This window comes from Sander vitreus, chromosome 19 (genome assembly GCF_031162955.1).
Source record: "Sander vitreus isolate 19-12246 chromosome 19, sanVit1, whole genome shotgun sequence".
NCBI classification, from domain to species: domain Eukaryota; kingdom Metazoa; phylum Chordata; class Actinopteri; order Perciformes; family Percidae; genus Sander; species Sander vitreus.
In genome coordinates, this window is record NC_135873.1 from 2,674,883 (window position 1) to 2,819,061 (window position 144,179).

Consider the following 144,179-nt stretch of genomic DNA (forward strand, 5'->3'; position numbering starts at 1 on the left):
TATGTATGAATATATGATAATATGTATGAATATTACAATTATTGCAGTATCCGGTTTTCTTTGACGGAATTGTCTCCTTTAGTTTGGGTCCTTTCCTACCATGCTGGTAATGGTAGCACACTTGAAAACAAGCACACACACACACACACACACACACACACACACACACACACACACACACACACACACATACACACACAAACACACACAAACACACACTACAATCCCTCTCTCTTATTTCTGCATGTAAACCAGTTAACTCCCTCCACAATGAAGTTATAGCCCCCTTTTCGTCTCTCTATTTCAAGCCCAACACACACACACACACACACACACACACATCTCAGTCGGTCATCTGGAAGTGATCGCCTCCACCATTACAGCATGCCTTGGCCGACGTTAAGCGTGTTGGTGTTGACAGCCAGCCTTTTGTCCATTACAGCCCTGAGAGAAAAGCTCTGCACAGAAACACATTGATAAAACCTGCTCGTACTGCGAACACACGCACACATGATGCAGTCTGTTAACTCACTAATGCCCACAACGAGCTGTCACAAACACACACACACAAACAAACTCACACACACGCACACAAACACACACACACTGAAAGATTTTAGGTGTACAATAGATGTGGGTCACCTAAAGCATTGTTCACACAACCACAAATTATGGCTTGTAAAGAGAAAATAAATGGTTGTTTGACCAATGCTGACTGGTGATGACTGGTGTTTTGGGGGGATACGGTGACGTTGATCAAACTTAGTCTAATGCCGGGTTCAGACTGCACAATATTTTTGTTTGTTACAATAGTCACTGTGTCAGATGAGGCGATTATAGAGTCTTAAATTATTGCTGTAACTCGGCAGAGACATGACAGAATACACGTTGGTCCCCGACCAATCAAAGCTTGCCGTCTTCCCCGACTTGCGTGATGTCATCGACGACATGGAGCTAGGGATTGACTTCCCTTCCAGGAACAAAAATGTGTAAACAAACAATGGTGTCCAAAGCAGTGTGTACGATACTGGCTGTCTGGTGTTCAGAAAATCCTTAAAAAAAAAAGGAAAGAAAAAACGACCCGTTCATGGGTCGCACAAAGAGGAGAATACCAATGTCTTAAGCTTGTAGTGAAACCTAAATGTAGCTAGCTAGCAACTCAAGGTAATATTTCACAAAGCAGACTGTAAAAGCCGATGCTAACGTTAGCTATTTCATTGTGATATTGATTCTACGCTCTGTTCTCCTATTGGTCAGCGTCACGTCTTTCTGTTGGGACATCGACACATACACAAACACATGAATACTATCACTATATCTTCCTCTGTGTGTGTGTGTGTGTGTGTGTGTGTGTGTGTGTGTGTGTGTGTGTGTGTGTGTGTGTGTGTGTGTAGTCTGACTTGTTGTGTTTACATATTGCTGCCATCATGGACTCATGAGCATCTGCTCTTTGAACAATGTGCCTCCATTGAGACACATTCTTGCTACACACACACCAAAATGTTAACACTGTCTGGATCCTCAGACCCCCTTTTCTCTCCCTCTTCTTCTGTGATAAGAATTTGCTCTGTAGGAGATATTTAAACTGTCCTCATGTTAGCACTACAGCGAGAGATGAACAATGTGTGTGTGTACAGCAGAGAACGAGACGGTGAAAAACACAGAGAAGTAGAAGTCTTGTGAGCATGATAGACGACAAATCTACACATAAAAATACTTGCAGAGGAGAGAGAGCTGTTCTTGCACATGACCTGTATTTACACACACACACACACACACACACACACACACACACACACAGGGCCTCTTCCTGTATTATATCACTGCTCTTACTCAATCTGCTGGACTTCTGTGGTATTCGTTATTTTTCACGGTGTGGAGAAATCGTAAGATTTTGGGATCTGTCTATCAATCTTTCTCTCCTTTCTGCTGCTGCAGAAAAAAGATTCAGATTAAGTGAAATTTTGAATGCAGGACTTTTACTTGTAATGGAGTATGTATAAATTGTAGTCAAATTACTTTCCCACAAGTTAAAGTAATATTACTTTTTTGATATTATTAATTGATATTTTTTGGCCACTTCGGGGCAGCAGGACAAGCTTTAAACATTATTAACATTAACACAACTAGCAGACATGGAACAACATTAGCATTCATTTGTCGTTTTATTTGTGTCCAACTGGAGAATGTAAGTCCAATATTTACTCTCCTTTTACTGTAGCTCTGTTTTTGGTCTCCACCAACTCCTAAAGGGAAATATCTGGCATTTTGCTATGTTTTTGTGTCTAAGTGACTGATGGGAACAACACTTTTTGATATTGGTCCAGTATTAAGCAAGATTGCTGCAGTCGACAGCAGCGAAACAAGCAACAATGTAAGTTAATAGGGCAATTGTCCAGCTTGTATTTACCTTCACAAAAGTTCTTGTTTTTCCATTGACAGGCTCAGATTAATATTCTAAGTGTCTGACAACATTATGGAAAGGATTCCTTCAGAGGTAGACCGTTAAAACCTTTTTGAGACCTTTCTGTTTAACCAAAAACAGCTCTGAAGTCGCTAGCACAAAACCCACCAGACCCCATTTAAAAAAGTAATACTTTTAGTGTGTATAGAGCCAACATATTTTCACATGTAAAATATGGTAAACTATGTGTTTATTTCAACCATAACTAGAGTTGTGATGGTTGGAAAAGTAGAAAGATGACCCAAAACGGCATTTCATAGTTTTATTTAGTTTCTGTCGACTTTGAATGAAGTGTATTTTACGATGCTAAAATTACTGTTTATTTACATGGAGTCTGGGGGGTTTAGCGAACGCAATTTCGCGGATGTTTTTATGTTTTAAAAAAGGATCTTACTCTTCAACAAAAAGGTCGACCTCCTCAGAAATCCTTTCCATAATGTTGTCAAACACTTAGAATATGTATCTGAGCCTGTCAATGACAAAACAAGCACTTTTGTCCAGGTTGAAAAAAACGGTAGTTACCCTTTAATGCTTCACTATGTTTACTAGCTAGTCTCTAACTGTGTTTGTCTGCTGTTTGCTTCTGAGCCGGTCGTTTACAGTGGGTTTATAGAGATTTTTTTCTGCCGCTGTGGCTAAAAACGACGCTATGAGAGCAGTGAGAGTGAACCAAAACAGTCAAGTTGCTGGTCAGACAGCTTTACAATGAGCTGAAAGTCACTTTAAAGCTCCGTAGAGCTGATAATTCTCTGTAGTTTCATCATTACGAGTGACACTGTTCACAGTTAAAAATACATGCACGCTGATTTCCAATTAAATCAAAATCACAAACATTTCTTAGTTTACTTCAGGTTCTCACAAACTTTTGCTAACCACTGTCAAGTTCTGAGACTTTTCTTTGCACAAGAAGTGACAGACTGAAAATTCAAACTGTTCAAATTACATAACTGCATGTTATTCAGCTGTCAATCTCTCCTCCTTTTGATCTTCCCATCCTTTCTCCAATCTCCTCCTCTTTTCTGTCAATCCTCCTCCTTCCTCTTTGCTCCTTCTCTAACTCATGTGCTCTTTTTCATCTCTTCTTTTACAATTTATCATTCCTCCTCCAAATGTTTTACTACTTTCCTTCCCTCTCTTTGCTCTATAATAATTCCCAGTCTGAGAGAGAGAGCTTTTCACATTCCTGTTCATACTGTACATTTACAAGCTCAGCAAAGTGTGTGTGTGTGTGTGTGTGTGTGTGTGTGTGTGTGTGTGTGTGTGTGTGTGTGTGTGTGTGTGTCTCAACTCGTTTCACGCCAGACAAATTGGTGCTGAGAAAAACATGAAGTTCACAGCAGGACAGCAAGAGACACTGGGAGACAACACACACACACACACACACACACACACACACACACACACACAAAGGACACGTTGGTAATTGGTTGTATTTCACGGAGACCTACAACAGAACACTCACTGTGGGTGCCATGGTAACCTGTCTAACCAAAAACATTGCAGTGGGAGGGGAACTATAGAATAATAAAAATGGTATCCCTTTGGCTGTAGGAATGCTAGAAAGTGTCTGCGCATGCGTGTGTGTGTGTGTGTGTGTGGGTGTGTGTGTGTGTGTGTGTGTGTGTGTGTGTAATGAACTGGGGCTCTTTGCCAAGACAGGAAGTTGTTAGTCAGTCATACTCTGTTACCTGAATCTACAACTCACTTTAGTTTTCTGAAGAACAACAGGACTTTCTCTCTTTTTTGTTCTGGTCATTTTCCTCAATTACACACACACACACACACACACACACTTTCACGTTTTCCCAAAAAGCAGTGAAAACACTTGGAGCTCCAACAGAAACAAACGTAGAACATCTACTATGATTTCTCACTGACCTTGAAAACACACACACACACACACACACACGCACACACACACACACACACACACACACAGATGGTGATCTATTTTACTGACCTTCTGAGAATTACCACTGAATCATACAACTACGACTGTTTGCTTCTCTGCAGTTCATTCTGACAGTTTAAGCACTATGCCATTTTCAAATGTTTTCATATTTTGACTGACAAACATCAATTTACACTACACCTATACTCCTAAACAATATTACACTTATGCTATACATATTTCTAAATAAGTTAATCTCATAGTCCTACAACCAAGCAGTCAAGAACAGAGCACCCAAAGGATTCACAAAAAGTTAAAACATATTTAGTTCAATGGGCTTCCGCTGCTTTTACGACCAGTACAGGAAGTTGCATCGTTATCCAAACTTGGTAGTGATTTATCGGGCAACTGGGCAATATGGAGGAGCAGAATGTAAGTGAACATAGAGGGAAAATATCTATTCCTGGTTCAAATCTCTTCAGCATGAACGGAGAAATACTGAACATCCAAAAGAAGGGAACATCTTTTACAGCCTCCTTGTTTTAATTGTTTAAATGAATAACACTTGTTTTCTTTTTACTTTTCAGATGAGATTTACTTCTGGGGATTTGGCAGCTCTGAGTATTGAATTGAACTAAAAACCTAAATCATATTATTAAAAAAAATTAAAGTCTTTTTTTCAGCAGCATGCTGGAGCGATGGCGTGATGCTGCTGCTGACGTGTGAGTCACTGCCTGTAGGAAGAGAGATGTTGGGGGAGGAGGAGGAGAAGAAGAAGTGAATATTTTGACACTGAAAAGTTGTTGAATGCATGTCCTGAGTGTGCAATAAAAACCAGTGTGATTATAAAACATCTCCTTAAATGACAGCTAAGATGTCCAAAGTCATCCATTGCCACTGAATGCATCGTTTTGTCGGGTCAGAACCTGAATGTGTCTCTAAAAACAAGTTTCTGAAGCTGTTTTTAGAAGGTTTTTCTGCCTCCTGCATGTCACTGCTCATCAGATGCATGCTGAGAAGTGTTGGAGGATAAAGGGCAGGAGAGGAAAAGAAGTAAGAAATGAAGAGAAGGGGAATTTATAGAGGGGCCAACAGGGAGGGATACTGAGTCATGAGGTTGATGTCCACCCGTGGGAACGAGGGAGGACAGAGAAAAAGAGAGCAGGGGAGGATGGGAATTAGGAAGAAAAAAAAGAAGGGAGTCAAAGCCTTTTTCTCAATCAACCACTTGATTTTCATAACAGGATTTGGAAGGAAAGTTTGGAGTGAAGCATTCACTGCATGTTACTCTAGGAAGAGGAAACAGATCAGTATATTTCAGCAGCCTGTTGCACCAGCTAAAAGTATGAACTTTATGCAACGATGTAACGCGCTAATTTCACACTAAAATCACCTTACACTAAAACTAAAACTAGGTCGCCTACATTAGAGAGAGTTTCATCCTGTGTAACAGCCACCACAACTTTGGGATGAAACTTAAAAGAGCACTTCAGAGATGTATTATTGCACTCCTATACACTATACATTTTTTAAAGGATCAAAATCAATGCAGCAGAAACAGAAACATCTTCTTTTTCATTGTACACATTCCTGTCAAAACCTGGTGCCTACATTACCCACAATGCAACTCAATTCAATGCAACTATATTGTGATTTGGGTGATTGAAGTATTGAGTAATACTGATGTTGTCACGTGTTTGTGCAGGCAATATTAAAGCAGAAAAGGATCGCACTGCTCTCTGAAACTTAAGCATGTTGCACTTCAGGCCACACCCCAGTTGGTGATGTCATAGCAGGTGCGTTGTCTTTCACAGCCGAGGAAAAAACACCTGCTGTGATATCATTGATTTGGAATTGTTCAGCAGTGAAATATGCTTATCATTTGAAACCACAGGGAGCAGCTTTTTTTTAGCGCGGCCTCAACTGCGACCGCCAGACCAGAGCAGGGAACAACGAACTTCAGCTAAATCAGCCTTTAAAATCAGTTTTAGGTCAAAGAAAGACTGTGGTTTCCCATAGAATTAAGTTGGAAAAAAGGCACCAAAAGAAAACACAAAACTTTGGTTCCCACTTACATACTTGGGATACTCCTGCCCTACTCCAGGGTCAACGGCAGCCAACAGAAAACAGCAGGAAATAAGGCCAGCATGAGAACCAGAAAGCTACAGAGGAGGTGTTGCAGAGGACAAACTCCTCAAGTTCAGCCCCTTCTGAGTGACAGCTTCCAGTGGAAACTGGACACACACATATGCACACTGGTGCTATCAAGCCCCAAGAGTGACTTCCTCCGTATCAGTGCGACTCTTCCCCTTGAAGGAAACCAGCTCCGATCCCTCCGGCGTTTCACCGTGCCGAGGCCCTGGAAGCAGCTCAGGAGATCTGACTCTTGAACAAACTCTAAACTCGGGGTGGAAAAAATCCCCTCATCCAGGCCTGGAACATGTGTTTCTTATGCAACTCTGACCGAGTTTCACAATTTTTTTATTTTTTTTTGGCAGGTGGAGGGGGGGAATGTCAGCGGCTCTTATAGGAGGGAAAGCACACATCCACGAATGAGGGAAAAGAATGTGATTTTTTTCACCTCTTGCAAAGGGAACTGTCCACATTGTTTGATTCACAGCTATCACTTGGCACCAGAGAAGAAGAAGGATTTCAGAAGGGGTTTAATCCTCTACTGCATGAATTTTAGGATTTTTCTTTTGGAGATTGGGATCTTCTGATCACACTTTAATCCAAAAATTATAAAAGAAATTATAAAAAAAAACAACAACAAAAAAAAAACTGTCGATTTATTAGGTGAAAACAGGCATTTTAACATCATCATATCATTGAGCATAGTATTGCTTATACAAGTAACCTAAAATGTCATGTCCAACCAACAAAACGAAAAACCAACAGTTTTGGGATATAGATTAAAAAAAAAACTACTATTTTGAGTTAAAGTTGTTAGATAGTCAGATGTATCTGACCCTTTTCTGACACTGTGCCCCCCGAAATGCAACTTCACTCCAACTCCTCATTTGATTCATCTCAAACATGTCATCAAGCGGCGTCATCAAGGCGATCACAGTGTGGAAACTGGATTTTAGAGGATGGAGTGGATGAAAATACTAAACAAAGCTTTTTAAATCAGCAACGGAAGAAAGACCCAAAGAGAGAGAGAGAAAGAGAGAGAGAGAGAGGGAGGGAGAGGGAGAGAGAGAGAGAGAGAAAAAGCCCTGGACGACTTTATTGATTGTTTAGCCTTGTGCTTCTGCCCACATGTTAGTGATAGTTGGATCCCACACAGAATTTAGAAAGGAGAGAGAAGAAGAGTAAGGATGTTTGCATCTCATACAGATGAACACATCCACAGAAATACTCACACACACATACATACACTCACTCACTCACTCACTCACTCACTCACTCACTCACTCACTCACTCACTCAGGCCAACACATGGGTGAGTTCCTCCCGGTAAAGTAAACTAAAAGACGAGCTACATTTTGTTTTATCTTTCTTCTCCTCTTTCCAGCTCTACATCTGGTCTGTGTTTAGAGGGACTTTCTCTCTTATCATACTGTACGTGCGCACACACACACACACACACACACACACACACACACACACACACACACACACACACACACACACACACACACCGCTGACAGCCTCATAAACTCTTGTTCACAGTCGGCTCAACCTTGTTCATTCGCTCACTCTTAAACTGCAATGCAAACAAAGGAGACATCTGCCTGCGATACGTTTTTTTGCAAAGTTTGCAGAGTTAAAACAGGTTGGCAGCCATGGTGCAAATCTCCCATCATGCATCTGGGCTGCGTCTCCTGAACTGTTGTCAGGTGGAGGAGGATGTGTCCTGGTCCTGAGCTCAGCTACAGTATATATGTGCTCATACCTTTCGATAAAAGCATCCAGGTAAGTGTTGAATTAAAGGCCAAATCCACTCTAAAACAAGACAGAGCGCTGTAAAGAAGCATCACTGAGTATTGTTGTGCTGTGGAATTGATATGCTATTGAATAGTATTGACTTGTATGGGGGTTAGCTGATATACAGCTGATATAATGTATCACAGGATAATTTTAGACTATTGATTGTTATGGTGAGACCTTTCGAGGCTCCTTGAAACAATGACTCTACTGTTGACTGCGCGGTGACCTGCGCACAGAAAGCCACACGTCTGAAACCAAACCCACCAGTCCGCCAAGCGTCCCTTCAAACTGTCTGTCAGTGAGACCACAAGCTTCTGATTGAGTGGAGGTTTCTCTGGATAAGAGCCTTAAAAACTCTGAGATGGACAACTAAAAAAAAAACGCAGCACAAACGCCTCATCTGAAGAGAAGGTATACAATAAGACCTCAAATTCTACTACTCTAGGCCTGTGACATCTGAATTAAATGCTAAATACTTCATTTGTCCCACAAAAGGCAGTTAGGTTTGAAAACAAAAAAAATATGAAAACAATTCATTCATATGCGTCAAAGCGGTCACAAAATACAAAATATGATCAATTGACGAAAGCAAATCATGAAAATCTCAACGTGATATCATGACTTCGCGTAAACATACACGCCACCTTCCTAAAGCCAAGTGGCGTGTTATCTGTACGCATTTTAAGCTATCCGCGTGTATGTCTACGCTGTATCAGAGAGACCGGCAGTCTGGCGGCCACGTGGCGTGTTATCGTGAGGCTACGGTTGGGTTTAGGAAAAGAACAACCAGTTGGGATTAGGAAAAAAACAAACGCGGAAAGGAAACATCACGCGGAACACAACAATGTCACACGCGGGACATTGGGGAGAGGATCCCCGCTCTCCTGGGTGAAAGTCCTGTGTGACCAACCTCCCTACGCGTATTTTCATCCTTTCATACTACTCGCTACAGCGTCAATTCACACGCAATCGCAAGGTAGCGTAAGTCAATGGAGGCCAAACGGCGTTGATAAACACGCTAAAAAACGAGTATGCGTCTTGATAACACGCCAATAATGGCACACGCATTGGCGTGTCATACATACGCCACTTCATGAGATCAGTCATATCAGTCATTAAAATGACAATACATGACTATACAGTCTCTAAAATCAAAAGTTATTTCTTACCCCAAATCAGCATGGATGGATTACTGAACGGGCCGACCGGGCACAAGCCCAGGGACCCATAGGAACAGGGGCCCTGACTCATAAAATGTCACAAAACGTTCACAGAGAGACACTAAATGACCACAAACATATACAAATAAGATCTAAAAGATAGAAAATGCACATATAACGACTACAAACGACCCGACATGACAACAAAGCGACACAAAAAGACCACAGACACACAGAAGAACTGCAAAGAGATGCAAAACGGCCACAAAAAGATGCAAAATGACTAAAAACAGATGCAAGACTTTCACAGATGCAAAATGACTGCAAGTACACGCAAAACACGGGCATTGTCTCATAAACCATCCATCCATGCAAATCAGGACAATTTTTAATGAAATTACACATTTTGCTTGTTCATTTCAAAAGTTTTACAGCTGGATACAAACTATTTCTAAATCATGATTGGCTTTCAAACTAGTTGTGATGTCACAAAATCCTGCTCACATACACATCTTGAACTGAGATTTGAAGTGAGCACAGAGAAACTTTTCCTCTTCAGCAGATTGATGTGAAAACAGACTTCTAGTGACAAACTCTGCACAAACATCATTCAAAACTCAAAAATCCAAATGAAGTAACAAAAAGCTAAAGAAATGTTTCAGCAGATGGGGGGGTTTAATGTGAGCATCATCTTGAATCTGAACTCAGATGCTTTGAACCTGCAACAGTTTTCTCTAACTCTAAAAACTGTGTGATAATGTCGACAGGAGTTAGAGCAGAGAAGGAGGTGACAGTGAGGGACAAAGTGACAGGTAGACGGACAAAACACGCATGACATCTCTGCTTCCAGAATTCCACTCTCTACACCCACAACGTGCTGCCTTCAGGAGCATCTTGTTAACCTGCACATCCATGAAGCAAAGCCACAGAAAGCCACTGCCACAAGATGTTAACTGATCAGAAAAAAAGGTGTAAGACTTTGCCAATCCTCCCTGTTCCCGAAAAAAAAAAAAGTCTAAAACTCCATAACAGAAACGTCATGAATAACTTCTTCTTAGCGCACATCAGTTATTGACATGCGCACATGCTCAGCAAACCCTTGAACCTTGTCACATATTGCCAATTAATTCACGTTTTATATAAAATTCCCACTTTTTTTTTTAAGAATTAAGAATTGAATCAGTGGTCCGGGTCCGGGTTTTAAGCGTTCATGTGTAAAATCCTAATATTGCCTGCAGTAACTGAACGCAGGACACATCTCCGCCAGCTGACAATAACAAACCCCTCCAATAACAAACCTCTCACTTACACCCACCCTGAATAAATCTCAACATGGACCGTGCACAGTGACCGCTCGCTGCGTGCAGTCATGGTGACTCATGGACAAAACTCTCAAATAACAAAACCACTAATCTCTCCAGAGAAACATGAATGTCAGGCTGATAGTAGAAAGTTTGACAACACTGACTTTGACTCCACCAGACTAAAGAAGCTGCTTTAACTCTCCTCCTGCAGCTGCACCATGTGTAAAGTGACTCCAGGTGTGTGTGTGTGTGTGTGTGTGTGTGTGTGTGTGTGTGTGTGTGTGTGTTTTTTTAATTTCCTCTCTTACTTCTCGGCGGAGGCTTGCTGAGCAGCTCAGCGACGTGCCTCTGCAGCCGGACCACTCTGCCCTCCAGCGCGCCGGACCGCTGGCACACGGACACCAGCTCTCCCTCCAGGTCCTCCAGGATGCTCACCGAGTGCCGGGACAGATCCGAGAGCTGCCGGAGCACCGAGCACAAGGTGAAGCCGCACACGTCCGCCAAGTCCCCGAAAACCTCCGCTTGGTGCCGCGGACGCGCCTCCTGCAGCCTCCGGCCGTCGGGCTTGCACACATCTTTCGGAAGTATCGTCCGTTTGCAAAAAGGCATGATTAATCCCCCGAAGAAAAAAAATACACAAACTCCGCAGATAGTCAAGTTATATTCCTGTGGTCCTTCTCCCTCCGGTTGGCGCACAGACGCATGCTACGGATCCTCCGGGAGGAAAAACTCCGCCGCTGTTGGAGAGGCTTGGAGCGAGTTGCGCGTCGTGCGCCCTCATAGTTTTTGACTGCGATGAGCTTTCTCTTCTTTTTTTTTACTGTGTAGAGCAGAGACTCAGCTGCTGGGGAGATTGGTATCAAATCAGCCAGAGTGTAATACACAACACATCCGGATTAAACTTTCAAAATCAAAGCCCAAATCGCCTAAATGGATTTGAGGATTAGTTTTGTTAATCAAATTACCGTCATTATAAACAGTATCTCCATATATAGAGTTTAAAAGGCTGCAGCGAAAGTTCCTGACATTTTAATTACATTAGCCTACCCTACAACAACAAATAATAGTCTAATGGGGGAAAAAAAAGATTGGATTTGGGCTACTTTTCTTTAATAGATACCTTGTTTCTAAATGTAATTATCTATTTTAAATGTATTTATGCAGGTGTCCTGATTTTGCACTTAGTAGTCTAAAAATCTGCCTTTTACAGCATTTGCTTGCATCATTCATTTATCAGCAAATTGCATCATTTTTAAACAGTATTGAATGTTTTTAGTAGAAATGTTGGAGTTATTTTGTTGCTAAGGGCACCTTGTAGGAACAGGGGCCCTGACTCATAAAATGTCACAAAACGTTCACAGAGAGACACTAAATGACCACAAACATATACAAATAAGATCTAAAAGATAGAAAATGCACATATAATGACTACAAACGACCCGACATGACAACAAAGCGACACAAAAAGACCACAGACACACAGAAGAACTGCAAAGAGATGCAAAACGGCCACAAAAAGATGCAAAATGACTAAAAAACAGATGCAAGACTTTCACAGATGCAAAATGACTGCAAGTACACGCAAAACACGGGCATTGTCTCATAAACCATCCATCCATGCAAATCAGGACAATTTTTAATGAAATTACACATTTTGCTTGTTCATTTCAAAAGTTTTACAGCTGGATACAAACTATTTCTAAATCATGATTGGCTTTCAAACTAGTTGTGATGTCACAAAATCCTGCTCACATACACATCTTGAACTGAGATTTGAAGTGAGCACAGAGAAACTTTTCCTCTTCAGCAGATTGATGTGAAAACAGACTTCTAGTGACAAACTCTGCACAAACATCATTCAAAACTCAAAAATCCAAATGAAGTAACAAAAAAGCTAAAGAAATGTTTCAGCAGATGGGGGGGGTTTAATGTGAGCATCATCTTGAATCTGAACTCAGATGCTTTGAACCTGCAACAGTTTTCTCTAACTCTAAAAACTGTGTGATAATGTCGACAGGAGTTAGAGCAGAGAAGGAGGTGACAGTGAGGGACAAAGTGACAGGTAGACGGACAAAACACGCATGACATCTCTGCTTCCAGAATTCCACTCTCTACACCCACAACGTGCTGCCTTCAGGAGCATCTTGTTAACCTGCACATCCATGAAGCAAAGCCACAGAAAGCCACTGCCACAAGATGTTAACTGATCAGAAAAAAAAGGTGTAAGACTTTGCCAATCCTCCCTGTTCCCGAAAAAAAAAGTCTAAAACTCCATAACAGAAACGTCATGAATAACTTCTTCTTAGCGCACATCAGTTATTGACATGCGCACATGCTCAGCAAACCCTTGAACCTTGTCACATATTGCCAATTAATTCACGTTTTATATAAAATTCCCACTTTTTTTTTAAGAATTAAGAATTGAATCAGTGGTCCGGGTCCTGTTTTTAAGCGTTCATGTGTAAAATCCTAATATTGCCTGCAGTAACTGAACGCAGGACACATCTCCGCCAGCTGACAATAACAAACCCCTCCAATAACAAACCTCTCACTTACACCCACCCTGAATAAATCTCAACATGGACCGTGCACAGTGACCGCTCGCTGCGTGCAGTCATGGTGACTCATGGACAAAACTCTCAAATAACAAAACCACTAATCTCTCCAGAGAAACATGAATGTCAGGCTGATAGTAGAAAGTTTGACAACACTGACTTTGACTCCACCAGACTAAAGAAGCTGCTTTAACTCTCCTCCTGCAGCTGCACCATGTATAAAGTGACTCCAGGTGTGTGTGTGTGTGTGTGTGTGTGTGTGTGTGTGTGTGTGTGTGTGTGTATGTGTGTGTTTTTTTAATTTCCTCTCTTACTTCTCGGCGGAGGCTTGCTGAGCAGCTCAGCGACGTGCCTCTGCAGCCGGACCACTCTGCCCTCCAGCGCGCCGGACCGCTGGCACACGGACACCAGCTCTCCCTCCAGGTCCTCCAGGATGCTCACCGAGTGCCGGGACAGATCCGAGAGCTGCCGGAGCACCGAGCACAAGGTGAAGCCGCACACGTCCGCCAAGTCCCCGAAAACCTCCGCTTGGTGCCGCGGACGCGCCTCCTGCAGCCTCCGGCCGTCGGGCTTGCACACATCTTTCGGAAGTATCGTCCGTTTGCAAAAAGGCATGATTAATCCCCCGAAGAAAAAAAATACACAAACTCCGCAGATAGTCAAGTTATATTCCTGTGGTCCTTCTCCCTCCGGTTGGCGCACAGACGCATGCTACGGATCCTCCGGGAGGAAAAACTCCGCCGCTGTTGGAGAGGCTTGGAGCGAGTTGCGCGTCGTGCGCCCTCATAGTTTTTGACTGCGATGAGCTTTCTCTTCTTTTTTTTTTACTGTGTAGAGCAGAGACTCAGCTGCTGGGGAGATTGGTATCAAATCAGCCAGAGTGTAATACACAACACATCCGGATTAAACTTTCAAAATCAAAGCCCAAATCGCCTAAATGGATTTGAGGATTAGTTTTGTTAATCAAATTACCGTCATTATAAACAGTATCTCCATATATAGAGTTTAAAAGGCTGCAGCGAAAGTTCCTGACATTTTAATTACATTAGCCTACCCTACAACAACAAATAATAGTCTAATGGGGGAAAAAAAGATTGGATTTGGGCTACTTTTCTTTAATAGATACCTTGTTTCTAAATGTAATTATCTATTTTAAATGTATTTATGCAGGTGTCCTGATTTTGCACTTAGTAGTCTAAAAATCTGCCTTTTACAGCATTTGCTTGCATCATTCATTTATCAGCAAATTGCATCATTTATAAACAGTATTGAATGTTTTTAGTAGAAATGTTGGAGTTATTTTGTTGCTAAGGGCACCTTGCTATTTTTCTCCTCTATTCGTGCTTTTATTTCGAAGCTAAATAACTCTGCATCAGATCTTATTCTGTCCGGCTTGACGTGGCGACACGGGGCGCAACAGTCCGGTGTTTCCCGAGAAGAAAACCTGTCTGAAGAGAAGAAGAAGAGAGATGGAGGAATAGAAGAGTATAAAGATGAAGATGTGAAGAGGAGGAGAAAAAAGAAGAAGATGGAGTGAGGCGGGGGATGGATCAAGGAATCCTTCACGCACCACTGCGCGTAACTGTGCGCGCACACGTGTCTGAGTGAGTGTGTGTGTGTGTGTGTGTGTGTGTGTGTGTGTGTGTGTGTGTGTGTGTGTGTGTGTGTGTGTGTGTCGCGTTACCAATGTCTATGTCTAATAGCCTACTTAGTGTAGTTTTGTGCGGTGGCTGTAGAAGCAGCAGATTCAAGTCCAACCAGTCATATGGGTGTAATGCTCGGGTGTCCACATACTTTTGGCCATATTTAGTCTATCATTTTTTTAAACTTATTCCTGTTGTTGATTAATCAACAGTTGTTCATGTATGACATACATATAGTCGATATCGTTGTCATGTTTTTCATGATGTGTCATATCGGCATTTGCAATGGAAGAACCACATCAAGCATATTGAACTTAGAAAGAAAGAAAGAAAGAAAGAAAGAAAGAAAGAAAGAAAGAAAGAAAGAAAGAAAGAAAAAGAATCACAGAGCTTAAAAACTGTACCAAACATGTCAGCAGGAGTGGAAGAATTATTAAGATCTTTTACTTAAGTAAAAGTACCAATACAACAATGTAAAAGTACTCCACTACAAGTAAAAGTACCATTGTTTCATGCAGTGGTTCCCAACCTAAGGGTTGGGCTCCTTCCTAAGGGTCACAAGATAAATCTGAGGGGTCTTGAGATTGAATATTGGGTAGAGAAGAAAAAAAAACAATGTTGTGCTTCACAAATTTGTATTCTTGTTTTCACTATTTGTGTCTACTTCTTTTTCTATTTTATTGACCCTTCATTTGACTTGCCAGCATAGATATTACTTATTACTTATTACTTACTTATTAGGGAGGGTCAACTCTAACATCTTACCCGTATTTGTGTTTTGTACGATTTTTATATGTTATATAGTATAGTTTTATATGTTGTAATAGGAATTCTCTACTTATACATCTACTCATTTATAGTCCTTTACTGCTCAGGTAAACCCTGTTCATGTTTAGCTCTTTAATAATGAAGTTGAAATGTATCCCGCTGCTATCTGTTATGTATTTTCTATTATTGTGTGGGTCTGTCTGTGCCTAAACAATGCTGGAGTCTTCAGTTATTTTGACAGAGCTTTGAAGGGAGAACATGCTGTGGTTAGTAAAATAAATTACTAAAAGATATTTTATCAATCAAAAGTCTAGTAGTTCAAACGTACGATTAAAACCAGAACAAAACGAGTTACCAGGCTGAGATCAGAGCCCACTCGTCTTGAGACCTATATTTCTGGATAAACAGATACAGGGGCGGACTGGGACAAATTTTTCAGCCCGGCAATTCCGTCCCTTACCGGCCCAATTTCAGACGGGGACGCTATTTGCTTTATAATCAGGCAAAAATCAGGCTCACGTGAGATTATGGCACCAGCAGCATGAGGCACACTTACAGGCTTTCATAATGAAATAATACACACACTGGAACAATTCATAAAACCTTCAAATAAACCATCTTAGAAGAAAATGGAAATGCTTGCATATTTAAAACACATTATTACATACTTAAAGGTGCTCTAAGTGATGTTGGGTGACATCACTTCTTGTTGACGTTCGAAGTATTGTCAAACAAAACGGAGGCTAGCTCGCCCCTCCCTCCTCCTCATCCCGTCCCCCTCCCTTCTGCGCACTAACCCCCCAACCCCCACCCCCAAATCCTTCTTGTCGGTTATTGGCTGGAACACTGTTTGTTATGTTTGGTGGTGCAGATTGGCGCAGTTTGTTTTTGTTGCCGTTTGTGGAGCCTGGGCTGTCTACAGAGACCGCGTTTTTTTACAGTGTGTTCAGGGGACAGGCAGCTAGCGGATAGGGAGGAGATGTTTGCTGTATGTGACAAAAAATGTATCCTAAAACACGCGAGACATCGCTTAGAGCACCTTTAAACACCTAAAACACCAAAGTGCGAAGACATAGTGGAGCAGAAGCAAGCTTTTATTTTGAAAAGTAGAAGCCTGACGGCACCAGACCCTCCCGTCTGGTGCCGTCAGGCTGCAGCCGTACAGTCTTACATATTTTTGTGTACTAGTAACTAACTAACTAGTGTGAAACACCAGTGTTGCCACATTTTTTCTTTTCTTTTTTCCAGCAGCCCAAATCAGCCCGTAAGTGCACCGGCCCTTCTGGCATTCGCCAGAACTGCCAGATTGCCAGTCCACCTATATGCAGATAACAAACCAATTGCTTAACTCATTTTCCTGCTAAATTTCATTCCTCATCTGAAGCTTTTTACATATGTCATCATTTTCATGTGCCACGAGTTTCAGAAAGACCACACATTCCTTGCATAACACAGTCACAAGGTTGTGATTAGATTTCACTGCGTAGCTCGTACATTTTTTAAAGGGAGGTTCCTGTTTTCCTGCTTTCCTCGTAGTCCCTGAACACATCCTCGTTTCGAGCCAAAGCTTTCTGGTTAACCAACATTTCTAACTTCTCAGAGTGGATTCTTCTTCCTCCCCACAAAGTGACAGCAAGTGTGCAGGGAAGAAGAGCTAACACCAACAGAAGTGGTCAGAGTGTCTCTTTAAGACATCACGTCTCTGCAGGAGCTTCTCGGTCCCAAAACTGTGTCCCCCCTGGACAGGAGAAGGGTGGAGACCCTCTCTGGAGCTGTTTTATTCCTCCTTGCTTCACAACTGTTTCCCCCAGCCAGCTGCTCACATCCTCTACTGTAGATCTTACAATCTGTCCTCTGTTCACTTCCTCTCGTGAGAGATGACACATGAATTAAGAGTTTAATTCCAAAAATGAGATTTGAGGAATTTAAAACTTACTCTGATTAATGTAATAATTGTTTTAATATGTCTTCCAGTGGTGTTGTAAAGACATTTCACCCTAATGTTTCTGTGTCCATGCATGGCATTCATTATTAAGCAGGAATCACCCATCATTTTGCCATTCTGGGCACGTGGTTACGACGAAGCTTTGACTTCCGTCTGTTTGTTTATGCGATAAGTTTGTTCAGTTGTCAGTCTAATGTGAGATCTGTCCATTAATGTTGAGAAAACATGCTCAACGTATACACAATAATGCACCTTTTCTGTTTTCATACATATGGACCGATCAATGCCATCGATTTGTTTGTTGCCGTTTATTGTCACCTTTTGTTCAACACATCTCAGAAACTAGAGATAAGATTTTCGTGAAATCTCTAAGAAAATGACACGTCACTTCTTTGTTTCATCATTTTCAAAGTTCCGTCATTTGCTAAATGCCTCCTAAAAACGACTAACCAATCACAGCGAGGCATGGAAGCTTTGGATTTCTCCACATGTTGAAGCGCTGTGCAGGTGTAGGCCTATATATATTCGGAGGGTGTTTTTTTTAGCCTTTTCGAAATAAGGAAGGTGTCTTTTTGCTCTAAAGCAAGGTACAAAGGCTTTCCATGTGCAGCTAACTAGCTTATTATCTACATGTATGAATTAATCTTTTCTTCTTTTACGTCATTATGCAAGATGTATCAACCTATTGGAGGTTCATGTCTAATTAACTTATACATTCTTACCATCATTTATTTAAATTTCGTCCTTTTAATCATTTTGTGACAACCATCGCCCCTTCCCTTGTCAGCTAAAGGACATACATTCTATTCCAGCTGCACAGATCTCCTCTTGCAGCTCGAGGTGAATTTTACTGCACGGTGAAGTTTCAGCGCACTTCTTTGCAACACTTTCCGAGACTCTCCACTTTCTCCGGAGCCTTGTGAAAACTCCCCCGTTCCTCTTCACGAGGCTCGCGAACGTACCCCTCTCCTCCCCCATCCCCAAAGAAAAGCACATCTGGTCCTCAGAGCGCCCCCTGGGCCCCCTTTAGCAACCCCTCCCAGACGTGAACTTGGCCTACCTAACTGTTTTTGTTCATGCAGCCTGTGTCTGTCTTATGGAGAGGGGGATGGAGAGAGAGAGAGAGAGAGAGAGAGAGAGAGAGAGAGAGAGAAGGAATTTTAACATAAACTGCCTTTGACACAATTGAAAACATCAACATGAGAAACCTATGAGAGACAGAAGAGAGGGATCGTGTGTGTGTGTGTGTGTGTGTGTGTGTGTGTGTGTGTGTGTGTGTGTGTGTGAGCAGCAGAAATGTTGATACAAACTGTTATGTGCAAGAGACTGGAGAAAAGAGAAAAGAAGCGGAAGGGAGCGGCCACATTACGTCATCATCCTGTACAGTTAGTTACCAAGGTGTTGGTCTATATCCACGAGGATTCATTTATAGGGGATTGTTTTGGTAGGAAGATCCGCTGGACATCCCTCATTTTCGCCATGTCCGTCACCTTCCTCTTTCTTTGTGTTGGCATTCTAAACACTGGTCAGTTTCTGAGGACTATGGTTAACTGCTCCTCAGATCTCTGCAGGGTAAATCCAGACAGCTAGCTAGACTATCTGTCCAATCTGAGTTTTCTGTTGCACGACTAAAACAACTTTTCAGTTCCTTCCTGAGGCTATTTTGCAGTGGCACCGTTACTGCGTCCGGCACTTAGCGCCGCCTAAAAGACGATTGTGATTGGTTTAAAGAAATGCCAATAAACCAGAGCAAGTTTTTCTCCCATCCAGGAATGCTGTGTGGACTAGCCAGACCCTCCTCAGCAGCGCTGTGAAGGAAGGTCTGGCAATGTGAGACTAACAAGGCGTTCCACTAATCGTATCAGTTGTTGTCAGATAGCCAATCAGTTGCCATGACAGCCAACATGTCAACTCAAGTCGATTTGTCGTTGAATCAACAAGATGGCCTAAACTAGTTGTCAAAAGCACGCCTTTGGCCTGTGAACCCGGCTGTCAACGAGCCAATCAGCCGACAGTCAGTCAATCACATGGAAGCAATTGATGAAAAACAGCTGTCCTCCCTCCATCCTCCTCCTCCTCAGATGACTGAGTTCATTGTTTCAGCAGCTCAGCCCACTTTTCTCCGGCGCAGGGTGCACGCTCCAAATGTACCTCCATTACTTTGACTCCCTTCTTCTCTCTCACTATGTCTGACTATTATTAATATTTAGTCTTTTTCACTTTACTGCAGTCCTTCATCCCTTTAAGCAGTAGGTTCCATTTGTGTCACATCCTGATGCTCTAACCCAAAGTGACTCATGTATGTGATGAGATTATTTCAGCGGTTACCAACCAACCGGAGCTGCCCAAATAAATCTGAGGTGTCACAATCTGATTAAAGTAATACCAAAAATACAAAACATGTTTGTGACTCTTCAGGCCTCCGAAAAAAAAGTATTTTTGGTTGAACTGTGTCCACACGCCATGTCCATTACCATTAAAGGACCGCAAGTAGACATGACTTCATTTGAAGGGGTTGAGAATCGCTGTTTCATTCAACCAGGTCAAATGTATTTTTACAGGATTGGGTTGCACCATAAATCCATTACTACGTTTGTGCGTAAAGTCCTTCTTAAGTTCTTACAAGCTATAGTTTCAAACTGCTGATTCACTAATCTGTGTTGTGTCATTACAATGTGACAAGAGAGATGTGTTAGCTAGTAAAGACAGGCAGGGATGCACCGAATCCAGGATTCGGCCGAATATTGGGCTTTTTGACGAGGTTCGGTTTCTACCGAACCGTAGAATTTTTTTCCACCAAACCGAACCCTACGCTTGCACTACGCGCGCTACGCTGGTCGACGTAATGACGCCGCCATTGATTACGGGAAGATGTTTACATAGGTGGAGCATTCAATGCAGTAGGCTGTGAGAAAGTGAAAATGGAACTCGTGAGCAAAAAAAATGTTGTTTGGCAGTACTTTCAGTCAAAAGATCAAGTTGAGCTACATGTTCAATTTGCAATGGCGATTTGTCTCGTGGTGGCAAGGACCCGAAACAATACACAACATCGCCGCTGTTAAAACATTTGCGAACGAGTTGTGAATGAAGGAATCTACAGACAGCGGCCAAAATACAGCAACTTCAGGTACGGCAAAGGAAGGACAGTCGCAGCTAAAAACTTGTGTTAACCAGACGACCATTACCATTAAAATAAAATAAAATGGAAAAATACACTGCTGTGGACGTTGTTTACTTCATTAATGTGTTTCCTGTGTTAATGGACTGAGGATGGAAGTAGGATTCGGTTTCGGCAGAATCTTAACCAGTGGATTCAGTATTCGGCCAAACCCCAAAAATCTGGATTAGGTGTATCCCTAAAGACAGGAAACATCTGTAATCTGTAGACAGGAAGTGACTGCAGCATCATGAGATGTAACATAACTTCCTGAAATAACAGTTTTAGAGCTAACCAGTCATATTTATGTTATGTTTGGCTCCGATGGAAGACTAACCAGGGTGAAAGGATGTCAGACCTCTGAAATCTCTACTGAGATACTGGCAGCACACATGAAACGGACAAGTTTTGAGGCCTGTAGATTCCATCTTAACCACACCCCGGATCGACACCCCCATTACAAATCATACATTTAAAAACATGTTTAATATTTAGGATGTATTACGGTGTAATATGCATCAACCTGAAGACCAAGATGAAGTTATGAGAGACTCCAGACTTTAATTCTGGACACAGTGAAATACAACCTGATAATAAACTTCTTGTGTGGTGTTAATAACAGGTGGATATCTTTTACAGTGTGCAGGATGAATGCATTAAGTAGATACATTTATAGTTGTTTTCTCTGTTTTAATGTCAGTGTGTCTAGCCATTCTGCTCCGTGTCTAATCCTCTGTAAGAAAATTCAACATATTGCTTTTCTGTTCGAGTGGATGTTTTTCTCTGCAGCTCACATTTCTTTTGCTCTTCTCACATCCAGCCAAATGCACTTCAAAGCCTGTGTGCGTTTGTGTGTGTGTGTGTGTGTTTGAATCAAATGTGATTGTTGCTCTGCTCACAAGGGGATGCAGAGCAGGACCAGAGCAAAGCATGCGTCTGGCGTGTCTCATATTTCAAACGTTCAAAGACTGTTTGTGCATGTGCGTGTGTGTGTGTGTGTGTGTGCGCGTGTACACATATTTGTTTACAAGAACTGGTCCCAGGCCTAAAAAAACGGGGACAACGCTGCCACTTTTGATTCTTTAATAAACCACAAACTCAAAAAGTATTTCATCTGCCGCTTCATTTCGTTGCACTGCCTCACACAGATGTGTTTACGCCGCAGCCTCGAGTCATGTCGAGGTCAAAGTTCATCATAACCATCATTAATTGTACTTCAGGTAACGCTTACGCAGTTATAAATCATGAAAGGAAAAATCAGGTTCATTACAAGTGATGGAGGTGTTACTTTACATGTACTTTTTACTCCATTTGTCCGGCAGCCTTAGTTACTTTACAGATGGCAGTGTTTCATCCCCTTCCTGTCCAGTGAAAACCATGTATCTCCAGAATGTGTTGATATTGAATGTTTGGGATAAACTGAAGGATGAAGTGTTCCTTTATGTGTTGAGAAAATCCTCCTCCTTCTTAAGCTAAATAAAGTCTTTAAAAAGCCTCTTGGATCAGCTGGGAAATGCATCGTCACAAAGATGAAAACAGGGCTGTTTTTCTGACACCGTGAAAGGATACGTGGTTCTCACAGGACAGCGACGCTACAAACATATTGTTACAACCGGCTAGGATAAACAACACAGAACACAGCTGCTTCCAATACAGCCGGTAACAATAATCCCCCCAGTCACCTTTTCCCTACATGTTGCGTTTAAACGTGAGGATGGGACTAACTAGCCTGGATGAGCATGTCTTCTAAAGGGGTTTGTGCTGTGTTACTGACTCACCCAGGATCTGCGTGGTTTTTGCGTCTGAAGATGGCTGCTTGCTCTGGTGCCCGCGACGAAGCTTCGGTCCACTCCGTCCCGCGTGGTCCATCACCGTCCTCGCCAGGCCAGCCCCGCTCTTCCTAGTTGTTGTTCAGGTTTTTTTAAAGGTGTATTTATAAAAGTTTGTGATTTAGGAAAACAAGAAAGTCTTTTCCGTCAGAACCAGTCTTTGAATGCGGGACTTAGTAGTGGAGTATTTTCACATTGTGGTATTAGCACTTTTACTTAATCAAAGGAACTGAATACTTCTTCCACCATGGATTAAACAGACTCACTGTCCTTACTGTCATTACACCTCCCTGCCAAAAATGATGGATTACAGTACTCTACAGGCTGTCAGAGAGCAGTCATGGGAGTGAGCCATGCTCCTCTACACAAGTTCCTGCTGTGTGTGTGTGTGTGTGTGTGTGTGTGTGTGTGTGTGTGTGTGTGTGTGTGTGTTGTTATGGTTTGAATCATGTGTTTGGAAAGGCAGGGTTGGAAACTGAAGTCACGGGGGGGAAGAGGAGTGTTGATCTTTTGCTCTTTTCACTCACAAACACACACACACACACACACACACTCACAGGTGAATCTGAGAGTCAGAACAGGATGTCTCCCCCCCTCTCTCTCTCTCTCTCACACACACACACACACGGAGGTGGTGTGTGCCAGGCCAGGTTTCTGCTGCGCAGAGCAGGCTGTATCCCAGCAGTCACCATATGGACTGGTACTGAAGTCAGAACACAGAGAGATGGAGGGATGAAGAAAGAGGGAGAGGTGGCGAGAAGGATGGAGGAATGAATTTAGGGAAAGAAGGGTGATGATGCAGGTCCAAACGGAATCTGCAGATTTTTTTTGGACCGTTTTCAGCGATAATCCCAAATGAAAATCTGGGGAATTTAGCAGACTCCTTTTTTATGCTTTTGGTGATGTGTTCAATTTTGAAGAAAAAAAAAATGTTTCAAAATCTGCAGAAAATTTTGCAGAATTCTGCGTCCGCAGATTCCGTGTGGCCCTGATGAGGAAGTAAGGTTTGCATGGGAAGGCAGACAGAAGCATATGGAGAGAAACAATAGGAACTACAGACAAAGATTAGGCAGGGATTAAAGCAACAAAAAAAAAAGACTACTTCAGGAAGGATAGTAGGACTTAATGTAAGATGAGGGCAGTTAAAAGGAGGCGGCATCTAGGAAGGAAGCGAAATAATGATGGATAGATTCAAAGGATGGAGAGAGGATGAATGATTGAAAATCTAAATGGAAGGTAGGACAAAAGTAAAGTCAATGTAGGTAAGCAAGGACGTGAGGGTGATTGAAAGGAAGGATCAACGAAAAGATGAAGGGAGGGATGCAAAGAAGGATGCAGGGAGAAAGAGAGTGAAAGATAAGGTAGGAAAAAAGGCAGAGGACAGACAGCATGAGAGAGAAAGATTAAGAAAAGGATGTTAGGAATCAACTTGAGGAAGGAAGGAGGTGAGGGAGGATGAGGTAAGGAGGGATCTAGAAAACTGTAGGACAGGAAAGACAGGAATGAATGGAACTGAGGGAAAGATGGAAGGTCCAAAAAAAAAAATGGTAGAGGTAGGAAGGACAGAGATAGAAAGAAAATGAATAAAAGCATTTAAGGAAGGATGGTAGGATAAGGAATCAATAAAAGGAAGGAAGTAGGGGAGGAAAAGAGGAAGGGGGTTAAATTATGGAGGCATAGTTTCAAAGAAAGATGAAAACTGGTAAAATAATACAGTAATTTAAGTAACAAGTAATGTAAAAATAATTGAGTGGAAAGAAAAGAAGTAAACTATTGAGGGAAGTGAGGAGGGATCAAAGAAACGAGGAAAGAAGCAAAAGTAGGAAAGGACAGACGCAAAGGGAGAAAGAAGGAAGGAAATAATAGAAAAGGAACAGAGATGGAAGGGAGGGAAAAGGGGGAGGAGAGTACCAAGAAGATGAGACAAAGGGAGGGAGAGGAGAGATTAAAGAGTATAAACAGATGGATGCGTGCACGATGGGACAGAAAGAGGATGGAGGGATTAGATGAAAGAGGATGGGCTGCCTCCAGGTGAAAGACGGAGGTTTGAGTTGTTACTAGCCCCGACCTAGGAAGGGGACCGTTTTTACAGTCAACCAGAAAGAATCAGAGACAGCTGGTCTCAGCTATCAATTATGTTAATAATTCCTGCAATAATTGCTGGCACAGAGACTTAATGCAATGCATTTGGTTGGTCACTTAGAACAAAATATGTAGAAGCATTTCTTCTTTAAAAATAAAACAAGAGCATACACGTCTTCCCAAACCCAAAAAGATATCCCTTATTCAGGTGAGCAGGTCTCCAGTAGCGCGTCAATAGGTTGAAAAACTAAAGACACAAAATGACTCGTTATATTTTCAGTGATGCAGCTATGTGGGCTAAAAGAAGCGTAAAATAGTCATGAACCTTGACGTGAAGATTTTTCATAACTTTGGGTACTGCAATTTTATTTTGTACAAACAGTAGCTTCATCTAGCTCATGTGTTATGTAAATAACTGTAAGCAATGTGATGCAAGTAGCCACTTTCATTTTTTAAACTAAGCCAAGGTACAGCAGGCAAAGCACAGGTGTTAACATGACTGCTCTATTCCATTAAGTGTCCTAGTAAGCCATGTCAATGATGTGGAACTGGCTCAACTAAATATAAAACTGGCTCACCTTAATAAAAATCTACTAGATTTTAAGTTATTAAAGCAATAAAAAATAAAATAAAAAAAAGGGTCTATATCTTTAGGACTTCTGCAGGAACCCTGGGTACTGGGTCAATTTCCCATGTGTAGGAAGCCTGGTTACCAACTACTAGTTAAAAAAAACACTAAAACCAGGCAATTGGGGCGACCTCTAGCTCACCCAGTAAGAGTGTGCGCCTCATGTAGGCAGCGGCCCAGGTTTGAGTCCGACCTGCGGCCCTTTGCTGCGTGTCACCCCCTCTCTCCCACCTTTCCCGTCTATCCACTGTCACTATCAAATCAAAAAATAATCAAAAAAACAAGGCAAATGTTTTGTAAATAACAGTTTATTTGAAAACCACGGGTCAGGCTGTCCTGTGTGTTTAGCTGCTGCCCTGCTTGGCGGCCAGCCTCTTGTCTCTCTCCTCAGCGATGGTCAGACGGATTCCCTTTCCTCTGGGCAGGGACACCCACGGCTTGTTGCCCTGAAGAGAGGGGATGGAGAAAATAGTAATTTGTTAGTGTTGATCAAAGGGAACAGTTCATGCAGGTGGACAAGGTGCTCCAAAGCCTTTTTGTGACCATGTTCTTAATTATAACTTAATCCACAGCATTAAAAACATGCTGTAAGAATGTCAATAGAGGGGAGAGGGATAATCTTGTGACCAACAGAAAAGTGACATTTCAACGTGCAAGTTACCCATTTAAAAAGAAAAAGCAGAAAAAGGCAAGACACTTCGTTGTGCTAACATTTATCCGACGGCCAACATTTCAGCACAGAGGTATCATCAAGGTGAAGAAAAGCGAAAGAATAAATGTCAGCAGCAAAAAGACAACTGTGCTGCTGACAGCTCTGGTCCCATCAGTGGCCAAATAAATGTCAGGCAGCAGAGAGAAGTGAGCAACGTTTTACTACTGACACTCCACAGGCCAGGTCCTCAATCATTTAATGTCTTTGATTTGATGGACAGAGCACATTCATAAAGTGTCTAAACAGTAGCTCACTGAATATCTACCTCGTCTTTCTGTGAATTAGGAGCCTTTAAAAAAAAAAAAAATTTATTCTGCTGACCTTGCTAATGAAAGGGACTTAAATACAGTGACAATGTACCATATTCAGGATACACTACACTGAAGTATCAACAATGTGCTCCATTTTTGGGAAAGGCATCACATTGAGCTGCAAATTGCATATTTTGTGTTTGTTAACACCAGACAAAATGGTTTCAGTTTCTGTATGTTGTTGACTGTGTGCAGTCAACGCACATTGGTCGCGTTTGTAATCATGCTGCCATTATAATTAAAAAACGTGTTTTAAACTTGCTGTACCTGATAAAGCTGTATTTTGCCTATTCATTCTCTTGTGGACACTGGCTGCCTTCCAGGAGCACCCGTTTTGTGGTGCATCTGTCAGACCCAATAAGCATTTCCACCATTGTTTTCCTGGCATAGTTTACTATGTTGACATTTTGTAGTCTGATTTTGCAATTTCTATTGTAAACACTTTTTTCACAGCATGGTTAGTACGTATTTATTATATATTAGGCTAGCAAAGTTAGCTCAAACCAGTTAGTCTCAGATGTTGAGTTTGTTGTAGGAAATGTCAAAGTCCGTTTCAAAAAAGTGTTTAAAAGATGAACTTCTGATGGATATGTTCTAGTCAAGGAGCTCAGAACTTCTTAGAGGAATTGGTAAGTGTATTTTCATTGCTGCTCAAAACCAAAAGTCATCATTGCTCCAAAGCCTGCGAATTTCTGTCTCAACTGAGAAAATAAAACTAGCCGATAGTGTTTGTGGGTATGATGGAACTTGAATGCCAAACCTGACGCCTCTTCTGTAAGCACACCTGAACGCATGTGTACTGTTTCTCTTAAATTCACCGACTGCTCTTTAGGGACTGGTTTATGATGACAGACCATAAAATTGGACAGCGACTGGTCAGAAAACTGTCTCACCTTGCCAACGATGAAGATGTTGGAGAGCCTGGTGGCGAAGTTGTTGCCTGTGCTATCCTTGACGTGCACCACGTCGAAAGAGCCAGGGTGACGCTCCCTGTTGGTGATCACACCAATACGCCCCAAGTTAGCACCGCCAGTCACCATGCACAGGTTTCCTGGAGGAAGCAGAAGGCGAGAAATCATGTCAGCGAATCTTTCGCCATCAAAAGTACACAAGTGCTGGCTCTATTTTTGAAAATAACCTACCGGTATCAAACTTGATGAAATCTGTGATCTTGCCGGAGTCCAGGTCGATGCGGATGGTGTCGTTGACCTTGATCAGGGGGTCGGGGTAGCGGATGGTGCGGGCGTCATGGGTAACCAGGTGGGGAATTCCCTTGGTGCCAATCATGATCTTCTTCACCTTGCACAGCTTGTACTGCAGGAGGAAGAGGAGGTGGGTTAGGAAAAGTACAAAGGAACAGTTAAGAGACTGCATGACTGAGAACGCAAATAATTCTACTCTACATACGGTCCTAGTCTGTGGAAAACATCCACTATAAAAGACATCTTTCAGCAGTCACCGACTCTGCCTTGTCAATCTACATTGTAATTCTTCTCACAGTAAAGGATTTACACCAGATATGACCAAGGTTTTGCAGATTAAACTAGTTTAAAACACCAGATCTTTAAAGCCTATTTCACATGCTGATTACACCCGTTACATCAGCATAGAACCGGCCCAATCTTAAAACTCAGCAAGTACAACCTCTTTCCCTTCATTTCCTGTCTTGTGATTTCTTGTCTAAAATGGTGCTACTTGACTGTTACAACTCTAAATAGCATCAAGGAGGAGCCAATTCTCAAAAACACCCTTTTCCATTCCTTACCTTGGCCTCCTCAGCGGTGATGCGGTGGACGGTAAAACGTCCCTTCACATCGTAGATCAGACGGAAGTGCTCGCCGGTCTTCTCGATGCTAATCACATCTAGATAAACAGAAGAAGAAAAAAACCAAACAGTCTTAGCATCCAAATCATGTTTTATTGAATGTATAAGAGTTACTTATACTGAAGTTAAACACCTTCTGGGTTGTACAGAAATCAAATGTCAAAGCCAATGAATGCACTGGAAATAGTTTCACTTTTACAGCTGACAGACCACATCTTTACTCTAATGGTCTGTATCATGTCTTTTCCACCTGGCAGGTTTGTTCCTAATTTAAGAGCTCATGTTTGCAAGGTAATTGCCATCCCTTCATTACGACCCAACACTGGTAAACTCCCATCATGTCTATCCAATTTAAACCTTAACAATAACACCTATCCACACTCATACCGTCTATTCATTCCAACCTACACCGTCGGAACAATATGCAAATTCTATCACACTACTTCACTACTATTTGATAACTTTCAGTCCACTCCAATAATTGATCTTCAGGCTACCAATTTACCATCTTGCAATAAAACAGATCACAGAAGATGAACAAGGACAATTTACCATCTCAGAGACCACAGACCAGAGGAAACCAAAAGCACCACCTCAGATTTGAAGATTCACACTGACTTTAACAGAACACGTAGAGGGGTTCAGACCTTTAAAGACACTTAGATTAGATGTGCAGGCATATGTGGACAAATTCAGCATCACCAGTGTCCTTTTTGGTTCAAGTTTCATCCCATAAGTGCCATAAACCACGGAAAGCCCAAGTATGACAATGTGGATACACTATTCCAAAATGCCAGTTTGGTTAATTTAAGAAATTGAAAAATAGTAAATTTAATTAATCAAAACAATAATAAGTAGGCATAATTCATATTAACACCAAGACACATTTAACAAGAGTAGCCATCAATTTTATTGCAGCAGAAACTTGTACAAATTATTCCTCCTCTGCTTTCGGCCCACAGTGACTAAATGTCAAGGGTGTCTATATAAATAAGCAGCCATCACGCTGTGAAGGCTACCCTTGGATTTGGAAATTAAAACACCACACCTCCATATGGAGGCTGCTGGCCAGTGTCAAGGTGGGTGACAGGTCTGAAAGAGGCGTGACAGCGAGCATGGACAAAAACCATTAACTCTTCTGTTGAAGGCCCCACAGCCCGCTCTGCAATACTTATTGTTGCAATCATTGGAAAAACGGATTGAAAAAAGAAATAGACTATTTTTATACTATAATTGAGATTAAGCCAATGCCGATGTTAAGAGATTCTTCATTCAAGATGCAATGTCAATTAAATTTGAAAAGAGCTGGACAGACCAGTCCGCGAGTATTCAAAACATTTTTACACCAAAAGGTAAATGGATGGTAAAGCAGAGAATCCATGTGTTACTTAGTGGCAAATAGTAGGTGGACAAACTTTAAAATATGCAGTCCAATTAATAAAGCCACCCCTCAAATCTGTAAGTTACAGCACTGACAACTGAGATGGATTGACAGTGAAGGAGGCGTTTGTTTTCGGTCCCAACCTCTCCCAACTTTGAATATAGCCAAAAGGGACGTGCTCACATTGCCTCATCTGTTCAGTGGTTTCGGCAAAGTGTGTCCAATAATCACTATTCCACTACATACCATCAATAAATATGAAATGAATCCAACAGACTTAGTCCCCCCCCAATAACTCACCTTGACACATCTACCCAAATGACTGCAATTCATCCCAGCCTTGTCCAATGTTGACTGTTTTTACATTGACAAAATCCATCACAAATCCAAAGTGACCAATTTGTGAAAGCTTGACCTTTCAGACAAACAACTGTCTGATAGCTCCCATGTTCAAAAATGGACAAATTAAACTGAGGGGACACTTTCGTCGGAAGAAAATCTGATGACCGAAAGTGAGCGAGGGCAAATAAAGCTTAAATGTTGTCTACCAAATTAGAAGCAATCTCATCTCAAAGACACTTTGAGCAATAAAGCAACACATTAACTTGCCTCCAACAAGATCTGACAACAGTGTTGTAATTGGAGCTCAGAACTTCTTAGAGGAATTGGTTGTGTAGTTTCAGCTCATTGCTGATCAAAACCAAATAGTCATCATTGCTCCTTGTGCCTGAAGAAGTTTATAAGGTACACACCCGACAACAATTTACAGACCTACCATCTATGAAACATTATCTGTAAATTCGTATATTCGCAGCAAAACACTAACCAAAGGCAGATTCTGCAGAGTTTATGAATAATCCCTTACAAATCCTAGAATAGATTGGAGCTGGACTGAAAGCTCTGAAGAAGTCTGTAAGTCAGCTCACCCATGAATCCAGCAGGGTAGGTGATGTCGGTGCGGACCTTGCCGTCGATCTTGATGAACCTCTGCATGCAGATCTTCTTCACCTCGTCCCCAGTCAGGGCGTACTTGAGGCGGTTCCTCAGGAAGATGATGAGGGGCAGGCACTCCCTCAGCTTGTGGGGACCGGTGGAAGGACGAGGAGCCTGGCAGAATAATAAGTCATATTATCTTGGTTGTCATGGTCCATTACATTTCTGATTAGAACTTCAAATTACAGACCTAAATGCTCAGCACTTGTAAGCTTATATCCAATATTTTGTCGAAACTATTGATATCCTTGATTAGAAGTAACAATGTAACGTTACTCCTGAAAGCAAGTGCAAACGCCCAATATTCATAACTGTTAAGTCTCAAATGTGTTAACATGGATGATTAAATACACATTTGTGGCAATAGCCTTATGCAAAGAAATACAGAAAGATTACATGGGTACATATTTTTTAAATCTGTATATAACAAACCATAAGTGAGCAACCCCCGACTACCCTGCGTTTCCATCCTTTAAAGAGCATTTTACATACAAAGCTAATTTAGAGCTTTGACAATAACAGTTATCAGTGTTAAAATAACAAACGACATATTTAAAATGAATGTGTAAGGAAAATGTAGGAAGAAATGTTACTTACGAAAACTCCAGTGAGCTTGTCCAGCATCCAGTGCTTTGGCGCTGCGACGCGCTTCAGATGCTTCTTCGGTCCTCTTGCCTGGAAAAGAGGAGAGAACACCGGTTAAGTAACGGAGCAACAACCGGTAGTGACCGTCCAAAAAAACAATAACCACATGTTTATCAGCGGAGTGGACAATGCTTGGAAACTCCGACTAAGAGAGCTTACACTCGGGTCAGTCCGGTTAGCATAGCTACTGACATGCCGCAGGAATTTAGCACAACCGGCTGCGGCCTAGCCGTGCTAACATTTGCAGAAATATTTCACGTTTTTTTAATTTGACTTTAACATTGTAGTTACACAAAATGTACAAAAATCGCCTTAAGTCGCGTACTAAAAGCCGCACTACCATTGCCGAAGAGCAGTTTTCTATCCATTTAGCAAGCTAACAGCGATAGCCACATTCAAGCTAAAGAGCCGTCGGTGATAAAAACCCAAACGGGGTAACATGATTTTTAAATCCTCAATAAAGAACAAGAATCGATACTTGTGGTTACAATTTAGACATCGGTCATTCTATAAGATGTGGAATTTCAACCTAGGACATGTACGTTTGTGGTAATACAATAGCAAAAAGTGATGTTTAGTGATTATTTCAAAGAGGAATCGTGATGAAGCACAGCTCACCATGTTGGAGTCTGCGGGGAAAAGGACCTCCTGCCTTCCGGTATTGAATGTTAAGCCCGATTACGGCAGACTGGGAGGGACAGTCTGTACTGAACGTCGCAATATAAATCGATCGTTGTTGTGTTCCATATACTATAGATATGTAAGATATATCTTAATATAGCTACTATACCAACATAATGTATTTTCACATATTAAAATTAGATGTTTATTATTGTTATATTTTTACAAAATGCTTGATTTTAGTTACTATGTACAAAATACAACTTTATATAAAAATAAATATTTTAAACTATTGTTTATATAAAGCATGCATACATTTTAACTTTATATTATGAATATTTGCACATTCATTTCAATTCAAAATACTCTCTTTATGCTACAAAATATATATTCTATATATTTTTTACTGAAAATTTCTATTTTTGCGGTACTTGTATTTATAGTTATACACCACAAAACCACGACAAATTCCGTCTATGTAAAAACCTATCTATAATCTGCAATCTATATTATGAAAACTATAAATAGAGGTAATATATACACCATATGCGGAGATAATAGTCCAGTTGATTATTTGATCTGAATATGTGGCCTGCATGTGCATTGGAATAAACAATAGGGCCATATTTTTGCACATGAATGATAAAGCTAAAGTGTTTTAATATCACAAATACGCTCCATTTAGCCGTGCTGCTGCCAGTGCATCTGCTGTCTCTTTGCTTCAGACTGTCCTGGCAGGAAATGCCATTTTACAGGCAGAGCCTAGTCCTGTTTACACTCATAGAGATAAAGCTCCTCCTGGGTCTTTGCCTTGCTCTGCCAAATAATACCAACTGATGCACACGTGCCATCTCTCTCTCTTTCTCTGAAGGCATCTCTGCGTCCCCCAGGCTGCAGGAACAAATCCAAACCCCAGGACAAATCTATTTATACCGAATACAAATGCTCCTGTGTGTACGTATTCACACATTTATCTCTGGCGACCCACTTTGATTTATTTTCTTGAAACATAAATCTTCAGAGTCTGTTTTTCAGGGCAGTGTTGCGGCCATTCATTTTGCAGAGATATGGAGGAGCTCAGCAACGTGGCCTGTAGCAATCAGCAAGTTGGGGACCCATCTACGTTTTCTCAACTTTAATTTCCTTACCCACTTCCTTACAAATACTGTTGTACTGACCACTCAATCCAGGAAGTTTTATAGGATTGAAGACACATTTCTGGAGTCATATTACAAAAGTTGAAGGAATAAGGGTCACTTTTGTTTAAAATGGCTGTCTAAAGGCTGCAATATTATAGATGTAGAGCATGCTAATAAAGTCCAGCTGATGGCAGTAATGAAAGCTGGGACTCTTTTTGTTTTCTGGAACACACACACAAACACACACACACACACACACACACACACACACTTTAGCCAGATTCCTCCTTTTAAAAGTGCTTTTCCTACTTTGTACGCCCAAACAGATCATTATTTATTAGTCATTTTTAATTATTAGCATCCCTTTTTTGTTTTGTTTTTTTGTGTGCAACTGTTGCCGTAGCCATATTCATATTCTCTTTATTCTTTATTCTGTTTTGTTCCCTCAATGTAGCCTCACTTTCCACCTTGCAGTGTTGGAATGTTTATGTACTCAAGTAGCCTAGTGTACTTAAGGGCAAATTCAAGGTATACTTGTACTTTACTTTTCAAGCCAAATATTGTACTTTTTACTCCACTACATTTGTCTGACGGCTTTTGTTACTTTTCAGATAATAGTTTTTCATCCCTTTCCTGTCCAGTGAAAACCATGTATCTCCAGATGTGTTGATGTTGAATTTTTGGGATAAAGTGAAGGATGAAGTGTGTCGAGAAACTTCTCCTACTTCTTTAGCTAAATATAGTCTTTATAATGCATCATCACAAAGCTGAAAAAAGGGCTGTTTTTCTGACACCCTGAACAGTTTTAAAACTTTGTAGAGATACAGTGGTGTGAAAAAGTGTTTGCCCCCTTCCTCATTTCCTGTTCCTTTGCATGTTTGTCACACTTAAGTGTTTTGAACATCAAACCAATTTAAACAATAGTCAAGGACAACACAAGTAAACACAAAATGCAATTTGTAAATGAAGGTGTTAATTATTAAAGGTGAAAAAAAATCCAAACCATCATGGCCCTGTGTGAAAAAGTGATTGCCCCCTAAACCTAATAACTGGTTGGGCCACCCTTAGCAGCAACAACTGCAACCAAGCGTTTGCGATAACGTGCAATGAGGCTTTTACAGCGTCCTGGAGGAATTTTGGCCCACTCATCTTTGCAGAATTGTCCTAATTCAGTTACATTAGAGGGTTTTCGAGCATGAGCGGCCTTTTTAAGGTCATACCACAACATCTCAATAGGATTCAGGTCAGGACTTTTGGCTAGGCCACTCCAAAGTCTTCATTTAGTTTTTCTTCAGCCATTCGGTGGTGGACTTGCTGGTGTGTTTAGGATCATTGTCCTGCTGCAGAACCCAAGTTCGTTTCAGCTTGAGTACACGAACAGATGGTCGGACATTCTCCTTCAGGATCTCTTGGTAGACAGCAGAATTCATAGTTCCTTTTATCACGGCAAGTCTTCCAGGTCCTGAAGCAGCAAAACAGCCCCAGACCATCACACTACCACCACCATATTTTACAGTTGGTATAAATGTTCTTTTTTATGAAATGCAGTGTTCCTTCTACGCCAGATATACTTGGACACACACCTTCCAAAGAGTTCCACTTTTGTCTCATCGGTCCACAGAATGTTGTCCCAAAAGTCTTGGGGATCATCAAGATGTGTTCTGGAGAAATTGAGACAAGCTTTGATGTTCTTTTTGCTCAGCAGTGGTTTTCTCCTTGGAACTCTGCCATGCAGGCCATTTTTGCCCAGTCTTTTCCTGATGGTGGAGGCATGAGCGCTGACCTTAACTGAGGCAAGTGAGGCCTGCAGTTCTTTGGACGTTGTTGTGGGGTCTTTTGTGACCTCTTGGATGAGTCGTCGCTGCGCTCTTGGGGGTAATTTTGGGCGGCCGGCCACTCCTGGGAAGGTTCACCACTGTTCCATGTCTTCGCCATTTGTGGATAATGGCTCTCACTGTGGTTCGCTGGATTCCCAAAGCTTTGGAAATGGCTTTATAACCCTTTCCAGACTGATAGATCTCAATTACTTTCTTTCTCAATTGTTCCTGAATTTCTTTGGGTCTCGGCATGATGTGTAGCTTTTAAGGATCTTCTGGTGGACCTTACTGTGTCAAGCAGCTCCTATTTAAGTGATGCCTTGATTGTGAACAGGTGTGGCAATAATCAGGCCTGGGTGTGGCTAGAGAAATTGAACTCAGGTGTGGACAACCACAGTTATAGTATGTTTTAACAAGGGGGCAATCACTTTTTCACACAGGGCCATGATGGTTTGGATTTTTTTTTCTCCTTTAATAATAAACACCTTCATTTACAAATTGCATTTTGTGTTTACTTGTGTTGTCCTTGACTTTTGTTTAAATTGGTTTGATGTTCGAAACACTTAAGTGTGACAAACATGCAAAGGAACAGGAAATGAGGAAGGGGGCAAACACTTTTTCACACCACTGTATGTGGTTCTCACAGGACAGAGACGCTACAAACATAGGATGAGCTTATAGAATATGATGCATCGCTGTAGATTAAACTAGCCAACAGTATATAAAAGAGTTAAAATGAGCACAACCTTAAACATCTACAGCAGTAAAATGCAACATACACATTAATGCAGCAGGAATATTAATCCAGAAACATCAGATATGACAGGAAATACACTGACAGGGAACATTTTACTGCACAATGAATACTGTTTTTGCACTTTTTCTGAGCTCCACAGTCCATGTCAATTTATGTATCAAGCAGTTGTTTTTTTTGCATGAAAGGCACAGAGGAACAACATCAGGCCACTGGATGAGTTGGTGTACTGTATATGTTAAGTATAGCTCTTGCTACCATCACCACTGGATGGCAGCACTGCATTAAGTTCCATATGTGTAAGTCTGACACCAGAGAAGAAGTTGATTTGACAACTTTATTGGAAAGAAAGCCTGAAAAAAGTATGTTTAATTAAGTGAATTCACATTCATAGTGAGTTTTTTTTCTGTATGAAATAATCCTCAGCTTTAATGTTAAAGTCACTGAACTGATCCCTGCCTTAAATCTTGAAAAAAAAAAAAATAACAACAAAATGTATATCTGTAAAGGTAATTTGGGAATTATTTTACATGTCAGTTATTGGATTGAATTGCTAATAATTTCATAGGACGTTTCTTAGAAATAACTATGTCATTTGGCACTAATTCTAGGGGGAAACACATCATTGGTCAGTCAGTACAAGTCAATACCTAGAGAGTATTTAGTTAGTGCAAAGGGGGTCAGCTGAACATGCCAAATTAAATTGTCTACAGCAGTGTTTTCCAATCTTTGTACAGTCCCGTACCCCTTCAGACTTTTAACCTCCAGCTACATTCTCTACACTCTTATATAAAAAGAACAACACAGTAATGTAAAAAAAAAAATTCCCCGGTCTAGAATATGTTATTTCATTTTTTTTCTCCCCAACCATCTGCCGACCCCCAGAAATGTTCTCACAACCCCCTTGGGTGTCCCAACCCCCAGGTTGAGAACCACTGGTCTAAAGCAGGCGTGTCAAACTCATTTTGGTTCATGGACCACATACCCCTAGTTTGATCTCAAGTGTACCAGACCAGTAAACCACTCCAGAAAGATCAGAAATTTTATTTGCCACAGAGTTTCTCGTCAGCTTGATGTGAAAAAATAATAATGTTACGGACCCAGGAGGGAGGGGTAATATTCCAAGAAAAAACTCAGAATTTCTAAGATTAAAGTTGTAGATTTACGGAAAAAAGAACTCAGATATTCTCTGAGATTAAAGTGGTAAATTTGGAATCTACATTGATTACTTGTGTGAAAATTGCAGAGAAGTAATCAATGTAGATTCCAAATTTACCACTTTAATCTCTTGCAAAGTCATCCTATGGGCCTGATCCTTTGGTGGGCCGGTTCTGGCCCACGGGCCGTATGTTTGACACCCCCACTCTAAAGGTAATCATCCACTTTGACATGCAGTATATATAGAATATAGTTTCCAATAATAAATTAATAACTAGGTTTTGAATAGAACAAATGTCACCGGGAATCAACTGCTTATTGCAAATTGCATGGTTCTTTCCAGGAAACCTAAAAAAAATTGTAATAACAGAACCATAAGATAGTATAGAAAAGAAAAGTTATATACTTAGTATATGTTTAATATCCTTCCACGTTGTCAACTTGTGTACTTACCTTCACATGCCAGCAGATGGAAGCCTTGTCCAATAATGTTGAAACTCCAACAGTTTATAAAATATTTTGACCATTCATTATCTTTGTTTAAACATACATGCGGCTATTATTCTGTATGCTAGACCTTAACTGGTAACTACATATTGTTAAATATTCTATTTATGGCACATTTATCTGTTGATATGGTTTAACTTATCAAACATTAAACATTCATCAGTGTGCTAAATCACTACATGCCATACTGTATGTAGTGTCTGTCTTCTGTTTTAAATGACAAACATTCACTCCAGCTCAGTTTTCACTTTCTTTATTTTCCCCTCAAAACTCAGAGCCGTAACAAAAATACAAGCATTTCTTTTTTTTTTATATGATCTCAGTCATTTACATATTCATATAGATGTACAAGTGAGAGCCGGTGAGCAAAAGTGCTTTAAAAATCATCATCTTTGAATAATATTCATTTCATCATTAGAAAACAAAAACAAGGAAAAGAGACTGCACGTAAAACCAACAACAAAATAAGACTTTAATCTACAGGTTTTAAAGTAAATATGATGAAGGAAAAAAAAAAAAGAGGAATGAATCAGTGCAGAGTCTACTTCATTTTCACAAGCAGACCTGGCAGCAGAGCAGTGGCTGAACGTTTTCATTACTGTGAAGAGGAAACCTTGTAACAGCGACCTTTTAACAGATATATCACCGCTTATGTCAAAGGTTTTCACAGGCCTTGATGTGCTGGAATATTTTTCATGACCCAGAGGCCCAGAGGCAACGGCTGAGTGTGCAACAAATCACTGCTGTCACATAGAAACTGTAAATCCACTTCATTCGTTGTTGGGACTGTGAAGGTGTACACTCAGGGCCGTTTCTAGCTTTTGGCGGGCCCTATGCACAATGCTGTTTGGGGACCCCTATTTTGTCAAACTACGAGGGGGGTTCAAACCTTTAAGATGATCCGTGGAGATGCATCAGTCTGTTACACAGTGGGGGCTAAATTCGTAAAAAAAAATAATTAAGCATCTCAAGTTGACCCAAGCAATTTAAACCTACAGAAAATGATAATAAAAAAAGTTAACAATGAGGCTCCTCTACATCAATAAATGCAACAGATGCAGGATTTTCCCCAATCAGGTTTATTTTAAAATGTTTAGAACAAAGAAGGCTACCTGCTAGTGGCTACAAATAATGACAGGTCATTTTTATTTCTCCCTAAATAAATTGAGGCTGAACTTGCAGCTTGGGGGCCCCCTAGTTGCTGCAGGGGCCCTATACATCCACATAATCCGCCTATAGGAAGAAACGGCTCTGTGTCCACTGACCCAGTGTAAACTGTTTTTCTTTGTGATAAGCTAAGCTAAGCTAACCGGCTGTAGCTTATTTACCGTGCAAACATGAAAGTGGTATCAATCTTTTCATCTAGCAAATATCATATGAAACAGGAAATCCTCACATTTTAGAGCCTGGATGATGGAATAATGAAGCCATTATCAAACTTGTTGGTGACTCATTTTTTGTCAATCAAATAATTGAACAGTCCCAGCTCACAGCTGCATTAGTACTTGGTACTTGGAAAATATGACTTATTGATTATGCATGACGGCGTACTGAAACAAATTGAAGCCCATGGATGCAGTGAAGAAAGGAAGTCAGTCTATCAAAGTGTGGCATTCTTTGGAAAATGATCTGTATTAAGTTTAGGATTTGTAGTTTGAGTTAAGACACGCAAAAGACAGACTTTAAGATTGTATTGAGTTAGAAATACCCAATTTCAAATAGTTTACTGCGAGGATTTTGCGGTTTTAGGTGTGGTATTCTAAGCTAAATTTAAACCAAAATATATAAGAATATTTGGCATGGAGTTAAGTTTTTATTGGACACCAAATAGCTGAGGTATATTTTGGTTCAAAAGGTTAATCTGCAATATCAGGCGTCAAAGAGAAGAGGAAATGAAAGCCCTCAGACGATTCAAACATCTTGACCAGGCAACTTCTCAGGGGGGGAGGAGAAGAGGGAGGAGGCGGTGTCCCTCTGCTTCACACAGCAAAAAATAACATTCACTTAGCTGGGATCAAGGCCGGACCACAAAACAACACACACACACACCCACACCCACACACACACACACAGGGACTTTAAAACAATGTCGAGTAGATGGAAACAAACACAAGACTGTCTTCGATTTGAAGAATGTTATTTTGACCCACTTAGACGAGACGAGACGGAGGAAGAGAGGAATCAGTGCGTCTGTCTTTTGGATTTGGAATTGATGAGAGGCATCTCCATTTCTTTCAATAAAGCGCTTGTTGCGAGGGAAATATCCTGCAAATCTCTCTGTCAAATTACTCCTTCATCGGGTTTTCATTAATCGCTGCTTCTCACGTTTCATTAAAGAAAGAAAAGGAAGTTCATTGACTGTAACCAAGACCCTAATCGACATCAAAAAGTGGCATTAGGCAGCTGTGTTTGTGTGCAGGGAAAAATAGCCGGCTTGTTGAGGAACTGAGTGTGTGTAAGCTGACCCGTCTATAGCTTTATAAATTAACGAGGCCCGGCAAGTTTTTTCCTCTACCAGTGGTTTACATGTGGACGGATTACCTGCTGCTCATAGTTTCCCCTCACACACACACACACACACACACTTGCATTTTCAGACTTGCATACAGTCTAACATCACTATCTCTCTTCGCACACACACACACACACACACACACACACACACACACACACACACACACACACACACACACACACACCAATACCCTGTGAAGTCTGTGTAACTGAACAAGTGCTTGTTTCATGGTTGCTACTCCCATTTCCCTGCTGTAATACCATCCCCATGCTCTTGTGTGTGTGTTTATTTCGGTGCCTTTGTATGCGCGCACATAGTTGGGTTTCAGTGTGTGTGTGTGTGTGTGTGTGTGTGTGTGTGTGTGTGTGTGTGTGTGTGTGTGTGTGTGTGTGTGTGTGTGAGAGAGAGTTTCCATGGAGGTGAGTTGTGTGCTTGTGCGTATATGTACAGGTGTGTTATTTCATGTGTGTGTGGTCCAGGAGGAGACCCACAATGCGCAGGAAGACAGGCACACCAGGTTGAGGTGAAAGGCCTTTGTTCCCGCCGCACAGTTCAAGTCCCCGTCTCTTCTTACCACAACAGATACATAGGTCAGAGCCCGCATGCTAACATCCATCCGTCTATAGTAGGAAACAGCACAGTACAGCTCCTATAGGTGAGCAGGGGGTTGAGGAGTGGGTGTCAATTTAACCCCTGGGGATTCTTTCAACCACTGAAGTCTGCAGCAATAAGAAACAACACCTTTTACATGACAGAGCTGATTCTATATAAACAAATAACTGTTCAAATGAAGCCAGAGAACATGAGGACTTCCAATATGGCTGCCAAAGGTGACAAGGATGCTATTATGGATCCCATTGCAGTTCTAGGCAAGACCTGCCCTACGAAGCAGCCCGATTGGTTGAGGTTAGGCATTGACCTTGAGTAGTTCAGGTTAGGATAGCCGATTGGTCAGGGGATAGGACCTAAACAAATATGGTTCCGTTACCTCGCGCAAGCATGGACGCCTGGCCAATCGTAGCGCGTGAATGCTATCGAAGGGCGGGTCTTGCCTATAACTGCAGTGGGTTCCGTAATAACGGGGCACAGCTAGCTTGTCACAATGTTTGTCTCTGCCTATAAGACACAGTAAAGCTCATGTCACGCTCAAAAAAGCATGCTAGCATGCTAGCTGCAAGTAGTGGTAGGGTGTGAAAGGTTTAGTTCACTTTGGTCTGACTCCAATCATCCTAAAGCCTGCAGTGCTTAAAACCAAACAACAGTGTGTATTCAGGTCAAAGGCTGCCCTGCAATGTGTGCAAACCGCAGCCTCCAGGCCTAATGATGACACAACAGACGATGCTTCCTTATCAGGGACACGGAAGTGTGGCGATAACAAGTCTGTTGTGGCTGAACAAACTGTTTTGACACAAACAACAAAGTGGTGAAACAGGAAAAACCAAAAGGGCGCATGAATCTGTTAACAGAATTATCTGTTATTGCATTAAGTTTTACTAGACCTTGTATCCTTAATGTAAGAGGGAAGTGCTATCCAGATCACTGACACCACCCGGGTCAACGGTTCTTGCACTGTGAGCCATAAAACAAAACATGAATATGTCGTGGCGACTCACAAGGCCTCGATTTAATGAGTTTTAATGAGGCTGTGTTCCAGAGCAAGAAACAATTTACTCCATTCAGGTCCCATGCTCCGAAAGATTCCCCATCCCTTGATCTAATTCATTATGTTCAGAAAAGTAGAACCGATTATAGACGCGCTACAGAAGCGCTCCTTGTCCAGAAGTCCAGAGGGATATCAGCCACTGTCTTAAATAACAAGTTCTGAGAATGCGACTGGCTGAACTTAATTCAAACAAAAAAAAGGTAAGGAAAGAAAAGTACATTGAGATAACCAGTTCTCAGACAATCAGTGTCTTTGTGAAGGCGAGAGACAGGAGTCTCTTTCCCGTGAGACCAGAGTCTAATATTGTCCATTAAGAAAACAGGAAACGTGGTGTTTGACATCCTTCACAAATCTCCCATAATGTCATGCTTCCTTAAAGCAACACCAAAGCACTTTTCCTCTTCGGTCCCCCTACAGGTTGGAAGCGGAATTGTGTCCATTATGTCTCATTCGAACTACAGATCCACTGCCCGATCTGGCAAACTTGCATAGCGCGGTTATAGCCAAAAGAGGGCCGCAAAGCGAATGCAGAAAGTGCTGTTCACCTTGTTACGAGTTGATGAACCACTGAAACGATTTTGGAAACATTATTTTAAGATACAAAAGAATATTTGGTGTTGCTTTAAGCTGATGGAGAGAGAACAGAACTAAGAAAGTCTGATAGGTGTGTCCATGTCATCTTTACTGCTTTTTTTATCCAAAAGGTTAGAAACGTCTCCAACCACATCGTTTTTATTAAGCCAGCGTGACAGAGCAGTGGCAGAAAGAGTCCTTGTTTCTGCTTTGTTTTTGTTTTCTTTAAATGAAAAGGAAAAAATCAAGAGTGTGATGAGCCAAAACCAAAGACTTCTTAATCCCATCAGGTTGGTTTCAACCACCAGTTCCATCCAAGAAAAGAAAAATGCACTGATTGAATGAAGCGAAAAACTGTTTGCTCTCTTTCTGCATTAACAAAACGACAAGTTTGACAGCAAGCTGTCTTTTTTTCTTTCATCAGTCTGTCTGCACATAGAGTATGAAAGCAAAATAGAAACAATAGAATGCCTCTAATGTCTTTCTCTTTATCGCTCAGCGTCTCTTCCGTTTCCTCATTTTATCAACCAAGAAAGAATGAAAGAACATGAGAGAACAACAAAACAGAGGAGAGAAAGTCTTCGCTCTCTTTGCCAATCAATTCCGCTGCTACCTACGAATCTCGATAGTTTCTTTTCTCGTAGGTCAGCACCCGGCCGGTACGTCTGACATGAAGTCAAACTCGTTCTGACCCAGCCAGAGCTCGGGCAGCTCGTTGGCTCGGTCCAAACCCAGCTCTACCACCAGTGACATGAGAACCTCCTCGTCCACGGGGTCAAAGTCGATAATTCCACCTGCGCCGGAGCTTTGGTTCCCCATGCTGATGCCGACGCCCAGCCCACCACCACCGAGGCCTCCAGACGGCCCCAGAAGCTGGTTCCCCGTGCCCAGAGGCGAGGCAGTGAAGCCCCTTTGAGCACCACCGGGTGCTGGGTGTCCGGCAGAAGCACCGGCGAGGTTCTGGTAGTGCGAGTTGAGCTTCTGCAGCTGCATGCTGGCGAGGAGGTGCGGCCCCGTCTGGAGGCAGAAGGGCTGTGGTTTGGAGAGTGGCGCTGATGACAGTGTTGACCCAGGCGAGGCGGCGGCACCGGCAGATGAGGAGAACGGCACGACAGAGGTTTTGGAGGACGGGTAGTGGAGCAGGGAGCTGAGAGGAGTGGAGGAAGAGGAGAGGTCCTTCATCGCAGCGTGGGCGTTGCCAGGAAACAGCAGTGAGGTCATCACCAGGAAAACACCAGAGCCTACAGGAAGAAATGAGAGCTATTATGCAATGTCATCAAACTGGGACATGGGGAGGACGAGATAAGCTTGTTAGCTAAACAGAGGCCCGCTCCATCAAGTAGGCTAGATGTCATTAAAGACAAGACTTCACTGTCAGAGATAACTCGATAGAATCTGATGATCTCATATAAACCCACGCTAGATCCAGTTTTTTATTGTAGCATGGTCTGCTCTACGGTCTCATATCTATTTGATTCTATCTTACTTACAAAGAACCTCTTCATTTAATTGACATTAAAACCCCACAGTTTGAACCAGATGCACGCAGAAAACAGGGAACTGATATAATGGCATGCATCAGTGTGTAAAACCTAAATCAGCGTTTGGATGGTGAACTAATTCCTCTAAAGGAATAGTTTGACATTTTTGGAAATATATTCTCTTTCTTGCCGAGAGTTAGATGAGATGATCATTACCACTCTGCTAAATATGAAGCTACAGTCAGCATTAGCTTAGCTTAGCATAAAGACGGAAGCAAGGGGGAAACAGCTAGCCTGGCTCTGTCCAAAAAAAATGTGCCTACTAGCAGCTCTAAAGCTCACTAATAAACATGTTTTATCTCATTTGTTTAATCAGTACAAAAACTGAAGGGAGCCAGACTAGTTGTCTCCCTCTGCTTACAGTCTTTGTGCTAAGCTAAGCTAATCGACTGCACCTCCCTCTGCTTACAAAGACTGTAAGCAGAGGGAGATATATATATATCTATCTATCTTAAAGCTGCACATTCATATGGCTCTTTGTAGTTTTGCTTATTTAAAGCTAATGTATTTGCACTTGCTACTTGCTGTCTGGAGTTTGTACCTTCAAGGTTGAAAGCACTTAATTGGAAGTCGCTTTGGATAAAAGCGTCAGCTAAATGACATGTAATGTAATAGCATTACAGTAGCTTTATATTCAACAGACAGATACTGTATGAGAGTGTTATTGATCTTCTCATCTATCTCTCAGTAAGAAAGGTCAAACTATTCCTACTCAAAATTGTGTTCACATGCTAGGACACACATGAAGCAGAAAGACTATTTTGTAAAATAGATTTTAAAACGTGCATTAGCGTGGCCCAAATCAAAGGTTATCAAATTTGGGAGGCTTTTGGTGCGACTTCTTTATCTCATATCTGTAATATGTGTACACCTTTGAACATTTTCTTCTAGGCAGCTCATTCTGCTGTACAGAATGAACCTGCTCACTACGTGTATGCATTTATGTACATTTAAAAACTGGAGATGCCAGTTTTAAGTGAGGCCGGTTTTATGAGCTGCTCCAGCTAGAAACATCACACACAGGTGTGAATCAATTTGTTTATTGTGCTTGCACCTATGTGCACATGTGCGAGTTTCCACTCTGTCGTTATGGCAACAACAGTGATGCAGGCGATACATAAGGAGTATGATGGCTTCACATTATGGTAGCAGAGTGACTGGGCTGTAATGTTTGCTTAATATCTCTATTGTTTGGTGGCAGGGACGTTCCTGCTGATCTGCATTTGGTTGCTGGGTTACATCGAATTGTCCAGATTTAATGAATTGAATAATTTTGCAAACATTTAAGATAGACATGGTACCAAGTTAAATGTCAGCTGGGATAAAAGCACTGTGTTTCCATTCAATATTACTGTGTGGTAAAAAATGACAGTGATAGTTTCATATTTTGTCAAGTTCTTTTACTTAAGTAAAGGATCTGAATACTCCCTCCACCTCTGAAAACATTTGCTCACTAAACAAAAGATGACAAATAACTTAAGTGGTCATTAAATAGTGTTTCCTGACAAACTTGTGGCTGCTTCAGACCGCAACAACAATGGCGTCTTCAAATCACTTAAGTCATGACTGTCTGGGAAGCATGCAACAAGCCGACCCTGGTGACTGGACGGCCACATGACTCCATGTGTTTGAGACTGTGTGTATTCGCTTGACGTCTGCTTTTCCTTTTGACCTATTGGGCAGCAAACTAACCATGAAAAGGCTGCGGGTGAGTGAGTGTTTATAGGTCTGTGTGTGTGTGTGTGTGAATGGAAAACAAGAGTGTGTTTGTGTAAACCCTGACACACTGACCAATGTCATTGAGAAAAAGTCTGTTTTTAAGTGTGTGTGACTCAAACCCTCTTGCAGATGCTCATGTTAAAGTCCCAGAGCTGGTTTATATTACATACAGTTCAAACAGCATGTGTGCCTTAACACACACATCATGCGGCTATCCTTTGAGTAAGTTAATCACTTATAATATGTATGTCTCTGTTTCTCTCTCTCTTCCTCTCTCTCTCTCTCTCTCTCTCTCACACACTCAGCCCCTCCTTCCAGCACTGGCTCTTATTTAGCGAGAACATAATTGCTACAGGCAGGCATGCAGCTGCACTCCACTGATAGAGTTAATACACACACGCACACAAAGATACCAAACAGCTGTCAATGGCAGGTCTTTTTGTGTGTGTGTGTGTGTGTGTGTGTGTGTGTGTGTGTGTGTGTGTGCGTTTTCATTATTCATTGACTGATTACTGTCAGGGCCAGCCTGCACATGGTGCCTCTGCTCAACAGCTTTCCAACACGTTGAGTCCAGGACACATAAAACACATAAAAACTACACACAAAAACTACACACATTCTTTTCTCGGGGCGCAGAACAGAACACAACTGCAGCTTTCTTTTTATTTTTATTTTGATTCCTAGAAACTATATAGAAACATATATCTTCATCCATTTCAATGGAGAAGATCATTCCAAGATGCAGCCAAATGTTTTTAAATGTTTTAAGTGTTTTAAGTTAAGTTGAGAAACTAATACTGTTTGGTGAGTATTTCATACTCCAAAAGACAATTTCAGTGGCCTGTTCCTTTACAAGTGAAATCCAAACTGTTTCCTAAACCGTCTGTTTACTTGCATTTGTTTCAGATCATCACAGACCTCAGAGTACAGATGTCACAAATCAGGAATTATGAGTTGAAGCGCAGTAGCTTTAAAATGAATCACATTTTATGGTGGGGGGAATTTTATGTCATAAGAGCACGTGTCATACTTTTACTATGTTGCACATGCCATTTTGGAGATTTTAGGTTGACACAACCGCATATGCTAAACTTAAAAGCCTTGCTAAAGCACCTGAAGTTCGTCTTTTTAAGAAAATCTAAATGATTGAATCAGGTTAGCACCTTTTGTTTTTATTCCTCAGCAAAATAAAGTTGTAAATTTCAGCCTTTGAACTGAGTCAATTTGACATTTATAAACATTCAGGAGACATGTAAATGCTTGGAAGAAGTCAAGAAGTAAGACATTTTTTCCTCACATGCACATAACAGCTTTTTTGGCTGAAGAGTTGCTTTAGCCCACTGTTATAGTGTGAAATGAGGATGGATTAGAGTCAGAAACATCCTCGCAGGCTGCAGAGCAGAGAGGACGGTTCAGTGGAGTGGAGGAAGGATATTGTGTGAAACTGCAGGAGGAGTGCTAATGTTTTTTCCTGTTCACAGCTGACCTGACTCATTGTTTTCTACCACCACTTTTTTTTATGAGTTGGTGGAATCAGCCCTGGCTGTAGTGTCCCTGTAAATAATTTCATTAGCCGCCTCGACTGCTGTCTTGGCCATAAAGCGCTCTGCATTTATTTTAATTATCAGCCGTGAAAGTCTCCCTGCCAGATTAGTAGCTCTAACCGAGATCAACAAGGGATACATATATTTATCTTGATTATCTATTGATCAGATGATCTAAAAGGGAAAATTGTACCATGCATGATGTAAAACAGAAAAAATCTGCAAATATTCACATCTGAGAGGGTATTTTTGGGCCTTTTTGCTTGAAAAATGACTTGAGGGATTGATTATCCATAAAGTTGCCCATTATTTTTGTGTGCATTTCAGTAATCAAGCAATCAATCCACTAAAGGAACATTACAGTTAATGAGAAGGTTGATAAGGTTTAAAAAGTGCCATGAAGTGCATTAAGATCAACACACAAATGTACTCCCTACAGGAATAACTTTAGGTGAAGCAAGATGAAGCCATAATTCAATTAATGAATTAGTCAGATAATTAATGAATTGTTTAAGTCATTTATGAAGCAAAAATCGTATGGTTTCAGCTTCTTAAATGTGACAATTGGCAATGTGACGATTGAAAATGTGTAGACATTATCTTCAATATCTTCTGACACTTAATAAAAAATTAATTTACTGATAATAAAAGTATAGTTCCAGCCCATTGGATATGTACTATGGGGGGGGGGGGGGGGGGGGGGATACAGCATTCATAAAAGTACAATAAGGTCATTAAACTCTTTGTTAAGTCCTCACTAGGGCTCCCAACATGAACACAGTCAGAAGTCAGTAACTATAATGTCAATATGGGTTATACAAACTGACATGAGTTCCTGTAGGGAATATAGGATCAAGTTCATTCCTGACCAAGATCCATTTAGTAGCTGTTCTGGAGCTTTCTATCAAATTACATACATACAATTACAACATGATGTTTAAGTCCTTTAAGTGTGTAAAAAGAGTACATTTGGACATCTACCAGCTACTAAATGGACTAATTATAAAGTATTGATCACACACGCGGGCGCGCGCACGCACGCACGCACGCACACACACACACACACACACACACACACAGGTTTCAATTACACATTAAAGCATGACGAGCCAATTGAAACGTCTGTCCCTTTCAAACACACTCGAACACACACACACACACACACACACCATATGCTGCCCCAGCGTATAATTGCCTCCAACTCCACACTGAACACGGTTAATGAGAAGACAATTAAAGAAGAAAAAAAACAGACTGCTTTGACTTTTGTTCAGCAAACTTTGTATCCGTTGTATCTTGTAAAACTTGGGGAAAGACTCCAATAACTTTTTAAAACTCCAGTTAATAAGCTTGTGACACAAGAATCACAAAAAAAAATCACAAAGAATGCACATCATCAAACGCTAATTCCTATCAGCTTTATGGCTTATGCAATACTGTCATTCATTTCTACTATGAAGATAACATCATGCGGGGTTAAAAGAAAAAAGCGTGCAAATCGAGTACATTTGACTTGACATGTATGAGTTCAAACCAAAAGCTTCTGCAGCCAAACCCTTCAGCTCGATTCAGAAAAACGCTCGACTTCATGTAAACTGTTATGTAAACACTTGAGAAGGAAAACAAACTGTCACCAAAACTGAATGTGATAAGTCCTGTCACATGCAGCGTAAAGAAACCGAACCAGAGGAAATCAACCAACCTGTGAGAAAAGCCCGGTGCAGCCCAGAAATCAACTCAAATAAAAGTAGATTTAAAGAGTCCGGAGAGTGTTTGTTGTGGGGGTAAAAGCCAGTTAACGGAAGTTGAACCTATATTTTCAGAGAATCGGAGGCTGAAGTGTGCGCACACTGACTAACTGCAGAGACTCTGGAGGGTTCAGCTCCTCAATGAGCTCCTTACTGAATAAAAAGCATTTAGTGCCTCGCTCTCTCCTCACTGACCAGCCCGGCGTCTGTGTGTGTGTGTGTGTGTGTGTGTGTGTGTGTGTGTGTGTGTGTGCGCGCGCGCGTGTGTCATCCCAAAACAAGGAACTGGACTTCCAATGGATCCGGATGGATAAATGTTATTGGCACCAGTGGGCGGGGCTAAAATAGATGTTGAGAAATTGAATAAAGCAAACTATTATTAGTCATACATTAGAATTTATTTGTATTTTATGTACAGTATAATCACTGACAATCATGGTTAAGCTGCTCTAAGTTGTTTAAAGTAAAATGAAAGTAAAATTTCTTGGTCTTATAACTTCACATTTTGTGGTTTGTAGACGTTGTGTCCGTATAATATATAATACATGATTGTTTTAAATCATCTTACCCATCTCTTTAGGTCTTTTCTCCTTTATGCAAAAAAATAAATGAAGTGTACTTTTTTACTAGATCATGTCTGTGATTTTTCAATGGAATTTAAGTGATTATTGATTCTTTTTCTTCCTGTAGAACGAGTGCTATACTGCAGACACTGCAATGTCCATTTAAGGGAATATGTTATTTTTAAAACATCATTGAGAATTCATAAATGCCTCAAACATAATCCAATCCAATTTTTTTTGCAAATCGTCCAGGATCAACCGTCAGTGTGGCATGAATAACACAACTTGTCTTGATAAGTTTTTGTCCAGATGAACTTATCAAAGGCTTGTCATAGCAGGAAAACCACAGGGGTTACTAATATAACATTAACGATGTATCTGCTCTATTCCCTGCTCTAAAGGTGTTCCAGTGAGCCAGCATGCTCAATACCAGGACCCGAAAACTGAAGCCGCCTAATGGAATGCAGCCATAAGTTAATTTAATATTGACACCTGTGCTTTTTCCTACAGTGACATGTCAACATGTCTTCTGTAGAGAGAAAAAAGGCTCCTTCCAGCTCCGTGTATGCGAGGGAATCCAGCCTCCAGAGTTTGGTCGCTGCCGCTATGCAGGGCAGATGCTGTTCACTCTGAAGCAAACACCACCACGAATCAAATGGACCGTTTCAGACCACTCTGTCTTTGTCTGTCACTCAGAGAGAGAGAGAGAGAGAGAGAGAGAGAGAGAGAGAGAGAGAGAGAGAGAGAGAGAGAGAGAGAGAGAGAGAGAGACAGAGAGACAGAGAGAGAGAGAGAGAGAGAGAGAGAGAGAGAGAGAGAGACAGAGAGAGAGAGAGAGAGAGAGAGAGAGAGAGAGAGAGAGAAAGAAAAAGAGATATAGTCAGAGAGAGAGACATCATTTTTATTATTCCGTTTTCTTTTTCTTTTTTCTTCTTTTTTTTATCTTTTTTTTCAATATTATTGTTTCAACGTACCCTTTGAGTAACATGCACAGAATTTGTTTATTATCTGCAATTCTATCATAATTATCCTGTTCACTTGTATTATTATATCTGATGTATTTACTCCTGTTGTTGTTGTTTATATGTATGTTTGTCCTTATGCTTTGGCAACACAGATGTATTTTTTTTGTCATGCCAATAAAGCAAACTGAAATTGAAAAAAGAATTGAGAGAGAGTCAGAGAGACAGAGAGACAGAGAGAGAGAGAGAGACAGAGTCAGAGAGACAGAGAGACAGAGAGAGAGAGAGAGACAGAGTCAGAGAGACAGAGAGACAGAGAGAGAGAGAGAGAGAGAGAGACAGAGTCAGAGAGACAGAGAGAGAGACAGAGTCAGAGAGACAGAGAGAGAGAAAGAGACAGTCAGAGACAGAAAGAGAGAGAGAGAGAGAGAGAGAGAGAGAGAGACTGGTGGTCTGTGATTGATTTGCATAACTACATGTTCAGAGACACTGATGAACATGTAATGAATGATTTATTATGTCAGGTTGGATGGTGGTTGGAACGTGTCAGCAATGTCTCTGTACTTTGTGTCTCATAAACAATTCATTTACCACCTTTTAAATACAAAGTGACACTTAAACCCCTTTATTGGTATCATTAAAATGCTTTATTTTTTATTTTATTGTATTTTTCATGGTCTTATTGGTCACACAATTTGGTTTGGCTAGGTTTGACTCTGACAGAAAACTATGTATGCATAACATTCATGCAAAATATGCACAAAACAAACAGAATAGCATAATAATATATGGGAAGACAAAGAAGAAGACAGTCGATATGGCAATCAATCAAATTAATCTCTATATGTATTCATATTTAACATCACACCACTCCATTCCAGTATCATTAGAGGCAAAAGCAACATTTTAACTCTATTTTTCTGGTAAATATCAGGTACCAGAGGTGATCACCGGTTGTCTGTGGTCACAGGATAGGCCTGTGGGACTGATTAAATGTTTAGAAGTAGCTCAAACTCAACACCAGATCTGCTGAAAAACAGACTATCTTCTCCTGTGGGTGGATTTAGCCTATTTTATTCATAAAGGGACAAACAAAAGGCTGCTTGGGGTAAAAAGAAAAATCCCCCAAAGTGTCATTGAGGAACCTACACCAATTCACCCCCCCCAAAAAAAAAGAGAGAACTCCTCTATCCCTCCCCCACGTCCTGCTAAGATAACAAGTCCATTCACCATTCATGTCAATAGTCTGTGGAAGGAGGACGTCATTACGCGCCAACAACATGCGTCGGCGTGGTCAAGTGCCACGTGCTCGGCCTCTCTTCCGTTAAGCAGATAAAAGGTGGCATCTGTCTTTATTGTGCGAGGAAATCCCCTCCGCCATTGACCGCAGACACTTCACATGTTGATGAGGAGGAGGACATATTAATGTGGGATGTATAGACGGAGGCCCCCGTCCGCTTTGTTCCCCTGGGGAGAGACGTTATGCAAATCAAACAAACCGTTTGTGATTTCCATCTTGGCAGGACAAATCATTTTAGCATGTTGGTCAGACTGACGGGCTATGAGCTGGACTTCTGTTCCGGGGGTTGGTTGATTGGATGGAAAAAGTGATGAAACCTTTAAAAACTGCATTGACTTCCCCCAATATGTTCCCCAAAGTAGATATGATCTGCTTTGTTTTGGAACAAAAGTTTAAAACTTAAACAAACTTTTGCAAATGTTTAGAGCATACTGGCAAAGTCTTTACACCACAGAAACCAAAGAAGAACAGTGGAAGAGGCAGGATGAGGCTTTGCTTTATCTAAACTATTAAATAGCGAGGGTCAGATGACTCTATTCAAAGCACTGGCTGAGTGGTGAAGGGGCCCGGTGCTGCTCATTTGCATAAAAATCATTGGAAAAAGTTTTTGTCATGGAACAGTAAAGGTGTATTCAACACAAACCAGAACAGGAAGAAATCTAGTAAATGAAAACCTGTAGTGTTTCTCTCTCTGGAACATTGGTTTTGTTTAATGAACTAAGTGGAGTTCAAAGGGAAAGAATAAAGAACTTTTGCTAACACTTTACTTGAAGGTATCTACACAAGAGGGACATGACACTGTCATGACATATGAACTCTAACCATAACCATTATAGGATGTATTTTAAATGATTTATGGTTACTTATTGTGTGGCACTTTATTACTTTTTAAAGCACTTTTAAACACAGTAATTAGTACTAATTTTTAATGGTATGTGTAGATATTTTTTAACCTCAAGGGAAAATAATTCAGACAGTATTTTAGACCCTTTAAATGTTTTAATTTTAATTTTTGAGGTTAAAAAATATGTCTTTAATATTGGGTTAAGAATTTATTTTGTATTGTGACGCTGGGCTATTTATTTACATAACTCTCTCTCTCTCTCTCTATAAATATATATATAGATATATAAAATTTATTTTAATTATTTATTTTGTAATGTCTCTAGGAGAGAGACCGGGTTAGGTGTGGAGTTGAACTTTTATTTAAAGTTTTAATCTCCCGCTGTCCGTCCTGTCCAGTGGTTCCTTTAACCTGTTTTTAAATATCTGGCCGTCTTTTAAACAGTTTTTTGTATATACCCGAACCCGGCTTTTTAAGGAGATATTTAAGTGTTTTATTCACACCAGTGGTCCTCTTGTGCCCGTGCCCCTCGCAGCGCCCATCCTGGCCGTTGCATTTTAACCCAAACCTAACCCTAACCTAACCCTAACTCCAACCCTAACCCTAACTCCAACCCTAACCCTAACTCAAACCCTAACCCTAACTTCAACCCTAACCCTAACTATAACCCTAATTCCAACCCTAACCCTAACTTGTCATGACAAAAACCGAATGACACTTACTAAAAGAAGCGTTATGTCATAAACGTTTGACTTGTTTATAATGTTTATGACACATTCATGACAGTGTCATATCACTCTTTTGTAGATACCTTCAAGTACGAGCTTTTTTTTTTTTCCAAGTACGATAACATAGAGGTTTAAAGGACAAGCAGACGAATCACGAACGCTGTGTCTGAGCTATGTTACTGGTTAGTGGTTGCACAGCGTGTGGTTCGACTGCTCATGACTGTCTTCCAAGATGGCGGCGGATGTAAACATGAACAATACAGTCTTTATAATCTATCTTTTTAATAAACTGTCTGTACACTTACAAAGTTCTCAATGCTTCAGTTTGCATGTAGGGACCCTCGTTATGCTATCGTTGAAGTTTGGTGCTATTTTGAGCCTTGTAAGTGGTATAAAATAGTGATTTACCAAGCGCCCCGAAAGCTAGCTGCGTTAGCAGCTAACCACCAGTTTTGCGATAGCTTGTTTAAAGCTAGAGACGCATTCGATTAGCATGAAAACATGTCCCAGAGAACGGTCGCCTCGGTACACATATATGTTATTAACCCCTAGGTTCATTTTGCGCCGGAATTGTCCTTTCATGAAACTGATGGAGCATCCAGCACAACAAAATTAGCTAAAGAGCCCAGGATACAACCGTACAAGACTTAACAACCCGCCACCTTCTGATTGAGCAAAACTAAACCCAAAACCTTACTCCATAGATTCCAGCACTCTATTCCATTTTCATATTGGAAAAATATATATCTGCATGTCTAGGGGGAAGACAATTTGAGCCAGATACAAATCACAGCTCAATGCTGGCAGGGAAGCTCCGTCTTCACAGTAATGTGGAAGACCATTTTTTCTTTTACAGAATACGTTGCATCTCAAGGCTGGTTTATGTGGGATTTTGAAAATGACAGAAAATCCCCATAATCTTCTCTCTAGGTCATTTAAATTCCATGAAAACGGAGCTGGAGGTGGACAAAAGTTAAGTAGCCTACTATATTCTGACCCCAAAAAAAGTCATGGTCCTGGTGATGAACTTTTGTTTGATGCACCCACATTTGTGTCATTTCTGACCAATTAGACGGGCCCAGAAAGGTTATTTAGGCTACATTAACCTAACACATCTACAGTCAAACATAAGAAGGTATTTTTACAAGCAGTAGATTAGTAAAGTATTAGTTTCTTCCTCCCAAATATCTGCTACAAACTTGCAAAAACAATTATCAGGAAAGTTTTTGCCCACTTGGTTCAGTAAAAACCTGCTAAAGCCCTCAGTATGCTTCCAGCAAAGTGCTTGTCAAACAGCTTTTAAAACCCCTTCCCATCTCAGGATCGGAGAGGGCAGCATCTGACAATTTTGGTAGTTTTCCGAAACCGACAATCCGACAATCCCAACTTGCCACATGTGCAGAGGTGTGGAAAGTTGGAGCGTTTTTAACTTTGAATAAGCTCTGTTTTTTTCATTCCTCACTCAACTACGTCTGTCACGTTTTGGATGTACAACGCCATCAAAGCCTTCGAGGAGAGTCTTGTATAGGATTCATGGCTTCAAGACCATAAATACGTGTTACAAACACAGAACGCGTGGCGTTTGGGGAGGCAGTGCGAGGCTACGACAGCAGTCTCTTTGTCTCGCCTTTGAGTGGCCTTTCGGAAAAGCTATAAACACGTTTGCCTTTAGATGTGGTCAGACGACACTTTGTACGACCTGGTTTGTTTGAAGCATACTGAGGCACCTGGAACATATTCTAAAAGTCCAGTCTATTATTACAGATTGAGGGGGTTCTGGGTTCTTGGTTATACTCAGCAAAGTTAATAAGATAGCTCAGTAAACAATGATAATAATAATAATAATAATAATAATCCCTACACTGTTCTCTTTTGCACTACCACCATTGCACACAGTCTACCTTAGCACCTTTAACTCTTTAAATTTCTGTGAGTGATTTTCATGTATGTGAGATATATGTGTGTATGTGTTTGTTGTGTTATGGTTGTCTAAGCTACTGGGTGTCTAAAATTTCCCTCGTGATGAATAAAGTATATATATATATATATATATATATATATATATATATATATATATATATATATACATATACACACACACACATACATACATATATATATATACATGCCTCTTTGGGGGTTTATTGATCAAAACATACAATCCTGTTACTAGACAAAAAATGTTGATTTTAGAAAATTCTGCGAAATCCTGAATAATGTTCTTTATCTCCAATGCCATGACACGATTGTGGTTATAGCAAATGGACTGTGGTTAGGGTTAAGCAACTAAACCCTTTGTTACGGTTGGTAAAAAGGCGAACGTTTGCAGGTTTGTGGCAGGACGTGAACTCTGGTCTCCTGTGAACTCCACATTCTTGCATTTCCAACTCACTGTATAGAAACTACACTACCGAATACATAGGAGGTGCAGCATTGTCAAATTCGAGGGACACTGTTCTAACATGGCTCAAAAAAATGTTTTAAGTATTTAGCGAGAATTGGGCGCCTGGGTTGCTCACCTGGTAGAGCAGGTGCCCATACATAGAGGTTTAGTCCTCGACGCAGCGGCCGCCGGTTCGGCCCTTTGCTGCGTGTCATTCCCCCTCTCTCTCTACCCTTTTGTGTCTTTAGCTGTCATCTATAAATAAGGGCTTAAAAAATGCCCCAAAAAGAATCTTAAAAAAAAAAAAAAAAAAATATTTAGCGAGGATGATGACATGGGAAAGTTTTGGTATTCGAATATGAAAACAAAACGGAGCCAGAGAGCTTTTGGTATTCTTTGGTATTTCAGTTTTGTTTGGCTACATACTGTATGCAACCGTAAACAACCAGGAGACCCAGTTTGCTAAAATAAGATTGTATGGGTCATGATGAAACACAATCTTTTTTTGCTTTTGCAAAAATGCAACAGAGGAATTCCAGCGGTGTCCTGAATCCTCTCGAGGCCCCCCGAGTTTTTCTAATTTGACTCTGCGGAGCATTAGAAAACTACATAAACACACACACGGTCTCTCACGTCTCTCATGTTTACAGCCCCTAGCCCATTCCCGTGTAACCTCCCCCGCCCCCCCTCACGTCCTCCGAGTTTATGAGATAGAATTTCAATCGCCTCTCCTTTTCTGAACTCGTAAACGGTGTAATGAGTTTCATTTGCTTCGGCTACGTTGGACTCAAACCGCCGAGTTGACCACAGCAGTGTTCATAAAGATCCCAGGGAATACACACACACACACACACACACACACACACACACACACACACACACACACACACACACACACACACACACACACACACACACACACACACACACACACACACACACACACACACACACACACACACACACACACACACACACACCCTCTTCTGTTGAGCATATGCCAGCTCTCACTGGTGACTCCTACATTTGGTGTGAATTTCCAGGCCATTAATTTGGGGAACATCACTTCTAAAGGAAACTGCCCGACATTTGTGGTTCCTTTTTCAAAACGCTCTCCATTAAAGCCTCTATTAACCACCCACACTGCATAAATCACGGCTTATAAACGCAGCAGAGACACATGACAACAACATGCTCTCCTGTCTTTTATTTCAACAAACGCCCGTGGTATGTACATCAAAACATGCCGACATAAAAAAAAAGAAGAAGTAATTCTGTAAAAACAAATACACATAAAAAGGAAAAAACTCTTTACTTTCTTTTCAATCCAAAGTGTGGTCACATACGTATAGTATATTGAGAAGTAAACATGGTGGTGGAAGTTACCGTTAAAAGTGTTAAATCTACTTAAGTTACTAAGGTTAAAAATGTGTTTTCCTTTAAATCAGCAGCCTGTTACAGTGAACGACAAGGCAGGTTTTTCCCTTTTCTTTTTCCATTATTGTGAAAACTGGAAGAAGAAAAAAAAGAAAATAAAATATCTTTACTTAAGGTCCACTCTCTATTGTTTTCTGGAGTGGGTAAAGTTTGAAGAACTATGAAAGATGGAGTAAAAAAGCTAGTGGACCTTGAGTTGAACTACTATTTCCACGGTCAAAAGTGAACTTTTTAAAAAGCAATTTGGCCCTCGACACTGGAACTGATCAATGCAATCGGATTATTAGGACAATCCAAAACTCAAAAAAACCATTCCTGTGATGCTGCTACACATTAAGCCTTCACTTGTTCTCCCACTTGTGTCAAACTCCCACATGAACCTCAGCGTCACAAAGACCACTTGCCGATTTTGGTCACTGTTCGGTCTGATGTGCAGCTGCACTGCAGTGTGATGTGACTTAATGCCACATCACAAACACTGCAGCTGGGGGTGAGGGGGGTTGATTAAACAAGATGGTTCTGCTTTCCAAACATGTACAGACATGGAAACAATCAGATGCACTTTGCAGCTATTTTTAGACTTCTTTAGGCATTGTAACGACCTACAGAAAGAAAAAAATAAACTACAAACTAACAAACTACACATTTACATACTTTGCAGAGTACTTGGTGACAATGAGCTACATTTAAAGGCAATAAGAGTGAAGATTCTTTTTTTAGCTGTTTATATTGCAGAGTGGTTTCTGACAATTCTTTCATTTTCAGAGTGCCACTTTCCCCGCAAATTCCAGAGATTTTGGTCAACGTTTTTTAGTGATTAACTGTTAGTGAGGACATGTGATGCTACAGCTGAGAATAACACCGAACACTAATACTTTCTTGGCCTGCTATAGACATATAACAAAGCGTTTGGGGAACCTCACTGTTTTGCTTTTTGTCTGTTTTAGTGCTTATCTGTCCTCAGGGGGCTGAAATCACAGCAGCACTGGGGTGAACGTGAAACCCGACACCTGAGAAAATCTGTTTTTCCGTTCAGTTTGAAATATCGGCCTGATGGGATGCACACACGCATCCACAGATACTTAAAAAAAAAAAAAAAAAACTGGGTGCACGGACTGTAAAAAAAAACACCCTGTTGTAATTCAGTTTTACATACCAACAGTGAACTCACCACAAACTCTTTCATTCACACAAACACACATACCTTTTCCAAAAATAAAAAATGGATTAACAGTGAACACTGTACAGCAACCACATCACCCCCCCTCCCCTTATTTAACTGTTCCCCCCCTGGAAACACTCAGCTAATGTTTTCCAAAACCCTCTCTCGCTCTTTTTCCTGCCTTCATCCCTCCCTCGATGGCTCCGTGCCTCGGGGCCGAAGGGGTCCGCTCCATATTGTCTTCATTAAAGCCGCCGAGCATCGACCTGGTTTGGAAACATGGTGTGTGTGTGTGTGTGTGTGTGTGTGTGTGTGTGTGTGTGTGTGTGTGTGTGTGTGTGTGTGTGTGTGTGTGTAGGAGGCTGAGGCTGCCGACTCCTAAACCACATTCTTCAAATTCCCTGTAAACAAGAGAAAGAAAGAGAAATGAGAGGGGTGAGGAGGGGGTACATGGGTGAACACACACATATAAGAACACAAATACATCCGGACACACACACTTAAATTGGGAGGAGGAAGAGGAGGAAGGAAGAAAAAAGGGGTCAAAATCATCACATAAAGTGGGATACAAAACAAGGCTAAATACACATATTAGACACCAAAGAGAGAACCAAAGATGGAAGCAGAAATACACACACACATGCACCAATGAAAATGCAAAATAACATCTGGCCGAGGTAAGCCTTGTCGCTCCAGAGGAAATACAAGCATGCAAAAAGGGAATCGATATGGAAATGACAACGCTAAGCAACACTGCAAGTTCATTTGCATGAGGACACAGATTGGTTTCCATGTCTGACGCGCGCACGCACGCACACGTGCACACACACACACGCGCTCAGTTGATGAGTAATTGCCCTGACGTAGTGAGGGAGGATGTCCTGTTTGTTAGCCATTGTGGAGCTGTCAGTGGAATCCTGTCATGTTCTGCCTGCAGTGACAACAACAGCAGCAGCTTTATTGAAGGGAAACTAAACTGTTTTTAATGCTTCCATGTGTTTTTCCTCTGCATGCTGATCGCTCGGTATCTTAGAGAAAGCACAGATTAAGATTTCAACATCCAGAAACTCTTTGAAATGCACAAAGTGTGCTCATGTTTACTGACCGAGCCTGTTTGTGAGGCTTTAGGTTGTGTTCAAACAGATTCATTTTAACGAGGCCACATGACGCAGATAACTCCCACAGAAAACCACAGGGTCATCTGGCCAAAAACTTGAACTTTTTCTTCTACCGTTTTCTCCACAACTGTCAGGACGAAAAGGGAACATGACTGTGGCTGTGATGATCCACAGCAGTAAAACCCTTCCTCGTAATATAATGAAGCTTTGTGTGGTGGCATTTTATAAACCTTCACGCTCCCGGATTACTCATCCCTCTTGAGGTTCCCGACCCCACAGCCCTGTTAAGACGGGCTCTAACACTCTTTCATCGTACACAGTGGCTGTGGTGGATCTGTGGCATGTGTGAATCCATAATAGTGAATCCATAGTCATCCTGTAACTGTTGATGTTTTGTCGGTTTTCTTCAGTCTGTACCATTTGCATTCAGACTACTACCACTGTGTCAGAAACTAGCCGTTCATCACTTCCGTATCAATTTATTAGCCTTTTGTAGTATTTTGCGAACTTTTTTTCTCACTCACTCTCAACGTCAACACTTAATGTAAAGGTGTCACGAGTGGCTCAGGTTGGTGGAAAACCGAGGCGTGCCTTGTGCGGTCAGAAGTAGTACGATTTTGTGGCACTAACTGATAATAAATATACTGCAATAAAACAACATCAAACTAATTAGCGATGTTCATTTTTCCTCTTAAATACAATATGGGGATGCACTTTAAAATAAAATTAATTCTCACTTTTATTTCTTCACAATAGCCGAACAACTCGGCAATATTTTCTGGTACACCGTGGTAACTGGGGGTAACCATTTTATCTTCCTCTTATGCAGTGACCCTTGTGTTTAAAACTGGAGTGCCATTTTCAGTCTAGACGTGGCCTAATACTGTGCTTTCCACCACAATACAAAGCAGTGAATCCTATAATTTATTTTTGTTGAGACTGTCAAAGGTGTTAACTCAGCACAACGGTTTCTTTTTTGGGGGGTTGAGATATTCCCTGGCCACATTACATAATTTGTAATAGTTTGTGCGCCACAAATTCAGGCAGTACAAAGGCAGTTATAGCTACAAGTGAGTCACATTGGCTTCTATCTTTATACATGCTCACACACACAGCTTTAAAGATCACACGAGGACAACTAAGGACAAATAAGCTGCTGACGGAGTCCCTGGGGCAGCGGTTTGTCTTCTGTGACAAGAGGAAAACTCCAAAATATCACGACGTGTGATTAAAAACAGGAAAACTGTAGTAGAAAAGAGGAACAGCGGTCACAAGTTGACCCTCAGCAACGCTGAGTGAAAGGCGGCTAACAGGATATTTTCTCAACTTTTAATGGTTTTATTTGTTTCATAGTGCAATATTCTTCCTGAATATGTTTAGGTGTTTGGTCAGTTAGTCGGACGTCACCATCGGCTTTGAAAACTTGTGATGGGGACTTTTTTTTTATTATACATTTTTGTATATTTTGTAGACTGAAAGAATAATTTAAAAAAAAAATGGGAAAAGGTTGCAGCTTCTTTCTTCCTTTTACCTTCTATCAGTTCTCTGCCTCTCTCCATCTTTCTGCTTCTTCACTTTCCAGATGTAGATGGTAAATTCTGGTAAAGTGACAGGGGGCTCTGATATTTACTACCTGCAAACCTACTGCATATGGGGGGTATTATACTGTGTGTGTGTGTGTGTGTGTGTGTGTGTGTGTGTGTGTGCGTGTGCGTTTCCCGGGTGGTATTTTTTAACCATGTCTCCTCAAGTGGGAATGTGTACATACATATTCTCTGAACATGTTTCATGTATTGGGTGTATATCTGTGTTAATGTGTAACGAGTGTGTGTGTGTGTGTGTGTGTGTGTGTGTGTGTGTGTGTGTTTGTGTAAGCACAGGTGTGTCTGTTTGTGTGTGTGTGTGTGTGAGAGACAAGCATCTTGTCAGCACAGGGGAGAATTAACGAGCACAAGTAGCAGGATGCAAAGACACACACACACACGATATACAGTCCCAAAAAAAGGCTAGCAGTTCACACACACACACACACACACACACACGAAGCAGCACCCTGGGGAAATCACGCTACCAGAGTCTCGTAAACAGAGTAGTGAATGCACAGTGAGACAGCTGCTGCCGCCTCTGAAAATCACCTAATCAAAATCACATTTTAATTGACACACCCACTTAACAAGCCTCAGTTTGAGAGTACGAGAGAGAAACAATAGGAAAGACTGAGTAATCCCCCCCAAAATAGAAAACACTAGAAAACCCAAAAGCACAGCCTTATATTAAAATGCTTGTCACAATGTTTATCATTTGTTTGTTCTGTTAATATTCAGTTTATATTGGGATAATAATAAACGTTGTTTCGGATGTCTGCGAGACAAACACGTTGGTTTTTATTATTCCTGCAACATTAACTGACTTGGTAACTAAAGGCCTTGGTTTGATGACTTTTTAGACATGCTAGCACTGTGGCCCTAATGTCTCTCCAACACTTCCAATACAACGTCCAAAGTTAAATATCTTGACAAATGTTGGATAGATTGCTATTGTATTTGTTGCAGACAGCTTATTTTTTTACTACATAATGTGCTGCTGCATAGCTTGTGAATTTCACAAAGGGATCAGTCAAGTCTCATCTTTATCCGTAATAACACATCATCATTTATTTGTTGATTATATTTTGTATTTGTAATCGGAGGCTGCAAAGTAGCTGACATAAATAAGTAGTAGTGGAGTAGAAGTATAAAGTAGCAGATAATGGAAATACTCAAGTGAAGTACAAGTAGAGTAAATGTACTTATTTATTTTCCATCACTGTCTAAAGCTAATTAGCGATTTCCTGTCAGCCTCAGGTAACTTGCTCACATTAACATGCTAAAATTGCTATTACGATGGTATACTAACAAACTACAAGGAGTAACATACAACAACCAAAGTAGCACCCAAACCATTAGCATTGTAACATGCTGACTTTAGTATTTAAACATACAACTGTCACATGCCAAATGACAGCCAAAGGTTGTTAACATACTTGTTAATATGTAAACTCATAGCAAACAAGCGCTACATTGAACTTTTCAAAACAGAGGGAACAAAGTGCTTTACAGAAAGAAAAGAATGTGAAAGTGAGGAAGGACATGAAACAGATCGCTAACGTTAGCCTTCAGCTTAAAGTACAGCTGAGCCTAAGTACAATGGAGGCTGACAATGTAGAGCTAAGTTTAAGTGCGTTAGAATGCTAATGTACCTAGATTACCATTCAAAGCAAAGCTACGGAACACCTAATTAAGTACAGCAAAAACTGATAAAAGTTAAGCCAAGTCTAAAAATAAAGAAAGCTGATGAAGCTAAACACGACATGCAGTGGAGCGTTACTTGACAAGCTAATTGCCAATGTTAACACGCAGCAGATTCTACATTTTCTGCTGGTGTTAAATATCTTTTGTGAAGAACCTTGTTATATATTGAAAAATAGTAATGCCTGCCTTGCATCACTTCCTCTTGGTACAAAAAGGAATTTTCTCATACACCGCCAAAATAATGTTGCAGAGAGTTCATATTGTGCATGATGCTTGTTTACAGCGTTAGTTAAACATATGGGTTTGGGACATAACACATGCTACACAAAAATAAAAAAGGAAAGGATTTTGGAGATTACCACTTCTAAGATTGAAATCTTTATGGTCCATTCGTGCCAGCAGACAGAGCAGATGTGGGCACACACACGCAAACACACACAAACATACATACATACACAAGTCACACTGTCCAGTTTCTCAGGGAAACCAATGTTTATAAGCAGCACAGCACTTCCAAACCAGAGAAACACGTATCCACCCCAATGATGTCATGTGGAGTGCCTAGAGGTGCGTGTGTGTGTGTGTGCGTGCGTGCGCGTGTGTGCGTGTGTGTGTGTGTGTGTGTGTGTCGCCTATTCTTATTCTGTGTTCGTGTGTGCATTAGTTAAGTCAGCAGACATGTGGGTCTTTCTTTAATCAGAGACAGAGTCAAAAAAGAAACGCACATTTGCTCCGATATTTAAAATTATAATACGCTCGTTGGTGGTTTAGTGTCTCCTTGTTGTGTGGTGAAGTGCTTTGAGACATTTGGTGAAAAAAGTTTCTGACTTGACGGAGAGCACAAAATGGTAGAAGAGACAAGAGAGGCATAAAAGAAAAGAAAGAAAGAGAGAGGACACAAAACAGATGTGACAGGTTGAAAGCAGGACCGAAACTTCAATGGAAGAAAGAGAAGAAAAAAAGAAAAGTGGATGCAGGGAATTTAGTTTTAGATATTGTGAGGGGAAAAAAAACGCTGTAAAATCAATACATATTTTCAATAACTATAAATTCTGTAAATTTACACACTTAAAACTTAAAGACCGAATCAGCTCTGACTGAGCAAAGGCAGGACAGAGAACCAGAGATCTGATAGAAGAGGCAGATGGGACGCAGCAGCCAAACACACATTTCCCCACTCTCCATCTTTGTCTGCATTTCATTTCTTCGTCCCTTTTATTCTCTCCATCCATCCATTCATCCACCCGTCCCCTCCGTCGCCCCTAATAAAAGCCGTATGACTGTAAACCAGCGATACTTTCAACCCCTCTGGTTGTGATGATTTAATGCGAGCCAACAGACCAACTGAATTTCGGCAAATAGACTCCTGTTCCCCTGATTTGACGTGACCTGGACTTTTTCAAAATCAGAGAACCATAATGCTGTTTGGATAAACTGCTACAACATCCAACAGGGTATTTATCATTTAGCTACAGTAAGATGACCCGTTTAAATGTATGAACTTTTAGCTGCTAATTGATACCATGTCCGCTCTAACGCGGATTCAATTTGAGAACACATATTTTCCCTTCTTTTTTTGGCTTTCCGTTCACACAGTGCCAAAGTTTCCCACTGGAAAAAAAAAAAAGCTTTTTAAACACCAGTCCCACATTGTAGTTTGGACAGTTAAAACTGAGCTATATTAAAAAAAAATGCCATCATATGTTTATCAGCCTTTCATAGACATGGATAGGGTTGGGGATCATTTGGATTTTAACAATTCCGATTCCAATTCCGAATTTTCCTTTCGATTCCGGTTCTTATTGTTTATTGATTCCGATTCTTTTTGAGGTGGAGTTGAAATGGGTCACAAGGGGAACATTTCATTTTGATTCAACAGTTTTACCGGGCTTTTTCAATGTAAAATAAAGCCACACTTTAGAGCGTCGCTTACTGTGCTCCATGGCTGCAACACAACAGGCGCCTGGAAATACGGTGGCCGCTACGGAAACCAAAACCTGCGCCTGTTAAATTTGGAACCGATGATCGGATTCAAAACCCATACGATTCCAATAAATAAATAAATAAAACAATGATTCCATTGAAATCTTAGACGGAAACGATCTGAAAAGAAAATGCAAAAGTGGCGTTGCGTTCTCACTTTTTATTCAGCGTTTAGACGAGAGTTTTGGGTGGGGGGGGGGGATCTGCGTGCATACGGTGACGCAAAAGTGTGTGAAATTATTAAGTATGCACGCCAGGCGGCTAGGTGGCACTGCCACACAACACCACCAAGGCCGCGCGACTACGTAGAACCTTCCTTCTGCTTCTCTCCTTAGTAGCGCCAAACCAAAACATGTCGAGGCGAACAACAAAAGCTGACAATTTTGTCTGGAAAGATGAGGTGGTGGAGTTGCATGTTTGTCTGATGATGACCGGCACAGTCGACCGTGATAAGCCACAGCATAGCACCCACGGGAGCACTACCAATATCCTGAGCTTCGCAGCCCTTCAGCCGTTGCTTGAGAGCGAGAGGCAGCGGGCAGAGGAGGGTGAATCTCTCGCTCTCTCTCTCTCTCTCTCTCTCTCTCTCTCTCTCTCTCTCTCTCACACACTGGCTCAAATTAATAGCCTACATATATATGGTCATTGAACTGTAACATATCCACATTGTCAAAATCATTTAAATATTACATACATAAACACAGGAGCCTATAATTTCTGTAGCCTACTCCGTAACAACAGACTACCTGGACGCCTTTTTCTCATCTCGCTCCACACCGCTGTCTTCAGACTTTTGCGTTTTCACCCTTTAGACGGTAACGCGACGGTGGAGCGTTTATAAGATTTCCACTCTGGAGGGTGGTTTCACTTTTTTTGCGCCCAAAACGCCGTCGTCGTAGAAACGAAAGGCACATCCCATAAAATATGTTGCCGTTTTCACCCGCGAGCGTCATGTCGTGTCATGTTACAAGTCGTGTAAACAGGGACTTATTTTTTTTAAAAACGCTTCCAAATTGGAAGCGGTTCTCGATGCCCAATCCTAGACATGGATGAGTATTTCCAGGCCACCATCACCAAAAGCTTACTTACTGTCACCTCCGACTCTTTCTGTGACCACTCATTATTTATTTCAGTGCAGCTGACATGTTTTGACAATTTCATAACAGCTTCAAGCGTGATATACTGTATACTCCCATTGTCTATCACAACATAAATGCCATGTTTTTTAGAACAGCTGGTCAGCATAGTGGAGGGAAAGTTATAAATTATTAAGACCAAGTAGGCACTGGAACATGAGATCAATTAAAAAAGCCAACACTAAATTAATGATTGTGTTTATAGGTGGCATACACTTAGCTACATTTTCTTTTGTGTGCTACATACAAGCATGAAGGCGGGTTCAGACTTAATGCAACGCTTATGTCTGCCTTGCAGTATTCACATGAATTTGACAGAGTCGGTTTAAGGGAAGCACTTCATTTCCAGGTGATAAAGAAGCAGGGTGCTGCCGGAAGAAAAAAAGTACAGAGTCAAAACTTCCTGGAGACCTAAAACAATCCCTTAAATTTAGGATAAATGGAGCTGAACTTTTATGCATTGTTTGATGCTTTTCATGACGAAGCCAGTTTCTGCTTTTGTAGTTTGGAGGAAACAAAATCGAACTCAAGCTTTCAGTTCTTCCAAGATGATTCAGAATAAAACGAAATATAGAGCTTACATTTTTCAACATAAACCTCTCAACATAAAACATTGTGTTGTGACCAGATTTTGGCCACATTTAATTCAGTCACACTCTCTCAGACACACAGAATGAATAACTGCTGTGTCAAATGTAACATTTGACTGACAAAGGGAAAGGAAGGAGGATTTCCTGTTGCTCTGCGGTTAACACTTCCACACACCGGATCTTCAACATTTTTGCGACACCGAAATGATCAAATTCAGAACTCAGAAACACGGCCCTATACAGCGTAACGTTGGGGCAATGAACTCGACTTGTAGACATACTCCTTGTTTGTTCCTGACCTCACCCTCCTTACAATAATTCTCCCGCCGCTCAACTTTTCGCCTAAGTTTCACCCTGCCGGAGGATCTCTCCTGGGTTCTGTGGGCTGTCAACGCTGAGCTCAAAGGCCCGGCTTTAGGCTTAACCACACAGCTACACATACACCCTCAGATTAATATACAAACACACATATAAAAGGAAGATATAGAAAGATGCAAAAAGGAAGAAATACCACAAGACGCAGACTGACTGAGGTTGTGGGTAAAAGAGCAGGGTCAGTGGTGTATTAACACACACACAAAAGGATGTTAAGAGCCACAGGGAGTAAAAAAAAGAAAAGAAGAACAAGTCATACTTTCATCCCACACAGAGACGTATAGAAACAAGAACAGAAACATGAAACCACACACAAAAAGAGCCATGCAGAGACAAAAGGGCTTTAGGTGAACGAGGGTTCAGGAAGACACACACAAACACACTTATTTACCCCTTCACACCCACACAGACAGACACACCTGTGCTTCCACACGCACACGCACCTACCTTTGATGGTGCTGATGACCTGGTCCAGGTGTTTGGCGTCGTTGCGGTCTGGTCGACAGCTTGGGCTTATCTCCAGCGAGTAGTCCGGTCCATACTCTGTAAAAAACTAGACATCACATCACAACAATCATTATGACAGCTTCTGGGTTTATGGATTTCAAAAATCTATTGGACTCTTTTTCGTATTCGCAGTTGTACTTTCATCCCTGACATCTGCACACAGAGCCTGCAGCAGAGCGCCAAAGTACACTTTCTCCTCTTTGTCTCGGTTTTAAAGAATGCAGCTGCTTTCCTGGAACATTTTGGGCTCTGTTTGGACTTTAAAGAGTTGGATTGTGAAACTGACTGGTGATTAATAATTACACAGGCATTCAGGGATAATTCCTTTAAAGGTCCCATATTGTAAAAAGTGAGATTTCCATGTCTTTTTTTATTATAAAGCAGGTCGAGAACGTTATATAAATACCGTGAAAGAATCAATACACAGAGAAATATTCTGTATTCTGAAATGGTGACTTTAAACGAGCCGTCAGGACTTCTGTACGGTTGTGATGTCACAACTAGAAAGTGCCGCTACAGTGCCATTACAGACAGTCCCCGGCTGCAATGACAATGCAGACATGCAGAGAGAGCGCATGTGGAAAACCCAGAAACGCTGACCAATCAGAGCAGACTGGGCTTTTTATTAATGGGAACGTCATTAGTTTGGCAGGTATTTGGTCATAAACCAAAGTAATAGACGAGTTACAATTTTCACCTGATGACGGCGCTAGATGAAAAGCCGGAGAATTACATTTTTAAAACAATTCAACCCGATGGAAACATGAATGTCTATGCCAGATGTCATGCCAATCCATCCAATAGTTGTAGAGAAATCTCACTCAAAACCACAAATGTGAACCTCATGGTGGCGCAAGAAGAAAAGTCACGGCTTCACCAAAGTCATTGGGATTCATCCTTCAAATTTCATGGCAATCTGTCCGATATTTGTCGTGATATTTCTGTCTGGATGAAAGCCGTGGACCAACAATACCTTCGCTAGAGCCAGGCCACTCTAAAAAAAAAAAACACATCAGAGCTTTCAGATGGACACATGTTCTTTATATATTTTCTGCAGTCAGTGTGCTGTCTAGGAGTTGCATTTACACAGTCTAGTCTGGTTCATGGACAGAAAGAAAATGTACCATAATGCAGAACACAGAAGAGGATCCACAAATCAGTCAAACTTCCACTGGACAGCCTTGGCCTCACCAACATGAACAAAAAAACCCCGCCTGAGATGATTTCAGCACATACCAAAGACTCTTGGCATTTCATGCAGAGTCGGACCAATTCCATGAAACAAAACCAGCCAATATAAGAAAAAAAAAAGAAAAGAAAAACAGGTGGAAATCCAGAGAGTGGGTTCAACTAGAAGTTAAAACCAGAGCACGTCAGTTGAAAAAACATATTTTCAGGGAATTTGTTGGGCCGTGACTCAGTGCCATGAGAGCAAAACATACTTGGAGGCCAGGTCTGACCACAAGTGCGTCAGTCCATTCGCAGTGACTGTGAACGCCTTGGACTCTGAAGAATCAGTAGAACACACCGAACAAGTCATTGTGAATGAGGTCTGAAACCAAAGACCCATATTTCTCCAAACATAATACATGCATAAAAAAATTTGTTCTGAAATTATAGTCAAACGTTGATCAAAAAAGTTCATTCTAAAAGGCTGGGGCTAGCAGACGTAGATCAATTTCCGGTCTTTCGACTAATTAATTCATTGTTTCACAACTAAATGTTATATTGATATTCTCTGACTCGAAGTAAAGACAGCACGCACTTCCCAAAATGTGAGACTGCTCCTTTAAGTTGGCGAAGTGATTCTGCAAACATCCCATAATGATTTGTGTCCTAATGCCACAGCCATTTTAAAGACAGGAATATCTTGTATTGGATTGAAACTCTTTAGTGGATTAGATGGATGTCATTAGAGAAGACTTCAGAAAGGCTGTTAGCAACACACACACACACACACACACACACACACACACACACACACACACACACACACACACACACACACAGGAGTATATTTTGGTGTACTTGAAAGACAAAGACTACTCTGTCTTTGTTTAATAGCCGTGTGTGTGTGTGTGTGTGTGTGTGTGTGTGTGTGTGTGTGTGTGTGTGTGTGTGAAGTCCAAGGATATTTTCTTGTGTGAGTACATGCTAGCAAATATCCAAGATGTCTTTAAGTGAGAGAGTGTGTGTGTGTGTGTGTGTGTCTGTTTCCAATTAGCTCCGATGAGTTTCTGTGTCTTACCTCCGGTCTCAACAGAGCTCAACATGAGAGTTACTTAGCACACATGCACACCCGCTATGTATTCCCATGAACCCAGTGCTCTGTCCCCTGCTGTCCAGCAAAAACACACACACACACACACACACACACACACACACACACACACACACACACACACACACACACACACACACACACACACACACACACACACACACACACACACACACACACACACACACACACACACTCCTGCTGCTTGCTTGTTTGGCTTGGACGACCATGGAAAGAAAGAGAGAGAGGAAACGAGAAAGAGAGAGGTGCAGACACTCCTAAGAGTACTACTTTCCTATAACATTTCTATAATATTGGTATAATATTCCTCGTACTTTTCAGACTACAGGGATCGGTAGAATGAGAGAAAGAGAAAAATCGATGCTGAATAAAATAAATGATAAAAGAGAGACTTTAGTGCACGATCCAGTGACGCAGCGTATCTACGTCACCTGGACAGGGTCAAGAGACAGAAAATAGCCGCTGACTGGCTCCAGTGTCTCTGGCAGAAACACACAGAGAGATAAATAGTGGAAGGTTTCCAATTATTTACCATGGCCCTTAACATGGACCCTCTGCCCATCACTCACTGTTCGTTTGAGCTTGTTTGTATGAGAAACAGTGGCCTTGATGCAGAGAATGCTGTGTGTGTTTTGCAGCTTCTTCTTTTTTTAAAGCAGATGAAAATAAAGTTTTATAAATATGTTTTGCATGTACATTTTATGAAATATTATTATGGATTTTTTTGCCAAACAATGCAAAAAAAATAAAAAATGCCTACCACAGCTCTAATGCGGAAATGTTGCATATACCTTTAAGAAACTGTACTGGTATTAATGGTACTATAGTAACAGAAGTTGTGATCACAGTTTTGGATATGTGTTAGTAAGTATTATATTAAATAGTACATTAATAGTGTAACTATTGAGGTAGTTGTAGTCTAGTGGCAGTAATAGTCATCAACTTTTGAGGGAGTAGCCCAAAGTAATTGTAGTAGTATTAGCTACAGTAGTAGTGATGGCATTTGGAGTAATATGTGTTTATCCATACTTGATGTTAAATACAAGTGTGTGTATTATTGTGTATGTGTCCAAGCTCATGTGTGAGTGGAAAGACATAACATGCACGTGTATGTGAAAAAGTTTGAGTGTGTGTTCATATGCATGAGCCCATCTGTTGACAGCAGAGTGTGTGTGTGTGTGTGTGTGTGTGTGTGTGTGTGTGTGTGTGTGTGTGTGTGTGTGTGTTTGTTTTTGCAGCGATCAGCAGGATCTCCAGCTCTGAAGGATGCCGAGCTGCACAGCGGAGGGGAAAAAGTCAGAAAACAAATGGACTCTGTCTGTTATCAAGCTGCTATCTAATAAATGTTTTCAACAAGGGAAGAAAACGGCCCGATGCCCGAGTCACATAGCGCACGTACACCTCGCTCTCTCTCTGCATCTGGACTCTCTCCCATCCTCCCTACCCTGCGTCTTCAACAACAATCCATTTTTTTTTTTTTTATAGATTTGTCTGTGAGTTTTCCTTTTAAGGTAACACATACTATTTGTATGTTTAAAAAAATAAAAATAAAAAATAAAATAAAAATCAGGAAAGCCAAAAGGAGTAAAGCCCGAATGAGCCGGTGAACAAGATTGGCACCATTATGTGTAAAACTTGAATTTTCTATTAGTCTCTAATCTATTATTACTGTGGGAACTTTGAATTGTGTCCCTTTTTTTCCTAAGAGCAGATGAGTGTAAGATCCTGCTCATGCAAAGAACATGCAATTAGTAAAGACCTCATTTGCATTTTTCTAAAACACAAACATTTGATGTAATCATGCAAAGGCATTCAATTAGTGAATGTATAGTAAAACAAACATTGTATGTACAACTGTGATCCAGTCAGTAAAGTTAATATGGTATTATTGCGAAAGTATGATAAAATGGTTTCACTGTCTCCTATGGCTGACCTCAGTTATAACTGTTAATAAAAAGGAATTCAATTGGGAAAAAGTATTATAAATACAGAGCCATCTTCATAAAAATGAAGGTAACAATGTGAATAATGATCCCGTCTTCTAGGATCAAGCCCGTCCATGAACTTGAAACACAAACAGACATTAAAGACAACTGCAACACAGATACGACTCTTTCAGCTCATTGTTGGTACATCCCAACATTCAGCAAACACTTTCCCTGCCATGATTCAGACAAATAATCTACAGCAGCAAGACATTTGATTAACGAAAATCAATAACACATATTTCAATGTTATTTTCTAAACAGGCAAATTGCTCTCGGTCTTCACACACACACACACAGACAGACACACACACACACGGGCTGTGCAATTAATCAAAATGTAATCGTGATTATGATTTCGGCTACCAATGATCACAAAAACAGAACAATCAAGAAAAACAATTATTTAGCTCATTACGTTTTGCAAATAAACTCTTATTTTCTCTTGTGTTCTGAATGAAAAAATAAAGTTTAAAGGAACATGAATTAGGAACAGTTTTAAGGCAAATTTCACAGTGTTTTTTTTTTTTTACTGTTGATTTATTTAACTTTTTTCCATTTTATTTTTTTTAAGTTCAATAACTGGAACATCTTTCCAGAAGTCAACGAGTAATCGTGTTAAATAATCGTGATTTCAATATTGACCGAAATAATCGTGATTATATTTTTTTCCATTATCGAGCAGCCCTAGCGTGCACACGCACCCACACACCCACACACCCCCTCCGGTGATGTTTCCGGTGATTGAGCCTGTGACTCTGGGAGCCGACACATCCCTGACGGCAGCGAGGGGCAGGACAGGAAGTGGATGCAGACAGGGAAAGATGAAGTAGGAAGTAAAGAGGCGGGACGCTTCCCCGCTGCCAATCTGGGACCAGAGACGTCCTCCCTTCCTGTGTGGCTCTGAGACAGACACACATTTGTAATTACTTCTGTTGCTGGACAAACGCGGATACATTTTTGGTGCAGTGGACCAGTTAGCGTATCCTACCAATTCCCAGCAGTTCTTTAATGTCTATAATCATTACTATTACATTTAAACATCCAAAAGTCAAGTTTTGCCCAAATAATGTAGACAAACTCTGGATGTGAGAATCTGCATATCAAGCAAATCCAGGTGCCAGTTTCCGTTTGAGACTATTTTATTTGCATACACAATATGTCCTTTGTGGGCATGCAGTGGAGACAGGAAAGAGAAGAGCGACAGAAAGAGGGGGAAGTACTGTATGTGACAAAAGGATTTGAGCTGGATTTACACCAGCAACATTGTGAGTTCATGGTATGCGTGTTAGCCCGCTGAGGCAGCCGCAGGAAGTTTGGATCTGTGGTTTGTTTTTATCAGAGCAGCGCGGCTGGGAGGAAATCAGCTGCTGGGAAATTACCGAAAACTTTTTAGAGAAGAGGAGGGGTCTGGGGTGATAAAGTAAGTCACACGGACAGCTCTAACTGTTTACCAAACACTTCTCTATAGGGATAGAGATCTATAGGGATGCACCGATTGTGAAATTCTGGGCTGATACCGATTTAAAATAACAATTTGTCTAATAGACAATGTCAATTTTTTTGTTGTTGTTGCCCAAGCATGACATTTTATCTCGCAGAACATGGGAGTTGCTGTTTTACCATTGCCTCGGCCAGTTAGTTTGGCATTTGAAGGGGGTTAGGAACCAAAAAAACTAACAAACAAAGTCACACAATTAAACTCACCGATCGAGCATCCGTGTCGGTACTCCTGCCTGCTTCTCCAAACTGGGGGCGTGCAGACCGCCAACTACTGGAGCTAATACACTGTGGATAAGTTCCTCATACAACCCCACTTCAGAAAATCCAAACTATCCCTTTAACATTCCCAGATTCCCTGTGTTGTCAACTGCTATTGAATTTAAAAGTTCAAAAGCGCAGCATGTGGACATCAAACGTTACAAATAAATGTTCAAACGGAAAAGTAATCACAAGCAAGATGAAAAAACGACAACAATAAAAGGTTATAAAGACAATCCCCATGCCTGTCCAATCAGAGACTTCAATCCACCTCTGACCTCTGTGGCTATTCTTAGCAAGTCCCGTATTGCTGCCCCCTGATACAGACACAGATTGGCTCCACCACTATCACACAGTGTGTGTGTGGGGGGTCAATCAGGATCAGCTAACTGCTAACAGACAATACAAGTCAACAGGGAGGGTTAATGACTTTCGACCCGAAAGCTCGAGTCCTGATTCGAACTACAAAAGGCACTTTTACTTGTGTTTTTATAAGACATTGGAGTATAATAAGTGTGATAGAAGCAGGGTCATTATGTGGGTTATCTGCAGTGTAATATTTTGTCTGGTAATCAGTGAATATTACAGCACTATTGTTAATGTGACTGGCCAACTGTGAGTAATGTTTGTGTTTTTTAGACTACTATTTTTAACCATTTAGTCCAGGGCTTGTAGATGCCAAAGACTCGCCCTCTCGGGCACGAAGAATAAAAGGATGAAGTTGATTCCATTAAAAACAAAATATTTAAATCAAAATCAGACAAACATAAATTAGTTTGGCTTGATTTCAGTGAGATTTGAGTAGATAAAACAAACTAAAACGGCTGTTTTGGGATGTTCGAAACGAGATGAAGCATCATTTATTATTTGTCAGTTAAGGACACATTTAAAGTGCAGCAGCACAGTGAAAACAAATAAGCATTTATTTTACTTCTACTTGGCGCAACTGCCTAACTGATAGTTTCCCATTCGAGTAACAGTTGTTTCGTCCACATTGGTGGCAATGTCTTATACAATGAAACACAAAAATGATATAAAACAGGACAGCACATTATATGGCTGTAATGAATGCGTGGTTTTGTCTACAGTAGAGCAGAAGGGTGCGCGCGCACACACACACACGAAAATGGTACAAAGGTAGTTTTTGTTCCCTGTGTCGCTGGAACTTCAGCTTTGCTTGGTCATCATGGATAAATGCCCCTCTTATCGAGCACAACGGGCACAGACAGAGCCACACACACACACCTGTGTAAAGTTGTGTAGCGCTACAAATTCAGTAGAAAATGACCTTCAAAATAACATCTATATTACCCACTAAATTGGAAAAAGAAGCCAATAAGCACCTTAATATTAAAGTTAGGAAAACCCATTAGGCTGTTTTTGTGTGTGTGTGTGTGTGTGTGTGTGTGTGTGTGTGTGTGTGTGTGTGTGTGTGTCCTCGCATCATCTGTGGCAGCTGCCTGCACTGATAGTTGCTTTGTTTTCAGTGAGTGCTTCTTAATGAGGTCAAAGGCTATTTAGGGCCATTGGATGCTGACAAGGAGAAACAAGAGGGACCTTCATTACGGTTAGAACACACACACACACACACACACACACACACACACACACACACACACACACTCGCATAAAAACACACACATACAAACGGCCACGCACTCATAGCTATTCATTACATTTGAGAAAGACAAGGTCCAAAAAGCTGTTGCTGGAGAAAGAGACTCTTTGTGTGTGCAAGAAAAATAGATGGGTCTACTGATTTCTATTTGGAGAGAGGGTGGGTCAATTAGATTTAGCCGTTAGCATAATGAGAAAATTTGTGGCCACACATGTGCTTTCCTTTACAAACTTATAAATTACTGGGATGTTTTTTCTTCCTTCCAAGACGTGTCTCAGTAGGTTCACTTGTTTACATCCACACTAGGACCTAATTACGGTGAATAACCAGATTAAGTTCCACTTAAAGTGTTTATGGTTCACAGTGACGTGGAAAAACCAGGGGTCTACATGTTGTGTTTCATAATCCTGTTAATGGTGGCCTGCAGGAAACTTCTTAATAACACAGAGAGTTTGAAAATGCGACCATTGCTCAATATGAAAAGTGAATGTGATAGCAGTCCAGGGCTGAAACGATTCCTCGAATAACTCATATAATTCGATTACAAAAAATCCTCGACGCAAAATGATTTGCCTCGAAGCTTCATTAAATCAATGTTACCAACGCTGTATTGCTTCCACACGGATCATTATTATTGTCGCACACCAGACGCTGCTCAGTCTGCTGGCGACACATGCCAGAGCGTAAATAGTGAGGGGCTAAGAGAAGAGACAGGCTGGAGGAAACGACAGAAAGTGTCCAAAGTTTGGAATCAGTTCAAACGTAGTTAAAACGAGAACTCTGTACAACTTACCACAATAATAGCACGACGTCAATGCTTCAGCATCTCAACAGAAGACATTTCTCATCCATTCCACGAAGCGGACACGACAAAAGTAAATAACGGAGTTGTATGGACGATGAAACTACACCAAACACAACAACTAGCAAAAACAAAGACAAGAAAATACGTAGTGGTGACCACAATTTGCTCTAAAGAGCCGACTTGTTGACTATCCCTTCAAGAAACAGCTGATTGTTGCGCACCACTCTCTCTCACTCTCTCTCTTCACGGAGAAACAGCTGGTCAACGATCTACTAGCATAAGTATAACAGAGCTGTGTAGCATTGTAATTAAATATATAAATACAAATAGGTTTAGTATAATTAATATTTACATATATTTACATATAGGCCCATATACAGATCAGTCTCAGGATGAAACTTGTAGTTCTGAAAGTTAAGTTGCACAACTTAAGGTCATGTTTATGTATGTTTAATGTATGCCTTAGTGTGAGGTTGATGTCATTTCAGAAAATGTTTTCTTTAAAAATTTTACAATGTAATATGGCACTTAAATGCACTTCATATGTTTAGTTTTTGGAGAGATGATATTGTAAGCAATGTAGGCAACACAAATGTTGCTTTTTCCAAAAATTTAACCAAACTATTGTTTATTATTGCTCTTCAATGAAACAAAAGTATTTCTTATCCGATTAATCGATGGAATAATCAAACTGGCAGCATTATCAAATTATATATCGATATTGATCAATATGGAAAACATTATCCTGATCATATTTTTTGCCATATCGCCCAGCCCTAGTTCATAATGTTTCGTTTTTTTAATCCTCCGTGTCCTCCTTGCCTATGTAGCAACTGTGTGGAGGAGGGGTGGGGGTGAAGCGCTATCACGGGAGACTTGTATCATGTGGAAGCACCGACAGAATTGTTGTCATTACTGAGAATTCCTGACGGGGGACACAGAAACTATGCACTATAGCTTTAATGTACAGACAACATCACTTACTCATTCAAATTTAGATTTCTCCTTCAATAATACTACTGTAGAGTCTTTTAACCAGACCGACATTAGGCCAATGCGGTGAGACAAAGGGAGAACTTGCTTTGACGCGCGGTTTGCCAATAAATCAATGACCATACTTTAAATATCTTTCAGTGCCGTGAGCACACCTGTGTACCTCTGGCTGTTGATTACCTATATGCATTCTGGTGACAATGCTTCACCCAGTGATCAAACATAAAACTGCATATGCATTAATGTCACCCATGTGGTATATAAGCAAAACAAAACACAACGTTGCATAATGGCTCCAACAACCACTATAAAATGTCATCGTAATGCCAAGAAAGGAGAGGAGCCTGTGTTAGAAGAGGCAGACAGCAAGGAACTGTCAACACTCGTACCCCTTCTCTCTCTCTCTCACTCACTCTCTCACTCTCACACACACACACACACACACACACACACACACACACACACTCTCTCTCTCTCTCTCTCTCTCTCTCTGAGTCACCTGCAGACAAACCCCTTTATTGAGAAGAAGGCGGCCATCTTTGATTAGATGGAGTGACTCAGCAGACAGTGAACACAAGGGGGTGCGTTTGTGTTTTTTATGTGTGTGTGTTGGCCTGTGATTTTGTGTGACAGTACAATGAATGAGCACGTTTGTGTTCATGTGGGAATATGTGAATGTGGGCGACTGTGGCTACAACAGAGGGAGAGAGTGTGTGTGTGTGTTGTCATACCTCGTGGTCTGGTATCTCAGAGGAGAGAGTCTTTCCCAGCACCGCTGCCGTCAGGTAGGTCCAACAACGAGCCGTATTAGCCAGGTTATAACCTCCTGGTGAGGAAGAGGGAGACACAGACACATATAAGGGGGACATTTTGTGATCACATGCAACGTATTTGTCAGATGCTGATGGTTCCTGAAATCCAAACCTTTGTCTGACCATGGCTAAATACCGCCAACGTTAGGGGTGCACGATTCAGAAAATGTCACGATTCCATTTTCAGGCTCAAGATTCGATTCAAAATCGTTTTTTCGATTCAAAAACGATTCACGATTAAAATAAAAACGATTCACAGTATGTAAATGTAGTTCCTTACCCATGTGATTGCAGTAGACAAACAATTTTTTTTTTTATTAAAAAATATGAATCGATTTTTGGAATTCTATGAATCGATTTTTTTGCAGACGCCTGGCCAACGTTGTCAAGCGAAAACATTTTTCGAAATGTAACGGTGTGGAACGGATTCATTTCAGTGAATCTAGTCGCTTAGAAGGCTTTATAAACAGAACGTCGAGATAAAAGACATGAACTGAAAAAGAGAATGGGGGGGGAATGAAGTGTTGACAAATGTAGCCGGCACAGACAAAATCACTGACTCGCTACAACAAACTAAGAAGCTAACGAGACCAAATGTTAGGTCAAAAACACACACACAGAAGACAATTAGAAAGAGAGAAGGATGAAGAGGATAGACTTGAGTGAAATCAAGAGAATGACAAGATCCAAGAAAAAGAGGAGGATATAACTGAGACAAAGTATGTAGGACAGAGAGGGAGGGAAAGAAAGGAAGAGAGGTGGGATTGTAGTTGAGTAAAATGGCTTCATTGTGTCGTATAAGTAGTAGCTATCATCTGGCCAAGGGCTGAGGGGTCTGGAACAGAGCACAGTGTGTGTGTGTGTGTGTGTGTGTGTGTGTGTGTGTGTGTGTGTGTGTAAATCCATGTGTGTGTAATTGTGCACAAATGTGTGGATCACTGAAATTCAAAGCAAATACAAACACACATAAAGGACATGGTTAATCATCTACCTTCCATTGGGAGTATTTTAATACACTAAGTGCACACTTATATACGGGGACACACATAATTAACACATGCATACACTCCAACACATGGACATCCATCTATACAATTACATAAAAAAACAAAACCTCAGCCAGAATAATAAACAAACTCATACATCGTACCTCCTCCCAGCAGCAGTGTAGGTAGCTGCCACTCCAAGACATGCTGCAGACACTTGCCCACCCCCACCGGGGTCATGTTAAAGGAGCACATGGGGTCGCCCGCCATGGTGTCGGCACCTAGCTGCATGACCAACGCCTCCGGGTTAAACTGTGCACGCACTTCCTGCATTACTCTGCAAAATAAGACAGCAGTAAACATGTTGTTACACACTGATGATGCAGGCCGGGCCAATCAAGAGTCAAGAGTACGTTTTAACGCAAAATAATAGCATTTAAGTAGTGTCGGAAAATGATGGGGAAAAAAAGGAAAAATCACCATCATGCTTGTATGTTTTATCAAAATCTGACCAGCTGTAGCTTCTGTTCTACACAGCATTCTACTGTGGACCAGCTGTCTACAGTCAGTTCCACCAATCAGAAGTGATGGAACGCCTGTCTACAGTCAATTCCACCAATCAGAAGTGACGGAACACCAGTCTACAGTCAGTTCCACCAATCAGAAGTGACAGAACACCAGTCTACAGTCAGTTCCACCAATCAGAAGTGACGGAACACCAGTCTACAGTCAGTTCCACCAATCAGAAGTCACCACCTAGAAATTATTTATGCTGTTAAATCATTCTCATCTCAGTGAGCAGGAAAGTATGGGCTACTGCTTGATTTCGGATCATTACATTCCTTAATTGCAAGACAAATAGAACAAATAAAACCTGGCATATGTGATCAAACCTTCAGTATATGTTATAAGCAGTGGCCATTATAGCTTAATGTTGAAGCTAATGCATACAGTGTGTCATAAACTGTAGTTCTAGTAATAGCCAATAGCTGGTGGCTCTAAAAAAAAAAATCCCTGAGTCTGGGAAAATCCATGACTTTCCTCTGAAACAACATTAAAAAAATACTTTTTTTTTCATGTGAAACAAATCACATTTTTCAAAATATCCCTTCAAAATCCCATGATAGCATAGATTAGACCTACTGACTGTCACTGATTATAACTTAACACCGGACGACCTGGTTAAACTACAGTGTATATTTCAGGGGTTTCTGGCACTATACAGACACTGACGCCAAAATGAGCTTCAACAAAAGGAACTTCAACGAGAACATCCCAAATTTAAGCCCCTGACATTGGAAGGAATAACCAGCTGAAGGGTCCTTGATAAACCGCTGAAACTGCATTAGCACCAAGGCACTGACACTGACCTTTAATCTCTGGGTGGGTCAGGAGAGGGAAGGGAAAATAGAAATCCTTCAGGAAAACATGCTTTTAAGGTTGCCTCTGAGCTGCATAGGGAATTCCTAATACTTTACTCTGTGTGTGTGTGTATATACCTGGTAAAAATCTGGTAGTATCTGTCATCCTTGATGCCGTCCTCCAGCGGGACGTTCACGGCGTACCAACGGCCTTTACCCAGCCCTGTGTCACACAGGTCACCCGTACCTACATATACACACATTTATCTTACACTGTCTCACAAGATCGGATATTCAATTTGACGCTTTTATCCAAAGCGACTTACAATTGCTATATATGTCAGAGGTCGCACGCCTCTGGAGCAACTAAGGGTTAAGTTGTCTTGCTCAGGGACACATTGGTTGATGTATCGCAGTGGGAATCGAACCCAGATCTCCCACACCGAAGGCATGTGTCATATCCACTACGCCATCACCGCCCATATTGTTAATAATTAACATATTGTAAATACATGCAAGTATCCACCTGGGAAGAATCCAGGAGAGAACTTGTGCAGGGAGACAGTCATGACTTTTGATGTGAAGCTGAAGGCATCTTCCACACCTGCAGTGAGAGAAGAAAAAAAAAAAAACAATAAAGAAAGAATTGGGGCACTTCAACCGTTACACCTACACCAAATATTGTTGGAGGGATCTGCAGGTTTGCAGAAAAGTAAACATGTTTAACGGATTTTCAGCCTGATAATAAATATGATAAATAAACAGAACAGGCAAAAGATTTTTCGTTATGTTTGTTTGATTTTATTGTTTGTGTGTGTGTACCATCTCCGTGATGCAGGTCAACGTCCACATAGAGGACCCTCTCGTACTTCTCCCTCAGTTTGAGGATTCCCAACACAGCATCGTTCACATAACAGAAACCTGATGCCTCATCCCTGGGAGACAGAGAGAGAGAGAGAGAGAGGGAAATATAACTGTAGGGTCTGAAAGTCTGACCTTAGCATGGAGCGCCCCCGTCAGCCCCATCAGTGGAACTGATGAGGACAGCTAGAGGTGCCTAAACTTGATTGAAGTTAGTGGCATCCATCCATCTTCTGTCGGAACAGGTTGACTTACTTCTTGGCATGGTGCCACCCTCCTGCCCAGTTGATAGCCACTTCACACTTTTGGTCCAGCAGACACTGGGCTGCTGTCAGTGTAGCGCCCCCTACTGCTGCTGCATAGTCATATATCCCCTCCACCACTGGACAGTCATAACCTGGAGGGAGAGAGACACATGTAGAAAAACATAATCAAATGTCAAAAAGAATGACCAGAGCCCATTTTGGCTTAACAGAGCCCACAATGCCATGAAACAGTACTAAGATACATTTTAAAGAGGACTTTTTTTGTGTGGCTTTTATTGTTGATAGGACAGCTTAAGGCTGTTTTATGCTTCTGCGTCAACTCCACGCCTTCGCACCTACGGCGTCGTGACCCTTTCGGAGTTCTGCGTCGAGGTTGCTTTGCATTGCGGGTGAATTTCACCGCCATAACGCTAGGGGGTGATAAGTCTGAGGTTATTTGCGAGGTGTCTGCCAGCCAGTTTATGTTATGTTAGCAAGCAAACTTTAGCACAACTGCCCACAAAGTACTGCTTGCTGGCGAAGTGCTAATTCCAAAACGTTACTGACATATAGACACTTTGCAAACGGATAACCCCGTCATTGTAACCTAAATATGTCTGAGTTTATTTGCAAAGCTGATGTCAGTGAACTAGCATGCTGCTACTCCCCACAGTAGGCTGCTTGAAACACCGACTATCAACACACAGGACGAGTTGACCAATCACAGTCCTTGCGGTCTGCGTCGCCTCGAGGTGCACGTCGAGCTACGGTGGAGGGCTCAGAGAGGGGTTCGCGGCGACGCAGAGGGGTCTGCGGGGGTACGCCGTCGATTTGACGCAGAAGCATAAATCAGCCTTTAGACTTCAAAGGGGAGAGAGAGGGGGAATAGCACTAAGATATATTTGAGTGTTTCCTAAAATATTGCACTTGAATATGAATAAACAGGAATGTAAATCTTTTTTGCCTTAGCTTCACTTCTCAAGGCTAAATCGTGCCGTCATAAAAGAGGATAAAGAAAACTGATGGGCTGTAAATAAAAATGATCAGAAAGGAAAGGACAAGGAAAGAAAAGGAAGACAGAAATGAGGGCGGTACATGGATGTGATCGATGGAAAAGGGATTTGAAACAACACAAAGAAACAATGAAGTGTGAAGTTAAATAAATGAAAGAGATGATGGAGAGTGATGGTAAAGAGAGAAATGTCTCAATCCGGGAAAAGGTGGAGCAGTTTGCTTTTGTAACAAGACGGAAGGATGAACCCGAGAGGTGTGCAGAACACAAAAGGAGGAAGTAACGAGAGGGATGAGTCGAGGGCATAAAGAAGCGCGATAATGGATGAGGGCGAATGAGAGAAGGGAGGGAGACAGATAGGGAATGAGTCAAGGAAACGAAAACAAGGAGGGTGAAACTGAAGATTGGTCTAAAGTTAGAAATGTAAACTTTGGAGAAGGGTGGAGTGCGAGGCAGCTCATCCAAGAACAACAGACCATGGTGGGATTGTTTTGACCGTGTCCCACCCAGTTCAGTTGAGTTGAGGCGGGACATTTTTATGTATTGCTATCTCAACCAAAGTATGCAAATGATGTTAAAAAGAACAGCAAGGATGCTATGCAGATACTACTTTAATTTAGGGCACTGAGAAAGAAAAGTAACCCCTTTAAAACTAACTAAAATGTTTGTTACAGTAAGTACAATTCAAAATCTTGACAGCGTGAAGAATAAACTAGGTCAATTGGTCTTTTGCCTCTTGGCGTGTAACTGGGCTGAGAGACTGTAGTGTGTGTGTGTGTGTGTGTGTGTGTGTGTGTGTGTGTGTGTGTGTGTGTTGTCTGTATCTGCTCTTTGGGTTACTTACCTTTACACAACTATTAACTAAAACAACAAGTATGTATGTAAGTATGTATTGAGTTGATGTAAATTAATGCTTTTGTTTTTTTTTATCCGATTCATCGAAAAAATAATCGACAGCTTAATCGATTATTAAAATAATCGTTAGTTGCAGCCCTAGCGTACTGTGTACACAGACATAAGCTTTTTGGATCTTATGTTATAGTGCCCTCTGCTGCTGACAGACAAGTACTGCAGGTCTTGTTTACACATTAATCCCTCTATTTTGTATTATGCTGTGATGAACACCGGCTACCAGAGATGTTCACAAGTCATTTTTTGCAAGTCCAAGTCAAGTCTCAAGTCTCTGGCCATCTGATCTGTCCGTAACACTGTATTGTTAAATCTTATGAATTCAAAGCATGTCCTGTAGCTACCATCCATACAGAACAGTATTAAAATCAGTTGTAGGATAACTGTATGGGGTCTACTTAACACATCCCTCTAGCCCTCGGACCTGGTGAAATATTAACCTAAGTCTGTCACATCATATGGATACATCTATAAAGATACAATTTGCCTGTTCCCAGCATTAGCACAACACTTTGTGATGGTTAGCTTGTTACCTGTGGTGATATATGCTAAATGTAACGTCTCTTTCACATTAGTGTGTGAGTGACTGACCTATCTGGGTGCGTTTTGAGATGCCTGATGAAGTCCGACGTTGTTGATCCGGCATCATTTATCTTGGTGCCACACACCTTGCATGTAGCTGTTAGCTTACTGCCACTGTTTACCAAGTTATTGAAAGCAAAACTAATGAGAAAAGGCACAACTCCAGGAGGACTTGGTGTCGCCATCGGCAATGCATATTTTGATATGTGAGTGCGCGCACATAGGTGCATGCATTACGTTGCACATTATGGCAAAGGGCAGGGGACATGCAGCTCGTCATACGTTTCCCCGTATATGCGCCAATAAAAGAAAATAGAAATACATGAATACATTTTGATTTAAAAAGCAATACTTGCATGAAAACAGGTTGTTGACGAGTCTCGAAGCTCGAGTCAAGTCTGAAGTCTTTTGGGTCGAGTCGCAAGTCAAGTGTGAAGTCAGCTGTTTGTGCGACTTAAGTGCGACTCGAGTCCGAGTCTCAGACTCAAGTCCCCATCTCTGCCGGCTACACAAAAACATTGGTATTAAATCTGTCTGTAGTGAAGAAGGATCATCCAGTACTATTTTGAGACAATAAATGTGTTGATAAATGTTCTCTTGTAACCTGAATTCTGCTGCAATTCATGATCAATTGTTAAAGGTGTCCCATATATAGTATAGGGTTTTCAATGGACACTCTACTGAGTCTAAGTCCTTTCCCTGGCTCACTGCTGCATATAGGATTTAGGTTAAAATTCTTACACTTAAGTCAGGCTCCTGCATTATCTGGCAACTTCACCCATATTTTTCTAAGACCCCACCTAAGTCCTTAGCATCTAAACTATGGAATGCTCTGCTTCCACCCTTATCTGCTGTTTTTGTGGATTCTTTTCAAAATCAGATAAATGACATACCTGTTCAGACATGTTCCTACATGAAGCAGCATTGCAGATGGGTAGAATTAACAGATTCCAATAACAAAGGTGAATAGATGTTAGTGTTGGCTCTTCTCACCCAGGCCGTAGTCGACTGACTGGGGGTCATCGTTGTCTCCATCCTGGCTGATCTTGTGAAGATGCTCCAGGTAAGAGTCTGTGTGGAACTTGGCCATGTCCTCTATGGTGGCCACTTGAGGTTTAACGGTGCTGCAAAGAAAGGGGGGGGACAAAAACAATAATAATGGTACATGCAGCTCGGACAATGTATATGTATAAGCAGTGGCAGAGCACAGCTCATGCTGCTGACAAATAAAATACTGTATGTAAATAAAACTACAGTAACCCGCAGACGACTACAGACGCTTCATGGGAGTCTACGACCTGGTGAGACATCACTTTCAGATCAGAAATGACCGAGTGTGCAGCTTAAAGCTACAGAAATATTGGCACCACGCAGCCAGCAGTAAAAGAAAATACCAACTGCACAGACTGCTGAATCAACGCAATAAATACTGCATTGATATAGGGGAGTGGAAATTTGGGAGGATTGGGATATGGAGGGGAAAATACCACAATCATCCTCCTTAAGTTTAAAGAAAAGACGTACAAGCTGTGAGCTCAGTGTCCATTTCCCAATGTGCAAAGCAAACTTTGATGTAATAATCTAATAAAATGGAGACGTAGAAAATGGCGAGGAAAACCACCACACCATCTTTGGAATGATGTCTTACTGTGCTGGAGGTGAGAAGCATAATCAATAAAGGTAAAGGGCAAAACATGTCAGTGATCATACTGTGTGTGTTAGTAATGGTCTGGAGGGGTGTTGCATGTCTATGTTGTTGTATGGGACGAGGATAGGGCAGTATGTTGTATTACTGTATGTTTGTGTTTACCTTGTTCAGCTTTGTTGTCCTTGTTTTTAACCGTATGTCTATTTCTGTGTACTTTGAGAGCAACAAAAAGCCGAAGTCAAAATGTTTTAAACTTGGCCATTAAAACGGATTGTGATCTCTGTTAAGGTTAGAAAACTGACATTAGCTTCCACTCACCTCATGTGTTTAAGGAGTCCATAGGCTTCTATCAGTGAGTGGACCATACTCGCCTGGAAATGAACACGAAATTAAAAACAGACTGGAAAATGATAACAACAAAGCAGGCGAGCTAGTGAGTCAAAAGCCTGGTAGTAAACTAACGTTAGCACTTCCAACTCACCCGGTTTGGCACTTTGGATAAACTGTCGCAAGTCTCGATGTATTCCGGGCTGTAAACATACGCAACCTTCCGTTTACCGCAGCTGTCATCATCACTGTCTCCTCTGCGACTCATTTACGTGGTTTAAAATAGAAAGTAGTTGACGAAGAATGGAGCTAAAAGAAATTCACTGTGATGAGATGCAAGCGGCGTCTTCTTCTCAGGTGTGGTGTTACACCGTCAACCTTCCCCTCGGTAAAGTCGGTTCACTACACCGTTAGACGTTAGACGACGATGATAATATTTGAAATATAGGCCTATACATGTATTTTGGGCGGTTTTATCTCGTTTGAAAGACGGACATTTTGGTAACGAATGGGACGGTTATGCTGAGCTGCTTCCTTACGGTCACAAGCTGTGAATCCAACGTTCCGCGCGCGGACGTTTTTTGACAGTGGAACGTACGCGGAGGGAGAAGCATTCTGGGATTTCTTGTAGTCTTTTCGTCTTTCTAGCTAACAACCTAAAGAATATAATAGGAAAAAAAGAATATATAAAATATAGGTTTAATAAAATAATAATTGTTTGTGTCAACGTTTTAATTAAGACATGACTTAGTAGGCATATTACACATATTACATGTCTTGACTATTTTCTCCACTTTTTGTCATTGTTAGATGACAAATGAGACATCAAATACAGTCTACTCCTCAAACTTAAAACCATTTTCTACATTTCTCCATACAGTGGGGTATACACTCGTTCTCTTAGTACATCCATGGGTGTACTAAGTATACACCCATGACTACTGTCAAGTTATTTACAAGTAATAGGCCTAATAGCTTTTCCTGTTGAGAAAATAAAAATATGTATTAGGCTAACAGTTAAGCACTGATACTGCAGTGAAGGTATAGTAAAATGTATATCAATAAACATGCAGCAGAAGAAGTATTCTTATTCTTCTTAGCGTAACTTAATTGTAATGTTTCTGAGTGATTTTAAGCGAAGTTGCATAGTTTTTGTGGGGGATGTGTGGGGAAGGATACTTTAAAAACAGTTGCACGACCCAGATGGTGGTCTAAAAGCTAATGTTAGGACCATAGACTGTCAAATATCTATCTGTTCTATTGTTAGGACACTATATTTTCTTCTTTCTTTCTTAATCACTTTTGCGCTTCAGTTCCACTCGTCGAAAAAGGCCATCTGATGGCAAGGTAAAGCGGTGAAAATATTCTAAATGTAGCATACACTTTAAAGGATACCTGGCCGAGTTTAAACCAGCTCTGTTTCATTGCAGTGTGTGTGCAGATGAACGGCTTCCCTTCATGGCAACATTTGTATTTTGAGGTTTTTTTCTCGGAGTGATAGGCTACTTATTGTGCATAGGAATTTGAATTATAACCGTTGTATATGGTTATTATATCACGGCTATGAACCAATCAGATTGCTTGATTTGAGCTACCCGTTTTATACTATTTTATAATATAGGCTACTGTATTTTATTTTAGGACACTGTTTGTTGAAATAATGATATCCGCCTTTTCCCACAATGCGTAACTTTAAATTATGAACTTAAACTGCACTTAAAGTCTCCATGTCCCCAGCAAAAAAAAACAGTAATTTAGTAGAGTGTACAGCTCTTTCTGACACGCTTTTATTTTGAAGGCAACATCTCTTATTGTTCCTGCTTCCTGTGAACAGCTTACCGCAGCTTCGGGTTTCAACACTTGCTGGAACTTTGTCTCTACCACCGTTGAGCTGTGTTTTTAAAAGACAGCCAGCCATGCAGCAGCTTTTCTAGTCGCGTAGAAAGCTGCCCTCCTCTTTGCTTTGTGGACGATAGAGAAGCGCCGAAAAAATGACTTTAATGTCGAGGATTTAGCGAGTTTGTGTTGTTGAATACTTGAAGCCACCTGAAACTGAGCAGAACTGTTGACTTGTTGTCACAATGAGAAGCAGGAGCAACTCGGGCGTTAAGCTGGACAACTATGCCCGGATGGTGCACCAAACTATCCTGCAGCACCAAGTGAGTATTTGGTACTTTTTTTTATCATTTATTAAAAGTTTATCAAAATTTACGGTATAATAACGTTAGTTGCTTCATACCTGCAGGCAGGTTATGTTAGCTTGTTTAGAGAGAACACAAACTCCAATGTTTTCATGCATGTAGTAGTTAAAGTAAATTCATATTGCGCAAGGCATCAGCACTCTTTCAAACACACACACACACACACACACACACACACACATATATTAACGTTACACACTCAGTACTTGAGTGTGTGTCTTCATTAAATGTATCTTAATGAAGCTTTCGAGTCATTTTTCAAGTTTATAAGAGATGATTTGCACTTGTACACTTCTAAATACCCTCATTAACATACATCCTATGCTCTTAAGTGTGGATATCATACCCATATAGGATTGTGGCACCAAACCATTGGCATTAATCTGCAGCTACAACAGCCTCCACTCTTCTGGGAAGACTTGCCACAATATTTAGGAACCTGGCTGCGGGTCAAAAACCTATTTTTTTTATTGACCCAGCTTTGTGCACATGGGCATTGCCAGGTTTAAACAGGAAAGGGTCTTCCCCAAACCGGCACAAAGTTGGAAGTTGTCTAAAATGTCATTGTATGATTTAGTTTAACATTTCCCTTCATCTGAACTAAGGTACCTAGCCCAAAATATGAAAAACTCCATCCATACAGTCCTACTAAAAGCCCACATACTTTTGGCCCTATCGGAAATGCAAAACTACATGCCTGACCCCAAACCTTATCCTAAACGTAATCTAAACATACATTTAAACCCTCAAATGGTCTTTTAAAGAAGTGAGGACCAGACAAAAAAGTCCTCAAAAGGTCTAGAACTCAAATTGGTCCTCACAAAGATAGTACAAGGACACATACCCCTCACATATGTTCCGTGTCTTCCTGTAGGACAGCAGGTTACAAGAAGTATTTGGAATCTGAAGACACAAATAGAGAAAATCCAATGAATATGTTAGATGCTCGTGGAATAGAGGCTCGGTAAGGGGGCAGGACTCAGACTCTCTGTAAAGGGTATTTCACATCTGATGTGTGTTTTTAAACTGCAGGAGGAGACCAAAACAAACACACACTAACTCCATCCAGAAAACACTGAGAACAGAAATCAAACCCTTGCACTTCTTGTAATAGTTGCATGTTGGATTTTAGATTGTTGTAAAGTACATAAAGACACCAAGGTGGAGAGGAAAAGGTGTGAAAGTTCTGATCCGGGTTTGATCCTCAACAATTGGACGCAAACCAACTCCGGTCCCAGGGGTTTCAATTATCTGGCCTCTACATTTGTAGTTCTGTAGAAACAAATGGAATATTGAAAAAGACAAACTTTCACCTTTTTGAATCTGTCCCAAATGGCCAGTCAGCATACAGCTCACTGCTCAGATGGATCACTGCACTAACGATCAAATGTGCTCACTGAGAGCCGAGGCTTGCTGCAGCAGTTGATAAAGAGTAAGAAAATGTGTTGACAGTAAATCTATCTGTCTGTTCTTCTGGGGGTAATATATGTCTTAGCCAGAGATTTGTAGTGTGTAGTCTTTCAACATTCCATTCCATTTGTAAAATAACACACGCTACTCTTAACACATAAATCACCCTAGTTACACTCTTACACGAAGAAGGTCCATCATGTTGACTTTCTTGCTGGTGTATTTGTGCAACTTACCCAGAAGCCACATTCCTCTCTGTTAATGATGAAACTCATCTTGATGATGAAAGACTGCCATTATGTCTCAGCTAGCTGTAATAAAAGTGACATTTCATAACTTAGACATCAGGAGAAATTATTATTTAGTGGCTATTCTTGACCAACAGCAGTTACAGAGAGGGAAAAGATATATTAAATATGGTACACAAAGATGACATTTTATTGCAGTTCCCCAGCGAGCTGCATAGTTTCAACTTTCTTATTTCCTCATCTGCATGTGTATTTTGATGTTGTGAAGGATTGTTGTCTCTATTTACAAAAAGAAACAACTGAGCTTATGGGTAATGTAATTATGGTTGCACATTTACATAAGTAGATTCTCTAAACTGATGTGGATTGAGAAAATACCTTATTTAAAGCTAATACTTTTAAAACTAATTTTCGCAGAAAAAATAACTTTTTATTTTTGAAAGGAGCAGATGTGTCTTAATAGATTTATTTTATTTTATGTTCCAACGCAACCAAAAATGTATTTTCTGCTACAACAAGACAGTCAGAGTTTGTAGTAAATGAAGTCCTCTGGTGCTGGGAACAGCTTGGCTATGAGTTATGTAAAAACTGAAACGATTAGTTGACGTAGAGCCACTATATTGATATTTGTTTGACTTTTAGGTGGCAATAACAATACAACGTACAACACCCTATACATTTAGACCCTCAATTTGAAAATTCCACAGACGCCACCTTCTCTCGTGTGTGTATACCTGCTTTTTTCTTAGTCTTGTGACGTAGTCTTTTCACATATTATAGACTTAATTTATACAATCAATTGAGAAAGTAATTAGATTAACCAATGATAACTATTAGTTACTTGCAGTCCTAGTTCATGGATTACTAAATGAAAACGAAAAAAAAGGGGGACAATGCAAACATGCACTTGTCCCTCAAAGTAATACTACAACAGTTAAACTAAATTGTTTGCATGCCAAATATAATCCCCTTTTGACTTTACATTTTATGAATTATAACCAGTTTTCTTTTTTCAAAATAAACATATCAATTCCCAGGCTGTTTTACTAAAATAAAAATTCTAGCTATATATTCTGTTGAGCTGCGCAAGTAAATGTGGAGCCCCTGAAGCAGTTCACCTCTACATCAGTGTCGGAGGCGTCTTATTTGTTTGTGTTAACTGCCGACCTGTGACCTTTGACCCCTCTGTGTGTGTCTGACAGGATCCAGTGACAGGTCTTCTGCCGGGCAGCACTGAACAGTCTCACTCCTGGGTCAGAGACAATGTTTACTGCGTCCTGTCTGTGTGGGCGCTCAGTCTGGCCTACAGGAAGAACGCCGACAGGGACGAAGACAAGGCCAAGGCCTACGAACTGGAGCAGGTAGGTGTGTCTGTAGAGCTGGGCCATATGGTAAAAAAAAACAACCAACTATCACGATATTTTTGACCAAATACATTGATGAGGATATTGCAGCGATAATGTACTGTTGACTATTGGGGCTTTCACAAAATCTTAACCCATTGTGTTAAGATTTTGATTGTTGATTATATATAATCACCAATAATGTGGATACAGTGACTAAGTGGGTAAAGGTACATAAAAAAACAGCTAGAACAGTCTGGTAAGTTCAGAAAATGACGTCACTTTACTAGAGGTGGGAATCACCAGAGGCCTCACGATACGATATCGCGATACGATATTACTGTGATTTTAAACATATTGCAATTCATTACCTTTTTTCCAACTTCAAATTGTTCCCAATTTCAAATGATGTCCCCAAAAGGAAACTTTGTCAACATCTGTTTTATCTAAAAAGATACATTTCTCAATTCAGTTTTATTGCTGCATTGTCAAGCAGACAAACTGACCGACACATATATAATAATAGATCCATACTTGGCTTCTCTGTATCGCTACAGTATTGCCACGGAATATATCGCGATACAATGCTGTATCGATTTTTTGCCTGCATAAACACACTGTGCTCAAGATTGTATTGCAAGGATTTATTCCTCCACACGTAAAATACAACTAGCACTGCAGTTACCAAATATAAAGTTACTTTGTGAGCCGAAATAAGTGCGGCGGTCAACAGAAAGGGTTCACTCCCAGGCTCACCCCCTCTCTGTCAAAGCCCAAAAAACCCAGGTGAACAGGTGAAGTAAACAAATATAATGTTATCACTTCCGCTCAAACCACGAGGAAAACGCCCACCACCTACAATATAAGTGCACAATATAATAATCAATAAATAATATAAATGAAACCATAAACAACATACAATATGTGGCTCCTACAACTTGTGACATATCGATATTACGATATCCAAAAGTTAAGACGATATCTATCCTCATACATCAATGTCGATATATTATCAATATGTTGCCCAGCCCTGTGTGTCTGTGTTTGGGGTTCTGAAAAAGAAGATAGTGGGGCTTACTTCAGTCCCAGTGCAGAGTGTTTCTGGTTCGGGTCTCATGTTTCTCTGCCTGAACACCAGGAACAATGTGTTTTTAAAATGCTGGCATTCAGCCATTTCTCTCTCTTTCTCCAGAGCGTGGTGAAGCTAATGAGAGGCATCCTTCAGTGCATAATGAGGCAGGTTTGTATCCCAAAGTCATTTTTGACACCCTTTCTCATTTTGCTGTACTCTGTTCACTTTTCCTCTGTTTCTTTCTCTCACTCACATACAAAGACACACTGGACAGGATGAGCAGTAAACAGCTAGTGAATAAAAGTAGAGGTTAAGCCTCAGCTAATGCACCTTTTTTTTTTAAAGCCTAATTTATTTATTTATTCCTACTTCTTCTCATGATAGAGACGAGTTCTGCTGCCAGATTTGGAAAGGTTTTAGTTAAATGTAATTTGTTCTTCTCAGTCTGTATTCATGCATGTTGTGGCGTAACCTATGCGTTGCATGAGTCTGATGAGGTAACGGTTAGTAATCCCTCATCATATTGTCATCATACAATCATTAGTGCATTAGTAGTAAGAATATATGAAATAGTCTGGTTTGGTCTGAATGTGTGGGTTCATCACTACAAGCATCCCAACCAAAGTTGTAAACAGGCAACATGCTTTTGTTGCAGTATATATACTGTAGCACCTTTCATCTGATCCATTTTCTGAAGATTCTATGAAACTGTAGATAAAATAAGCACATGTAATGAGAATGAAATTCCTGAAAAATCCAGGTTCTTCATCACGTTGATGCATATTTTGCCTGCAAGACGTACTTTGTAATAGAGTCTGAGACATTAAAGGATGTTTATCACAATACAAACGATAATCTCATGGTATATGTTAGGCCTGCACGATAAATCGTTATTAAAAAAATAAATTCTCCTTCAATTAATTTATTGAAAGTATTTGACATTGACACGTTTTAATTATGTTAAGACATGTTCATTGAGTTCAGATAGAGCCTGTATCAGGGCCATATTTAGTTCAATGTGTTATATGTCACTATTTCTGGTAGCCTACTGTACTTAAATGGCCAGTATGTACTTTATTTTCTTTATTCATTGAAGCCTCTGTGTTTACAGGCTTTTAGTGATGCGCAATGTGCTATAGGTGCCAAAAAGAAATCTATGTTTGGTACTGCCAATTTGTTTGTTTTGTCATGGTTCATGTGCGCAATAAACATTGCACTTGGTGAGAAAGCAATCGTGGCAGAGAATGGTGATATCACTTCTAAGCAAAAAAATCGTGATTCATATTTTTTTCCCCGAATCGTGCAGGCCTAGTATATGTTGTGTTATTGCCCAATCCCTCGCATATACGTATAAGTTACTGCTCCGATACTTAAAATATCCTCCATATTGATCACAGCTGCATCATGTTTATTCAGCTTTATTTGCCTCCTCTTGATTTCCATCGTTGGATATGTTATCACTTTCCTGTAGCTGGATAAGGTGGAGAAGTTTAAATACAGCAGAAGTACCTCAGACTCACTCCATGCCAAGTACAACACCAAGACCTGTGCTACGGTTGTCGGGGACGACCAGTGGGGTCACCTGCAGGTCGACGCCACCTCACTCTTCCTGCTCTTCCTCGCTCAGATGACCGCATCCGGTAAATGTGCAACAGAGAGACATTTTTGCATGTTAAATATTGATGAATCTTTGCAGTATAACTACAGTATATACTTGAGTTACCTGTTATACCAGATACATGTTTTGTCTTACCTTCAGCTACGACAAACAACAAAAATGTGTTTCAGCATGTGCTAGTTTTGACAGCTATTTTTAGATTTGAAAAGAAAAGTGTGTGAGTTTTAATTCATGTTTTTTTTTTATCTTCATCCTGTCTGTTTGTATCAATTCTTACTCTCCGAAAAGTCTTGTCTTTATCAAGAAAACCCACAAAAACTGTTGACACATTAGTCTTATTTTAGTCTTCATCAATACATCAGTTAACAATACCTTTTGTGAACAGGTTAGGTTGAAGTTTTAATCGAGACCAAGTTTGAGCACTTTAAGGCTCTGACGCACCAACCCGACGGCCAACCGTCGGCAGAAAGGGCAGTCGGACTGATCAGTCGGCTCCTGATCATCTCCCCGAGTCGGTCAAAAAAGTGCCCGGGAACACACCGAAGCGATGCCGACTTGAGCGTACGTTCTCAGGCGGCGCTAATCTGTATTGTCGCCCAAAAATGAAACCCGGAAATGACGGAACATCTCTCTAGACCTAGTAAACACAGAGCACGCTGTCGTCAGTCATTGTTTTCATCAGAGTGTGTTGATAGTAGTCAAGAAAAATTGTTGTTGTCATTACTTGCTGAACTGAAGAAAATACGATGGCTAGTAATAAGAAGATACTGGCGTTGTCAGCTCTGGTTTTCTCGTGCGCTGATTCGCTAGTCAAGGGCTAGCACTCCACCAATCAGATCGGTCATTGAGTCCGACTGCCCACTGGCCGATTCAACAAGTCAAATCGGCCAAAATGAAGGCCGACAGCTCCTCCGACTGACCACGGCACGGAACACACCGAACAGACTCGAGTCACCGACCTCGCCAGACTGTCCGACGGCCGATAATCGGATTGGTGTGTTGGCGCCTTAAATCAAACTGCTTCAAGCTCAGAATCCACCTGACTGATTCACTTCAAGGTGTCGCCATACGGAATGAAACGAGATCTTCGAGATTGTAACTTTAACCGTTGAATACCTTAACAAGTTGTCTGGTACTGTCTTTGTGTGTGTACCAGGTCTCCATATTGTCTACACCCAAGATGAAGTGGACGTAGTTCAGAACCTCATGTTCTACATTGAGGCGGCTTACAAAGTGGCTGTAAGTGTTCATTCATTGTCAAAACAAAATCACTTAAAGGACAAAGCCTCTCTAAACTGAACCCCTCCATTCCTGGATCCAGTATAATAATTGGTGATTCATTTTCTGGAGATCTTTTCTGGAACCATTAATGTCACATTTATGCTGTCTTCTTCTTTTCTGGTTCCTCACAGGATTATGGGATGTGGGAGAGAGGAGACAAAACCAACCAGGGCATCACTGAGATTAACGCCAGCTCTATAGGCATGGCCAAGGTTGTTAATACATACACACACACACACACACACACACACACACACACACACACACAGTACACTCTCCCCTCAGGGAAATTGTTCAGTCAGATTTAAGGAGGTAAATGAATGAATAACAAAAGAGATAGTCGTAATACGTGTATAAAAGTGACATAGCTACAGTGCAAAAAATAAAAAGTGAAAAAGAAGCAAAGTAAAATTAGGTTAAAAAGTAAGATTGTTTGGTTAAAAGATTATGTTGCTTAAACAATGGATTGTACAAATGATATTGTAGTGCGGTGTCAACATAAATACAGTATAAATATAAGTACCAGCAGTGAATAAATAACAGATATTGCTCATGTAACTGAGTAATTATTGTACATAATTGTCCAAGAATATTGAGATTGAGACGTGATGTGAAAGATACGTGTAGAAACACACTGTTTGACTTGACTGAGTGCGATATTAGAGTGAGGAGAGCGGTGGGAAGAGGTACAGTAGATGGAGGAGAAAACAGCCGGAGCGCTGAGTGAGAGCAGAGCTTCCCTCCACAGAGACAGAACAGGTGCTCCAGTCAAAAATCTCTGGCTCGGGGGAAGGTGTCTAGTCACTGCGGCGGCCTTTAAGCTGACCTTTAGACGGCCCAGACTCTCCAAACGGACTCAGGGTCAGATGGAGGGACTTTGTTTTGGTGCTGAAAGTAGCAAACACAGCAGCACCAACACATCCTGACGTCAGTGTATATAAATATAATGCTGCTGTCGGATATATCGATGAAATCGCTCTCAAAGAACTAGGAGTCATTTTTAGCTTAATAGGAACATGTTTCTTTTTAATGTTATTGGATATTTAAAAGAGTTTTATCACATAAAAAAAGTCTCGTCTCAATCCTTACAAATCCTGATCCTTGTGAGGAAGTTTTCACACAATAGGAAACTTTTTCTCCCTCTGTACACGACCCCGGCTCTGTCCTTGGCCCGCAGCGTACAAGAGGTGTCAGGTTCTCTGTGGTCCCCCAGGAATGGCTTCTCACTCCAAAATAACACAGTACTCGTCGTACCCAGTACACACACACACACACACACACACACACACACACACACACACACACAGAATCAGATTCAGAATACTTTATCCCCTCAGGGAAATTGTTCAGTTCAGTCAGATCCATGGTACAAGTAAGAGAAAGAAAAGAGATAGTTAATAAGTGTATATATACACACACACACCCCCGCAGTTTAATTTAAGACTTTGGAAAGAGGCAGGCGATCCCTGCTCCAGTTATTCCATGTTGTTATTGGTGGGGGCGGCAGTAGCTCGGCCCCCGTATGGCATGTAAGTACGGAGTGTAGACTGGTAGCTGGACCTGGGCACTGCCGAGGCGCCCTTGAGCAAGCCATGGGCAGCCCCTCGCTCTGACATCTGTAATGTGTAAGATAACAGAGTGAAAAATGTAATTTCCTCTTGAGAGAGCTTGAATCTTTTTCATTTATTTATTTATTTTATAATTAATTGTATAATGTAACCGGGATTATGTCATAAAAACATAATCATTTTATACCAAACAGTGGATTTCTGTGAAAATCTGGGAACAAGATAAACCTTTATTAACGCTTTTCTGCATGAATGCTACTGCTGTTGTTATCTACGGTATGTGTACTGTATGCTGCGGTGGAGGAAATATTCAGATTTTTCACTCTAGCAAAAAGTACAGTATTTGCCTCTGAGATGTAGTGGTACAAAGTAGCATAAAATGGAAATATTTAAATAAAGTTTAGTACAGTAAATGTATTATACTGCTGTCTTGTTTTTAACGAGGGTGACAAGACGTATTGATGAACGTATGCATGTGTTGTCATTTTTTTTGTTTTGTTGCTTTTTGTGTGTACGTATGTCGTATTGCTATATACGCTATGTTATATATTCTTTTCTTTCACTCCTCTGTTGTTAAGTAATGATTGTGTTATATGTTGGGACCCCCCTCGAAAATGAGATGACACATCTCAAGGGGTTTATCCTAATAAACAAATTTGAATATGACTGCTGTACGTCCTCCAGGCAGCTCTGGAGGCTTTGGACGAGCTCAACCTGTTCGGAGCAAAAGGAGGACCTGGATCTGTCGTCCACGCTTTGGCTGACGACATACAGCACTGCCAGGTACACACACACACACACACACACACACACACACACACACACACACACACACACACAGCGATGACAAATATTATTACAGGGTTTCTGTGGGGTCTTAAAAAGTCTTAAAATAAAGTCTAACATTTCTAAATCAAAATGTTATGCATAAAAAGTCTTACATTCGCTGAAGTATTGTGTTCTAGGTCTTAAATAATTTTAAACAGGTCTTAGTTTTGCCACGTCAATGTAACACTACCTCTAATGCTCATTGAAATGTTCCTGCAGCGCTTTTAGAATGTTTTTTTATTTTTTTTTTAATTCTGTGGTGTTGTAGTTCTTTCTGTCGCTAGTCCAAATGTAATTCACTGTATTACGACTACAAGTGAGACCAACATGCAGCTTAGATTGCAGCCGATATTGACACCAGTCCTGTAATGCCACAGAGGAAATTGAAGGAATTGTTTCAGGCAATGTTTACGGACTCTGACATCTGACTTTGTTTTTGATGTCGTGATATAGGTCTTACATTTCATTCATAATGGTCCTAAAAAGTTCTTTAAAACGTCTTACATTTTGACTTGGTTGAAACCCTGTAGAAACCCTGAATTATATCTTCGATGTGGAGAAGCAGCTTTGATTCCCACTTTCCTTCCTCCCTCATCAGTCCATCCTGACCTCGATGTTACCCAGAGCGTCCATCTCTAAAGAGGTGGACGCCGGAGTCCTGGCGATCATCTCGTACCCCGCCTTCGCTGTGGATGACATCAGCATCGTCAACATGACCAAGGAGGAGATCATCTCTAAACTGCAGGTGCAGAGAAGTGCAGTGAGATAGCAAAAAGATGTACTTCACACGGTAGCACACTGTGTGATTGCTGACTTCCTTTCTTGGTCTGTTCAGGGTCGATACGGCTGCTGCAGGTTTCTCAGAGACGGACACAAAACACCTAAAGAGGTAAACCACTTGTTATGGTTTATGCTAATCCATTTAACTCACTTTGTTCACATAAGCAGTGGAGGAATACAGTACGTTATTCCATAGTCTCTGTTTCTTTTTTATCTTACCACAGCAGAACAATATATGTTTCTTTTCTCTGCTGTCCATTTTTATTTTTTTTCAAACATAAAGACAACAGGAACTTAATACAGTTTGGGAGAGGTAAGGTGTACAGTGCTTACATAAAACAATGGGTGGTAGGAGCCGGGAGGACTTAAAAGAAACTTAATAATGGAAAATGTCCATAATAATCATACCATTGACAGAAAAAAAACAAAAGAGAAATTTTCAACATTGAAGTCATTTTTTCAGGGTCCTTTTGAAAAGTACATATCTAATTTCTTTAATATCTCAACGAAGTCTAGCCGTAAGGGCTTTACATACAGTATTTGACCCACTTAGTCCAAAGTTTACATGGCCTCTCTGTTTCGTGTTTTCATCATTAAATGCCAAAACGTCTTGAGTTTTGACTATTTCTGGCTCGTTCAAGGAAAATTGTGACTCTTGTTTAAAGGTTTAAACTCCCTTCCTCCTCATTTTCTTATGAACCTCAGCAGCTCTTAGTAGACACAGCTACATTAAGCAGAAGGCTAAATGAATTCAAACGCGTTTGGTCACAGAGGCCAGGGTGGGGCTGCTCTGGCTGTTGGAGCCGTATGTCACAGTCAGCGTTGCTTAGCTCTTACGTAATGGGAACCTGTTTGGTTTAATGGACTGTAGCAAAAGGTCTTCACCTTTTCTCTCTTTGGACAGAAAGTAGGTCGTCAGAGTAGTTAAAAATACATTCTTAAACTTCTCTCTGCACTTTATGCTCAGATTTTCATATGCTAGGCTTTTAGTCATGCTGTTTGGCTTGTTTTTTTTATTTCATTAAACATCATAATATATTAGACTACAATAAAGTCCTGGACTTACTTCCATTGTTGTACCTGGTGCTTTCACAGTCCATCATCTTTTTGTCAAGCCAGGGTAGACCTTAAATGTCACATTGTCTCAATGTGACATTTTGGATTATTAGAAAAATGGAGACAAACACAATTTGAAGAGTGTATCATATATACAAACTGCTCTTCTTTTTTAGGAAGCAGACCAGGTTAAAAGGCCCCCTCCCCCCTCGTCTTTCCTCAGTCCGACTCAGACCTTGTGTGAATTATTATTTGTGCAGCAGGGTGGACCTTCTCATAGAGAACTCTATAACATGCCCCTTCAATAGGATCAATAGAATATCACATCCGCATTATTATATTCTGCCCCGCTGTGGTCATTTGATCCCCAGGATCCAAACCGTCTGTATTACGAGTCTGCAGAACTGAAGCTGTTTGAAAACATTGAGTGCGAGTGGCCACTGTTCTGGACCTACCTCATACTGGATGGCATCTTTATCAACAGCCCTGAGCAGGTAATTTACATCTGTGTGTGTTTCCAAGCATTATGTTTTGACAGTATGTACACACGCCTCTGTGGATTTTGACGATGTAAATGTTTGATATAAACTCGTCCAGGTGCAGGAGTACCAGGAGGCTCTGGAGGGCATCCTGATCAAACAGAAAGACGGGATACGACTGCTGCCAGAGCTCTACAGTGTCCCCCCAGATAAGGTAATGCCTTTTAGGGAAGGTGTAGACATTCTTGATGCCATTGTGAACTTTTTATAAGATGTTGATCAGAGTTCTGTATTGTCAATAAAAAGCAGGAACCCTCACTTGAATGTAGGGCTTGGAGGCAGGGATGTAGACGGTACCAAATTCAATACTTTTAAGCTTTGTTTATGCTTCTGCGTTAAATCTACGGCATGGCTACGTACGTAGGTACGTGGGGACATGGACCCTACGCCGTAGCCTGACGACGCACGTCGTCGGCCGTGGCTTGGTAGCGTTGAGTTCCCCCCCCGACTCATTTCCAGGTTCTCCCTCTCCATAAATAACATGAAATCAAGGAGAGGGTTAACTTTTCCTGCCACAGATTTCCCACTGTTGTCAGAAAGAACAGGGGAGACACTTTGTTTCTCTCACTATGACTCTAGAGTCGCTACTCGCTCCGAAGCCAACCATCGTCAGTCTCTCACTCGCTCTACCACTCACTCCCCCCCCCCTCCACACACACACACCCACGCCGGTGCTGCTATTCTCTTAAACAGATCGACGCACAAACCAACGCACAAGTATTAACTTCAGGCCACTTACGTAGGCTACGGAGATAGCCTCCGCAGGACCATAAATCCCGCATTAGGCAGCGACCGAATTGCCTCTATAGTATTGAGTATTGAAAAATGCCTCGCCATTCAATACCAAATTTCAATACCTAATGCAAATTTCAACAGCATCAGTGAACCAATAAGCATGCAGCATGCTTCAGATCTAATAATGCAGGTGATTGGCTGTCTAACGTTACATGTCGTAGAGACACACAGAAACTCTACGGTACACACAGACGGGCTCACGTAGTAGGAGCTGAAACATAAATAAAAAGATTTGTGCGTAATGTTGTCATTTCTTTTTGTGAAAATGGATTTTATAAAATTGGTATCGAAAAAAAGTTCAGGAACCGCCATCGAAGTCACAGTATTGGTATCGCTATCCAAAAAAAGAAAGAAATGTAAACTATACCCAGCCCTACTTGGATGCTGTGAAAATGTGCTCATATTGTTTATTTCTGAACTTTATAATTCCTTTGTTCTCACTCAGATGAATAGTTTGCGCAACATTTGTCATGTTTTCATGTTTGTTTTCAATGCAAACAGGTGGAGGAGGAGTATTTGAACCCTCACTCTGTGGAGAGGGTGCCGATGGGCAAATGTCCTCTGAAATGGGGTCAGTCTCTGTACATCCTTGGAAACCTTCTGGCTGAGGTGAGCCGTCGTGTCACTAGCTAAATCATCCTTCAGTTGATGAATAACAACACACTACGGGTGGATTATTTTCTTGAAAAAGTGGGAAGTTAAAGCTTCATAAACTTTTTTTTTACATTAATGAACGTCCGTTACATTTAAGCCATTGCCAAATAAGTTACTACAAAGACACACAACTCTCTCTGTATTTCTCAGTATGGCTATGTGCAGAAAATTGTGTCGTCTGGCGACTTTCCTGCGCAGAAACTCGAGCTAAGATAATTACCTCTTCTGAAGAATCCATCATGTTTTTTTAACCCTTCGTGTCCTCCTTGGCTACTAGCAACTGCGTGGAGGAGGGGGGGAGGAGGGGGGGGGGCGCGATCACAGAAGGCTTGTATCATGTGGATGCGCCGACAGTGTTGTTGTCATTACTTAGGATTCCTCATGGGGAAGACAGAAACTACGCACTACAGCTTTAATACCAGGACACTTTTAAGCTACTAATAAGGACTAATAAGCTTTGTAATTATTTTTTACTTTTTACATATTCTTATTACTTTTGCACCATTGTCTTTCTTTATTTCATTAATGAACAGCATGTATGTTATGTGTGTTTTTATTAAATAAATTAATAGTAATTGATTTCACTTATTATGTTTCCTGAAGTAATCTCCTGTCAGACAATTGAAGAATACGGCACACTGCTTTTAAAATGCTGATTAATCCTTTAAATGAAGTGAAGTTTACGTGTTGGCTTAATTTTGACTTGTTTGTTTGTTCTCAATTTATGCAAATAACAAACCAAATTCTCGTTGAATTCGGGACTGTGACTTTTTTAAGCTCCGTCTCATTTTTGAAGGGATTTCTTGCCCCCGGAGAGATCGACCCTCTTAACCGACGTTTCTCCACCGTCCCAAAGCCGGATGTGGTCGTACAGGGTGAGTTAACGGCACACTTAATATGGTTTCAGTGTGTTGTTTCAGTCCCATTAGTAGGGCTGTCTACCGAATTCAATACTTTTTAGGCACTGACCAAATTGCCTCTAAAGTATCGAAAAAAAGCATCGTCATTCATTACCAGATTTCAATACCTAAGGAGTAACTCTCATCAGCGTCAGTGAGCCAATAAGCACGCAGCGTGCTTCTACCAAGGTCTAATAATGTCTGTGATTGGCTGTCTAACGTTACACGTCATAGAAAACACCCAGGAAAACCTCGTAGTGGGAGCTGAAACATAAAATAAAGATTTTGGCTGTAATGTGCAGAGGTGGAAAGGGTACAAAAATATTCTCCTGAAGTAAAAGTATTATTACTTTGATGAACTTTTACTGAAGTACAAGTAGAATTACCAGTATAAAAATCTACTCAAGTAAAAGTAAAAAGTAGCTCATTTAAAAGTTACTCAGAGCAAAAGTTACTTTTTAACAGCGGGGGGGAGATATACTTTCTTATATATTATATTATATACTTAATATCTTATTTATACTTATTATACTCATTTAATTAAAAAATAAATTTAAAAAGTGACAAAAACTTTTTTTAAAGAAAGAGCTATACTAAAACATTTTTTTTTTTTACTCTGCAACATATGTGCTTTAAAATGTAGCAAAGTACAATACTTCAAGCAAAACATACTTACTTACATACAAAAGTACAAATTTTAAAAACTACTTCAAAAAGTAAAAGTACACAAAATAACTATTACAATTACAGTAGTGTGAGAAGTTGTAATTAGTTACTTTCCACCTCTGGTAATGTTTAATATTGTAGTTTCTTTTTTTGTTAAAATGGATTTTATAAAATTAGTATAAAAAAAAAAAAAAAGTATCGTGGGGCGACCTCTAGCTCAGCCAGTAAGAGCGTGCGCCTCATGTAGGCAGAGTCCTTTGCAGCGGCCCAGGTTTGAGTCCGACCTGCGGCCCTTTGCTGCGTGTCATCCCCCATCTCTCTCCCACCTTTCCTGTCTATCCACTGTCACTATCTAATAGAAGGGAAAAAATAATCTTAAAAAAAATTGTTCAGGAACCGGTATGGAAGTCACGGTATTGGTATCAGTACCTGTATCAAACGATACCCAGCCATACACATTAGTTTGTTGGACTCTCCTAGTGAAATCTGTCTTTTGGTGGTCTTTTTATGCGTGTTCAAACCTTCTCTCTCCTCTCGTAGTGTCAGTTCTGGCAGAGACTGAGGAGATTAAAGCGCTGCTGCTGAAGAACGGTATAGATGTGCAAACTGTCGCTGACATCTATCCCATCCACGTGCAGCCCTCCAGCGTCCTCAGCCACATCTACGCCAGACTCGGTAAAACCTCAGAGGACATTTTCTTTTTGCTCTTTCTGGGTGAAAAACTTCGGATCAGGACTTTTTTTTTTTTTTATTATAATCAAGAGAAATGTACTGCTTTTTAACATTAAGATTACATGAAAAAATTACAATGTCAGTAACCCACAGAAGGAATGGCTAATGTCTTTTAGACACAAGGGGCCCTATCTTGCACCCGGCACAGAGAAGTTATTAGTCATTCAGTGATTTTGGAGTCCACGATCTGAGAAAATGCAACTCTCATCAGAAAAAATGAAGTTTTAACATCTACACCAGAGATCTTCAACAGGGGGTCAGAGTAACTGCAGGAGGGCCACCACATTATTGTCAGTTTTTTTTTTTTTTTTAAATGTCTTAACACGAATCCAACATATTAGCAAATATAAATCAGCCTATTTGTGAAAATGATGATAGGCTTACTGGCCTAAAGGTAGTCACTAAGGTAGCCATGCACAGATCCAGTTCATCCTGAGGATGCAGTGTGCCACATGTATGTTTATCATGTGGCACATTTATAAAATCATGCCAACAAACATTTTAATAGCTTAGTAGTCCATGCACTAAAAAAGGTATGTGTAAAGGCATTAGGCCGCCCACACGTTATTGTAGGCCCAGCTTATTATGCAACTTAATTATATACAATATGTAGTAGGGGGGCGCTTTTCCGTCTCTCTCTCTCTCTCTCTCTCTCTCTCTCTCTCTCTCTCTCTCAGTTAAGGGATCCTTGGCTTAAAAAAACGTTTAAGACCCCTGATCTGAACAATTGTTATACTCTCCAGACCTTTACTCATCCTTTTCCTGCTGTGTTGCAGGTCGTAACCCGAGGCTGGGTCTGTCGGGACGGCCCTACAGGAGAATAGGAGTGCTGGGAACCTCCAAGTTCTACACCATCAGAAACACCCTCTTCTCATTCACACCTCAGGTTAGTAAGACAACATACATTGTCTGGGGGTAAGTTAGTTATAGCCAGTAGTGGAACGTATCCAAGGACATTAAGCAAGTAATATACAAATTTGATGTACTTGTATTTGAGTATTTCCATTTTCTGCTACTTTGTACTTCTACTCTCATTTAGAGAGGGAAATATTATCATTTTTTTCTGCGCTCCACTTATTTGATAACTTTAGTTACTTTGCAGATTCAGACTTTTACTTATAGTATTTCTACACTCTGGCAATGCTACTTTTAGTACTTCTTCCACCACTGACTTTTTAACTTACAGCATGTGTTTGCCAATTTGAAAACATTTTAAAAGACCAATTAGTCCTATAACAGTATATTTTTTTTCTTCCGTTCCCCTGTTTGTCACATTCCCTCAATCTGAAATATGCTATTGCTTTAAATTCACTTGTCATGAAACTTTTGACATCATCCCCCCCTTTTCTCCCCTAAAACCCTCCAGTTCATCGACCACCAGCAGTTCTACTTGGCGTTGGACAACAAAATGATCGTGGAGATGTTGAGGACGGAAATCTCCTACCTCGCATCCAGATGGAGGATGACCGGACGACCCACCGTCACTTTTCCCATTTCACAGACTATGCTGAGTAAGTACACACACACACACACACACACACACACACACACACACACACACACACACACACACATATATATATATATATATATATATACACACACACACACGCACAATCACTAAACATAACGCCTTAAAAAGTGTTGGAAATGTGTTGAAGATGCTTTATGTCCATTGTAAGACTGAAGGGGAGAGTAGGGTTAGTGTTACAGGAAGCAGCCCATCTGCTTTATTGATGTTACGGTCTGTATTGAACATTTTAATTTTTGTGTTGAGCAGAGTGTATGTTTTTTGTGTGTGTGTGTTTCAGCTGATGAGCACACAAACTTGGACCCTGTAGTGTTGGCCACACTGAAGAAGCTACAGGATGGATATTTTGGAGGAGCAAGGTGATTTTTTTTTTTACTTAGGATACCAAGGAGGTCATGTCCCATCAATCAATCAATCAATCAATCAATCAAACTTTATTTATAGAGCACTTTAAAACAACCAAAGTTGACCAAAGTGCTGTACGGAAGAATACATAAAGACCTGAAGTACATAACTCGCACAAGCATAAAATACAAACAGAATACAAATAAAACAAGTTAAGAGACATAAAGTAAAACAATAAAATCAAAATGTCAAAGGCCAAGGAGAAGAGGTGGGTTTTAAGACGAGATTTAAAAACAGACAGTGAAGAGGCCCGTCTAATGGGCAGAGGACGATCGTTCCACAGTTGAGGAGCTGCCACAGCAAAGGCACGGCCCTCTTTGAGCTTACGTTTAGTTTTGGGGACACAGGAGCAGTTGATCAGCTGACCTGAGAGAACGGGTTGGTGTATACGGGTGTAGCAGCTCAGAGATGTAGAGTGGGGCAAAGCCATTGAGGGATTTAAAGCAAATAAAAGAATTTTAAAGTGGATCCTAAAATGTACGGACAGCCAGTGGAGTGAGGCCAGGAACGGACTGGTGCTAAAAAAACAGCCCTGGACTTCCTCCCAAATAGGCCCATCGTACAGCCATTCGACCCTAGCCGTGCGCGACAGATTGTCAGTCCGTCCCTGAGTGAGGCTAAAATGGGGGACCCATGTATTGCTTCTGTGAATACAGGGGTTTTAATGATAGGGAGAGGACATTTAAACACAAAGTAAACATTGGACAACAGGTATTGAACTGATAAACACCAGAGGATAACAGACATTTCTTGTCTCCAGGATCCAGACGGGAAAGCTGTCGGAGTTCTTGACCACTTCCTGTTTCGCTCACCTGAGCTTCCTGGACGGTAAGGGTTCTGGCAGCATGAGCCACCGCCGCGAAGAGTATGATGATGATGAGAGTGACGGCGATGGATACGTGCATGAGTTACGTAATGATGATGGTAAGGAGAAAAAAAACAAACAGATGGGGATTGATGGGGAGGAATGGTGACACCGGCGATGGAAAAATGGAATAAAAGAAGTTTAAACTCCCAGGTGGCATTTGTTTGTTTTCCATCGTTGGTTTGACCTTTCCTAGTGGTACAAAATAAAAATCTATACACGGTCATGAACTGTAGTAATACATAAAGGTAAAGTAGTGCAAAGTAGTTGTGCTTTGCCTGTATGTACGGGTAATACCATGAATAACCTACTAGGACACTCAAAATTACACATGAACTGCAATACATGTAATTTATAGTATGTCTTAAAGTTCAAACGAGTCTGTGTGATTGGTGGAAGTGGTCTTCTAACATCGTCTTATTGTTACAGTCCATCCAGTCTTCTAATTGTATTTCTCTGTTGTTGAGAGTGATCTCGTTCAGCTAACCCCTTATTTTGAAATCCCCCCCAAAAAATCCACCAATCTTTTCATATGTATTATCTGTGAATTATCTCACCAGAAACATGACATGACAAAGTAACCTGTTGCAGATTCTCATTAATCACCACTTCCTTCATCAGTGGTCTGTCCCCGTCTCCATCCTCTCTGTGCTGTTCTGTAGCTTTCGCTCCTAATTTCTCAACCTTGGGCTTTGGGACGCCACTTGGTGGTATACATTTTGATTGAAAAAGAATCCGATTACATCATGCGTATAATCCATCACAAAACAAGTCCAATTCACATGACCACTCTAAGCCCAGCTTTGCTTGTGTTGCATTCAATGAATTCGATGATCTTTATTTGCTAATTGTGAAGTTTTGTACTTTAGCAGTAATTTCTTATGCATAACAGGGTTTGCCTCATTTAACATACATGCATGTTTAGCATGGCTTGTCTTAAAGCTGCTGATTGCTAGTGAATGTGTCGCTGTCTACAGATCATCCTCACATCATCTTTTGCAAGCGTTTGGATTGTGAATGATGAGGCATTGTTGTTGTCTTTACGGTTTAAAGGGTCAATTCATCCAAAATCTGGCCGTATTTAGCCATGCAGATAATGTCGGTTTTCTTCTTAAAGGTGTTAAATATCCACTACTGCTGCCACCCCAAAGCACAAGAAATATAATATAAAAAAAACTCAAGAGTAGCATGTCTTTACCACAGTTTTAACAAGATTTTAACTTCTATAGAATATAAACTATATGCATGGCTAGATACTATTGAGTATACATGGGAGAAAGTTGGGGGGGGTTTAGGTGAACAAACTTGTTTTTAAATCTGCATGTTAAAATAATAACACTTGTAATTACTTATAGATATTAATATTTTCATAAATAAGATGGTTTAGTTTAAATGCTAGGGTTCTCTGACTTTTTTCACTAAAAAAGGTGAGTTGAATCTCCAGTTTCTGTATTTTAAACTTGATCATTCTTTTTTTTTTTTTGTTCTGTGTAACTCTTGTTGTTTCTCGCTTTATCTCCATCCACCACACTTCCATTCTTTTATTTCCCCTCCCCCATCTTTTTGCGTTCCCTGTCTCGACCTCTGTCCCTTTTTGTCCTCCTCTCCAGAGGCTGACGACCTCGCCCAGTACCTGGACCACCTGCTGGCCCACGCTGCCCCGAAGAAGCCCAAGCGGCAGGTGGGAGCTCTGGGGAAGTTCAAGGCTTTGGCCACCAAAACCAAGGACATGGTGTCTCTGATGAACAAGGCTCAGGACCTCGACATCCAAAGTGAGCGGATCCAACATCTCCACAAAACATGACACCCCAAACACCAATATCTACACAGCATGTTATGTACTCTCGCTGACACCAGACTCCATTGTTTGTTTTGTCCAGATGTCAACATGTACCTGCCCAACAAGCTGTTTCACTCTCCTCAGCCGTCCCTCAACCTGAACCTCCCAGACCCGTCTGCACTGCAAGGAACCCAGGTGTGTTTTTTATGTGTGATGTTCTTTTGTTAATTCTCCACCGATACCCAGTGGCTGCTTTAAAAGTCCTATATTGAAAAATTTGAGATTTTCCTTGTCTTTTTTTTAAATTATAAAACCGGTCGAGGTGCTTTAATGAATTCTTATTCTTAATGAAAACAGGTACATTCAGACGGACAGAAAAAAAAAAAAAGAGTTCTTAACCCTTAGAGAACGGAACTCGCTCGAGGTCCGCAGGAAGATCATTGTTTACATGTTCCTGTTTAAATTGGTCGAAAATAAAAACTGTAACAGCTGGAGCATTCTTTTTTTATTTATTTCTTTTTTGCAACATAAAGCTAATGCTTCTGTCTTTTGCGCCATTACGTCGTACGCACGCCGCGACGCCATCATGTTACGTGACGTCCAGTGCCAAACAGCAGGCGGACCATTTCTATAACAGATGAAACTATCAAAACGCCTTTATGCTCTGCTCATAAAAAAAATGGTGTATCTCAAAAACTAAACAATGCACATAGTTCAAATTAGGGCTGGACGATTAATCGAAAATGTATCGACATTGAAATTCTGAAGCTGCTATCGACGTATTTTTCCCACGACGATAATTTGATGGGCCTACTTTCTCCTTATAAACATTCTACCGCACGTGTAGTCACGTGACCTCGCCCGGACCAGTCAGCCGCATGGAAAGCACAATGGAGGATAACTCCGAGTCAACCGAGCAACTTGTGCCCAAAAAAAGCCGCAGTGTCCGTCGTCTGGAAACATTTTGGCTTCAGAAAACATGATTTAGAACAACGTGATTAATTATTGTTCATTTATCGTTATCGAGCTACAATGTGCAATTAATCGTGATTTTGATTTGAGGTCATATCGTGCAGCCCTGGTTCAAATAACTTCTGGAGTGTTAAGGGATATTTTGTTCATGTTTCTACATTAAGGAATCTTTTGGATCAATATGTTGTGTTTTTATCTCGTAAAATTTTATAAAAACACACGTCCGTTTTTTTTCTTGTACTTATGACACAATTTGAATACTTTTAGTAATTCTTATGGTCTGTTGACTTAAATAGCCTTTTAGCTTAGTTTGTACTGTTTTTAAGGGATATGAAGTATTTGCAGATACTCCCAAGAAATGACATCACAAATACCAAAGTAGGCACTGGCGGACCTTTGCTATTGAGGAGCTCAAAGGGTTAAACTTCAAAGTATAATGTCTACGTGTTCTAGTAGAAACCTAAAATCCAAGCATGAACCTGAAAATGAGCATCATGCCTTTTGATCTTTAACTTCCCACATCTGTCCTCCAGGCTTCGGAGGCGACAGCCTCAGCAAAGGCCGTTATCCCCACTGATGCCAGCGGAAACATTGACCACAACGCTTTGGTCCAGCTGCTAAAAGACACCCAGAGTCTCCAGGACCAGGGCGATATACTCTACATCCTCTTCAAAGACAAGTGAGATACACTGTTTTAGTGAGGTGTATCGTAAGCGTCGTGTCAGTCTTTTTTGGCGTTTTCCCTTTCCTTTATTGTGTTATATATCTTTTTTGTGCACGTAATCGGTTCACAAAGTGAAAAAGCCCAAAGTCCACCCCAAAGGGACTTACCATCTCCAACAGAAAACACTGTTCACAAACTGCTCCAAACAGCTCTGTTGTAGTCCAGCCTTTACTTCCGTGACGAACGTGCAGATGCCTCACTCTGTAGCTAAAACAGAGAGCTCAACACACAGGGTGAAAAGAGGAGCTGCAGCAATGTGCAGTACAACAAAAATATGGTGTTTTTTGAAAATTAAACCATATTCTGATATAATAGATTTAAATACAATTATTAACCTGAAAATGAGCAGTAATTCAATTTCACTACATTGTACTGTGTGAATGTGACGAGTAAGAATACTTTCCGTTTGTTTTTTCGTCGTTTTCTTTCTTAGTTTGTTTTTTTTGTTTGTTCCCGACGAACGAGAAGAGAAGTTCCCGAGAAGACGAGGTGTTCCCGCCTGCACACTTCTTCGTCTTCTTTTATTAGTATTTTAGTGATTTTTATCTCCGAATTCTTTCTGTACATCCCCATATTAGCAGAAATGTTAGTGTGTTTTTAAAATAGTAGCTTGAAGACTTATGAGAGAGACGAAAAGTTGCTAATCCTCTTGTTCTTTCTTCAGCAAAAGGCATAATTAGTTCCCGTGTAGTTTTTATGTTTTTCACCTTTCCTTCATTAACTGACGTCCATGTCTCTGTCTGAGCAAGCTATGCTTAAACGTTTTCATCTTCAGCGTTTTCCAACATAAATCCTTTAAATTATTATCATACATATATACAGAGTTCCAATAGAATATGAAAAACATAAATGGCCATGCAGCAAAAATGCCAGTATTAAAAAGTGTCATATGTTGTTGTTTTTTATTCACCATATGATCATCTTTAGGATTCATACTTAAGGAAGGCTAAAACTTCAGTAAATGTAGCCGTAGGGACAGCGTTCTTTGGCAAACAAGTTGAAAATCTGCTGTTTTTGTTTTAATCACAGGGGCATGGACTGGGACACTCATCTGCACGGTAAAGACTCCACGGTGAGATCTCTGCTCTCTGACCTCTATGAGAAGGCAGGTGAAGTCAAACACTGGGGCCTTATCAGGATGATCTCTGGCATGCTGAAGAAGAAGGTGGAGGAGCTCGACTCGGTACGACACACAATTCGTTAAGAGCAGCTACAGACAACACACACGTACATACAGCACACAAGCCTACATATAGGCCTACACCCTAAAGAGTAGTTATACATGTCCATATCTACTGTTTATATTCTATCCACACACACACACACACACACGAGGATCTGTATCAAACAAAGATGTTTTCTTAGTTTCTTTATACGATTTGTAGGCCGGGATGTCTCTGCAGTACCACAACACTTTATTTTAGAATGGTTTGACACATATTTTGCCTTTTTAACAAATATTGCACATTGGTAGGCCTGCTCTGACTTGCTGGCGCATCAGAAGCACCTGACGGTGGGTCTGCCTCCGGAGCCCCGAGAGAAAACCATCACTGCTCCCATACCTCCAGACCAGCTGGCCGCTCTCATCGACGAGGCCAGCGACAACAACATCAGCGTGGCCATTCTCACTCAGGTGACTCCCATCCTCCACCATCATCATATGGGAGTTTGTCCTCCTGCCTTCCTCTTTAATCTCTCTCTCTCCCTCCCCCTCCCTCTCCGTCCTTCAGGAGATCATGGTGTACCTGGCTATGAGCATAAGGACTCAGCCCAGCCTGTTCAGCGAGATGTTCAGGCTCCGTATTGGTCTCATCATCCAGGTCATGGCCACTGAACTGGCCCAGTCGCTCAACTGCTCAGGTAAGGAAGGAAAGAGAGGAAGAAGAAGATACTTTGTCTTCCGCGCATATTTTTTAAATGAATCGATCAATAGTGGGGTCGGTAAAATGTGAATTGTGAAAAATGTCCTTTCAGAAGTTCCCAAAACCTATAGTGCCAGCAAAGTATGAAAACCAGAAAATAATCACATTTATGAAGCTGGAACCAGTGAAAATTTGCCAATTGTGCCTTGTGTTTTGCAGAATTATCTGTATGTACTTTAAACTGGCACCGTGTGTGTGTGTGTGCGGGCGTGTGTGTGTGTGTAGGAGAGGAGGCTACAGAGAGTCTGATGAGTCTCGGCCCATCAGAGCTGAAGAATCTCCTCCACCACATTCTCAGTGGGAAAGAGTTTGGAGTGCAATGCAGTGGTTAGTCAACCTATCATAGCAACCAATCAAATCGCACACACAGCCAATCACATTCTTATGTTGCTGTTACTGTAAAGTTGCCAAGTTCAGTGTTACCCCCCCCCCCAACAGTTAGAGAGCTGGATGCCGGCGTCAGTCCTGCCATCTCCATCCATCAACTGGGCAACGTGGGCGCCACCAAGAGCGAGAGAGCCGGCATCAGCAAACTGAAGAGCGACATGAGGATGGTAGGAGCCCAGTAGGAGTTGCTCATTTCAGCAAAAAGAGATCCATAATTTCTTTAAAAGCAAATCTTTTAAGTGCATAAAAAAAAGAGGCGCGAGAGAACTGTTTATCACTAAACGGATGGACTATCAGAATATTTGTACCCATCCATTCAAAGTGCTGTTGACTTTGAGAGACAGGTGGTGAAAAAAGAGATGAAAGGAGAAGAGGGTCTTATTTTGAAACTATTGTGCTTTTTTGGCAAACTGACTCTTGTCTTTTCACAGCTGGAACACCGCTTGTCTTTGACGGATCCGAGTAAGGTGACGATGAATCAGATTAGGTGGTAATTCACCTGGCTGATGCTGATGTGTGGAAATAGGCGAGCTGCATCAGAGGAGAAATAATTAAGAAAAACTGTATAGCTGGTTGTTAAAAAATTGAGGTTTAGATGGCAAATGTCGATTTTTGCTATTGAAAAAAAATCATCAAAAGCTGGAATATTAATTAAGTAATTGTTGAGGTGGAGTTTCAGATTTAAAAAAATCAGGAGAGCAGCTTGTTGACTTGGTTTCTGTGTTGCAGGCGGAGCACAGGTTGTCCTTGTCGGATCCATTTAAGGTGATGATCAAGCAAAGGAATATTATCTATCGCAATTTCATATCTATTTCTTCTTTCTTTCTATTTTAAGTGAACTATAAAGCCAGAATATGCTGTAGGTGTTAATTCACCTTCAGTGTAAACATCACCAATCAGATCAATTAGAATCGCTGTCCTTGTTTCTGTCAGTTACCAATGAAATGTGTCCCAGAGCTTTCAGCTGCTTTCACACAGCCTTCATCACCAGATGGAGGATGCTCGTTTGTTGATGTTCAAACGTTTCAGACTCGTCTACGTTGGACAGCAGTTGAAAAAGCAATCAACCAAGTCAAGGTTCACTTACTCAGCAATTTTCCCGCAGCTTTCAACTTGAGTTGAGCTGGTTTTGTCAACTTCTATTTATCCAAAATCAGAATAGAATTGAAAACACTTTGTCTACTTTTTTGCGTGCAAAAGGCAGAAATTAGTCTTTGGTTTGCAGTAGCTGTTTTTGAAAAAAAAAAAACAGCTATTAAAAGGGGATGAAAATAACTGTAAAGCTCAACTTTTAGGCCAACGTGGATGTTGCGAGCTAAAATAATAATAGTTTGAACATGTACAGAGCAAACTCCATCTGCTGATTTAAGATCAATCAAGCAAGCAAGTGTACCTTGAGTCGAGATTGCTTCGCTGTTTCCTAGGTCACAAATGAATTGTCCAGCTCTCCCTCTAAATGCTGCTTGCTTTGTCTTCTTTGTTTTGATCCAGGAACGCCGGTTGACTTTGACAGATCCGGCTGCGGAGGTGATGACGATGTTACAAGAGTTAATTGACCTGGCTGTGGCCTTATTGTGGTTGTTATTAATGCGTCATTGGCGTTTGCTTCGGGAAAAGGAATATGACATTGCAACTGATTGGTAACAGATGCAATTTAGGGTTTGAGCATTGCAATTCATTGTGTTTCATGTGTTGCAGATGGACCGAAGGGTGTCTTTGACTGACTCAGTTAAGGTGATGATGATGATGATGATGATGATGATGATGATATTCATAAATGAGAGTCTGTGAGAAGCAAGGAAGGATTAGATGCTGAGGTTTGATTGTGGTAAATCCGCCGCGGGTGAGGTAAATCGAAAACAAAGTCATGAAATTGTGGTTGCGTTTAAAATGTTCTTCCGGTGCAGATGCAGGGCAATCTCAGGTTTGCTTCGTCAGAGCTCATCAAAGTGATGATGATGATGATGGTGGTGGTGGTGGTGGTGGTGGTGGCGGCGGTGTCAGTGATTAGACTTTTTGTACAGTAGCTAATTGAAAAGAGTTTGAATCTTATATTATCCTTGAAATGACTTGATGATCCATAACCTAAAAGGGTTTGGCAGGCTTAAATGTCAGTGCGGCATTTACATACATAAAAATAATGTTATGTATAAGGAACAATGCAGGTTTTGTACTTGGTTTTCAGTAGGACTGCACAATATATCCTTTTTTTCCAAGATTATTTTTGTGGGGCATTTTAGGCCTTCATTATGCAGGACAGCTGAAGATGTGAAAGGGGAGAGAGAGAGGGAATGACATGCAGCAAAGGGCCGCAGGTCAGAGTTGAACCTGCGGCCGCTGCGACTAGGACTGAGCCTTTGTACATGAGGCGCACACTCTACCAGGTGACCTATCCAGGCGCCCCCATATATCTTTTTTTTTATCGTCATCGCAATATCAACTGGCGCAATAAACGCATCGCGAGAGGCTGCCACATATCACAAAAGACACGCAATCTCAGTAGTGGTGCCTTTTTATATTCAATCTAATTTTGAATTTGTTCAATAAAACAATGTCGGAAATGATTTCCTTTCATTTATTTAAAATACAACAAGTAATTTGTTGTATTTTAGCAGAATGCAGCAGAAATGCAGAACTGAGTACCCACTTTAATATCGGTTTATTTATCGCAAGTAATATCGTTATCACAATATTCCACAGCGTTATCGCATATTTTCCTCGTATCCTGCAGCCCTAGTTTTCGTTATAAGCAGGTTCGTAGGAAGTCTGTAATGCAGAGTGGATTTTTTTGTCTCCATTTCAGCTGGACCAGTCACTGACCTCCCTGCGCAAGGTGACAACAATAACAACATTCAAACGTGGTTTTCTGGGTGTTAATTTATCTGAAATAATATAAATATTAACATTGTCTAAAAGTCATGGAGCAGATCATATGAGCGATTAACACTCAACGCTACCTTGTGGCTGCTACGTTTCAGTCTTGCATGGCTGCAACTTCAATATCAGTAGCTAATAGTTATATATTGATAGTAAAGCTGCAACTAATGGTTGTATTCATTATGAATCTGCCGATTAGTTTCTTGATTAATTGTTAAACATAATGCCAAGAAAATAGTAACAAATGGTATTTTGTTGCGCAGTCACAGAAGGCTTGTATCATGTGGACGTGTTGACAGTTTTGTTGTCATTACTTAGAATTCCTCATAGGGGCGACAGAAACTACGCACTATATTTCATTTGTGTGTGCCGAGTTTGGAGCCATCTTAACCATCAAACGGGCTGTTTCTTGGAAATTCATCAGTTTATTATTTTTCCATCCATTTATTATTGTCTAATCTCATTGCTATCATTTCCCGTCCTGATTCCTGCATGCTGCGACTCTTAATTTAGCAATGTAAGAAGCCAGAATCCACTGGCTTTGGGGTTGTTTTGTTGTCATCGCTGTTTCATCCTGCCCAGTTCTGTGTTTTTCATTTTGTGCATCTTTTTCCTTTTCTGCCTCTCAGGGCATGCGATCTCAGTCTCTGGACATAGAAAGCTTTGAATCTGGGGTAAAGATTTGTCTATTAAATAATAATAATCAACATTTTTTGAGTTGTAACGTTATACGTTGTTGAACGTTTCTGTTCTTCCACGACAAACGGAGCTTTTAATATGATTTTTTTTTTTGTCTTCTGTGGCAGAGGTATAAGATGCAGTCCATAGAATCTCTGGACATTCCCGAATGCTTGCCAGTTGCCAAGGATTCCAGACACGGCCAATGGCTGCGCAGGAGGCGTCTGGACGGAGCCTTGAACCGAGTTCCTGTGGGCTTCTACCAGAAAGTCTGGAAGATCCTGCAGAAGGTCGGTTTCAAACTGCTTTTTCACATAGATTTTTACATGATTCTTCACTGTTTTTAATTGTGTAGAACATGTACAAAAGCCTGGAATAAAAGTCCTAAAAGTGACAGGAAGTAGATTTTCTGCCACACAATTCTAATCGTTTAATAAATACGGTACAAAATGTGTATTATTTTAAAGCCACCGTTAAGAAAATAATTTGGTTCAATATATATTTTTTTTACATAAAGTAATGACCATACATGTCTTCTAGTGCCACGGTTTGTCCATAGAAGGGTTTGTCCTCCCTTCTTCAACCACTAGAGAGGTAAGAGATCCACTTTATTATTGTCAACTGAAAAATACGTTTTGACAACTTAATGTTTTTTCTGGTTTTGTGTGGTCTGTAATTTTTGCTAATCTGATGCTATCTCCTTCTCCCCCCTCCTCAGGTTTTGTTATTCACACTTTACAATTCAAAGCCACACCCTAGGTTTGGGGTTTGAATAGCATTTGATCAAGTCTCAAACCCTTTGGGAGTCCAGAATTTAAAGACAAAGCAGCACAGGAATGAAATGTGCTTACTGAGATGTGCATGTTGCATGTTTAGAGAAACAAATTAAAGTTAGTACCAGGTTGTGTTCAGTCAAATGAAAGATGTCTGACAATGTCTTGGCTTTATCCTCTGAATTCACCCTCCAGATGACACCAGGAGAGATCAAATTCTCCGTCCACGTGGAGACGGTTTTGAACCGCGTCCCTCAGCCTGAGTACCGGCAGCTGCTGGTGGAGGCCATCCTGGTGCTCACCATGCTGGCCGACGTGGAGATCCCGAGCATCGGCTCCATCATCCACGTGGAGAAGATCGTCCAGATGGCCAACGACATGTTCTACAAGGATCAGGTGAGCAGGACATCAAAAGACACAAATCCAGGATTCATGTTTTGTAGGAAGTAAGCAAGTAAGGCAAGTGTTGCGTCCGAAATTCCATACTAACGTGTGTGTGTGTGTGTGCGCACGCTTGTTTTACTATATTCGTGGGGTCCAAAAACCGGGGAATACAGTGTACTTGTGGGGTCCAAAATGCTGGACCCCACAAGGTTAAAGGGCTGTTTGAGGGTTAAGACTTGGTTTTAGGATTAGGGTTAGAATTAGGTTATGGTTAGGGTGAGGGTAAGGGTTAAGGTTAGGCATTTAGTTGTGATGGTTAAGGTTAGGGTAAGGGGCTAGGGAATGCATTATGTCAATGACGGGTCCCCACAAAGATAGTGAAACAAACGTGTGTGTGTGATTTTTATTTTTTTTTTTTTTTTTTTTTTTGTATATCCGAAATCAAAGGCATAGGTTTAGTTTCAATATTGGGGGGGTCTGAGATAGTGCTGAGCAATAGATCGATATTATATCGATATCGTGATATGAGACTGGATATAGTCTTAGATTTTGGATATCGTGATATGACGCAAGTGTTATCTGTCGCTGGTTTTTATGGCTGGATTACAGTAAAGTGATGTAATTTTTTAATTTACCAGACTGTTCTAGCTTTTCTATTATTTGCCTTTACCCACTTAGTTATTATATACACATTAATGGTGATTATTGATCAAAAAATCTCATTGTGTAAATATTTTTTTGTAAGCATCAATTGTCAACCCTACAATATCGATATTGAGGTATTTGGTCAACAATATCGTGATATTATATTTCTTCCATATCGCCCAGCTCTAGTTTGGGGATTGACCCCCAAAACCTTTTGAACCTTTTCCTTGTCTGAAATCGTTGAAAAACACATACAGTGCTGCTCATAAGTATTCATACCCATGCTAAAGTTGACTAAAAAGAGGAATAAAAAAATCATCTTTTGGAAATTGATCTTAATGCCTTAATTAAAAAAATGAGGAAAAATCCAACCTTTTAGGACACCAATTTTCTTTGTGAATGAATAATGTATCGTAAATAAATAAATGTTCTTCCTTAAAATACAGGGGCATAAGTAAGTACACCCCTATGTTAAATTCCCATAGAAGCAGGCAGATGTTTATTTTTAAAGGCCAGTTATTTCATGGATCCAGGATACTATGCATCCTGATAAAGTTCCCTTGGCCTTTGGAATTAAAATAGCCCCCCATCATCACATCCCCTTCACCATACCTAGAGACTGGCATGGTTTTATTTCAGTTAGCCTAATAGCTAACTGAGATAAGATCCATATCAATGCAAATCAAACCAGCTATTAGGCTAACTGAATATACGTGAACCGAATATACGTTTGTTAGGTAGGTGTTCGATTCTCAATTTTGGGATTCGAAAATTAGTTTTTTGTTTTGTTTTTCCATCAATGCTGCAGTAAAGTTGAGACGGATTCAACTTTTGGAGAACCGCAACCCTAAGAGGCAGGCCCTAAGAAGGATATATACATGTTTTGAGCCACCTGAACGGTTATTTTTTACCTCTTTTGGGGAGCAGGTTGTCTTTCATATTTTTTGAGGGGGGGGTCCATCTACCTTTTCTAAATCTTGGTGGGGTGACATATCTCCTGTTTTCCCCCTGAAATCTACGCCTATGTCCGAAGTCTTGGTATGAAACCAATAGTACGTGAATTGCATACTATTTCCAGTGAAATACAAACGTACTACAGTATGCAAACACTGGACACTACGCCGGCAAAAGTACCCCACAATGCAATGCGGTAGCACAACGTTTATAACAGACAAACGGACAGCAACCAAGGCAGCTCTGTAACGTCAATAACGCTTTCATTTACATTTCTACATATTTAAATCTGTGATTTTGTCACCTGCGACCGTCAATCTAGCTTTTTTTACCTTTTTCAACAATTTAAGAATTATCTGGCGATGCCACTAGAGTGGAGGTTGGCAGGGGTTCACATGGTTACGTGTCTCCAACGACAAGGAGGCTCCCAGGATGTGACGTTGAAAAAAGCAGCTTAGTGCGTCCGAAAAGATCCGCACTAGTTTTTTTTTTTTACACCAAACTATGTTGAACGACGGTATACATGTTGAGTTTGTAGTGCAGAGTATGCATTTTCGGACGCAACCAAGATGTTGTTCTTCCTCCCTCCACTAGAGAGACCTGGGAGCAGAGGAGCACTTCCTGGAGCGGGACCCGTCCACCGGAGTGTGCAGGCTGCTGTACGACAGCGCCCCGAGTGGCCGCTTTGGGAGCATGACCTACCTCACCAAGGCCGTGGCGGCGTACGTGCAGGACTTCCTGCCCTGTGAGGCGTGTGCGGTGCAGTGAGAGCACGACCCACGAAACCAGAGCAGGGGTGAAACCACTCGGTAGAAAATGAAGTTAAAGCTAAAATGAAGCTAAAATTTGCAAGAGTTTTCACATTAAAGTAAAAGTAAAATGAACAGTACATGAATATGTATATTGTCACTAAGTGTGTTAGTGCACAACGCATTTCAGTTTTTTTTTTTACAGCAGAGTAATCACTGACTTATGTGAACTTTCAGCCAGAATACACACAGTTTTCATGCGTTTTTACCGAATCTTATCATTTATGAGCTCATCAATAACTTTGGATACAAAAAAACAAACCATCAGCAACTTTACCAATACATTTAACAAAATCTCATCTAATCAAATGTATTACCTTACCCAATTATTACCTAAAACTCATGTCACTTTACCTCCAATCCTACATGCTGTATGATGTATAAAATAACGACATACTTAGAGATTATCTACAGACTATTTATTTATAGCTCCTAAATGATAATTAAAGAAAGTTAAAGATAGAGGACTGTTTGGGAGATTTCTTGAATGCCTTAACATTGTTACACTTGTAAAAGTATGTGTGATTGAAACTATAGGAGTGCTGTTTTCTTTTTAAATATGCAGAAAAAAAGAAGCACATTTAGAGATTGTGTAGTAATTTAAACCACCATGTTTTTTAACACATAAAATAACTTTTATTGTGGAAATGAAGTGTTTTCAGCATGCAGTGTACTTGGTTTGAATGCAGTGAGTTCTACGTCAGCTTAATAAGTGCAATTCAGGTTTCTGTCTTCTCAAGAAGGGAAAGGCCTTAATTTACTTTAATCTGCAAAACTGTAATTTTGTTGTTGGTTATTTGCAGCAAAACTTCAAGCCATTTACTCATATTTTACATGTCACCTTTAAGTGTGTGCTGCACAACAGTTTGAAGGATAGTGTCTAGTGCATTTTGAGAAAAATAATGCCTCGTGTTTAATGTTATTTTGTGATATCAGAAGATGTGAGCGCCACACTCCATGTGAAAAACAAGCAGTCATGGCGGAATGTGTGAGTCACTTCTCTACATAATACTAAACCCTGAAAAGAAAGGAAGCATTGGTTTCTATGTTACTATATAACAGTATCTGCTGAGCAACGGATGGATGTTTTTCTTGTTTTTGAAAGTAATTCTGTAATAAAAGTGAGAAAACACATTGTTTCTGAGTATTTGTTATCCAACGGTCCTTGTTTAAGAAAAAGGAAGAAGAACTATGACCAAGAAAGTCATAAAAAATCATGTCCAGGCACTCACAAAAAGTGATAAAAAGGCCTTTAATAAATAGGGCAAGACATTACAAATACAGCAACGTGTGTCGGCTTGAGCCTTCCTCAGGGTGGGGTCCCCATTTAAGGTTCACCTACTAGCTTTTTTTGGAGCGTTCAACTGTCTCGCTCGATCTCTTTTGCTCAGTTTTTCGAAACGTTTGAAGGTTTATGCGTAATTATCTTTGTTGGATGTTAAAATATATAGTAGTTGTTTTTTTTAAAATCCTCTTCAGAACTCAAAAAAACAATTTAATAATCAAGTAACAATGACGTCTCCAACCCCTTTAACCTGAAGCTTTCATTAAAGGAGGTCAGACCATAACTGCAGTCACAATGACAAAGTGATGGCATCCAGTAGGTGGTGCTACATGTGCACAGCTTCTAGTTTGTTTTTTGCAGTGTCATAAGTTAATGTCTCTGGGTCAGAGCCATTCTCAACATTTTATCTCCTATGTATGAACAGCTTGTATCATAGCAGAGTCAGTGAGAGATATGCTGCTGTTTTCTGTTGCATTTCCAAAAACACTTTATAGCCAGGTTCAAGGTTTATTTTGCCAGTTTGTATTTTTTAAACAAAACTGACTTTCTGTAATATTATGTGGTATATATTTAAATCTCAAGTCCAGTATTATATTTGCTGTTCTCCTATCTTTCTTTGGATACTGCCATTATCCAGATTGCTGGCAGGGACTGTAATGTTTATTCTTCTCTTATCTTTGTTAGTTGCTTCTGTTTTCCAACTCGGTGTAAAGCTACAGGGTGAAGGCTTTTGTGGAGCAAAAGTAGGCTAATGGGATAGAGGGGAAATCCCCAAGTAGGCCTATTTTACCTTTATTTCATAGCAGACAGTAATACCACCTTTAACAAGCAAAGCAGAAATGTAAGGCCTTATAAAAAAAACATAGCAACTTGTATTTGCTATCACAATTTTCTTCAGGCCATCCCAAAAGTTAAACAGAAAACAAAATATAACCTGCTGGCTTTAAAAAGAGCAGCTAAACAACTGGACAATCTTATTTATTCTCTGGAGCAATCTGTCATAGTTTGACTCTGTAGCTTCTTTTCAACTTGAGTCCCCAAAGCAAAGTTTGGAACCGAGAAGGAATGTTACTTTAAAGCTCGACAAACTGGATATTACAGCTCTATAGTTGCCTTTTAATGGCCCTGACACATCAACCCGATTTTCGACCGTCGGACAGTCTGGCGAGGTCAGTGACTCGAGTCTGTTCGGTGTGTTCCGTGCCATCGTCAGCCGGAGGAGCCATCGGCGTTCATTTTGGCCGACCTGACATGCTGGATCAGAAGGCGGGCAGTCGGACTCAATGACTAATCTGATTGGTGGAGTGCTAACCCGAAAATGACGAGCGGTATGAGCCTGACAAACGCCTCTCACAATCTGATGAAAATCTTTTAAACTGACCTTTGTCGATCTGAAATGAAGACCGATTCAGCAACTGCATGGCCTATTTCTCGCTTAAAATGTTTTCAGAAACACGTTTCAGTGAACTATCAATCAGCTGCCGGTTTTCATTTTTTGGGCGACAATACAGATTAGCGCAGCCTGCTGTTATGGAGACGTATTACGTCTCACGCACGCACAGAACGTACTCTCAAGTCGGCGTCGCTTCGGGGTGTGTTCCGAGGCACTTTTTTGACCAACTCGGGGAGGCAGTCAGTCCGACGGTTGGCCGTTGGGTTGGTGTGTCGGAGCCTTAACACATGTCTCCTTAAAGCTTTATTGGATTTCCCTTTGACTGTGACTGTACATGTTTGAGTATCAGCAGAGGGGTCAGAGACTAGATGTATCTCCCGACATGAAATGTCAAATAATTTCAGATATGCTTATAACAGAGCTTTCCAAACTTTTTCTGTAGGGCCCCCATTTTGTAGTTACAAGTATTTTCAAGCCCCTAAACACGGAGTACAGCTTAGGCTGGTGGGAAGATAATTAGTTTTGCTAGTATTGTGATGTAGTATCTGAAGAGCCTATAAGGTTAAAGTTTGTATAAAGCTCAAATGTGCTGAGACATAATGAGCACTGTGTTAGTGAAGTAAGTTTAATGATTTTCCTCTCAGTGGAGTGATGTGTTGAAGAGGATGTTTTATGTGATTCTGTGATTGGGGGCTGAGTGGGATCAATGACTTTATGTGTAGTGTTGGAGCCCCCCAAAAAGACTCTGACCTTTATTTGCCAACTCACATCTATTTACTTTATCTAACATGTTACCTAAACGTACCCCTTATAAGCCATGTTCTTGCTGCAGCAAGACAGAGTGCATATTGGCTCTGTACTCTCCGGGTTCTGCAGGATCCGTCATGATGCTGAAATCCTTGATGTAATAAACCTTTTATAATCAAGAACAGTGTCAACGAAGTTCCTTTTCCACACATCGGCAACGCAGTGCTGCAACTTAATTTACCACAGTGATAAACCACAAAAGATTTAAATATTGACGTGATAATGGCGCTAGAGGAAACAATTAGGGGATCACTAAAGTTATAAGAGTAAATCCTACAATTGGATACAGTTTGTGATGATTTATAATTGTAAAGAGCTAGCATGGCTAAAAATGCAAGCTGATTCATGAGAAATAAGTAGTAACTAGTTATGTTCTCAGAGTACGTGAAAAATCTATATAAAAGAACAGCTTCAAATGAGAAAATATTCAGAATACTTAAGGATTTAGATTTCAAAGTTGACAGATGTTAACCAGAGACTAAAATACATGACCTGGGTTATGTAAAAAAGCAAACACAGACTCTGTGTTGCCCTGAAAATATTGACTTCTAATGCTGATCATATGCCGACACACATAAACTGCCTGATCAAATACAGTTAAACTAGAACAAAAAGTCTTCAGTTGTTGAGTCAAAAAAAAACGATTCAAATGTAAAACATATGACCCAGTTTGCAGCAGTCAGCAGAACCGTGTCATAAATCTAACAATGCCAGTTCAATGAAAAAGATTTCTCAAGACATCTTTTTTTCTTCTTATTTTATTTAATCGCTCGGTTTCAGTTATCAAAGTAGGCTTGCACAGTTAATTATATGATCAATAAGTGAACCTAGATGTGTTTAAAGCAGTATTTGGCATGCTGGCGCTGCAGCAGACAAAACATCAATGAAGTTTGGCAGAAACATTTATGACTTTGGTGATCATTACTTAATTTAGCACTACAGTTTGACCTGTTTGGGAGCACGTGTATTTTTAACCTGTTGCCGTTTTTGACATGCCTGCACCAAGAATTTCATGTGATAGGCTATCTTGTTTTCCTCCACTATCCCTTCTGAAACTATTGTGAATACAAAGCTTAAATACTTACATTTCATAGTTACCATCATTGTGTACGTTTCATCTGTAGCATGAGGTAAACAACCATAACTTTTATGTTGATGCTAATCGCTAATGAACACTAATCGTTAGCACTGAGCGCTTGCTAACGTTAAGCCCTATTTAGACATGGAGTAGGCCTACTTAACATTGACGGCTTCATCTACAGGTACCTGTTAAACTAATTAGCTTTTTTTTATTCAGACTTTAGGGTAATGTTGATTACGAATCACATACATGCTGTATGTAAAAACGTTTTTCTGGATTTTCTTTTTTCCCCGGGCCGTTATAGTGGTTGTACAAGATAATAAGTTTAATACACTGACACAGAAAAGTTACTAGGTCTGAACTTATAAGATTGCCATTGTTATTTACTTTCCTTTGAGGAGCTTTAGAGATTATCATGTTCTGTTACTTACTAACATATTCAATACATTTCAATCAAGCTTCCGCCAAAAACTTATGGTGCGTTCATGCCACCTCGGAATGACAGGGACCGCCCCGTGATTACGTTGTTTTACCGACTACCAGCGTTCACATGGTCGGTGTCAGTACCAAGGGGGTAAGCTTCGCTTCAGAGCTCGAACCTCCTATGGCACCATTTTGATGATACAAAGCGATCACCCGACGTTAGCATTCCATTGACTGCCATTCATTTTGACATCACTTTGACAGCGAATAACTTTACATCTGAAGCGTTTAAAGACTTTATTTGTCCATTGTTTATTTCTAAAGAAACACGACAATGTATAAAAGGCTCCATTACCTTGTACCTCACATTATGGCTCCGTAGTAGACATTTTTGTAAAAACAGGCTAATGATTGTGTCATAACCACGCGACTTACTGTCGCATAGTAGAGGAATTACCGTATAGTACAGGAGAAGCTTGCAGGCAGTTTCGACTTACATTAGCTGTTTAAGTTTAATTACTAATGTTAACTAGCATTTTAGTTAGCAGTAATTAGCCTGTGCCTATGTTATCTCCTTACATATACCTACGCTCTCCGTCTCTGCAAGATTGGGAATGATTGAGATTTCTCTTGGCACAGCTACCAGAAGACTTACAACTTTCAGACAGGTTGCTCACGTCACATTTACATCGTCTCTCTCAGTTGGAGGCTGCTCAGTAACGCTCAGCGCTCACCGGAAAAGTGCTTCTAATGGCCTTCACTGGTCTCCGTCCAGAGCAACGGGATCTGTTGGTCCATTCTTATATACTGTCTATGGTCCGTCCATAGACAGTATATAAGAATGGACCAACAAAACCCGTTGCTCTGGACGGAGAGAGCATAGGTATATGTAAGGAGATAACATAGGCACAGGCTAATTATTGCTAACTAAAATGCTAGTTAACATTAGTAATTACACTTAAACAGCTAATGTGAGACGAAACTGCCTGCGAGGCTTCTCACTGTACTATACGGTAATTCCTTCTACTATGCGACAGTAAGTCGCGTGGGTTATGAGACAATCGTTAGCCTATTTTACACAAAAACGCCTGCTGTGGAGCCATAACGTGAGGCAAAGTAATGGAGCCTTTATACATTGTCGTGTTTCTTTAGAAATAAACAATGGACAAATAGAGTCTTTAAACGCTTCAGATGTGAAGTTATTCGCTGTTAAAGTGGCGCCAAAATGAATGGGAGTTACAAAACATTGCAAAAAATCCGATGTATGTGGTCACCTTCAGATCTGGAACTATTAATTTTCTCTCGTATTGATTACTGTAACTCCCTCTACTCATGCCTCAGTCAAGCTGCTCTACGTCGTCTACAACTTGTACGAAAATGCAGCTGCCAGATTGTTAACCAGAACAAGTCACCGGTTTCATATCACACCTATCCTTGTATCCCTTCATGTGCTTCCGGTAAAATTCAGAATACAATATAAGATCCTGTTGATAACCTTCAAAGCATTACATGACCTTTCCATTACATTACATTTCTGAGTTCATTGTTCCTCACTTCACTACACGCACACTCAGATCCTCGACACTTGGTCTTTTATCCATTCCTCGCTCCAACTACAAAACCAAAGGTGATCGTGCCTTTGCCATTTTGACTCCAACCCTCTGAGTTGTCTTCCTCTGTCTGTTAGGTCTGCTGAATCTCTAGACAGTTTTAAGCGTCTTTTAAAAACCCACCTTTATACTTTAATTCAATTCAATTTTATTTATAGTATCAAATCATAACAAGAGTTATCTCAAGACACTTTACAGATAGAGTAGGTCTAGATCACACTCTATAGTTTACAAAGACCCAACAAATCCAATAATTCCCCCCAACAGCAAGCATTTTTTTGCAACAGTGGTGAGATAAAACTTCCTTTTAGGCAGAAACCTCGGACAGACCCAGGCTCTTGGTGGGCGGACATCTGACGTTGCCGGTTGGGGGTATGATGAACAGTGGCAATTATAGTAACAAAAAAAGACACTGAAACTATGACTAGAAATAACAGTTGTAGCAGTACAGGGCATAGCAGGGCATAGTAGCCTTTCTGTAAAGTGCTGCACCCCAATTATGCTGTATTCTATACTTAATTTGTATTGTTTAACTCATTTTTCTTTATTTCCTTATGTTTATTGTACATGTAGTATGTGAAGCACTTTGTAACTGTGTTTTTAAAAGTGCTATATAAATGTTATATATGTTACTTACTTACTTACTTGAAGCTTATGGATATATGTTAATGTTTGGGAAAGAGAGTAATTTAATGTGTTGCAGCTTCACAAGCCTCTTAGCAGGGCTGACTTTTGTATAGGTCAGCTGTTGCACCAACCAAACCCAACGCTACCTTAAAAGTTCAGGTCAAATATCTAAATTCATTCATTGGTTAGGTCAATTGCAACACACTGTATGTTTGAACAGTGTCTGCAGTTACAGCTGAGGAAGAGAGGCCACAGACCAGCTGCATGTTGGCTCAATGAAGCAGGACATTTTAAGTAAAAAAAAGTAAATTGTAGCCTGTAATTGTACTCTCCTAAAATAAAATAAATCATATGCCGATCTAGCAGAGGCCTGTCGTGAACCCAAACGGAGGTTTTCCAAAACAGAAATGTCAAAGTCATTGAAATGAAAGCAGAGAAAAGCTTGAGCTATTTCATAATGAAATATTGAAAGTATGTACATAGATTCTGGATCAGCTGTACTTAAACCCTCAACAATATATACAAAATGATAGATTTTGTGTAAATCCCTTTTTCAACGACAGCCAACCTGCCTGTGTCTGTTGCTGTCTGGTCGCTGTCCCCCATCATCATATGTCAACTGAAAAACTTTCACACACAGTGGAATGTTGGCTATTAAAGCTTGTATGTAGAACACTGTGTGCCAGGCCAGATTACTCCTGCCCAGACAGTGATTGATGGATAGTGATGTGGAGGAAGCTGCCAAAAGTTCAGCATTAGGTCACTAACTTTTTTCACAATATGAAGGAACAGTAAACACATTTTTTAAACACCACAGTGATTTGACACCAGGTGACAGTATTGTTGCCCTGGTTTGAATGTGTTAGGTGGTCTAATTACTCCCAGTGTGCATGCTTGGGTAGTGTACACTACATGGCCAAAAGTATGTGGGTACCCCAACAATACACCAATGGGCGTTAATCCACTGCTATAACAGCTTCCAACTCTTAGGCTTTCTACATATGTCTGCTGCAGGGATCATTACTGAGGAACAACACTTATGTGTGGCAACAAGGCCTGGCTTCTGATTTGTCCCAAAAAGATTGGATGGGGTTGAGGTCAGTCAAGTTCTTTTAACCCTAATGCCAGACTGTCCAATGCCAAATTTTTTCAAATTTTGTCTTTCTACAGTCTCCGTGCATGGCAATATTATGGTCAGGTTAGGGACCTCTGCCAAGGAGGTTATGTTTTCGGCTCGGTTTGTCTGTTTGGTTTCTTGTTTGTCTGTCAGCAGAATTACGGAAAACTACTTGCCTGATTTTCATTAAACTTGGTGGAAGGGTGTAGCATGGGCCATGGAAGAATCCATCAATTTTTGCAGCGGATCCAAATCACAGGAGATAGGGCATTTGTACTGCATTCATGTGGTGTCATAATAATGGAAAAAATAAATTCATGGTTATATTCCATTACCTTACCTAATCTGTTTCCTTTGCTCTTCGTTGACAAGCGAAGGCCTACTGGACACAATCAACGTGTTGTATAAACGCTCTGAGCAATTAAATACAACACATATTTTTGTAGCTTCCATGTTGTTTTCACAGTACGACTTCAAGCTCATGAACACTAACCTGATGCGCCAGATGGTTTGTTAATAACACACAACCATCTGAGAAGCCAATATTGAAAACTGTTTGGAAAAGGGCATGCATTTTCAAAAAATACCTGGCATGTGATTGGATTAGCCATCTGTCAATCATGTCCGCCATTGTTGTTTTGAAAGAACAGTTGCAGCCGTCACACGCGACTGTAGCTGACTGCTCTTCACCGGGCGCTGATTGGTTGGGGCCGCTGTTGTTCAGAGACAAAGGCATAACTTGAACGATTCATTTAGGGGATTTCTGAGGACTATGGTTAACTGCTCCTCAGATCTCTGCAGGGTAAATCCAGACAGCTAGCTAGACTATCTGTCCAATCTGAGTTTTCTGTTGCACGATTAAAACAACTTTTGAACGTACACATGCCTCTGCAAAATAGCCTTCCCAAGGCTATTTTGCAGAGGCATCGTTGCTCCGTCCAGCACTTTTGACAATTGTGATTGGTTTAAAGAAATGCCAATAAACCAGAGCACGTTTTTCATCCCATCCCCATGCTGTGTGGACTAGCCAGACCCTCCTCCGCAGCGCTGTGGAGGAAGGTCTGGCAATGCGAGACTACTTCAAGCCTGACAAGATGGATTTTGATGTGATATGTGATCCTGGGATTGTTTTGTTGTTGCCTTGCCGCATATACACACAAACATCCATTTGGCCATATAGTTGTAAGTGCTCATTTCTATCCCTATCCCCTATTAATAGATATACAACTGAACTGAACTGAAATGTTTAATTAATATACTTCATGTACTGTGATTTATTTTTGTCTCAGGAAATCTCCAATATGTAGACACATGCACAGATAACTTGCATGCACATACACTAAACACACAAACCACACACACACACACACACACACACACACACACACACACACATATGCACATACATTTCTGATGGCTCTGCACATTCTCATATGAAGTTGGAAACTCTCACACACTTGGCTCATCTCTGTCATTGTGAAAGACTAAACATCTGAACGCCAACAGCTGTTTGACTTTTGAACACTGATAGCAGATTCAGGCTCGAGTTAGCTCATGAAAAATGCAACACTGAGTGTGAAAGCAGATGAGTCAGAAGGCATGAGTCCAGGTTCTGCAGTGTAAGCGCTGCAGATGTATTAAATTAGTTTCAGATAAGAGCTGGTGTTTGCTGCAGCCAAGTCCGAATCAACGTATCATTCACGCAACGTCCAGGAGATCTGCTGTGCACATTTATATCGTTATACATTTCCAGGTAGTTTTTGTGCTAAAATTCCCAACTCCTGCATTTCCAGAAAGCAATGCAAGGATGGCTTATTTGTTTCAAATCCATATGTGCTGTGAGGAAAACATGATCAACAGAGGTGTACAGTATGTGGCATTAAAAGTTCAAGTCCAGGTCATTGTGTGTAAGTTTGAGTAAAAAACAGACGTTTTGAAAACAAAATAGTTTAATAACTAAAGATTAGTGGGATATACTGAAGTGGGTTCATATTAATAAAAGAGCAGAAGATCAATCAGAAGTCAATACATTATTTCAGATGTAAGTACAACAAACAACTCCAAATTCCAATTCATTTTTATAGGACTTTTTTTACGTACTGTACTTGTAATATTCTTCCTGTTTATAGGATATGTGAAAATGGTGGTAATATATGATTTATTTTATCAAATCACTGTAAACTTCTATGATTATCTTCTCTCATTAGTTACAAATAAAACATTAATCCAGACTAATAACCATGCTGAAAAGACATTTCATTTATACTTTTGAAACTCATTTTTACTCATTGAATCGCTGAGAAAAGAAAAAGAAAGTTGAAAGTCTGACGGTGGCAGAGTTGGTGGCAATTTATTGTGAACCTAACTTAGAAACCACACGATCATCAAAACAGCAACAGCTAATGAAGCAAAATGTATTCATGACAAAAATTACGTTTGCTGTAATATCTGCTCTGTTGCTACTAGAGGGCTGCAGATTTTGTGGGGGGGTATTTCCACCTTTAATCACTGGGACAGCTTAGATATGAAAGGGGCGAGAGAGGGGGAAGACAAGCAGGAAATTGCCACAGGTCGGATTTGAACCCTGAGCGTCGAAGATTAAACCTCTACATATGGGCGCACTCTACCAACTGAGCTACCCGGGCACCCAGGATGGCACATTTGTGTAGGTCAACCTGGACGTTAGCATTACCCTGGTTCCCCTTGACAAAAAGCCAATGGGATTTTTCTATTGGATTTTGGATTATTCATTATAAATAATTTATTATAAAATAAACTCTGTGGTCAACAAAAGTTCATGATTCTTACAGGTTTTGTTCAGCATGGTAATCTTTTCAAATGAACAGCACTTTTAATTAAATACTGTAAATATAAATACTTTTACTCACGAAAGAGACACGTGTATTAATCTGCATCTGAAAATAGTCCCCTATAAATCCACTATTTCCACCTGTTTGAGTAATGGTTGCTCAATAATGCCCAGCTGTTTTAGGAAATAACTAAGTCTGAAAAAGAAACAATATGTTTGTGACCCATTTAAAGATGTTTTTTCCACCAAAATAAAAAAAGAATAGTAACAAATGCGTTTAATTTTTTTTCCAATGCTTTATTTCACTTTTTTCCAGCCTTTTACATGTAAGTAATACAGTACAGTAGATAGTACACAGTACAAAGATAATTTGGGTTTAAAAGTGCATCCTAGTAAAACATTTCTCAGTGTACAAAATATCAGCAACCACCTGCTCTGTGCATGAAGTAAACTATGCAGGCGGGTTGAAGCGAAATCCACGGTCGCTTATTAATTTGAAGAGATGGATGTGAAAAAAAAAAAAAACAAAGCTATTATGAATCTGTTGCTAATATTTGTACACTTGGCCAAGATATTTGTTAAATTGGTTAGCCTACACATTTAAGATTGACTAAAGTAGATATCTAAAAGTTTCCACTGAAAAAGCTTAACAAAATCCAGTTAGTGTGATTGATTATTCTAAAACAAACCATTAAAATAACATACACAAAACAAAATTATATATATATATATATATATATATATGAGAAAGAAATACATATATAAAATGATGTAAATTGGTACATTTAAAAAATAATAATTTGGAAACATATAAATATGAGAGAAAATATGAGAATCATTGCATTACACCAAATCAGTAGGCATGCATTACATATGTTACGAATAATGTGACCATCACTAACTTTGACAAGAAGCTCTGCCTTCTTAAAAATAACGCTAGAACAAAAACTAGAACAAAAAAACTAGAATAAAAAAACACGAGGATTTTGAAATCAAAATTGCATCAATATTTTGTAACGTCTGATGCTTCTCTTTTATTTACTTCTCTTATCTCCTCCCTTTTTGTTCCCACTTTCATGCCCTTTTTCCTACTTTGCTTTTTCAATCCTTTTCCTCTCTTGAACACTTTTTGCCTCTGACAGTTGACTGTGAGCGCAGCAAGTCAGTTGAGTTATGTTTAGGTGCTTTGTTTAAGGGATAACTAGTGCATTTGTATGCCTGTTGGAGATTTCTAAAGCTTGTTGATTAATACAAATGACTCAGATTGATGATGTTCCTGCTGTTAACAATAGATGTAATATAATATATAAATAATCATTTAATAATTAACTGTTAAATATGTGTCATATTTAAAGATTTTTGGGTTTAGGATAACCAATTGTTGCTATAACAGAAGCAGGAATTAATAACAAATCAGGACAAACATGCTGTGGCAACTTTCCTTTACTGACAGTTTAAACTGGTTTTGTTACCAGTGCAGTTTCTTTTTTTCGGGTTCTGTTTGTCAAGAGGAATTATACTCAAGACTTGTTAGTAGGCTACTCTTGCTGTTTTCTTGAATCAAGTTTTCTTGTAAGTAAATTAAGTTTTAGCCAAGTTACAGACAGAGTACCACCGGATGAGCTACCCTACATGCTAGTCAGATTTAAAGCAGACTCAGCTAACGTTAGCTTAACGTTAGCTTAATGTTAGCTATGTGAAAACACTTGATGTTGGTAGAGAATTAAATAATATGTGTATAATGTCGGTTAACAAAGAGTAATACCACATGTCTGGTGACTTATTGTAATCTAGAAGCTAAATAACTAAACTGTGTAGTTTTAATACTGTGCAACTTCAAAAGTTGTGATGCTAATCGCGATTAGCGCGTTAGCATGCTAGTGACATCAGTGCTACAATGTCTGATAACAAGGCGTCATAATATCAGGGAAACAATGAGCTGTCGCCATAGACTGTATATAAATCGCCAGTAGAGCCTTGTTATCAAGTTGTGCAGACGTCAGACTTGATTATATCATTTGTGAAGGTACAGCCACAGGAACTAGCAGGATGAAATGGTACTTTTGATTTTATTTTGAATCACAAAGTCTCAGCTTTGAGATCCATATCAATGTGAAACAAGTAGGCTAACGTTGATATTTAGTTGTTTGCACCCTTGTTGATGATCACATCATGAAAAAAACATCAAGTATGCAAGGCTAAATTACTCCCTTCTTCCATTTTTGCACTTTCAGAGCTCACCTCCTGCTATTTTCATTTGAGTGATATTTCAAATTTTGGTCTTTTGTGGAGCAGTGATTTCCCCCCTGACATGCCTTTTCTTGGATGTATCTACCTGCAGTGTAAATTCATATACATATTTAGATATTATCAGCAACGTATTGGCACATATAAATATAAAACAGATTTAAAAAAAAAAAAAAGCCTGGATAAATGCATAATCCAAGTTATGAGAACCTTTCATAAGGATTATGGCCGCCACACTCGTGTAAACACACCGGCTGTGTCCTGGGCCATCTAGTAGTTCACAGGCTCTGAAGGGGAGCGGTGGGTGGTGGAGCAGTGTCCCGCCCTAAAGAGATGATGAGAAAGTTATAAAGAAATCAGTGAGACAAGGTTCATTGTTCTATAATAATCAATAAATTCTATGAACTATCTCCAAGTTAAAAGAGAAGTTGGCAGTAAATGTTTTTAGGGGTCTGTTATTTCCTAACAACTTCCATAGAAGTTTCCCAGAAAAAAAGTGAAAAAGTGAAAGTAACCAAACATTTCATATGTGTTATACATTGCAATACGTCCGAACTTAGATGGATTGTTTGAGTGATGTACTGTATGTTTAGAGTAAAAAATTTGGATTTGGATATTTTCTGATTAGCTTACCTGTTTGCTATTCACGTCTACTTTTTAGTTTCAGTATTTCTAAGCATGTTTCTAATAACAGTTTAGTTTTTTTTTTTTATGTAAAACTGAAGGGAAGTCAATGTGAGTCAAAAGAATTAAGCTAGCTAGCTAACTCCTGCTGAAATATTATCGTTAACAGAATGCATTAGCATCGATATATCGATTCAATGATCCACAATCCAATGCAAAGTGAAAATATCGATAAATATCGTCTGTAAGATGCGCCTTTAATTTAGATTCCCATTTATTTATTCTTTCTATTAAAAATAATAGTTTGTTTTTCATATAAATGTCTGGAAGAGCTCAGGAATGGAATTAAATCAAATTTTCGTTGCTTTTTTTTAATTGCTTTTTAAATGTAACTGTATTAAATGGGCATATATTTCTTCTCATATTGATCGCAGGCCCCTGAATTGAATCGAATCAAAATCGTATCGTGACAGATATCAAGCAAATATCTTATCGTTGTCCAAAGGGTCAATATAATATCGTATCGTGATAAAACTTGTGATTTACACCCCGAATAATAATAAATCATTAATTAAAATAATCATCAACGTGCTGCAGGCTACATTTAGCATGATGTTCGTTGAAAACTGAAAAAGGATATGACTTCCGAAACCTAATTGTTTGGGTACATAACATACTGACAAGGAATCGTATTGCGATAATTAGCAGTGGTTTTACATTATATACAGTGACAGCAACCTAAAATATCAGTTTCTTTACATTGACTCTTCTTACACCAAAAACTTTACCTCCACTTAAGTACAGTTCCCTCAAACCTTTACTTCAGTGGGGTATTTTGCGTTTTTAGTTACCTGCAGAGTCCTGTGGAGCATTCATAGTTGTTCTGGCAGTAAGCTCCAAATGGTTTACTATTCATGATCCTCCACAGCGGGGTCATCCGAGCTGTCCTCCTCAGTGTTTGGCCGCTTGAATCTGCCTTCTGGTCAGAGCTGGACTGGACCTGTGGGACCAACGGACCTGCACACACCTGGTATTACAACACAAACAGACGGACACACAAAGGTACAGAAATATTCATTAGAAAAGAAACCAAACAAAGGGAAAACCAGGGACAGTGTATTAATTGGCATTGATTTATTACGGTAATTCTCGTACGTAATTCACGTATTTCACGCCATTCATTTTAAAAATGATTGTGGTTTTAACAGTGTACCGACTAAATTTACTTTTAGACTTTACTGTAAAACAAACAAAGCAGTACAAATCAATATCTGCACTTCTGACCAAATAATCCACGTGGACCTTGATTTAAGATTAACCTGCCAAGGTGAAGAGTTACATTTTCACACTCAAATAAAAGCACTTTTTTATCGGTCATCAAACTGTGAACATACTTTAATAGATACCTTGATATTTGTAAATTGCAATTGTACAATTGTAGTACTAGTACTACTTAATTAGCATTTTTTCAGTTAGGGTTAGTTAGTGTTTAGGTTTTAAAGCACCCTTTCAGCTCTTTGCCTTTTACTTTCATCTGGATCAATTTTTATTAAAAGAAATGTACATTGTAGAACATGTGTTTCTAATATTGCAAACACTCAAAAGAAGACTGAATTCTTGTTCGTGCTAACAAGAGAGAAGAAAATCCATCCTTTGATTTAACACCAGGCACATTCATCTGGAATTCGTGAAGTCATGACAGTGCACTCACCTGCTGAACGAGCATTAGCAGCACAATGCACAGTGCCACTGCCACTTTCCTTTGGGTGAAGAAGCCTTTCTTCTGCATCTTTACGCTCTTCACAAAAATCAACGATTTCTGGTCGTTTGTCAGTAAGACCAAGGCTCTTCAGTCTTGAGTAAAGTTGATCTCGACCAGCTACGTTCCCTGATATCTGACACCTTCTGGAGGACTCAACCAACTCAGCTTTAATGGACCCTCTTGAGTCCAAGTAGTGAGTCTGAAGGTTGTGTGGAGCAGGTTCCTGTTAGTCTCTTCAAGTCAGCCTGACTCAGCAAACTCAGCTGTGACACCGGCAAAGAAGGCTGGGCTCTCCTTTATACAGACAGGCCATGATCCCAGGGGAGAGGAAGCCAGAGGGAGGGAGAAAGAGTCACAGTCCATGCTGTGTCGTCTGGCCCGTCTCTCTTGTTATCTATTTTTTTGGCTCGAATGTGACATTATGTAAAAACTTTTTTACATTATGCCATTTTAGTGTTTTAAGTCAAAAGCTGGTCATCCAACACACTCTTTTTTTGTGATCTGTCTCTCTTACTCTTCTTTTACACGTTGACGTTCAGATAACGTGAGTTAACAGGTGGAGCAAAACGTTGCACGCGTGATTGTAACAATAAAGAAATGGCGACAGAGAGACAGCTGTGGGAAAAGGGTTTAAACAGACGAAGAGGTCCCCGCATGTGTGTGTCACTGAACTTGCAGAAAGATAAGGCTTTATCAATCTGCAGAGTCTGTGTGCTGCAGGTTATCTTTGACTACCGATGTCCTTGATCTGACACAATCTTACCATCTCACTCAAACTATGTAGACAGGATTTAAGAAGTTGTGGTTTACATAAGCAGTTACACACTACACACACGACGCTGGCACGTGACTTATATATGTGTGCTCCATATATTAGAATATGAAGCTAAAGTCCAGTCCTGAGGCCTTGGTCTTGGTTTGGTTCAGTGGAGAACCAATAGGTTGTGGCTTTTCCTAATTATACATGTGATCTATCAAGCTGCACTCTGCAAAGTAAAGTCCAATTTTGAGGTACTTGTACTTCACTTGAGTATTCCCATTTTATGTTACTATTACTTCTACTCCACTACAATTCAGGGCAAATATTTTACTTTACAGATTTAGATTAATACAAAATATTATTTACGAATAAAATGTGATTTATTATTATAAATTAAACTACCCAACAGTTTAAAGGAACACGCCGACGTATCGGGACTTTAGCTTATTCACCGTATCCCCCAGAGTTAGATAAGTCCATACATACCCTTCTCATCTCCGTGCGTGTCGTAACTCTGTCTGATGAACCCACCGCTAGCCTAGCTTAGCCCCTATCCTGGAGGTAACCGGCTCCATCTAGCCTACTGCTCCCAATAAGTGACAAAATAACACCAACATTTTCCTATTTACATGTTGTGATTTGTAAAGTCACAGCGTGAACAAATAACAAGGTCACATGAGACACAGCCATCTTCTAACCGTATACAAACTGGGAACTATAAGCTCGTGGATATATACTATTCTCAGAAGGCGAAGCACTGCTACTTCTGCTACTTGGGCGGAGTGATTTGCTTGCAGCACCTGAGAAGCGCTGTGGTGAGGAGCAGAGAGTTTGCCTGGAGTTCGCTCAGAGTTGGAGTAATAATCACTCTGCCCAAGTAGCAGAAGTAGCAGAAGAAATTTGCCTTCTGAGAATATAGTTCCCAGTTTGTATACGGTTAGAAGATGTCTGTGTCTCATGTGACCTTGTTATTTGTTCACGCTGTGACTTTACAAATCACAACATGTAAATAGGAAAATTTTGGCGTTATTTTGTCACTTATTGGGAGCAGTAGGCTAGATGGAGCCAGTTACCTCCAGGATCTGGGCTAAGCTAGGCTAGCAGTGGGTTCATCAGACAGAGTTACGACATGCACGGAGATGAGAAGGGTATGTATGGACTTATCTAACTCTGGGGGATACGGTGAATAAGCTAAAGTCCCGATAAGTCAGCGTGTTCCTTTTAAGCAAAATTAGCTCAATATTTATCAGCTGCAGCATTAAAGTGGTAAACGCATTAATGCATCAATAAATACAGTACAATGAAATGAAATACAATATTCTGAAATAGGCCATTCTGCAGAATGAGTACTTTAAGCATATTCGGCACATTTTAATGATTATTTTTTTTGGACTTTTACTTTTTAACAGACAGTATTTTTACACTTTTGTATAACTACTTTGACTAAGTTAAGTTAAAGATCTGAGGACTTCTTCCAGCGCTAAAAACCAGTACGTGATTGCGTGCACATGACTGAATCTCAACAACTGGGTTAGTAAGACAAAGGTGAGATTGAGAGTGGCAACATTTTTGCAGGATGTGTCTTAAAAATTTTAAAAACAGAATTGGACTTATTGCTGCACAGTGTTTCATTCTGAAAGGCACTCTGTCAGCTTCAAGGGTCAAAAGGTCACCAACTGTGCATTCCTATAAGACATAAATTAAGATAAGATAAGATAAACCTTTATTAATCCCCACAGGGGAAATTCAGATGTTGCCGCAGCACAAGACAGAAACGATTAGAGAAGTAAAAGTACAAAAGAAAAACGAAAAGAAAAAGAATAGATCAAATAAAAACGAGGTATATACAAATATGTAAAAGAGTAAAAGTACACAAGCAATTAAAAGGTTAGGAGGTAAGTGATAGGTTGAAGTGACAAGTTAAAGTGACATTCACGAGGTAAAGCGATACTCTATGATATGATTGATAGCAGCGAGAATAGATTATATGTAAACAGCATATACCAGAAATATAATATGATGTTGTGAGGCAGCAGAAAGTCATAACAATAAATACCAAGAGATCTGAAGATCTTTCTGTCCATCTGTTATGGCAATATTACAGCAACAATAATGTTCCCATAGCCAGTTTTTATCCAAACTGCTGCATTTTTGTTGAAGGGCAATTTAGGTCAGCCTGGAAATGACAAAGAAGTTTTTATCCAAAGGGCCTGAAGTATGTTTAAACACTCACTGAAACGTAAGAAAGAGAAGAAAAAAATAAATAAAATGAAAAGTTGATTTAATCAGGGAGAGCAGAGGATCACGAATGGATGTAATGGAAAATTCCTTCGCTGATTCCTGTAAGCTTATTCATCATCGAAACATCCTCCAGAGGGACAGGAGACTGACAGGAATCCTGCGCTACATAGACCCAGAACATCTGTATCATATATTATCACCGAGCATGACTCATCAGATTGTGCCTGACAGGCTGAGCAGCTGCAGAAGTGAAACTGTAGAGATAGAGAAGGCTTCAGAGAAGAGGACAAGCAATTAAATGTTTTTTTCCCATGATTTTGATGCTGTACTAATGCAGGACACATGCACAGTGTTGGACTTCTGCAACTGGTTTAAATAATTAAAGGGACAAACACTGTGGACAAAACACATTTTCAGTTAAGTTGAAAAGATTCTAAGTGAAGCTTAATCTGGAAAATCGAAACGATTTACTTTTTGCAGGTTAGATGCACAGCCCCATCTCCTTAAAATTACGTTCCCATTCAACGAAACTGCATTCTCAATTACGTTGGGAGAGACACGTATTTTGTCCCGGATAACAATGGTTCTTGACGTATTCTAACCAGGCCCCCAGGAAGTGCAGCAGGCTTTGAAGCCAATTTGAAATAGTCGCCAAACAATGGAATTACAACTTCCGTGTCTGTCACGTGATGCCATGGGGCCCAAAAAGACAATTTCCCATAGACTTACATAGCAAAAGAGACGTCTGTAAATCAGTGGTTCCTCTTTTTCGAACGTCACAAGCCCCGCGAAATGACTCGTTTCACAATCAAAATGTTATCAACACTGTCCGACAACATTTGGAAAGTCTAGAAGAGCTGCCCAATTGAATCCTTTCATTTAATCGTTTCAGGTCGGACTCAAACCCTAGACCTTCTGCGTCGAGGTATACACCTCTGTATACGTGTGCCTGCTCTACCAACTGAGCCACCACATCATGCTTGTATGAAACTTTGCACTCTGAAGCATTTTCTAAGATAGGTTTATTCACGTAAACTGCAAGTTTCCACACATCTTTCCGTTGCTCTTGCAAAGTGCAACAACCTGCAGAAGGGGGAGGTGTTGATTGTTGGCACAGTCCCTCAGTGTTGGCAGGAGTTCAAAACCTTGCTAAAAGACTCTTCAGCAGAGTTGAGGCTGACTGTGACGGTTTCATTTCTAACACGGTCAATCCATGAAAAAAGAACAAAAAAAACCCTGTCTGACCATCCAGTGACGTCTGAACTTTAATCATGCACCGAAGTAGAAGGGAATAATTCCCTTGGACAAACAGATTGAAGAATGGTTGCAGACATGACCTCATCTGACCAGTTTTCAGTCCTCATGTACAATGTGCAGGATGATGTTCACAGAAATAGGTTACTCAGAAAAGCCCTATAATTATGGACGGGCCTTGAACTAAAGCCAATAAAATTCCCCGATAGTGGATTTGGTGACGGCTAGTCTCTGGCAGCGCTTATCTCTCATCACTCTCTAAAAAAAAGTAATTCACAATTTAGGGGAAACCTAATAATGTTTTAAAATCAAAATTTACCGGGAAACAAAACAGCCTGTTGTGTAGGCCACTCTCTACTTTCCTAAACAATAACAGATGCATTTACAAATAGCTGTGGATAGGAATAGCTTTACAGTCATTTTACGAAGGCTAACATTTCTCTAGAAACACGAATACCACGCAATCTCTTTCAATAAGTACAAACGTTTATTTAATCTTTGCTATTTTGTTAGCCGAAGTTTTATAATCGGTTTTAGACAAAATAGCAAAGATTGAATAGCAGGATTATGCTCATTTAAAATATATATATATTACATTTGTATTAAGCCCTGTTGACACCCTGGTGGCACAGGGAAGTTTTTCTGCAATGTCTGCAAAGCTTTGTGAGTTACTAATAGCTAGTTGGTGAACTATACTGCAGCTGGTGAGCTAACCACTTAGCCAGCTGGGAACATGCTAGTGCTATTAAAGATACATATTCATACCATCCACTCCTGTCTCTGCTAGCAAACCATGGTTGTTGTTTTTTTGGGGCAGACTCTAGTTTTATTAACATGGATGGTGCAAGTATTAGCTTCCTCTGTTAATCTCTTCTCCAGTAAGGATGGAATTGCTATTTGTCAATAATGCAAATAAATGTGTCAAAGTTCACCAAATTTGAACTTGATGCTAAAGAGTTGAACGGACATACCCAATGGAGATGCGCCGTTAGCGTCCATTCCATTGAAACAAACTGATTCCAGTTGAGTATAATCCGCTGGTGCAACCACGCCACTTGACCCAGAATGCTCTTTATGTCACGTTTGTTAATGTGTTCATTCACAGTGGCTCCGCTGCCTCACTTGGGTGACTTTTCGGTGGTACTGTACGGGAATATTCATTTTGTAGAACCTAAAATAATACATATCCAAGTAAAGGTTAAAATCAAGTGCAACTGGAAGTGGTTAAATGTGCCCTGAAGAACCGAGTCCTGTTTTCCTATATTTTAACCCTTCCTTGGATAACTATGACCTGGATGACTGAAAACAGACTAAATAATACTACAACACTTTGCGTCTATGCTGCTTGGGTGTCATGTAATTTTACATATGTTTAAAAATATTTAAATTAATATCGATATCGCAATATTCATAATCGATATCGCAATATCGCATTTTGTTAATATCGTGCAACCCTAATGTCATGGCTATCCGTTCCATTTTACAGCATCAGAGAGAATAATGATAAGCCCAGTTTGACTGATAGGCCATGCAGAGTGATGGTGCATTTTAAGACTCTGCTGCAGGACAAAGCAAACTTAAACTCTGATTGATTAGCAATCAAATATTTAAAGCCCTATCATGCTCACTTGGGTTGATATAACCAGGCAGATCTACATGTATGAATGTAAGATGTGGGCACATTCTGCCTACTTGTTTTTTGGGATATCAGAGTCTCAGATTAAAGATAATATCTAACTTCCTGCATGAATCCTACGTCTGCAAGGCAAATTAAAGCAATGACACAGCATACACTTTACACATTTGTGCCTGTGTGACTCATTTCATTTCATCACCTATCACACACATACTTCTCACACACACACACACACACACACACACACACACACACACACACTTTCTTTCTCCACACAAGATCCCGTATTAAAACTGAAAAGATGATGTTTCCGTCTTCAATAACTGACTTTTATGGCTCTCTGTCTAATCTGATTAGGAACAGGACACTTCTTCCCGGTGTGACACATCCTTGTGTGTCACTTATGGGAATCAGTCTTGCTAAAGTGTACTTCTGTGAGTGTGTTATTTCAGAACATTGCAACATCTGTCAGCGGAGATTAGGATGAGAAGGACACACGCATATGAAATGAGGAAATAGACAGTCAGGGAGGTCCCGTAAAACTGAGGATTTCCAGTCACTATAATCAAAATGTTACGGTAACAGATCAGCACTTCAGATCCTCAGGCAAAATAAAAGAATATTCATGACTGTGCTTGAATTAAACTTGTATTTCTTATAAATCTTCTCATGAAATACACTTTTACTGCAATGCCAGCCTTTGTCACTTGTATGCGGCCTGTTATTAACCCACAGATGCCTTATTTTTGTTCAGTATTATTTTATCATTTTAAAACTCTAAAACAAGCTGCAGTTTGAATTCCTTAACTGCTTTTAAAGAAAACGTCCTTGCATCTCCATATCAGCTTTTTTGCACATGTAAACTCTGGTGGAAAATAGAGATAAATCCCCCACCACAATACCTTGGCATCTGCAGTTATCAACATCAGTTATCTGCTTCGATTGTTTGTGTCCAGTTTGACCTTTTCTCCCACAAGACCTTTCTCAAAGGCCTCTCCTGATAGTGAGGTCAGGGTGAAGTAAGAGGCAAACAAATATTAAACGTTGACTGCAGAGGCCACAGAGATCACTGGATGCAATGCACATTCATTGACCACAATATGAACAAGAAACCAGTCCCATAGCTGAATTCAGGATTTGTGTAATTGTGACAAAGTTTATGTTGTTAGTTAAGAGCACCATCTGTTGGACTCAATGCAACAACGCACTTCCCTGAACAGTTTATATTGGACAACTTCACTCAGAAATAAAGGCTCCGTTTGTACAGGAATCTCGTACAAAATGATTGCTTGAATGAAAGAAAAGTATGTTAATGATTGAGTACTTACTTACTCCTCTTCATCCCCTATGGCACATGAGGCTTAAAAAACTAAATTAAAAAGGGTAATTTTTTTTTTTCCAAACTTGACTTTAGCGAGAGAAATTAATCAAATGAAATAAACTCCCCATTAAACAGTTTTTTATACTTAGCTTTAATAACCTTATTTCCAAAAAATTTCAAACTTTCCCTTCAAATATTTATACGGTAAATGACAAAATACCACCACAAAGTCCACTAAGTAACTACTTGTCTGTGTTGTCTTAAACTTTTGAGATTGAAAATGACAGAGCAAATACAAGTTTGAATACACTTTAACAATCAAAAATGACAATAAATTAAGTTTAGAAACATGCATTTATTTTATTATTCATTTTCACGCGTAATAAAAATTGCATTCCTTTTCACTACAACCCTTCTTTTTGTCTTCTTTAGCATTCAACAGTTACACCTTTGTTAATCATTCATTTTGGGTTTGTTTTCTAAGACAGGCCAGTAGCATTACTTTTTACTTACAAATACATACAAAATGCAAAAATATCAGATAGTACACAGCAAAAATGCAACGTCACAAGGCCTTTACAGTTACATCCAACACGGCCAACCCCTCGTCCATTAAAATACTTTAGCAGTGTATTTTTCTTAGATTGGCCACAAACATATCTAGGAATCTAATCTTTTTTTTACACCACACAAATAAAGGCTTTTTTTTTTTCTGGTTCTTTGTGAGAATTGCAGCCCTGATGTGAAACACAGAAAAGGTTTTTTTTTTTTTTTTTAAAAAGAACGATACAGAAAAAAGGAATACAGACAGGCACAAGAAAACAAATATTCATTAGATGGCCATGGTTTGAGGTTAAACATTGAAGATGTGTTTGTCTTCCAATGAGACAAATCACTCATTGGAAGTTTAATATTACAAACCATTTACTCAATCAGTTTTCTTAAAAAGTTACCGATGTTTTAATCAATTTCATTAGCTACTGTAGAAGTTCAATTCATTTTATCTTAGTTAAATTACCACTTAAAGTTACCCTCAGGTGGCTAAAAATACTTCCACATTCACCAGCTCCCTTTATCTCAGTAGAAAAAATACATTAGTGACTATAGCAAACAACACATTCACCAATCTGCACAGTGCTATAGCTCATTCACGATTATTCAAAAAAAAGGGGGAATCAGTAAATAGACATCCTCTCGTCTGCACAACCCATAGTCACAGCCATCCAGGCCAGTTACATTCAGCAGCTGCCTTTTAAAGTGCTTTAACAGGAATGGTGAAGATCTGAACCCACAAAGACTCCCTCCTTCATGTCTCAAGCTCATTATGGTTAGCCACGAAGCCGTAGATCAAACAAATGACCCATCAAATCTGCTCCCTTTAGTCTCTTCTCTCAGTGCTAAGCATAACCAAGTCTGCTCGAGTCTTTAGCGACACGTGCATGACTCGGCCACCATGTCCTCCAGCTCCCTGTACTCCACCTTCTTCTTGTGCACGACTAACACGCTCATGGGCATGTACTTGTAAGGCACGCAGGACGGAGGGGGAACGTCCCCAACACCCAAGTCGTTGATGACCGTCTGGATGATGGCGTGGTTGGGGGAATGGAAGCCGTACGGGAGCACCCTCGGGCAGTTGCCCTGGCAGAACCGCGGGTTGTACACCGGCGGAGCGATGAAGTAGTGACCCCAGCCGAGCGCGTCGAACGAGAGGCGGAACGAGTGGAGCTTGCAGCGGTTCTTGGGCATGCTGGTTTTGGGTTTGTAGTTGGGGATGTCAGAGATGATGGAGGAAGAGGAGGAGATGGAGAAAGAGGAGGAGGAAGCGGAGGCATTTTTCAGAACATCCAGCGACGCGTCTTTGGCCTCTGAAGAGGAATGGTCTTTGGAGCGGCGGCGGCGGACCGAAGGATGCCACTGCCCCATTCGCCTCATGATGTCTTCCCCTTCAGCCCCCAGCAAGTCCCCCATCCAGTCCTTTACTTCCCTTTCCTCCTCCAGGTACAAAAGGAGAGACGGGACTTCAAGAGGTTCACCTCTCCATCTTTTTTTCCCTCGAGGACGAAACCACCACCCCAACGAGAGGCTGCCGTCCTCTTCGTCATGCCAAGGCTCTGTGCACCAGTACTGGGCAGTGAGGGTCAGGTGTGCCCCCAGGCCCAAGCTCTTCCCCTGCTGGACGTGTGCGGTGATGTCCGTCTCGGTCCACCGCTCATGGGGCTCGAGGTTGACCAGGCTCTCTTTGCCCAGCGACTTGATCTGAGCCCTGCAGCGCGACAGCTTGAGGGCCTGGGTGGTGCTCGAGGTTGTGGCGGAGGAGGAAGAGGATGAGGAGTTGAGGTGGATGAAGGAGGCTTTGATCAACTGCTCCGAGGGAAGAGTGTCAAGGTTGTACTCTACTGTGAAGCTGTAGTGGTGGTCTGAAGGAAAAGATTAAAAAAATAAAAAAAAAGCATGAAATTAGACATTTTTGTAGTGAATGCCTCTCTGACTCACACCATCTTAAAAAGAGACTTTTTACCCAAGATGCCGAGTGTTGATTTGTGTTTTTTTCCCTCCAAACCAGGGCACTGAGTGTGATTGTTGTGCACATTTACCAGGCAAGGAGTGCCTAATAAAAGTCACCGTCAAGGTGCATTATGGGAAGTGTAAGATCCAGCATTTTTTGGAATGAATATC

The 144,179-nt window shown here is 40.5% G+C and overlaps 7 protein-coding genes and 2 non-coding genes across 14 annotated transcripts in view; 1 reads left to right on the forward strand and 8 right to left on the reverse strand.

Moving 5' to 3' along the window:
* nhsl2 (NHS-like 2) overlaps positions 1–11,546 on the reverse strand; it is a 134,978-nt gene extending 123,432 nt beyond the window's left edge. Inside the window, exon 1 of the mRNA XM_078275504.1 lies at positions 11,061–11,546. Coding sequence (XP_078131630.1) covers positions 11,061–11,361 — 301 coding nt within the window. The 5' untranslated portion in view covers positions 11,362–11,546. The remainder of the gene's footprint in view (positions 1–11,060) is intronic.
* Positions 11,547–25,649: 14,103 nt separating this feature from the next.
* On the reverse strand, positions 25,650–31,879 carry rps4x (ribosomal protein S4 X-linked). Its single transcript, XM_078276349.1, has 7 exons — positions 31,845–31,879; positions 31,179–31,256; positions 30,515–30,695; positions 28,148–28,245; positions 27,525–27,696; positions 27,276–27,433; positions 25,650–25,805 (listed from the first exon to the last, which is right to left on the reverse strand). Exons 1-7 carry the CDS (start codon positions 31,845–31,847, stop codon positions 25,704–25,706), a joined length of 792 nt encoding a protein of 263 aa, XP_078132475.1. The 5' UTR covers positions 31,848–31,879; the 3' UTR covers positions 25,650–25,703.
* LOC144534659 (small nucleolar RNA SNORD61) lies at positions 26,986–27,056 on the reverse strand. The gene has a single exon (XR_013503595.1). It is a non-coding gene; the product is annotated as a small nucleolar RNA SNORD61 (small nucleolar RNA).
* On the reverse strand, positions 30,231–30,306 carry LOC144534660 (small nucleolar RNA SNORD61). Its single transcript, XR_013503596.1, has one exon. It is a non-coding gene; the product is annotated as a small nucleolar RNA SNORD61 (small nucleolar RNA).
* A 5,580-nt stretch (positions 31,880–37,459) lies between the features above and the next one.
* On the reverse strand, positions 37,460–48,748 carry cited1 (Cbp/p300-interacting transactivator, with Glu/Asp-rich carboxy-terminal domain, 1). The gene is made up of 2 exons (XM_078275811.1): positions 48,480–48,748; positions 37,460–43,214 (listed from the first exon to the last, which is right to left on the reverse strand). The coding sequence occupies exon 2, from the start codon at positions 43,192–43,194 to the stop codon at positions 42,619–42,621; it is 576 nt and encodes a 191-aa protein (XP_078131937.1). The 5' UTR covers positions 43,195–43,214; positions 48,480–48,748; the 3' UTR covers positions 37,460–42,618.
* Positions 48,749–56,497: 7,749 nt separating this feature from the next.
* hdac8 (histone deacetylase 8) lies at positions 56,498–85,673 on the reverse strand. The gene is made up of 11 exons (XM_078276174.1): positions 85,265–85,673; positions 85,102–85,154; positions 84,129–84,259; positions 80,643–80,784; positions 80,349–80,461; positions 80,053–80,130; positions 79,665–79,773; positions 78,330–78,502; positions 77,099–77,193; positions 66,844–66,949; positions 56,498–58,305 (listed from the first exon to the last, which is right to left on the reverse strand). The coding sequence occupies exons 1-11, from the start codon at positions 85,376–85,378 to the stop codon at positions 58,283–58,285; spliced, it is 1,137 nt and encodes a 378-aa protein (XP_078132300.1). The 5' UTR covers positions 85,379–85,673; the 3' UTR covers positions 56,498–58,282.
* A 1,264-nt stretch (positions 85,674–86,937) lies between these two features.
* phka1a (phosphorylase kinase, alpha 1a (muscle)) lies at positions 86,938–119,638 on the forward strand. 6 transcript variants are annotated; one of them, XM_078275777.1, is made up of 35 exons: positions 86,938–87,269; positions 90,172–90,330; positions 91,505–91,552; positions 92,856–93,024; positions 94,159–94,241; positions 94,415–94,495; positions 96,536–96,634; positions 97,278–97,424; positions 97,515–97,568; positions 98,887–99,009; positions 99,113–99,208; positions 100,351–100,458; positions 101,300–101,378; positions 102,609–102,743; positions 103,577–103,686; positions 104,167–104,311; positions 104,612–104,690; positions 105,497–105,660; positions 107,212–107,373; positions 107,482–107,576; positions 108,887–109,032; positions 110,107–110,260; positions 110,552–110,710; positions 110,808–110,937; positions 111,225–111,326; positions 111,438–111,553; positions 112,116–112,151; positions 112,878–112,913; positions 113,085–113,120; positions 114,190–114,219; positions 114,893–114,937; positions 115,070–115,231; positions 115,482–115,535; positions 115,910–116,110; positions 118,292–119,638. In XM_078275777.1, exons 1-35 carry the CDS (start codon positions 87,192–87,194, stop codon positions 118,463–118,465), a joined length of 3,795 nt encoding a protein of 1,264 aa, XP_078131903.1. In that variant the 5' UTR covers positions 86,938–87,191; the 3' UTR covers positions 118,466–119,638. The 6 variants fall into 6 exon arrangements, with proteins under 6 accessions (XP_078131903.1, XP_078131904.1, XP_078131905.1 ...); XM_078275778.1 differs by lacking the exon at positions 114,190–114,219; XM_078275779.1 differs by lacking the exon at positions 112,116–112,151.
* Positions 119,639–130,435: 10,797 nt separating this feature from the next.
* On the reverse strand, positions 130,436–134,521 carry leap2 (liver-expressed antimicrobial peptide 2). Its single transcript, XM_078275972.1, has 3 exons — positions 134,241–134,521; positions 133,381–133,556; positions 130,436–132,230 (listed from the first exon to the last, which is right to left on the reverse strand). The coding sequence occupies exons 1-3, from the start codon at positions 134,316–134,318 to the stop codon at positions 132,176–132,178; spliced, it is 309 nt and encodes a 102-aa protein (XP_078132098.1). The 5' UTR covers positions 134,319–134,521; the 3' UTR covers positions 130,436–132,175.
* Positions 134,522–142,670: 8,149 nt separating this feature from the next.
* The window catches only part of bmp15 (bone morphogenetic protein 15), a 2,798-nt gene continuing 1,289 nt past the window's right edge, over positions 142,671–144,179 (reverse strand). The window contains exon 2 of the mRNA XM_078275953.1: positions 142,671–143,920. Within this exon, the coding sequence (XP_078132079.1) occupies positions 142,929–143,920 (992 nt within the window). The 3' untranslated portion in view covers positions 142,671–142,928. The remainder of the gene's footprint in view (positions 143,921–144,179) is intronic.

What these genes read in the sequence shown, in the direction of transcription:
- rps4x (XM_078276349.1), bottom strand. An exon ending in CTACCCTGCTGGATTCATGG is followed by an intron (nt 28,246 to 30,514) that starts GTGAGCTGACTT and finishes CTGTTTATCTAG; the next exon opens with ATGTGATTAGCATCGAGAAG. An exon ending in TCACCGCTGAGGAGGCCAAG is followed by an intron (nt 27,697 to 28,147) that starts GTAAGGAATGGA and finishes TTCCTCCTGCAG; the next exon opens with TACAAGCTGTGCAAGGTGAA.
- cited1 (XM_078275811.1), bottom strand. Translation starts at nt 43,194, where the DNA reads ATGACCTCACTGCTGTTTCCTGGCAACGCCCACGCTGCGATGAAGGAC.
- hdac8 (XM_078276174.1), bottom strand. Translation starts at nt 85,378, where the DNA reads ATGAGTCGCAGAGGAGACAGTGATGATGACAGCTGCGGTAAACGGAAG. An exon ending in TGACCTGCATCACGGAGATG is followed by an intron (nt 80,131 to 80,348) that starts GTACACACACAC and finishes CTCTCACTGCAG; the next exon opens with GTGTGGAAGATGCCTTCAGC. An exon ending in GGTCATCAGCACCATCAAAG is followed by an intron (nt 58,306 to 66,843) that starts GTAGGTGCGTGT and finishes TCTTGTTTACAG; the next exon opens with GGAATTTGAAGAATGTGGTT.
- phka1a (XM_078275777.1), top strand. Translation starts at nt 87,192, where the DNA reads ATGAGAAGCAGGAGCAACTCGGGCGTTAAGCTGGACAACTATGCCCGG. An exon ending in AAACTATCCTGCAGCACCAA is followed by an intron (nt 87,270 to 90,171) that starts GTGAGTATTTGG and finishes TGTGTCTGACAG; the next exon opens with GATCCAGTGACAGGTCTTCT. An exon ending in CTTTGACTGACTCAGTTAAG is followed by an intron (nt 113,121 to 114,189) that starts GTGATGATGATG and finishes TCTCCATTTCAG; the next exon opens with CTGGACCAGTCACTGACCTC.
- leap2 (XM_078275972.1), bottom strand. Translation starts at nt 134,318, where the DNA reads ATGCAGAAGAAAGGCTTCTTCACCCAAAGGAAAGTGGCAGTGGCACTG. An exon ending in TGCTAATGCTCGTTCAGCAG is followed by an intron (nt 133,557 to 134,240) that starts GTGAGTGCACTG and finishes TTGTAATACCAG; the next exon opens with GTGTGTGCAGGTCCGTTGGT. An exon ending in TGCTCCACAGGACTCTGCAG is followed by an intron (nt 132,231 to 133,380) that starts GTAACTAAAAAC and finishes TCATCTCTTTAG; the next exon opens with GGCGGGACACTGCTCCACCA.